Below are 142,349 nucleotides of genomic sequence, written 5' to 3' on the forward strand. Positions count from 1 at the left end.
GCTCAGAGCCTGGAGCCTGCTTCAAATTCTGTGTCTCCCCCTCTCTCTGCCCCTCCCCCACTCATGCTCTGTCTGTCTCTCAAAAATAAATTTTAAAATATTAATATATATATACATAGACACATATATATATGTGTATACATATATATGGGTATACATATATATGGGTATACATATATATGGGTATACATATATATGGGTATACGTATATATATGTGTATATATATGTGTATACATATATATGTGTATATATATACATTAGTCTTTCCAGGGCCACAGATGCTGGTGACTTCAACATAAAGCCCATAGCTCTTTTCTCGCTTCTCCTGTTTTTCCTGCTTTAGTCTGCCACAACAAATACCACAAAGTTGCTTAGACCACAGGAGTTTTCTGCCTCACAGTCTGGAGGCTGAGAGTCCAAGATCAAGATGTCAGCAGGTCTGGTTTCTCCTGAGCTGCTCTCTTCAGCTTACAGATGGCCCCTTCTGTGTGCGTGTGCACATTCCTAATGTCTTTTCCTCTTCTTGTAAGGACCCCGGTCCTCTGGGTTTATAGAGTCCCACCCTTATGACCTCATTTAACCTGAGGTATCTCTTTAAAGACCCCATCTCCAGGGGCACCTGGGTGGCTCAGTCTGTTAAGTGTTTGGCTCAGGTCATGATCTCACAGTTCGTGAGTTTGAGCCCCGTGTCGGGCTCTGTGCTGACAGCTCAGAGCCTGGATCCTGCTTCAGATTCTGTGTCTCCCTCTCTCTCTGCCCCTCCCCTGCTTGCACTCTGTCTCTCTGTCTCTCTCTCTCAAAAATAACAATAAACATTAAAAAAATTTAGAAAATAAAACAGGTCTTGTCTCCGCTCAGACATGATGAACAAATGCCATTAAAAACAAAAAAAAATTTTTTTTAATAAAAATAAAGACCCCATGTCCAAATGCATTCACGTTCTGAGGTCCCTTATCGGATCCCAAGGAGGCCTCAAAAATCTCTGGACTGATCTGATGCTTCAAAGAGAAAGTCTTCTGGGGAGCCCGGGTGGCTCAGTCCGTTAAGCATCTGACTTCAGCTCAGGTCATAATCTCACAGTTCGTGGGTTGGAGCCCCACTTCGGGCTCTGTCTTGACAGCTCAGAGCCTGGAGTTGCTTCAGATTCTGTGTCTCCCTCTCTCTGCCCCTCCCCCGCTCATGCTCTGTCTCTCTTTCTCTCAAAAATAAATAAACATTAAAAAAAAAAAGAGGCTTCTGAGAGGGATGTTCCCACCTTCCCTCTCTTCATCCCATGTTCAGGCCTTGCTCTCAGTTCCAACTCAGAGTGAATTCTCCGTCTGTGCTACATTCCTGTGTCCCCGGGCTCCCAGGGCGCTCTGTGAACACAAATCACTCTCCACAGGCTCCTTCCCAGTCTCCTGTAAATACCCCGCCCCCTCCCCTTGCAGCCCTCCCAGAACAGTCTAGACCCCAGTGCTTGATGTCTGGTCAGTGCCCCTTCAGAGCCCATCTTTCTGAACTGTTGTCCACTGTCCCCGCCTCTGTCCCCACCATCCACTCACCTCTCAGCACTTGGCCACCTGGCTTTCTCTCCCATCGTCCCCCTCAACCTGCTATCTCCCCGACAGGAAGCCACAGGGCACGCTTGTCGCTTGCCGTTCTTATCTTAACTGGCCTTTATTGAAGCAACACTGGGCGCTGTTTACCCTCCCTTGGCAAATTCTCGCACACCCAGGCTTGGGCTACCAGGTGTCTATGCACCGATAACCCCGTCATCAGCTTGATTTCCCAGTGGCCCAGCTGCTTCTAGCCTTTGCACACAGCGAGGGCTCAATAACTATGCATTCAATCAAACTGAAGTAACATCTGCACACGGACACGGGGCCACTAAGCTGCTCAAGGACTAACCCACTTCTCTCTGTAAGGTACTCTGGCCACGTGTATCTGAAAGGCTAAAACAAGTGTTGCAAAGTAACAGTCCACAGAGGCCAAGCGTGCAGTGCAAACATACGAAGTGGGCAGGTGCAGGAAATCCATAGGAGGCCAGGGGAGAAGGGTGGTTGACACAGAAGGACAGTAGAGACCGTGGGGCGGGGGGGGGGGGGTGCTGGAGAGCAGATGCCCTGTCTGCAGGGGGACCCTCCGCTCCGCTCCAGCCTGTGGAACTTCCAGGTGGGGAGGCAAGCCTCGTGATGCCTGACTGACAGGCTTTCTCAAAGGACGCTAGAAATCCAGATTTTTTTTTAATTTGAAAATGCCCTGGTGAAATGTTCGCAGCCAATTCAAAACTGTAATGGAGATGATCAATTATGAGCCGGAGGAAACATTTCTGTGAGCCAGATGGAGCCCAGCTGTGAATCTGCAACCCCCGAAATAAAGCATCTGTTACCAGCTGACACATTCATGCCACCCTGGGGTACAGTGGAGTACCCCATACAGAAGGACTTGATACGTTTTTAAATTTTAACAAGGGAACTGTGTTTGGGGCTCGTTGGCGGTTCCAGTTTCCGGATGGAAAGATGCTGATTGCCTTATTTTAAAGATGCCCTTTGTTTGAGGAAATTCACTCCATGGGCTGTTCAGTCACAGGAAGGTGGGCCCCACACAGTGTTGGGAGGGGAGAGGTGGGAAACTGTGAGTTACCATGAAACCAAATGCCGTTCCACAGACGAAAAGGTACAGGGTCTGTTGAGCTGTGCAAATTAGCTAGATCTTTACCTTGACAGCATCCTGAAAGGGAGGGAAAATATTTTCTCTAAAAAGAGTTTGATGGATTCCCGATTGTGTGTTCTTGGACCATGTGGGGATAGTGTGGTTTCTACGGAAGGAACCCACATGGAGTCACCGCATGCCCCGGTCTGGTGAAATGGGTCGCATCAGTTACTAGGAAATTGACCCCATGGAAACAGTCAGAAATGCAAATAGACATGGAAGCACACGGTTGTTTGTTTGTTTGTGGAGCTGATCTGAAGCAACAAGGATGTCCAGAAACAAAAAAGATTTGTGGAATAAAATATATGACAGTCCCATGTTGGAATAGAACATAGCAATTAAATTGTTGAAGAGTTAAGTCATGGGAGAATGCTTATGATATAATAAGTAAAAAATACACAAAATTGGATGTAACAAGATGACCTTGGCTGAAATGAGGCGTTGTTTTTTTTTTTTTTTTTAAGTTTATTTACTTTGAGAGAGAGAGCAAGCAGGGTCAGGCAGCGTGAGAGAGGGGGGAGAGAGAGAATCCCAAGCAGGCTCTGCACTGTCAGAGCAGTGCCCGATGTGGGGCTTGAACCCACGAACTGCAAGATCATGACCTGAGCCGAAATCAAGAGTAGGACGCTTAACCGTCTGAGTCACCCAGGCACCCCCGAAATGAGTTTTTTGAAGTCTCGATGAGGGGAGGAGAAGGAGAAGTGTGGGCGGGTATCAGGTTGGACTGGGTCGTCCATGCCTGTGGCACCGCTGCTCAGAACTGAACAACGTGGACACTGGGGGACGCCTAAATGCTAACTTCCATGGGATCGCCTTTCTGGGAGATGAGTCTTCTCCTGATGGAAAGGTAAATCGTACTATTGGTCATCCTTGAAAAGGTGAGTCTTGGGGCCTGGAATGAATCCGAGCAAATCTGACGCTGGGCTGAAGACGACCATTCTTCCTGCTTGAATTTTGAAGCCAGAAGATGCCTGGAATATTTTCAGAGGAGGCAGGGAGCCTGCCCTCAACCCACGGCATGTGGTGGGCAGCTCCGTTGGTTGTCTGTGTGGACCCCACCCAGTGCCCCTGGGTGTCCCAATATACCCAATAAACCCAACGGACCCTTGGCAGCCATTTTCCACAATGCGTCTTTGCCCACTTGGCTGGCTTGTTGGACTTTGAGGGATGCCTGGCCTAAGCTGAGCCAATCAGAACCCCGCCCAAGGAGATTTAAAATAAATACAGAGATTTCGGGCTCATTACGGCTGCTCTCCAGAACAGGAGAGATGTCAACTTGCCAGGTGGGGCAGAGATGCAGAGACCGGTCTGCAGAGGAAGAGAGAAGAGCAAGGTGCATGCAATTTAATGTTTTGCCATTTCTTTTTAAAAAATTTTTAACGTTTATTCATTATTGAGAGACAGAGCGTGAGTATGGGAGGGGCAGAGAGAGGAGGAGACGCAGAATCCGAAGCAGGCTCCAGGCTCCGAGCTGTCAGCACAGAGCCTGACGCGGGGCTCGAACTCACAAACCGCGAGATCAAGACCTTCGCTGAAGTCAGACGCTCAACCGACTGAGCCACCCAGGTGCCCCTCCGTTTTGCCATTTCTAAGTGTTCTCAGCCATTAAATCTAATCCATGAGAAATTATCCTTGATTGCCAAGGGCCTTTAAACAATCACTGATTTCATCCTCACTGGTCAAGGAATCTGCCGAGAGTTGTCCTCAAATAATTTCATATTATTCAAAAGCATGCACATGCATGTGTGTGTTGAGGCATATCTATGTATGTGTATGTGTATCCACACGTAGAAAGCAATTCATCGTTCTTTTGAAGTCAGCATGGACTCAGATATACAATAGGCAGAAATAAATCTCAGGGATAACCTCATTCACGTTCAGAGATGTGCATCTCTGCAGCAAATTACACACAAAAGAGAAATGAGAAGAGAAAATGAGGTACGATGTTATATCGCTGCATTCAGTAACAAACTGAAATGTGGGCGCAAAGTTTTGATGATGCTTACTTAAAGCTGAAGCTTTATCTCATAAGCTCTACAAAAGAGTAAAAAAAAAATGATAAATCTCTTAGGAGCTACTGTCAATATGAGCTTAGGTACTAGAATTTTATACACAAAAAAAGGGTGTAGCGCCTAGGTGGCTCAGTTGGTGGAGTAACAAACTCCTGATTTCTGCTCAGGTCACCATCTCACAGTTCGATTTGCGGGTTCAAGCCCTGCGTTGGGCTCCGCGCTGACAGCACAGAGCTTGCTTGGGATTCTCTCTCTCTCTCCCTCTTTCTCTGCCTCTCTCTCTCTCTCTCTCTCAAAATAAATAAAAAATTTTTAGAAAGGGTGCCAAAGCTTACTCTATACCAAGAAAGGCATACACACTGTACCTCAAATAGAGGGAGAGATTAGCAGAGGACAGCTTTTTCAAAGTATTTAAATACTTTCCGTGTTTAACTTTGTATTGCTCTGATGGGAAGCTGTTGAATTTGCCCATGCCTGTGAATGCAAAGTGGAATAGGTGATAGGACCCTGTGCCACTGCTGAAATATACAGGCGTAGGCTGCGTGTAAATATTATATAATTGGCAGCAGCTTGCCACACAAGTCCATCTGTTTTGTGACGCTTTCCAAGGAGTAGGTCAAATCAGAAGCAGCCAGGATGTCCGAAAATAGAGGGTCAGTGAAAAAATTATGTTTGCCAACGAGTGACCCAAAGTATTAAGAGTGATCTCAGATTTGTACTTACCAGTTGGTAAAAGTACTCGAAATACATAATATGTGCAGAAGACACATTACATGGTTACCAAAAACTATCTAAAGTTCCCGAAATAGATGAGAGTCTTTGCACCTGTATCAAGAGGGTAGAGCCAATTCTCATGTGCTCAAGAAATTCATCCCCAAACCTTGATCAGCCTTTCCTCACGCTAAGTACCAACCAGTATTTCTGAAAGAGGCTGTGGAAACGGACACTAATTACTACAACGCTGATTCAGGAGCTGAACTGCTGAGTCACGGGGGTTCACCGGTCTCCGAGATATTTCTTAGTTTGTCAGGTTTTGTTTTGTTTTGTTTTGGCTAAGTGGAAAACTCCATCCTGGGAAACAATCGGGCCCATTGTCTCCCAGATGCAGAGTTTTCGCCTAATGAAATCCTGGCCGCTGAGCTCTGGTGTTGTTCTCCGGCTCCCAGTTTCCACCGCTCAAGAATTCTCACCTTCACATCCTTCTCAATTGTCATCCCTTCTTGCTTCTTGAACCTTTTGGGATCATGTTCACTCTTCTAAAGTACATATTTTACTTTACGACTTTTTAAAACTATTTATTTATAAAAGTATGCTTGTATTTAATCTTTACACACAACATAGGGCTTGAAACTCACAATGCCAAGATCAAGAGTTGTATGCCCCTCTGATGGAGCCAGCCAGGCACCCCTACTTTAGAACTTTTTTTTTTTAATGTTTCTTTATTTTTGAGAGGGGGGGGGAGGGACAGAGAGAGAGAGACAGACAGACAGAGGATCCAAAGCAGGCTCTGTGCTGACAGCAGAGAGCCCAATGTGGGGCTTGAACCCATGAATGAACTAGATCATGACCTAAGCCGAAGTTGGATGCCCAACAGAGCCACCCAGGTGCCCCTAGGACTTTTTGTAATGACAGCCTATTGGTAGTAAATTCTGTCAGTTTTTGTATCTGAAAATGTCTTTTTATCACCCATATTCTTGAAAGATGGTTTTAGTAGGTATATGGTTCTAGGCTGACAGTTATATTTTCTCATCAGTTTGAAGATAGACCATTCTACTGCTTACTGACTTCCATTTTCGGTCTTGAGAAGTTAGCTGTCCGTCTAGTAATTATTTTGTTGTAAAAGGTAGGTGTATTTGTTTCCTAGGGCTGCTGTAAACAAATTACCATGAACTGGGTGACTTAATATAACAGAAATGGATTTTCTCACAGTTTGGAAGACCAGAAACCTAAAATCAAGGGTGTTGGCCAGGGTCGTTCCTTTCAGAGGCTCTGAGGAACAATCTGTTTCATGGGTCTCCCCTACCTTCTAGTGGTTACCAACAACCTTTGGTGCCATTTTGGCGTATAGATGTGCCCCACCATCACATGGTGTTTTCCGTGTGTGTCTGTGTCTTCATAAGAGGTGTGTGTGTGTGTGTGTGTGTGTGTGTGTGTGTGCGTCTGCCTCTCAGTTTTCTCCTAAAAGGACCCCAGTCATTGGATTAGGACCCATCCTAATCCAATATGATCTCATCTTAACTAACTACATTTGCAAAGATCCTATTTTCAAATAAGGTCACATTCTGAGTTTCCCGGTGGACATGAATTTGTGAGGGGCGAGGGAACACTATTCAACCCCGCACAGTAGGTTGTATGTATTTCCTATATGATTAATTTCAAAGTTTTCTCTTTCCTCTTGGCCTTCTTCTGTGTCTAGAAAGATATTTTCTTTTCTTTTTTTTAAGGATTTTATTTTTAGGTAATCTCCACACCCAATGTGGGGCTCAAACTCACAACCTGGAGATCAAGAGTCATGTGCTCCACAGAATGAGCCAGCCAGATGCCCCAAGATTTTACTTTCTTTAGGGGCGCCTGGGTGATTCAGTTGGTTGAGTGTCTGACTTCGGCTCAGATCATGATCTCATGGTTTGTGAGTTCGAGCCCCGGGTCGGACTCTGTGCTAACAGCTCAAAGCCTGGAGCCTGTTTTAGATTCTGTGTCTCCTTCTCTCTCTGCCCCTCCTCCTCTCACGCTTTGTCTGTCTCTCTCTCTCTCAAAAATAAACATTTAAAAAAATTTTTTTTTTAATTTTTTACTTTATCTCACTTGGGCTTCATTGGGATTCCTAAATCCAAGAATTGGAATATTTCCTCTGTTTTGGAAAGTTCTCAGTAATTATCTTTCTGAATATTGCTTCTCTCTCCTTCTTTCCATTTTTTTCTTCCTTCTGAAACGCCAGATAGATACTTTGTTTCTTTCTTCCTCTATCCTCTATGTCTCTTTCAAACCCTCTTTTTCCCGTTTTCCATCTATTTGCCCCATAAATTTTCTTTAATTTCTTCATATCTAACTTCTAGCTTATTAATTCTCTATTTAGGTGTGTTTAATCTCTGTTTGATTCACCTGGTGAGTTTCTAATATCAATTATTATGTCTTTTACGTATAAATGTTCTGTTTGGGGGGTGCCTGGCTGGCTCTGTCAGTGAAGTGTGTGACTCCTGATCTCAAAGTTGGGAGTTTCGAGCTCCATGTTGAGTGTATACTGCTTTCAAATAAAACCTTTTTTAAAAACTTATTTTATTTTTAAAGGTGTATTCATTTATTTTGAGGGGGGAGGGGCAGAGAGAGAGAAAGAATCTTTAAAAAAAAATTTTTTTAACGTTTATTTATTTTTGAGACAGAGAGAGACAGAGCATAAGCGGGGGAGGAGGGGAGAGACAGACAGAGGGAGACACAGAATCCGAGACAGGCTCCAGGTTCTGAGCTGTCAGCACAGAGCCAGACATGGGGCTCGAACTCACAGACCCTGAGACCTGAGCCAAAGTCAGCCGTCTAACCAACTGAGCCACCCAGGCGCCCCATAGAGGAAAAGAGAATCTTAAGTAGGCTCCTTGCTGTCACCGCTTGATTTCATGAACTCTGTGAGATCATGACCTGGGCTGAAATCAAGAGTAACCAACTGAGCCATCCAGGCGTCCCTCCCCCCAAAAGTTCTATTTGGTTATTTTTCAAGTGTGCCTGATCATTTTTGATAGTCTCTTGCTTCCCATTCATATTTTTTCTTTCATCTATAGAAATGTGTTAAACACATTTAATGTGTTAACACATTAAAACCTGCTAATTCTAATAACTGAAATGTCTTCAAGTCTGGTATTGCAGCTTCTTGATTCTGCTATTTCTATCTCACGGTGGCTTTCCCCTTGTGTGTGTTTTTTTGCTGTTTGTTTGCTTTTGAAACATTTTATTGAGAACTCTTATCCTTGGAAACTTGTGGAACTCTTTAAGGTGTTTAGGGGTGCCTGGGTGGCTCAGTCAGTTAAGTGTCTGACTTGGGCTCAGGTCATGATCCCACGGTTGGTGGGTTTGAGCCCCGCATCAGGTTCTGTGCTGACAGCTCAGAGCCTGGAGCCTGCTTCCGATTCTGCGTCTCCCTCTCTCTCTGCCCCTCTACTTGTGCTCTGTCTCTCTGTCTCTCTCAAAAATAAAATAAACATTAAAAAAATTCTTTTTTAATCCTTCCAAGCAGTAAGAATGTAAAATGGTAAGCAGAGGGCTGAGTGTTCTGTATCTCTGCATCACCGTGGAAGTTCTCTCCTGGGTGAATAGACTCAAAGATCCAGCTTATGCAATTACGGACACATGATTCGTGTTGGTTTTTATGGGAGTCCAGGGAAATAGAATGATCACAATTCCTCTGTACTTCTGTGTGAGACATTACATGTGTCTTTATTATTTTTTTAATTTTTTGTTTATTTATTTTGGAGAGACAGAGCATGAGTTGGGGAGGAGCAGAGAGACAGGGAGACACAGAATCCCAAGCAGGATCCAGGCTCTGAGCCGTCAGCACAGCACCCCGTGGGGGGCTTGAAATCCAGAACCGTGAGATCATGACCTGAGCTTAACCCACTGAGCCACCCAGGTGCCCCCATCACTTGCGTCTTGAGATGCATGTTTTATGCATCGCTGCTGTCTTGGTTATCTGTGGCCGGGTAACAAATTACCCCCAAACTCAGCATCCCAAAACAGCAAATATACATTATCTCACCATTTTGGACAGCCAGGAATTTGGGGTTGACTTAGCTGGCTGCCTCTGGCTCAGGAAATATCATGAGTTTGGGTAAATAAAAATCTAAAAAAATTAAAATTTCCCTGGTGTCAAAAGGGAAAAGACCCTCCAGCACCCTGTCCCCCCCATACATTTTCTTTCAGCATTTCCTTTAGAAAACCTGTAATCTCAAACCTTTTCTGACTCTTTCAAATGTATATAAATCATCTTAAAAGTGAAACCAGCCCTTTGCCAGTTGTGCATCCCAGGACAGTCTTTTCTTGGGGGCTGTGTAACCATGTCTTTGGAATGTGAACACCAAGGAGGATGGCACCTTGTCTCCCTGTCTCTGTGGGAGTCGAGCTTCTGTGCCTGGCTTCACGTTCTAACTTTCCGCTTGTTGAAAAGATATGACAACTTTTCTTTTTTTTCATTTGGACAAAGACAACCTACATGTGTAAATGGGTTGTATCTACCCGGCTGTACAAAAGGGTGAGGTTTTTCTGTCTTTGAAATTTCCTAAGCAGATTACCTGTGAGCCACATCACAGTCTGCTTTGATGCTTATTCAATAATAAAACTGCTTCGGGGAGCCCAGGGTCTCAGTTGGTTAAAAGCGTCAGACTCTTGATTTTGGCTCAGGTTATTATCTCACGGTTTGTGGGATATAGCCTCGCATTGGACTCTGCACTGACCGTGCTGAGCCTGCTTGGGATTCTCTCTCTCTCCCTCTCTCTCTGCCCTCCCTCCAGCACGTTCTCTCTCCCAATCTCTCTCTCTCTCTCTCTTTCTCAAAAAAAAAAAAAAAACCATAAAATAAAAACCATAAAAACTGAGTGTAAGAAGAGAACTGCTTCACTCTCCCCTACGTTTTGAGCAGAGGTTTTACTGGGTTGGCAGGAGATTTTATTTTGAATTCCATCTCCCCGGCAGTTGCAGTTAAGATACATCAGCTGAGGTTGCATTCATCCGAAGGCTGGGCAGGGGCTGGGATGCTGCTTCCCTGATAGTCCGCTCATAAGGCTATTGGCAGAAGGCCCCATGTCCTTGCTGGCTGTTCATAGGAAGACTCAGTTTCTTACTAGGTGAACCTCTCCATAACAGCAACTTTGATGTCCTTGTTGTCAACAGCTGGGTTCTCCCAGAGTGAGTGATCTGAGAGAATAAGGAGGATAAAAGAATACCTTTAGGACCTAGTCTTGGAAGGGAAATGACATCATTGCTGCCATATTTTTTTTTAAGCTTTAATGTTTTATTTATTTTGGGGGAGGGAGGGGCAGAGAGAGAGAGAGGGAGACACAGACTCCGAAGCAGGCTCCAGGCTCTGAGAGTTCAGCACATAGCCTGACGCGGGGCTTGAACCCACAAACCATGAGATTATGACCTGAGTGGAAATCAAACGCTCACCCAACTGAGCCACCCAGGTGCCCTACTTCTGCCATATTCTATTTATTGGTGGAAACAAGTCACTAAATCCAGTCCACATTCAAGGGAAGAGGGATTAAGCCCCTCTTTAAAAAAAAAAAAAAGTTTGTTTTGAGAGAGAGAAAGTGCATGTGGGGAGGGACAAAGAGAGAGAGATATCTTAAACCAAAGTCAGATGCTTAACCGACTGAGCCACCCAAGTGCCTCTTAAGTCCCCCTCTTAAGGGAAGGATCAAGTAATTTATGGACATGTTTCAAAATCATGAAATACAACAAGACATGCCAACAAGCTGGTGAATTAGTGTCACCAATTCAAAAAGTCTCATGTAAATCTCTGCACAAGAAAACTAGAATTATCCTGAAATCTTGCAGCTTTTATATGAAGTAACTTGAGGTTTTCCCAAATGTGACAACAGTCCTACAAATTTCCATGGTGTAACTGATGACAACCTGGGAAGATGAAAGAAACATTTCCAAGCTAGCATTTGAACTATTTCTGATGGATTGAACTATTTTTCAATCAATCATGCTGGAGAAAAGGTCATTTGTCTGTTCTCTCTATAGAGAATATTTTGAAATTATTGTAGGACTTGGTGTGGGAGAAATGGGCATAAGCGGTCAAAGGTACAAATTGCTAATAATAAAATAAATAACTTCTGGGAATGATATTTAAAGCATGTTGACTATAGTTAACAATACTGTATTATATTTTTTCAAGTTGCTTATAGTAGATCTTAAAAGTTCTCATCATAAGGGGTACCTGGGTGGCTCAGTCAGTTTAGCCTCCAACTCCTATTTTCAGCTCAGGTAATGATCTCAGGGTTCATCAGTTTGAGTCCCAAGTCGGGTTCTGCACGGATGGTGTGGAGCTTGCCTGGGATTCTCTGTTTCCCTCTCTCTCTCTTCCCCTCCCCCATTTTCTCTCTCTCCCTCTCTCAAAAATAATAAATACACTAAAAAAAAAAGTCCTCACCATGAGAAGAAAATTGTAACTCTGTGTGGTTATGGATGTTAACTAGATTTATTGTGGTGATCATTTCATAATGTATATGAATATTGAATCATTGTTATACACCTAAAACTAATATAATGTTATGTCAATTATATCTTATACAAAAATAGAAAAAAATCAGTGTTCTGCACTATTAAAGTTTTTTAATTAAAAAAATTTTTTTTATGTTTATTTATTTTTGACAGAGAGAGAGAGAGAGAGACAGAGCATGAGCAGGGGAGGGGCAGAGAGAGAGGGAGACACAGAATCTGAAACAGGCTCCAGGCTCTGAGCTGTCAGCACAGAGCCCTACGCGGGCTTGAACTCAAAGACTGCGAGATCATGACCTGAGCCAAAGTCGGACGCTCAACTCACTGAGCCACCCAGGCGCCCCCTTTTTAAAATTTTTTTAATGTTTATTTATTTTTGAGACAGAGAGAGAGAGAGCACGAGCAGGCGAGGGGCAGAGAGAGAGAGGGAGAGAGAGAAATCCAAGCAGGCTCTACATAGAGCCCGACTCGGGGCTCGATTCAGGAACTGTGAGATCATGACCTGTGCCAAAATCAAGAGTTGGATGCTTAATAGACTGAGCCGCCCAGGCGCCCCTGCACTGTTCAAGTTTTATTCCCAACACCTGGACACACACAAAATCATAGTCATAGAGGTGACCGAAGAGTATACAGTGAAAAAAAGAGGTAGGAGTATTACAGAAGTGTGCAAGGTTGTTAATTAATAAAAATATTGTAGTATTTTCAGGATCCTGTGCTGAGATCATGGGTGAGCAACCAGTGCAGTTTCAGGGGACAGAAGGGCCCTTCAGTCAAGGCCTGATGCTCTGCAGTCACCGTCTTCAAATTCTTAATAATTTTATCTTCGAATTGGTGTTTTGCAGGTGAGGTCCCGTGGCACAATGGGATACACAGCAGAGACTTGGAACCTCGATTCCTGCCTTGTTCTACTCTTGCTGCCTTTTACCTCCCCAGGATGGGTTCTAAACTGCCTGCTCCCCTGTGCCCTGGCACCCTCCACTTAGGAAGTGGTGCAGGTACAGGGTGGGTCTGGCTGGGTCAGAGTGGGTCTGGTTGAACTGATGTGCCCTGTAGCCTCTCTGAGCAGAGTATGGCAGGTGGCCATCCAGCCATTTGGTGGCCAACCCATAAGGGGCAAGCCTGTCACCTTGCCCTGATCCAGGCACTTTGTGTGTCCTAGTACTGAGGTTGCGATACCCTGGAGGGTTGCCCTCTGCCTGTGGGTTGAGCATGGAAAGGGGAGCTGCCTGGCTTGCCCTCCCTGCCCCAGGAATGTCAGCTGGCTGAGGAGGGAACCAGCAGCCAGTCATCAGGCCCAGGTGCACACGCCACTAGAGTCCAGGACGGGCCCTGCCTCACGTGAGTGGTGGCTCTGGCCCCTCCAGTAATCCCATGCCCAAAGATGCCCTCCCTGGCCTGCTCTGTGCCTTGGGGACCCCCCTTCATCCTTCCAACCTTCCTGGGTCTGGCCTGTGTTCATCTCTCTGGCCGGCTCTGGGACAAGTCGTGAAACAGCAATTGTGTTCTTTTGGCCACTGAGCATTGGAATTAAGTCTTATGGTATTTCCATTCAAAACTGACATGGTCCGATGTAAAGACAATCTGTAAAACTCATGATCACGATTGAAGGCTTTTTCTTCTTCAGAACATTAAATAGCAAACAGGAAACACCCCAAGAGAGACTGCAAGAGAAAGGGAAAAGCTTTATATTTTGGTTCCTTGAAACAGCATTTTCTTTTCCTGCCTTTGAACCGGGGACCCCACGTTTTCAGTTTGCACTGGGTTCCGCAAATTATGCAGCGGATCCAGCTTGTCAGTTTTGTTCTGTTTGTAATTTCCTGTGGTTCATTTTCTCACCCTACAGAAATGTTCACTTTTCCACCTAATTTTGCACTGTTCCTCAAAGAGACTCCCCAGAATGGTAAAAGCTTCAATCACCTCCCGCATAAGCCGCATCCTCCACAGCACCCCCAATATCGACTTTATCTTGAGCGAATCCACCGCGGATTAATGTTTATTTTCCTTTTACACTTTTTCGTCCAGTAATCCTGCAGAGCTCTTAAGATCAATGGGGGGGGGGGGTGGAATCCCTTGCAAGGGAGTGTCATTTCAAAAATTAAAGGAAATCGCTGGCACCAGAGGGGGAGCCGGAAACCGACAGGGGGAAGTCGGCGAGGGGTCCGGGTCCTGGGGAGGGAGCCCCTGAGCAGGCGCTTCGGGCCCGGCCTGAGCTTGGACGCGTCTCCTTTAAGGGGCGGGTCCGGGGCGGGGCCTGGCTGCGGCCCGCCCTCCCAGACTGCCCCGCGCGCGCCGGCAGTTTGGCCACGTCCCTGGCCACGTCGCGCCCGCTCTCGCCATCTTCGCCGCTTCCTCTCAGGGGCCGCCGCTGCCGCCTGAGCCGCCGAGCCCCGGGGCCGCCGCGCCGACCGCCGCCGCCATGAACATCTTCCGGCTGACCGGGGACCTGTCCCACCTGGCGGCCATTGTCATCCTGCTGCTGAAGATCTGGAAGACGCGCTCCTGCGCCGGTGAGCGGCGGGCGACGTCCCGGAGAGGCTCGGGCGCCAGGCCGGGTCGCTCTGAGGACCCGCCGACCTCGGCCGCCCCGCGGCTCGCGGGCCTGCGGCGCCCGACACACCCCCCTCGACCGGCCCGGCGGGCGCCCGGACCCGGGGCGGGAGGGAACATTGCGTGGCGTTCAGGCCGGGCGGGGTGTCGCCGTGCTGGGCCCCGCTCGGCGCGGGGTCGACTCCCGAACTTGAGCCGTCGGGACGGAGGAGGAGCCAGCCGGACTGCGCTGGGCCCCATTCGGTCGGAAAAGTTTGGATGGGGCGGGGGCCGGGGGAGTCCGCCTGGCGCGTCCCCGCCCCCCGCCCGCGACTTTAATGGGTGCAGCACCGCGCCGGGGGGGAGGGGGCGGGAGGGGCCGGAGGTGCGGGGAGCCCGCGAATCAATGGGACGGGAGGGAGGAGGATGGGCAGGACCGCGGCCCGCTCGGCCTGACGTGGCAGCCAGGCCAGCCCGGGAGGTGGAGCGGGCGCGGGGAGGTCACCCCGCTCCCCACCCTGCCCCTTCGACGACTGGCCTTTAGGTTAGGGTGTCGGGTCAGGCCTGTCCCTAGAGTGCCGTGGGCTTCACCCCAGCTCTGGGGTCCAGGATCACGCCCGCCACGGGAGGGGGGTGTGAGGAGGTCTCTTAAGTGAATTTCTTGGGGACCGTCAGTGCTGCTTTGAGAAACGAACTAGTTTGTCGAACTCCGAGTGCTTCCATCTAATAACGGGTTCTCTTAAGCCTGCGGCGCCGGGTACCGCCGAGGTCTCATGTGGTCTCCTGTAATCCTCACTCCACGTCACCAGTGAGTTGGCGACTCCCTCCTCTGGAGTACACATTTCATGCATGCATTGCCGGGAGGCAGTGAGACAAATCTTCCCCAGATCATAGCTGTGAAGTTTTACATCGCATTAACCCTAGAAGCGTAAGAGCGGCGACGTTTTCAATGATGTCTTAAAATGCAGTGTGGTCTTTAAACGTGTTTTTGATGCCATGGCCTCAGTGAAATAAGTTGAGTGCAAGAGCTAAATGTTTGCAGAGGCCATAAGAGACGGGGAGTCCTAAAGGACCTGGGTGGCAGAGATCCCATTTACCTGATTGATTTCTGAAATTGCCCCTTCTAGAGTAACACCCCACATCTTTGCTGTCTTCAGGAGTCACCTATCTCCCCAGAACATACCCGAGATGGAGGAAGTAAGCAAAAGCAAAAGAGACCTTTGAGCGATCAAAATGGGTATTACAAAGTCCACGTACCGAAACCGGTGTTGTCTGGCTTGGAGGTGATCTCGCAGTTCGAACCTGTTCTGAGAGGTTCAGTTGTGTGATTGCCAGTTAAAGCAGAGTAATTGCAGCAGTTGTGGTAGCTGACACCGAAGCACTTGCTGTGCGCTAGGTGGGACGCTAACTGCTCGATCTAGCTTATCCCACCTAGTCTTTAATCTTAGAGCTGAGTGCTGTTGTCCCCGTTCTGTGGAGGAGGGAACTGAGTCTTAAGGGAGATGAGGAAATTCGTGGTAGAGCCCGGATTGAAACACAAGCAGCGTAGCTCACAGTGAAGGCTTTTGAATCAATGTCCGTTTTGGCCTAAGTAATGTTAGTTCAAACGTTTGATGCAGACCGGTAGTTTAGGTCATGTTTTTGTTGCGTTCAGGAAATTTTTTTCTCCTGCTTTATTGAAATATGATTGACACAGAACATTGTACTAGTTTTGGGTGTGCAACATAGCGATTTGATGTACGTATATATTGTGAAATGGTCACAACAAGCTTAGTTAATTAACATCCGTCACCACACATAGTTAACCATTTTTTTTCTCGTGATCAGAACTTTTAAGGTCTACTCTCCTGTGAACTTTCAAATGTACAGTACAGTGTTGTTAACTATAGTCATTGTGCTATACCTTCATCCCCAGGTCTCATTTTATAACTGGAAGTTTGTACCTTTCAATCACCTGTACCCATTTCACCCACCCCTCAGTCTGAAGATATTACTTTTAATCTTGATTTTTGCTCCAAAATTTTTGTGTGAGTCCCTTCATCTTTCACGTATTTCTCAGAAACCCGTTCTCTGTCAAGTCCTTAAGTGCGGAAGCATGTTGTCTCTTAAATATGTATCTAAACTAAGATGTTGGGGAGAAGCTACTGCACCTCCAGGTGTAGAATTTTTTTTTTTTATGTTTATTTTTTGAGAGGGAGAGTGTGAACAGGGGAGGGGCAGAGAGAGAAAGGGAGAGAATCCCAAGCAGGCTCCATACTGTCAGCACAGAGCCAGCGGTGGGGCTCGAACTCATGAACCGTGAGATCATGACCTGAGCTGAAATCAAGAGTCAGGCACTTAACCGAATGAGCCACCCAGGCCCCCAGGTATAGAATTCTTAAGGAAACCTTGAGTTATATAGAGAAAGTGAGAGGGTTTGCTATTTTGTTCATTTTTTAATATTCACTATTTTCATTTGGGAAATTTAGGAGCATTTAGGAAAACTGAAAATATTTCTGCCAAAATAATAAAGAAGATAAATAGTTAAGTTCACGGGTGTTTGTCAAGTATTCCTACAATTTAATGCTCTAGTTATAGGGCATTATTAAGCTTCTCTTTGTCGGACTTAGGATCATTTTAGTTCTTATACATGAGATTCCTGGCCTTTTAAAAATCAGAATCACCAAGATGATTTATTCAGAGTTAAATGCTAAATTTGACTAGCTGCTTTGTTTTTCCATTCTAAATTATGAAAGTTGTTTAGAGGCTTTTGAAGGAGTAAGAATTTGATAGGAGTTTCTCAAATAACTGGAATAAGAGACATGTACATTCAGGTTGTGTTTCTCGCTTTGAAAATACTGGTATTGGGGTTCATTTTTAGGATTTTGGCACCTGTTCTGAACATGCCTGCAGCCAGAACCATGGGGCTTTTTCCCTTAGAGCAAGGGCTGAGATGGGTTAGTGAGGAAGCTGGAGATTCTGCTTTCCTGAGCATCTAGTTTGAGAATGAGCACCTTAAAGGGCCTGTTTTAAAGTAGGGACAGGAGAGCTGATCTCACAATAGCTGTGTTGAATTGGCAGTCTCCTGTGCCTTTGTCTGCCATTGTCATTATAGGGGGTGCCCGAATGAAATGTGACTTTTCTCATATGCTTGAACCTTCGTTGCAACCGGATCCACAGTATGCTGAAGTTATCACTATCCGTGTCCTAAACGCTGACCTGGATAGCCTTGGGAGAACAAGCCTTGGATTGTAGATGAAGAACTTCCTAGCAACATTTTCCTGTAGGCTGGCTGATAGTTATTAATAGCGCTCTATCTGTTGTGCTTAAATTACTAGTGGGGTCCTTCTCAGATCCATGACTCCCAGCAACCCTCTCCTTAGTCTGTCCCCTCCCCCGCATCTACTGCTTTGATTGTTGTTAGCTGTGGTTATGTAGGTTGTGTCATAGACTTTTATCATACTAAACATGACAGGAACATACAGTGTCCCTGAATTTCTCATGATTGGATAGCTTATAATTTTGAAGTACAGAATCTCATCTTTTATTGTGGTCATGGTGTACTTCACGAAGCTTTTGTATTACATTCCTAGCTCCCTCTTTGTAGCAGCTGTCACCTCTCTTCTTTTGAGTGCCAGTCTGTTGCCTAATCATTGCTCTCAAACATCTGTTGACCACCCACTGATTGCAAGGCACTGGGGACACAATTCAGAGCAGCTATCAAGGTCTCTGCTGTCGAGAAAGTTGCAATGGAGTTGAAATAAGACACATATAAAAAGATAAAAATAAAGTGTATTAAATATTAAACTGTGTAGACATTAAGGGTGCGTGGGTGGTTCAGTCGGTTAAGAATCCGACTCTTGATCTTGGCTCAGGTCATGATCTCATCATTCATGAGATCAAGCCCTGAGTCGGGCTCTGCACTGATGGCATGGAGCCTGCTTGGGATTCTCTGTCTCCTCCTCTCTCTGCCCCTTCCCTGCTCTCTCTGTTGCACGCTCTCTTGCTCTCTCTGTGTCTCTCTAAATAAATAAATAAACATTAAAAATAAAAATAAACCATGTAGACAGTAAATCCAATAGGTGTGAAATGGCTAGAAGGATCCCAGAGAAAGGACCCTTGACTTCCTGGCAAGGAGTATGTAAGACCTATGTGAAGAAAAATATGAAACTTTCCTGGTGGACACAGAAGATGACCTGAGTGTATGTTCATACTGTGGTCCTGGATAGGACCAGGCAGGCTGGTAACGAAGCAAGATGATTCATCTTCCCAAATTAATTTACTGATTCAGAATATCATCAAAGTTAAAAGACAGTAAACTGAGAGAAATAATCTGCAATATATCTAAGTGACAAAAAGTTAATATACATAATGAAACATTCCTACAAAAAAAAAAAAAGGATAGAAAAATAGGCAAAGTTGGCAGTTCACAGAAGAATAACAGAAGGCCTGTTAATCATGAAAGAATGCCCAGCCTCACTAATAGAAACTTGGACAGTAAAACAGCAATGCATACCATCAGTTGCCTGCTGGGTGGGAAAAGACGTTCAAAATATCTAATATATGCAAAGGTGCAGAAGGGCATTCTCATCTGGTGTTCTTGAGTATGAAAATTGGCATAGCCTTCCTAGGGGAAATCAGCAAAACTTAAAGTTGACGTTTGTATATTTTATCCCAACAATTCTTAAGAAGCTGAACTACAGAAACCTATGTGCACAAACTATCTATATGTGTGAAGATGTTCCTTGTACCTAAGTATGTACAAAACACTGTTTATAGATAAAAAAGATGTTTATGCAGTACTCATAAGAACAAAAATCATCAACAACCCAAATGTCCGTTAATGGAGTGATTGCTCAAATGTTGGTACATTCACACTATGAAACATTATGCAGCCATTAACAAGAATGAGCTAGAAGTATTAACGGGAAGATAAGAGCTTAATTTAAAAAAAAAAAAAAAAAAGGAAAGTATACAAAAAAACCCAGAAGGTAAATCTGAGATGTTAAGTTAAAAAAGCAAATTGTAGGAACCCCTGGCTGGCTTAGTTGGAGGAGCATGTGACTCTTTATCTCAGGATTGTAAATTGAAGCCCCACGTTGTATGTAGAGATTACATAAAAATAAAATCTTAAAAAAAACAAACAAACAAAACCTTTAAAAAAAGTTGCAGAGCAAAAGATTGTATGGACCCATATTAAGGGGCAAACATATATGCAGGTACGTATACAAGCACATGTATAGAAAGGGGCTTTTAAAAAGCCTGGAAAGTTGCATTTAAAGTGGAGGTGGGAGGGATGTTAAAAGGTCCTTTTGCTTTTTATTACATATATTTTAACCCAGTTGAAATTTTTAATTAGATAGCATGTATTTCTTTGAAAACAAGAGAAAACGACAAAACAGTACGTAGTAAGAGCTGTCATTTATCAAGCATTTGCAGTGTGGCAGGTATAATGTAAAACACTTTTTCTCCAACAGTCCCATCGAGTTGTTAAGATTTGTCCCCATTTGACAGATGCAGAAAGTGAGGTGGGGGGGGGGGGGTGATGTAGGTAATGCGCCCAGGCTTATCCTGTGTGTTCAGGGGTTGAGTTTGAACAGAGTCCATTTGGCTCCAGAGCCTCTTTTTCCCTAAGTCACAAGAGTTGTGTTATGCATCATTTCCTGACTATTAGCCTGCTGTTCCAGGGAACGTTCATGGCCTTTAGGAGATAGGAGAGGATCGACTTCTTTAGAGACAGTGGGTCCAGAGTGGGGTGCCAGGGGCCCTTGTTGAATGCTGCCCTGCAAACTGTCCTGGTGCTTTGACCTGTGGGGCTTGGTGGCAGCTCAGCTGTTACCAGGACAAAAATAATTCTTGGGAAGCTTTTCTTTTTGGCTGAGGGTTCTGTTCTATAAACCAGTGGGAATATAAGAGAGTCAACTTTTAACCTGCAGCCCAATTTAAAGTAATGTACACTGTAGTATATAGTCGTAGGATTTTATGAAACTTAACTTGGCCCAATGGGAAAAGACAGAAATGGTGTTAGGTTTAATGACTGATTTCCACATAACAAGTTCTACTCCTTAATACATATATTTGGTGCATTTGGTATTGGGATGGCTGTTTCAGAAACATTTAGAGTGAGTATTGAGAGCTTGACCTGCTAGTATTCACATGCTTTGGTCTCAAAACAGGGAGAAAGTGACTGAGGGAGCCCCTCAGGCTTTGCAAGAGGTCCCCGCCCACAAGGAGATTCCTGCCGCTGCCCCCTCTGTCTTCAGCTGGGATCCCTGCCATCTTGTGAAGACAGGACTGTTTTTCTGTTTTAAAGGGAAAGCTGCAGCTTGTTAATGAGGATCCCAGACCAGGACGAATGGGATAGAAGTGCACAAGCACATTCAGGTTTCCAGCACAGCAGTTCCTGCATGGATTCTGCACCACGAGACAAGCTGCAGGCCACACGCCGCCTGTCTCTCTTCTCTCCTGCGCAGGGGGCTCTCCTACCCTCTGGTTGGCAGTAAATTAGGGCAGAGCCCAAAGAACATTGCCTATTTACAGTCGTAGAGATGGTATGACTTGGAAACTCGTTGCAAGTGTTATTCCAAAATGAATATTTACCCCATGACATGAAAATAAAACGAGTTGGTTTTGGTTTTTTTTGACCATTTGTTCATTCATTCAGCAGGTATTTTCTTAGCCCTGCTGTGTGTCAAGCCCATTGCTGAGCACAGAGAATACAAAACAGGAAAGACACGACCCCAACCTTTGGAGATGTCCGTGTCTGTGGGGAAAGAGGGAAGACAGGCAACCAGATAATCACGGTGTTAATAGGAGCTAGGGCAGCAGCTGCTGGGAAGGGGTTCCCATTATGTACTTGCTGAATGAATAAACAGCACCACGGGAGGTGTCTTCAAAGACAGCTTGCCAGGGGGAGTGATATGTGAATTGGGTCTCAAAAGGGAGTGGTAGAAATGATATGAGAGTCCTGGATTTTTGCTATAGGAATGCTGAAAATGGGGACAAAATCTCAAATGTATCTGGCTTCCAAAATTCCATTAGAATAAATCCTTTATAATAAACTTGCCTGTATGTACCCTATAATTTTTTATTTAAAATGTTGGAGAGAACCACATAGGAAGTGAACTGGGAATTTCTCTCTCAAAGCCTCAACGGATTTCAAATGTGAACTGCATGTTCCCTTTCCTTTCCCCTCCCTTCTCTTCTCTCTGTCCCATGTCTCTCTGTGAATGACAGCTTCATTATTCTCCTTTGGAACATTGATCTTTGATAAGAAAAAGAAGCTCCCCATTACTGGGGAAGACTAAAAGGAGCAGAATGTCTGTATCTCCATCTTTGACCCTTGAAATTGGTTACTATTGATCTAGAAGGAAGAGAGTCAACTTTTTCTTCAGTTTCTGTTTGGGTGTTTTTGTGAATAGACTCAAACTACAAATGTTCATAGGTAGTAAGTAACATTCTTGTATCCAGGCTTTGAATTTCAACAATGGGCAAAAGTGTTTCGTAAAATGTCATTTAAAAACAATGTGATTTGGGGGCACCTGGGTGGCTCAGTCGGTTAAGCATCCAACTTCTGCTCAGGCATGATCTCATGGTTCATAAGTTTGGGCCCCGTGTTGGGCTCTGCACTGACAGTGGGGAGACTACTTTGGGTTCTCTGTCTCCCTCTTTCTCTCTCTCAAAAATAAATTTAAAAATATTAAAAAAAAATAAGAACAATGTGATTTTCACATCCATAGGAGTATTGCCGATAATTACGTGCAGCGACATTTCCACTAAATACATGCTTACTTAAATGTCTAATGGGGTGGGGCGCCTGGGTGGCTCAGTCAGTTGGGCGTTCGACTTCGGCTCAAGTCATGATCTCTCTGTCCATGAGTTTGGGCCCCACGTTGGGCTCTATGCTGACAGCTCAGAGCCTGGAGCCTGCTTCGGATTCTGTGTGTGTCTCTCTCTCTGCCCCTCCCCCACTCATGCTCTGTCTCTCTGTCTCTGAAAAATGAATAAACCTTAAAAAATTTTTTTAAAACGATGTCTAATGGGGTGAAGTTTGCAATGTAGAGGAGGGTGGGTGGGTTCTGACCTGGAAAGATTCAGTTTTCTTCATGAGTTCGCTCAATCTTCATCTGAAACCCATAGTTCACGTCCTTTGTCACATAAATACCTGGCCACATACAGATGTCAGAAAAGCTTAGTGCACACGCCATGTGACCTTCGGTACTTCCCCCAGCTGAGTCACATGCCGCAAGAACACTCTGGAGGTGGCCTGGTTGTTGGAGGTGGAAACAGATTCAAAGATTTTTTTTATTTATTTATTTATTTATTTATTTATTTATTTATTTATTTATTTATTTATGAGAGAGACAGAATGTGAGCAGGGGAGGGGCAGAGAGAGAGAGAGGGAGACACAGAATCTGAACCAGGCCCCAGGCTCCGAGAAACAGATTCAAAGATTTTATTTATTTATTTATTTATTTATTTATTTATTTATTTATTTATTTATGAGAGAGACAGAATGTGAGCAGGGGAGGGGCAGAGAGAGAGAGAGGGAGACACAGAATCTGAACCAGGCCCCAGGCTCCGAGCTGTCAGGACAGAGCCTGATGCGGGGCTCAAATTCACAAACTGCGAGATCATGACCTGAGCCAAAGTCAGGTGCCCCCCAAACTATTTTTTTAAAGTGCTGCTTTTGAGGACTGGCTGTAGTGGCAGGTTCCCACCCTTCTGTCGTTGCATCCAGCATCCACAGCAACATTTTTATGGTTGTATGACGAATCTAAGAGGTGGAATTTTTTTAAATGTTAACATGTCCAAGAAATGCTGCCTTCGCAAAGTAAGCCACCTTGGGAGGCCCTTCCACTGCTCCCGGGGGTTACTGCTCAGACTGTTACCTGAAGCAGTGCACCTAACTGGGTTCCTCATCTGCTTAATCGGGTTAGATTCCAACACCATCCCCTGAAGGATTGTCACCATGAGATACGTTGTTTTAAAGTGGAAAGAAAGATGCTACAGGTAGCAGACCAGTTATAACACTAACAGCGGAGTTAGTGAAATTATTCCTATCTAAAGTCTTTGAGAAATACAACGTTCATTTGAACAGTACACATCCTGGTATATTGGTGCTGGCATAATTAAGGCACTTTTCGTAGTTACCTGACATGATAAGACTGCAAAGTGGTTGGAACCTCCCCGGAAGAGCGTGTTCAAAAATGTTAACTGGAAAAGAAAACAAAAAGAATGTTAAGTGAAAGGAAAAGTACAGCAGCTCTCGCTGACGGAGTCCTCCCAGACGTGAGCCACTGACCCTGGCGCCCACTCCCCATGTGTGCACTTTCTGCAGTGTTCTCCGCAGGAAACAGCCAGCTCCTCTCACAGACACTTTGCTAATACTCTCCTTTTGTTTCTTTAGGTATTTCTGGAAAAAGCCAGCTTCTCTTTGCACTGGTCTTCACAACTCGTTACCTGGATCTTTTTACTTCATTTATTTCATTATATAATACATCTATGAAGGTATGGTATGACAGCCAACACGATGCATTTTATCCGTGGTTCACAGGCTGATGGAAGCTATGAAGTTTGGGCCAGTGGCGTGCTTAAACGTCTTCTAGAGGGATGTCTAAACATGCTGTTCTCAACGTAAGCACTTTCAGACCACCTTGTATGTAGAAGTGGGAATAGTGTTATCATCAAGCATATTTTCTGTTTCAAAGCAGAATCTATTTAATTGAAGTGCTTCGCACTTAGAGATTTTTTAATCTTAAATTCCTTGAGTATGATAAACTTCTAAAGCTCTTGATAGCCCTGTGAGAAAGAGGGGTGACTGTTATGTTTTCAAGCAGTGGGAAATTACAGACTCCCTGGGAAACCCAACAGGTTGGTTCAGAACTAGAAATGAAAGCCACCAGCGCTCCTCGCTGCGGTGCCTGTTTTGCTGTTGTGCGAGGGATTGTGTGCAGGCTTCTACTTTTTTTTTCCTGTTAAATCCATGTTTTATAAACTTCTTTATGGGCCATCTTTATTGCTTTTGCCATGCCTAAATAACATCCGTACCATCATTTACTTAGTGTGTTGTTAAAACCTTTTACCTTGTCCTAAGCATTAGTATCCATGGCGTTAGTGTCGTTATCCACATGAAAAAAAATGTGTAGTTATTAAAATGCAGAATGTTGGGGCGCCTGGGTGGCTCAGTCGGTTAAACGTCCGACTTCGGCTCAGGTCACGATCTCACGGTCTGTGAGTTTGAGCCCCGCGTCGGGCTCTGTGCTGACAGCTCAGAGCCTGGAGCCCGTTTCAGATTCTGTGTCTCCCTCTCTCTGACCCTCCCCCGTTCATGCTCTGTCTCTCTCTGTCTCAAAAATAAATATTAAAAAAAAAAAATTAAAATGCAGAATGTTTGTGGACCTTTGGGGGTGCACGTGCTTCACTTGCAGAGGCCTCGGTTCCACTCAGCCGTGGAACTTACACTTCCTGAACACCCACAGCACTGGCCCTCCCCTAGCGCTGAGGACAGGGCAGAAGCTAAGAAGGAAGGCCTGCTGTCTAGTTGGGAAGGGTAGACCGATCATCCCAGCACCAAATGAATGACCGCAGTTTGGGATGGGTACTGGGAAGGAGAAGTATGGGGCTCTCACCTTGTGCAGGAGGAGTCTCCTCTCTTCCCTCATTCGTCCTGCGTAGCTTACTGAGCACCTGTGTGCGGGGCCCTGTTGTCAGCGCTTGCCGGCACACCCGAGGAAGTAGCGTTTAAGCTGAAGCTTGTTGTGGCACTTGAAAAACATTTTTTGTAAACACACGTAGGGGAGACAAAGAAGTATTTGGACCCGAGGTCTTTACTAAAAAGCAAATTTGAGTTACCTGTAATCATTACATTCTTCATTACTAGGTGATGGGAGCCTCGTCATCAGGAAATAGTTTGCTTACTTAAAATGGCTAGGTCCCTGCCTGTTGTCCAGGCAAGTTAAAGCTGCAGGTATTAGAAGCGTGTGAGCAAGAATTTTCCTCCATTCCCCTCAGGATACCTAGCTTTGGAGGGCTCCTTCTTGTTTGATTCTAGTTTCCAGGCATGTCCTGAAAATCAGAGATGTGAGGGCCAAGTTTTATGTTCTCATGGCTTTGGCTTTATTTATATTTATTTTGAGAGAGAGCACAGGAGTGGGGCAGAGAGAGGGAGGCGGGGGGAGAGAGAATCCTAAGCAGGCTTTGAGCTGTCAGCGTGGAGCCTGATGCAGGGCTCGATCCCATGACCGTGAGATCATGACCTGAGGCGAAATCAGGAGTCTGACGCTTCACCGACTGAGCTGCCCGGGCGCCCCTCATTGCTTTCACTTTAAAAGCCAAGCATTGGTGAGAGGAGACAACAGCTGCTTTCCCTGGTGGCCACCGAAGCCTTTGCGGACATGATCTTGGCTGGCGGAAGGCCGGGTGCTGAGGAGGGACCTTGACATGACTTGGTTGGATGTTCTGCTGGAGGGGACTCTGTGTATAAATGTATATATATTTTGTTGATACATGTAGATGATATTTTATTCATATACGCACACATACACATATTTGTATGTGGAGAGAACTCCTCACAATATAAGTAAGATATTAATCTTCCTTGATTTTTTTTTTTTTTTTGGTAGTTTGGTATATGGGTATGACCAATTTTAATACCTTGTTGGCTATTTGCAAATATAATTTCATGATGAGGTGCTGGGGACAGTTTAGTGTCTTTGTTTCGTTGTTAAGCATATGACGGAGTTTGATGATTGCTCTCCTTTTCCTGTTAAGTCCTTTGCCCAGATGTTTCCTCATTAGGTTTCACCAGGTGGTTTTCCCAGGGATAAGGAGTCCCAGGCAGTGTAGCTGATACCCCAGTCGTTCCTATCCATAAGCTAAACCTGCCCTGGTTCTTGGGCCTAAAATTCCACATCCCGAAAATTGCTATAATTTCAAAATACCAGACTTTTCCTTTGGGTTGGATGAACATATGGTGTTTGGCCTTTTGAACGTGGAAGAACATAACTGGGTTGTAAGCCTTTGAACAGCTGTACCTCTATGGGAGCTCCCTTACCGCAGGCAGCTTTTGGTTTTGCTTTTGTTATGTTACCAGACAAAATTTCATAGAAATGATCTGACTTTTCTGTGTTAAAGTAATACACTGTCAGCACAAATGGTCATTGTAAAGTCAAATGTGAGTTACATGGTATCTTATCTTTACACAAGCACTAGCGGAGGGGGTGTGTGCTAGTTTTGAACTGCATTGAGTGAACTTTGTGTTCGTTTTTTTCCTTAAGCTGCTATCTAATAGTTTGAAGTGAGATTAAAAATACACGCTTTGGCAGTTTCTTACAAAGTTAAATGTACACTTTTAACATAAGATCAGCAATCCCATTCCTAGGTATTTACCCAAGAGTAATGAAAACTTAGTTTCATACAGATGCCTGTACGTACATGTCCCTAGCAACTGTATCTCCCGTCCATCAAGGTGGACACGACCCACCTGTCCTGTAACTCGTGCATGGACGGACAGACTGTGGTAACACGCACGCAGTGAGCTGCTCCTGGGCAGCAGAAGAGAGCCGTGGTTACTACACGCGGCGGCATGGTTGGATCAAGAATGCATTAGCTGCGTGAAAGAAGCGGAGACATACCATATGATTCCATTTATGTGGCATTCTGGAAAAGGCAAAAACTATGGAAACCAAGAATAGATCAGTTATAAAAAAAAAAAAAAAAAAAAAAAGAAAGAGGGGCGCCTGGGTGGCGCAGTCGGTTAAGCGTCCGACTTCAGCCAGGTCACGATCTCGCGGTCCGTGAGTTCGAGCCCCGCGTCAGGCTCTGGGCTGATGGCTCAGAGCCTGGAGCCTGTTTCCGATTCTGTGTCTCCCTCTCTCTCTGCTCCTCCCCCGTTCATGCTCTGTCTCTCTCTGTCCCAAAAATAAATAAACGTTGAAAAAAAAAATTAAAAAAAAGGGAGAAAGAAAGAACAGATCAGTTATCGCCAGAGGTTGGGCCTGAGGGGGGAGGGCTTGACTCCAAAGGCGCGGCATGAGGGGGTTTTGGGGGGTCACAAGATAGAACTACTCTGTGTCTTGATCATGGTGGTGGTTATATGACTTATAGAAGTATACACCCCCAAAAAATGAAGTTTATTGTCTTTAAGCATCAAAATAAAAAAGCTAAAGAAATAAATCTTGCCTTTCTGAGCATACGAATGATGTAGAAGGAAGCCAAGGAAGTTGGAACCGCCGTGAAGTATCCGTGACCTGGTGCTTTTCTCGTTCTTAGCTCATCTATATCGCCTGCTCCTACGCCACGGTGTACCTGATCTACATGAAATTCAAGGCGACCTACGACGGAAACCATGATACCTTCCGAGTGGAGTTCCTGGTGGTCCCCGTGGGAGGTCTCTCCTTTCTAGTCAATCACGATTTCTCTCCTCTTGAGGTGAGTCAGGGGGCCAGTTAGTGGGCATGTCTCCTTCCCCAGGGAAATAGCCGTGTTTGCAGATAACGTGGGACAGTTCTGTTTTGCTTGTGTCTTCTGTTTGGCAAGCTTCTGGGGCAGCATATACTATTTGGTGTAAATAAGTCACAGACGGGAATAAAGCCCCCAGGTATTTGGGCGTCTGCTGATGGATTATTGCCAGATTCTCCCCTAGAACATAAAGTAGGCGTCTGCAGTAGTGAGTGCAGTGCCTTGCCTATCCGAGTGCTGGAAGAACGTGATCTTCTCTCTACTCTGACCCAGCTTTTGTTTCCTCTTCACGTAAGGGTGTCGTGCATGGATACCACGTGCGAATCCCCTCAGCAGCCTTGCTGCGCTCTGGCGTTTAGGGGGAGTGGTTGGCATGGCGCCCTGCGCTGCACAGAGCCGTGCCTGCTGCTAAGTGCCTCGCCCTTCCCTTCGTGTCTTGGGGAAACTGCCGCTCATGGATTCAGACATGCAGGGCTCCCCGCGAGGCCTTCTGTCGTCGGCATGAATAAAGTGCCGTGTGGGGCAGAGAGTTTGCATAATTACAATTCCCATTACTTGCCCCTTTGATTTAGCCACACCGAAAAAGCCTAAAGAATAAGAAAGATGATGAGAATCTTGAGATCCTCTGGGAAGGAGACCAGCCGGTGAGGCAGACCAGCAGTGGGAAAGGGGTGGCCCCGGCTGTCAGCATCGTGTGCCCCGGCAGAGAGCAGCGTTCACTCGGGAGCCTAGATTCGCAGTGGGTCAGGCTTATCCGGGAGAAACGTGTCTGTAGATTCACAGAAAATTGTACAGGGAAGGAGATGTTGGAGAGACGAGGTCATGAAAATTCACACCGGCCGAGGCGTCCAGTTACCCAGCCTGTCATTGGGAGTGTCGTGCCTCTTAAATGTAGCTAAAGTTTCTGTGATTTATCAAACTGCTAAGCTACTCTGTTTGTGCTCAGATGCCCAGACTGCTGTTTGAGCTGCTCCATGATAAAGCAAGAGTATTTCCCGTGAGCTCACGGTGGATACTGACCAAAGCTTGTGGTTTCTCTTACAGATTTTGTGGACCTTCTCCATCTACCTGGAATCCGTGGCTATCCTTCCCCAGCTCTTCATGATCAGCAAGACAGGGGAGGCGGAGACCATCACTACCCACTACCTGTTCTTCCTGGGCCTCTACCGCGCTCTCTATCTCGTCAACTGGATCTGGCGCTTCTACTTCGAGGGTTTCTTTGACCTCATCGCTGTGGTGGCCGGCGTCGTCCAGACCATTCTGTACTGCGACTTCTTCTACTTGTACATCACAAAAGGTACCTTGGGCTACGTGCTCCCCGCCCTGTTCCTCCCGCCGCGTGTTTTCAGGAGCGACCTGGCCCAGCACGCTCCTAATCTGGCGCTCGCTCCAAAAGCACAGCTCGTTTCAGAAAAACATTTTAACGACCATCAAATAAAATTCTGGATCAAGGTTTTCAGCCTTTTTTCTTTTCCGAGCTTTATTGTTTTTCTGTGACAGCATGTTTTTATTGTAAAAAATTGAATTAGCTTTCATCATTCTGAAAACAGTCACCTGAAACCCTAGCACTCAGAGATAGTTGCTGTTAATGTTTCGGGAAATGCAATTCCTGATGTGTCTATGTGTATACATAGATGGCGGACTTTTAGAATATACGTGCTATTCTGTAATCTGGGTTTTCTTCCCCACTTACATTTTTTTCAAGTCAGTAGATAGAAATCTACGTAGTTTTCAGTAGCCATAGACTATTTCATTATGTGTATTACCATAATTTACTTACTCAGCCCCCTGTTCGTGGGTATTCAGGCTGTTACTCATTAGCTGCTATTAAAATCCAGTGCTTAATCGGTATCCTTGTATATATACATTGCCCCATTTATGTGAATATAGGACATGCAAACGTCACAATAATCTGATGGGGGGAAAAAGACATATTTATGCATGTGCACACAGATGTAAGCATATAGTTTTAGGGGATTCAGGAACCCCTGAAACGCAGCCACTGACCCAGGCTAAGAACCCTTGCTAAACAGCTATACGGTATGATTCCTAATGGCTAGATATAAGAGCACATAGATCTTCTCTCTTTTTTAACCTCCAATATTTCATAGACTTTTATACATAGTAACAGTTACATTTTAATATATGTTGAATCAGGGGAGAAAATCCTAAAACGCTGCTGTGAATTTGGTGACAATTTCAATCGAATGTGTGTTTCTTAAATTCACTTGCTGTGGCATTGAGGTACATGAAGAAATTTCGAGTGTATGACATATTCATAGCTCAGAGGGTTCTGTTTATTGACACCAAAATCAAATGGTTGTTGGTGCCAAAAGCTTGTCTCCTTGGACCTTATTCTGTAGTGTCTTGAGTGTGACAGGCCTCTGGGAATGGGAAAAAGGAAACTGTAAGCTTGTCAATAGCAGTAACCTTTTGTTTTCTCTTCCTCTCTTTAAAATCCTAGTACTCAAGGGAAAGAAGCTCAGTCTGCCAGCGTAAGTGCCAAAGACCACCACCAGCATCTGTCCCTCAGGGTGCTCGGACAGAGTTCTTACCACAGCAAAGGCACAAGATGCTTGATACGGAAAATCAGAAACTTAACTCTTTTGTTCAGATAGTCATCAGTGGCTCTGTAGGAACCCCGAGGAAAAGAGCCAGAAGGTTTCTGTTTAATGCATCTTGCCTTATCTTTTTTTATTACTATGTACAAAGATTTTTTTACACAAAGGAACTTAATGCTGTATTAATAAATTCAGTGTGTAGCTTCAATTGGGGTAGTTCCAAAAGTGAAGATTTTGTGAGGAATAAGTGCAACCTTTTTTTTTTTAATTCTTTGAAATTGTTGATTCTTTGTGTCTGCAATGAAATTGTACTCCCTTGACAGTTGGTAGATTATATATTCTTCCATCTATCAAACTTGCATTCCACTATATTTATTTTTTGCCAAAAGATGAGTTATATTTGTTTGAAATCTGAGACACTATGTTGAATTTGGTATATCTGTTCAAATTTCTTCCCACCCAACGTGGACATCGTTCCTCGGACATGACAACACTACACGTAAGACCGGTAAGGATGGCTTGCAAGTCTTCTGGTTTTCATTACCAAAATTTTAAGATTCTGAACGTAGAAGGAGTCAGGTTTAAGAGTCCCCAGTGGTGCCCGCCCTCTTCTCCTGCTAAGAAGAGTCAGCGTGAGACTGTCCCGAGGATGTCGAAGAACTTGGTGGACAGGGGTTCTAGGCCGCTTGCCACCCAGGTGTGGGATGTGAGGGACGTTGATTATGTCCTCTGAGGAACAGAACCCAAGCAGTCACCTGTCACCTTTATTTTCACTTTCAAAAGATTACTACAACCATGTCCATGCTCAGATTCACACGGTTTTTCGTATCACTTTCGGGTAGTAAATTGATTTACGTTTTTTTCTTAACTGGCAGCACCAATTGCCATTCCTTATACTCTTTAGATTTTTTTTGTTTTTGTTTTGTTTTTACTGAGCTCTTGCATGATTTATCTTGTTACCATCCTAAATAAACATGTTATTAAACATAGAACAAATTGTCTTTTTTTTTTTTTTTTTTTTTGTGAATTAGGCTTTTGGACTATTCTATGTCAGGATGACTTTTTTCATTTTTTTGATTGGCTACAAAAGCTCAATATAGGGCCATAAACATTTACTGTCCACTAATTAACCTAAAACTATCTGTATTTTGAGGAAAAATTGGAGTTTTTCCTCCTGATTTTGCTGTTTTATTGATCTACATTTTTTTGATTTTATGCAAAAGCATATGACTTTGTTTTTATGTGATGCACCATAAAATGTTGAAGTGTTGAATACTAACAGTGCTTACTACACGATGTAGTGTTTTTGCTTGCTGCATTAAAATAGTTTGTGGAAGAAGGGAGCTAGATGGGCTTTACTTTTATCGAGTGTGTCTCTTACCCTCTTTCTGAACTGGCAGGTGTAACTGCGTAGTTTAACCTCTTGTCTTGCTCTCTCATCTTGCTCCCTGCACTCCACGCCTCATGGTTCTGCTTTGGTGTATCCGTATGTTTCTAGCGTTCTAGTCTTGGTTTAGTTTGTTTTCATCCTCCCTGGAAGATTCTGAGAGCACGGAGGAAGGGTGGGAAATTGCCACAGAAGTGGAGCAGACTGCTTGCTGCCCACACTGGGGGTGGGTGGGAGGCTCACACTGTTTTTGCGCATGTAAATCAAACACGAGCTGGGACCACTTGGGGGAGAGCATAGTGCGGACGACAAGATCTGGGACCTGAGCAGGCCGCCTGGCTTGGGAAGTATCAACGCCTTCTCTAGTCACTGTGCCCACGTAAAAATAAAGCCGGCCAAGATGGGACCACCATTTTGTGGCCAACCAGGATGACCTCTTCATAAATAGGGTGGCCGAGTGGGAGTACGGGACTGGGGCCGCGTCTCCGCACACATAGGAAACGAAGGCCTTGTATGATGCGCTTTATAAAGCACTGTTTCAGAGTCCCTTTCACATCTCCAATAAAGGTTATCAGGTAATTATATTTTTTATCCAGGTGTTTTATTTGTGTGAATTTGTTTTAAAAGTGAAAGCATGAGAAATCCAGCAAAGTTAACCAGTTTGCCCACTGAGTGATCATTCTGTGAAACGCTGCTGGCTGTTTACAGGTGCTAATCCGTTCCCTGGTCCAGTTCAGCTGCTGTCAGAGTAACGTGTCCTGCTTCCTTGCAGTCTGGTCACGAGGGAAGTAAGTAGGTAGAGAAAAGGTTGGGGGGGGGGAGGGGAAGGTTGCAGGTGGAAACCCTTGGGAGAAGATCCAGTCCAGTTTTTCCCAAGATGCCACTAGGTTGGATGACTCACTGGAAAGGTCAAGCAAAGATTTCCTTTCAATAGAAATCACAAGTGAGGGGCTCCTGGGCGGCTCAATCGGTTAAGCTTCCGACTTTGGCTCAGGTCATGATCTCGAGGCTAGTGGGTTCGAGCTCTAGCTCGGGCTCCATGCTGGCGATGCAGAGTCTGCTTGGGATTCTCTCTCCCTCTCTCTGCCCCTACTGTGCTCTCTTGCTTTCTCTCAAAATAAATAAACTTTAAAAAAGTGGTTAAGGACGCTTAGGTGGCTCAGTCGGTTAAGCGTCCAACTCGATTTTGGCTCAGGTCATATCTTAGGGTTTGTGAGATTGAGCCTCTAGTTGGGCTCTGTGCTGATCGCGCGAAGCCTGCTTGGGATTTGGCATTCTCTCCCTCTCCCCCCCCCCCCCCAAATAAATAAACTTAAAAAAAAAAAAATCCTAAGTGGTTAGTGAGAACCCTGAGTAAGAAAATCACAAGCTTTGGGATCAGCCTTGTTTTAGGAGTCTCAGCTCCTCACACTCTAGCTCTGTGACCCTGGATTAACGAGTCTCTTCCCTCTGTTACCTGCAGACTCTTGCTGTAGGATTTTTGTGAGGTGTGAATGAGTCCATGTCTGTGAAGCTCAAAATAGAACTTGAGGCACACACATTAAGTGCTCAGCACCTCTGTGACCCCCTGCTCCCCTCCCATTGTGCTTAGTTTGGGGACAGCTGCCTTGCAAGCTGGCTGGAAACCACTTCTGGCAGGAGTTCCTGGGGCCTATTTGAGAACATTGGTCAATTTTCCCCTTGTTGGGAGAGCAATGCATCTGCAGACCTTGACTCTTAAGTACCTTCCCCAAACCACCACGTGGGCTTTTTTTTTTCTCCTGTGTACTTCGCCCTCTAGTGACTGACTGTGGAATTAGTAAGAAACGCGCCCTGCTCAGTACAGGGGACACTCCCTTCACCCCTCTGAGTTAGCCTTTGTAGCGTGGCGGCGTCTTGTGTAGGTGCTGTGGGTATTTCTCCTACTGATTCTGAAACAATTCCCTCTTAGCATTGGATTTTAAAGAAAGTTGCAGCATAATATAGCACTAATCTTTTAAAAAGACAGGGACACTTTTTTACAACATTAGAATATTCCAGGTCTCCACTCCTAGTTTCACCTCGAGCACTTAATTTAAAAATATTTTTTTTTCTTAATATCTATTTTTGAGAGAGACACAGAGCATGAGTGGAGAAGGCGCAGAGAGAGCGGGAGACACAGAATCCAAAGCAGGCTCCAGGCTGCCAGTGCGGAGACCGACACGGGGCTTGAACTCATGACCCGTGAGATCATGACCTGAGTCAATTGGATGCTCAACCAACTGACTCACCCAGGCACTCTGATCGCCTTGAGCACTTTAAAGGTGAAAGTCTCAGGCAAATGTTACACTACACTTGACTCTATTACCAAAACAGAATGGAAATATGCAACGTATTTATTCCTCTAATAAGGGTTCTAAGACAATTAATGGTTGTGTAATAGGGAAACTGGTGTGCCCCGAAACTAAAAAAGTCACTTAAGTTTACTTGGAATTCTGAGAATTGAAGATCTCAGGGCTGTCAAGAAGGCCTTAGAAAAACAACTGTCCAAATTCCTGAAAGATCACCTAGCTAACATTGCCCGACACCCATCTGACAGAGTCTAAATGCAAGGGTATTAATTTTACTCAGGACAGGGATTTACTCCTATGAAAGAAAATTAAGTCCTAAAGGAATAGTGGAAGAAATGAATCAGTTGATTTGGAAAAGTGAAAGTAAAGATCACTGTTTCTCCAAGTTAATGTTTTTAAATAGCTCTAATTTGGGGCACCTGGGTGGCTCAGTAAGTTAAGTGTCTGACTTTGGCTCAGGTCATGATCTCAGTTTGTGAATTCGAGCCCCGCATCAGACTCTGTGCACTGACCACATGGAACCTACTTGGGATTCTCTCTCTCCCCCTCTCTCTCTGCCCCTCTTCTGTTCGTGCTTTCTGTCTCTCTCAAAATAAACTTTAAAAAATAAAATAGCTCTAATTCAACCAATGGAATGTTATACGGAAATAGCAGGACATACTTGCTATTTTTATTTTTATTTTTTAATTTTTTTAATTTATTTTTGGGAGAGAGAGAGAGAGAGAGAGAGAGAGAGAGAGAGAGAGAGAGAGAGAATGAGCGGGGGAGGGGCAGAGAGAGAGGGAGACACAGAATCCCAAGCAGGCTCCAGGCTCCGAGCTGTCAGCACAGAGCCTGATGGGGGCTCGAACTCACGGACTGTGAGATCATGACCTGAGCCGAAGTCGGATGCTCAACCGACTGAGCCACCCAGGCGCCCCAAAATACGTTTTTTAATATGCACACTACCTCTTTGAAATGATAGTTTTGTGGGTTGTTATTGTTCTTAACATTAAGTTGACAGCTTATCTTTACTAACAAAAGTTTATACAGAAGAATTTTCTTACTCCTAAGCCTTACAAATCCTGCTTTCAAAAGGGAAGTATTACATTTGAGAATATTCGGATCATAGACACAGGCCTCTCTAACTTCAGAATCACCCTCTTTTCCTACTCTTCCTCCAATCTCGTTTTAGTATCTTTTTCAGGGAAGTCCTCCCTGACCTCTCTGATTAAGTCACTGGCCACACCAAGTACTCGTTTTATAATGAATAGTTCTCTTTTCTACAGAAACCGTGTAACATCCCCATTTACAATCTCTGTATGATTTCCACAACCATCAATACAATTTCAATTTTATATTTAACCCTGACATTTTGCCCTTTAGAAGGAACTTCAGACTTCGAAAATCTTGACATTTAATGAATTTATTTATTCATTCATCAACTATTTAGTAAGTGCCTGTAATGTGCTCTATCACGTGCACAGCAGTCAACAAGATGGACAGGGTAAATTGCTCATGCAATTTACACCCTAAGGTGGGAGGAGAGAGGTATAACAAACATGGTGCGGTGTCACGGAGTAATTATTATGAGATAAAACTAAAGCAGGGTAAGGGAATGGAAGCAGGTGGGTGTACAACTGTTTAGATAAGGTGGCCAGAGAAGGCGTCTTTGAGACCCGGACACTGGAGCTGAGGCCTGAATGAACTGAGAGAGAGGCATGGAACTACCTGGGGGGGGGGGGGGGGGGGAGCAGCCCTGGCAGAGGACACAGAAAATGTAAAAGCCCTGGGGCGACAATGAACTTGCTGTATTTGGGGGTTGGGGGTTGGGGAAGGCGGCAGGCAGCGGGGTGACGGAGAGAGAGAATGGTAACCCAAACCCAGGGAGACATACAATCACGCACTGACAGACTTGATGCGTGACTACCAGGGAAAAACCTTTCCGGAGTGGGGGTGGGGGGTTGGAGTCAATGTTACGCACAAAGTGCATTCAGGGGAAATACCTTGTCGGGGGCGAGGGGAGTAACAGCAGAATGAGGGGGCACAATGAGATCGGACCAGGCATAAGGCAAAGGAGGCTGGGACGAGGGTGGAGGAGGGTGGAGGTGCTAAGTGCTCAGAAACCACGCCACTAGGCGACCGCCTGCTCGCGGGGAAGGGGCGCGGATCAGGCTATCACCCCCACGCCCCAGCCCCGAGCCGCCAGGTGGTTTCAGACCCGGAACTCAGAGGCGTCCTAACGCAGCACTCCTGACCGCAGGGAGCATCGATGGTCACACGCCTCGAAGCCCACAGACCTGGGATGAGCCTCAGATCCGCCATTAACAGCCGTGGATCTCGGTGGGGAGGGCAATTTCTCCGGGCCTGAAGAGTCCTTACCTACAAAATGGGAATATTGTCAGAACGGACTTCCCTCCCGTGCAAAAACAGCTATCAAGCCAACCAGAGTCCTCCGGGTCAGTGTATCTGCGCAGGCGCGGAGCGTCCCGCTGCTGCGAGGGGGCTCAGTGCGCGTGCGCCGGGCCGGGCCCTAGCGTGCGCCTGCGCGGAGTCGCAGTCAGTTTGGCGTTGGTTCCCAGAGGGCGCGGGGCTTCGAGTCGCCGCCGGCGCGCGGCAGGCTGGCCCGAGGCCGGGCAGCGGGGCCTCCGCCATGCCCGGGATGGTGCTCTTCGGTCGGCGCTGGGCCATCGCCAGTGACGACCTGGTCTTCCCGGGGTTCTTCGAGCTGTCCCTGCGAGTGGTGTGGTAAGGGCGGCGGGCTGTGTGGGCTGGCGGCCGGCCGGCCGGCCGGGGTGCGCAGGGAGCGGGTCCGGGAGTAGCGTCCGTGTCGCCGGGTTTGTGCGCGCCGACTCGGGCCCCACGTTCCCGCATCGGGGCCTCCCCACCGCCGAGGACCTGGGTGCTGCCGTTCTACCCATTTCACGGAGGGCTCCCTGAGGCCGGAGCGGGTCGGCCAGGCCCGGGGGCACCCAGGTGGGTCCCGTGGCACCGGCGCCCGTCGCGTGCGGCGCCTAGGCCTGGCCCTGGGAGCCTCCGGAACGTCGTTCCCGACCAAAGGCCGTGACCTCCGGTTCCGCTTCCTGGAGCCGGGGAGCAGCCCTTGCATGATCACGGCGCTCGGCCTGGAAACGCAGGGCATCTTTTGTCCGCCAGAGGAAAGATGGAACATAATAGCGTGGCTGCCGTTCCCGAGCCGGTTGTGGCCGAGTTCCATGCATGAGGAGCAGTCAGGCTCAGGCTCGGGAAATATGTACCCTGTACCCTCTCGTCTTTCCAAGTGTGGAACCCATGGGAACTGGAATTGGGCTCCTGAGGTCTGTTCCCAACCGGTCTGAGCAGGGAATAAAACAGCACCACTGTAATTTTTTAAAAACACATTCTTGAGGGGAAAGGAATACAAAAACACGAAATATTGGAAGTGGCTTCTCAGTAGTTTCGTAGTTTCCAGAGCCGAGCCTCTGAAATCATTTCCCAATATTATTTCCAGACCCAAAGTCTTATACAAAAGCATAAGATGTTATCTAGTCCAGTTCCACCTCTGGGCTTGAATCCTTAATACAGCGTTCTTGCCAGGGGTGCTGTGCCCTTTGCTGAAATACCTCTGGGGACCGGTCGCTATTACTTTGCCTTTTATTGTTATTCTGCACTGAAGTGCTGCACTGAAATCTGGAAGTCGTAATACTTGGCCTTTAACGCTTATCAGCGTTCACTATCGATGGTCTTTGGATAACTTCTTGCCTGCTGCTTTTGTATCACACAGCAGATTACAATGTGTCAATTTCTCGCTAATACACAGGAGTAAACGCTATCTTGTTAATAATTTAGCAAGCATGTACTTTGTTGATTTACAGTTGCATATTTCTTTTTTTCATTAATTTATTTGGGGGGGGGGGGGAGGAACCTGAGTGGGAGAGGGGCAGAGGTCGAGAGGGAGAATATGAATGAATGAATCCCAAGCGGGCTCTGTGCACTGCCAGCTCCGGGCTTGAACTCATGAACCACGAGATCATGATGTCAGCTGAAACCAAGAGACAGATGTTCAACCGACTGAGCCACCCAGGTGCTCCTACGGTTGCATCTTTCTGAGTCATTATGGGGTTGCTGTTTTCCAGCAGTTCATAGTATGTTTGCGTATGGCGTTAAATACCTCTTATGAATTACAGCAGGCATAGAATAAGGGCAGTCATGTAGGCACAGAAAGCATAAAGCTAATTTTTTTAAAGTCATACTTTTTAATTGACTTAGTAGATTTTTTATTATTTTTTTTTAGATCTTTTATCGAAGAAAATTTTAGTCCAAAGTAAACTTCACCTTGTTTGGGGAAATGTTAACTCCGTTAAAATTTTTATTTTTAAATATTTAAAAAAGTTTTTTAGAAATGTTAGCTCCTTTTATTTCTTTCTGTTATGTTTTGCAGAGTAGTTCCTTGGATTCCATTTCTGACTCTCCCTATCTCTTGGCAGGTGGATTGGCATTTTGACTTTGTACCTCCTGCACAGAGGCAAGCTGGACTGTGCTGGCGGTGTCCTCCTCAGCAGTTACTTGATTGTTCTTATTGTCCTCCTAGCAGTTATAATATGTACCCTGACAGCCATCGTATGTGTCAGCATGAAAGGTAAAGCCTTTGGTATTTGCTGTCTGTTCTTTAACAGCTTGATTGAGATATAATTCACATACTGTACAATTCTCCCATTTAAAGTGTGCAGGTCAAAGATTTTTAGTCTGTTCACAGAGCTGTCCAGCCATCACCACAGTTTTAGAACATTTTCAGCATCCCTGAAAGAAATCCTATACCCATTAGCAATCATTCCTCATTATTCCGGATTTCCTCAGCTCTAGCCATCCATGTATCTGCTTTCTGTCTGTAGGTTTGGCCATTCTGGATCATACAGGTAGAATCATCCACCATGTGGCTGTTGGGTCTGGCTCCAAACTTAGCATGTTTTCAAGGTTGATTCATGTTTTAGCGTGTCAGTACTTCATTCTTCTTATGGTTGAGTAATGTTAATTACATTGAATGTATATGCCACATTTTACTTATCCGTTTGCCAGTTGGTGGGCATTTGGAGTTATTTTACACTTTTGGGCTATTATAAATAATGCCGCTATGAACATCCAGATCCATGTTTTTGTGTACATAGAAGTTTTCGTGTCTCTCGGACATACCTAGGGTGGAATTGTTAGAGCATGTGGTCACCCTGTGTTTAACCTTCTGAGGAGCTGCCAGACTGTTTTCCAAGCAGCTGTACCATTTTTCTTTCAGTTTATGAAGCGTTTCCATTTCTCTACATCCTCACCAACACTTCTCATTGTCTGCCTTTTCGAGCATAGCCATCCTAGTGCACTTCATTGTGGTTTTGATTTGCAGTTCCTTTTTCTTTTTTTTTTTTTTTTAAGGTTTATTTATTTTGAGAGAGAGAAGGTGGGGGGGGACACACGAACAGGAGCAGGGGAGGGGCAGAGAGTGAGGGAGACACAGAATCTGAAGCAGGCTCCAGGCTCTGAGCTGTCAGCACAGAGCCCAATGCGGGGCTTGAACTCAGAGACCGTGAGATCATGACCTGAGCTGAAGTCAGCTGCTTAACCGACTGAACCACCCAGGCACTCCAAGAGTTCTGTCTATTCTTTTTTTTTTTTAATTTTTTTTTTCAACGTTTATTTATTTTTGGAACAGAGAGAGACAGAGCATGAACGGGGGAGGGGCAGAGAGAGAGGGAGACACAGAATCGGAAACAGGCTCCAGGCTCTGAGCCATTAGCCCAGAACCTGACGCGGGGCTCGAACTCCCGGACCGTGAGATCATGACCTGGCTGAAGTCGGACGCTTAACCGACTGCGCCACCCAGGCGCCCCAAGAGTCCTGTCTATTCTTTTATTTTTTATTTTTATTTTTTTTCAATGTTTATTTATTTTTTGGGACAGAGAGAGACAGAGCATGAACAGGGGAGGGGCAGAGAGAGAGAGGGAGACACAGAATCGGAAACAGGCTCCAGGCTCTGAGCCATCAGCCCAGAGCCTGACGCGGGGCTCGAACTCACGGACCGCGAGATCGTGACCTGGCTGAAGTCGGACGCTTAACCGACTGCGCCACCCAGGCGCCCCGAGTCCTGTCTATTCTTAATGATAATTCTTTCTGGGGCACCTGGGTGGCTCAGTCGGTTAAGTGTCTGACTTTGGCTCAGGTCATGACCTCACAATCTGTGGTTCAAGCCCCGCGTCGGGCTCTGTGCTGACAGCTCAGAGCCTGGAGCCTGCTTCAGATTCTCTCTCTCTCTCTCTCTCTCTCTCTCTCAAAAATAAATAAAGATTAACAAAAATTTTGTTTAAGTGATAATTCTTTTCTGTGTGTTAGGGTTTTTACTAGTCACTTCACCCAAAATGTTGGGAACCTTCCCTATATGATTGCTTAGGCTCACAGGATGAGCCAAGCAGTGTGGCGCATTAGGAAGTATCAAAGGCAAGGATGTATGGTGTGCCGCTCTCCAGTGCATTTCATCGTTGCTTGAATGGGGCTGCAGGAGGCATGCTTACACACTCAAAATGAAGATGGTAAAACTGGGTGGCAGGATCACGATCTTGATGGTTTGGAATGACCAACTGAAACTTAAAAGGTGGTGGTTGCTCAGTGGCCAAGTGTTTCATGAGAAAGACCATAGGGTTTTGGACGACCAAGGAGTGTGGCTTGTGCCCACTTCCTAGAGAAATGTATAGGAAAGAGAGCTCTGGGTATTTCAGCATGGCCCTGGAAACATGAATGCATGAAGAACGTCCCAGTTTTGTGATCTGTGTAATTCCCCATTGGGAGAGGTACCTTTGTGTTTTTGTTTTTGTTTGAAATAAACTCTACCCCCAACGTAGATCTTGAATCGACCCTTAGCTCAGCAGTCAGCAGTTGCATGCTCTACTGACTGAGCCAGCCAGGTGCCCCAGCACTAAAGAGTTTTTTAATGAAGTCTGAATTTCTGAAAGATGAAGTAGTTAGATTGGTGTCATTTCAGCTATGGCATCGTCTCATTTATTTTATTATTTATTATTCATTTATTTTTATTTTTTTTAGTTTTTTAAATTATTAAAAATTTTTTTAAATGTTTGTTTTTGAGAGAGAGAGAGAGAAAGACCAAGCATGAGTTGGGGAGGGGCAGAGACAGAGAGAGAGAGGGAGAGAGAGGGGGAGAGAGAGGGAGGGAGACACAGAATCCGAAGCAGGCTCCAAGCTCTGAGCTGTCAGCACAGAGCCCGATGTGGAGCTCAAACCCATGAAATGTGAGATCATGATCTGAGCCTAAGTTGGAAACTCAACCAACTGAGCCACCCAGGTGCCCATAGCATCATCTCATTTATTTGCCCTTTCTGTTCATGTCATATTCTGGTTAGGAGACCAAGTGTACAGCTATATCAGGAGGTTTAGATTTAAAGCAGTAATGTAGCTTTTTTCCCCCTTAAATATTTTTTTCCTGATATTTTTGGTGGTGTCAGGGCACTTTCACACCCTGTGATGGATGGCCATGTTCACTGAGGCTCTTCCTCCTGAGCCTTTGCTTAATGCCTGCACCATCTCACATTCATGGTCAGGGCTCAGAAAACATATAATGGGTTGAGGCGCCTGGGTGGCTCAGTTGTTTGAGCGTCTGACTTCAGCTCAGGTCATGCATGACCTCACAGTTTGTGGGTTCGAGCCCCGTGTTGGGCTCTGTGCTGACAGCTCAGAACCTGGAGCCTACTTCAGATCTGAGTCTCCCTGTCTCTCTCTGCCCCTCCCCCACTCCTATTCTCTCCCTCTCTCTCTCTCTCTCAAAAATAAATATTAAAAAAATTTTTTTTTAAAAAAAAAATATTTTTTTTTTTTAACGTTTATTTATTTTTTTGGGACAGAGAGAGACAGAGCATGAACGGGGGAGGGGCAGAGAGAGAGGGAGACACAGAATCGGAAACAGGCTCCAGGCTCCGAGCCATCAGCCCAGAGCCCGACGCGGGGCTCGAACTCACGGACCGCGAGATCGTGACCTGGCTGAAGTCGGACGCTCAACCGACTGCGCCACCCAGGCGCCCCAAAAAAAATTTTTTTTTTTAACATGTCGGTGTACATGTTAAGCATTATGTGCTGGTTGTATGTGTGTTATAGGGAGGTTGCCCATCCAGCAGCCTCTTCCAGTTTTACTCAGGACACCCCCTCCTCCCCGCCTCGCTCACATAGGAAGTGTGTGTGTCAGAGAAGCTGACCCTCCACCCAGCTCAGGAATGATTCTCATGGATGAGCCAGTGGACATGTGACCCAATTCCTTGCTCCTGTAGGAAAGATCCAGAAGGAACACAGTTTTTGCCCTGGGTGATTCTGTGTATGGACAAGCCGCTGAATTCCTGCTGTATCTCTACTCACAGCCTGGAATGAGCTGACACACAAAGGAAGGCAGAGCCGTGAGAAGCAAGAATGCCGGTGACACCTGTCTTGGCTCTGCACTTCCAGTCCCTGAAGTCAGGACAGGTCCTTCCTGTTCTTAAACCTTTTGTTACTTGTGGCTGGAGATACCACAACCGAACTAAAAACAGTACTTTATAAAGCATGTTAGTTTAATTGCCAGTGTGTTACAAATAATATTGTATGCCTTATTAAGGGCACCTCGGTGGCTCTGGATCTTAGCTTAGGTCATGATCTCACGGTTCGTAGGATTGAGCCCCACATAGGGCTCTGTGCTGATAGTGCAGAGCCTGCTTGGGATTCTCTTTCTCCCTATGCCCCTCTTGTACCTGCGTGCGTGTGTGCACGTACCTTCTCTCTCTTTCTCAAAATATATAAATAAACATCAAAATATATATATCTTAAGTAAATTTCAGAAAAATATCATAAGGTTAAAAAAAGCAAAATGAAAACAATATTGTAACATATGAGACTTAAAGCCAATCTTCTTCATGTATTAGGGGTCCTACTACAATAAATAAGAAAAAGACTGATCGTCAGTAGAAAAACAGGCAAAGGTCATAAACAGTAAAATAAATATAAGTGACTTTTACATGTACTAAAAACGTTCAGCCTCAGTCGCCATAACAAAAAGTCACCCACATAATACATGGAGTTGGCAAGGCTGTGCGGAAATAAGCAGCTCGTTTTGTTTGTAAGTATACGTTGGAAGCCAGATTTGGGAAGTACACTGTGTACTAGGCAGTATTTTTGTATATATTTGCACGTGTGAAGACAAGTCCTTGTAGGTGAAGAAACAAAACAGATGAATATATAGGAAGGGAAAAAAAATGTTAAGAGACTCTTAACAATAGAGGACAGACAGCGTTGATGGAGGGAGGCAAGAGGTTGCTACTAAGGAGGGCCCTTGTGATGAGCAGTGGGTGTTACGTGTGGGTGGCGAATCACTAAATTCTACTCCTGAACCGACATTGCACTGTATGTTAACTGGCTAGAATGTAAATAAAAATGGGGGGGGGGGGGGGAGATGTCCTCGTAGGGATGTTCATTGCAGTGCTATTTGTAGGTATGAAAGATCAGAATAAACCCCATTCCTGTCACTAGGCCATGGGTTGGGTCTTTGCACATGTTACAAAGAATGGGACTGCTTTGTGGACAGGTAAGGAGTGATTTCCAATACACTGAGGTATAGGACCTTGTATGTAGTTTGCTACCTTTTCCTGAAGAGAAGACAACCGAAAGACTGGGGTACAGAGGCTTAATACTATGTACCTACTTGAATTGTTTGAACTTTTTACCATTTATATGCATTACCTGCACAAAATTGATGAGTTTTCTGTAAATTGTAAGTTTTGTATATGTATGTAAATTGTTATTTTTTAATTTTTAAAAAACGTTTATTCATTTTTTGAGAGAGAGCGCGCAAGCAGGGGAGGGGCAGAGAGAGAGGGAGACATTGAATCTGAAACAGGCTCCAGGCTTTGAGCTGTCAGCACAGAGCCCGATGCAGGGTTCGAACCCACAAACCGTGGAACCATGACCTGAGCCGAAGTCGGACGCTTAATTGAGCCATCCAGGCGCCCCTATTTTTATTTTCTTAAGCAGGTGTCACACCCAGCATAGAGCCCAGTGCGGGGCCTGAACTCATGACCCTTAGACCAAGACCTGTGCTGAGATCAAGAGTCAGGCGCCTTAACTGACTTAGCCACCCAGGCACACCTTAGTTATATTTTGTAATAGCACATTGGTTAATTTTATTCTTGATACACGGATAATTTCTTTTGCCCCTTCTGTTCCGGGAGGCATCTCGGTGATTAACCTGTCACTTGTACTGAAAGACAGTGTTTATATAGCTTTTGGCTGACATTACTCTGTAAAGGAGGAAACGCCCCCAGTCGCAGAGGACGCATTTGGAACCAGTGGAGCTCATCTTTGCCCAGAAGACTGATGCCTGTGTATCTACCTGTCCTCTTTTTCCTGGTCATCTGTGTAGCGTAGTTGGGAAGAATCTTGATATTGTGGTAGTTTCCAGTTTTGATTTGAGAACTTCTCTGATGAAATCCTGCTGTTGGTCCCATGTAGGAGGTTTGATTAGGGAAGGTCCAGCCTCATGACAGCCACGTTTTGGAAGAATACCCTCACCCTCCAGGGTCTGCCGTTCACTGTGTTTGACCCTGATTGTGGGACATTTCCTCGCATCTCCTCTGCATTTATATGCGAGCTTGCAGCTCGTTTTGTGCTGGAGAAGATTACGGCAGTGTCTGGAGGTGTTAAGCCAAAGATTCTGTGACACGGGCCTGCCTTTTGTGGTTTGTACATAAATGGCTATGCCTGATGAAGACCAAGGCTGTGCCGAGGACATTCCATTCAAGGATGAAGTTCTGCTCGCTCGTTATGAGGCAGCAGCAGCAGCAGCAGCCTCGCGCACTGCAGCAGCTGAGTCCGCCCTGGCGACCCCTTGCCTTGAGAGGAAGATCTATATGTAAATAAAAACGTTTTCATAGGAATGACTATATAAAGGAGATTTTTTTCAGCATCTTTATTTCTCTTTGGAATCCTAATCAGAACTCCATTTTCTGCTTCCCTATTTATTTATTTCATTCGCATAGTATCAGGACGTCGGGAGTTTCGGGCCCAGGTGCTGTTGGGGAATTCATTCCCTTATTCGGAGCTCCTGCCTTCCGGTGCTCCCCGTGAGTGAGCCCAGATACTGTTTCCTGTTTTGCGGGTCATCGCCTATTGTTAGTAGCGGGCTCCAAATAGAGCACTGATTTTTCATATGCCTGCACTTTGTCCCTCAGAGAGAGACAGTGTTGTTTTGGTTACCTTCTATTTTGTCTTTGTGCCAAAAATGGGGCCCAATAGTGTCTAACACTTTAAAATGTGACTCTGAGGTCATTTTTGGAACCTAAAAGCTATTTCCTCACCAAATCATTCTTTAGATCTTGTTTTCATTCATTGCTCTGGGGGCTTTTTTCCTTCACTGTTTTTGTTTTAATCATGGCATTTTTATGTTGCCTAAATCAGTATTTTATCACAACTTTTTCCCAAAGGGAGAGAGTTGATGTTTAACATCAGGAATTGAAGCACCCAGGCCTCTCTCTTGATACTTGGATTTGTTTTGTATGCAGAGTAAAAAGGCCATGTCTGAGGGCGCCTTGGTGGCTCACTCGGTTAAGCATCCGACTTCGGCTCAGGTCGTGATCTCCCAATTCATGCGTTCGAGCCCCGCATACGGCTCTGTGCTGACAGCTCAGACCCTGGAGCCTGCTTTAGATTCTTTGACTCCCTCTCTCCGTGCTCCTCCCCCGTTCACGTTCTGTCTCTCTGTCTCTCAAAAAATAAATAAACGTTTAAAAAAAATAAAGTCCGTGTCTGAATAGGCCTCTTCACGTGATCTTAGGCATCAGAATTGTTCACTTCCCAAAAGTGAGTTCGTTGGTGAGACAGAGCCGGGACCACACAGACCTGGATTATGTTGTAGAAAGTAGTTACCAAGCTCTCCTAGCCTTAGTTTCTTCATTTGTAAAATGGGATGGTGGGGGTGCCTGGGTGGCTCAGTCGGTTGAGCATCTGACTTTGGCTCAGGTCATGATCTCACGGTTCGTGAGTTCGACCACCGCGTCGGGCTCTGTGCTGACAGCTCGGAGCCTGGAGCCTGCTTGGGATTCTGTGTCTCCCTCTCTCTGTCTGGCCCTCCCCGACTCATGCTCCGTGTCTCTCTCTCTCTCTCTCTCAAAAGATAAATATTAAAAAAAATGGGATGGTAACTGTTTTCAGAGTCGTGAGGATTACAGAATAATAGACGTGAAGTGTTTCAGATGGTGCCTGAACGCCATAGGTCTCGATTAGGTGGTGGAGTCATTCTTGTGGCTGCTTGAACTTGGTGACTGTGTAGGTCTGTTGGCCTGGGACAGCTCTGTTTGGTGCCAGCCGTTCCAGCATAATTATGAACAGCTCCTCCTTCCTCTCTCAGAGGTATCCCAGTTTGGCGATTATATGGTCGCCCCAGGTAGAACCCGGAGGCTTTCTGTCATGTTCCCACCCCTCATCGGTCACTGACAGTCAATCTTAGGCCTTGAGTACCAGTTACAAGTAGACGGAGCCAGGTGGGTACCGTGCTAATAGGTGCTCTGCTGTTTCTGTGGGAAGGAAGTGTCTGAGGAAGCAGGTGACCAGTTTGAATATCTTCTGTGTTTCAGGAACCATTTGTAACCCTGGACCACGGAAATCCATGGCTAAGCTGCTTTACATCCGCCTGGCGCTCTTTCTGCCAGAGATGGGCTGGGCTTCTCTGGGGGCCGCCTGGATAGCAGACGACATTCAGTGTGACAAGACGGTTGTGAATGGCATCATTGCCACTGTCGTTGTCAGGTGAGGCCTTCCGTCTTCTCTCTCAGCTTCTTGTCTCAGGTGAAATGGAAGTCAACAGACCTTTCTGGGTAACTGCGGATAGCCCAATGGCACAGGGGCTTCCTGAAATCGTTAGGTATTGGACCTCTTTGAGTAGGTCATAAACATTGGGAGACGCTTGTTCATATATGAGAATTCATCTTTCGTTATGCGTGTATTGATGTCATTTTCTTTCTCACTGGTTCTCATTTTTCTGCATTTCGTCCCTTGTGTTATGAGAAGGAAGAAAACCCAGATACCAAACCAAGGGCAAAAACTAAAGGCAAGAGGAGTAGAAACGCAGTACCGGGAATTGTGACGGGGGCTGCTGCCTGGGAGTCAGGCTTTCACGTTTTCCAGGCTAACGGTCTTAGAACTGATCAAGTTAATTCCTGTCCTGTTACAGAGAAGGAAAGGGGGGCTTCCCGAGCCGCCCGGGCAGCGGTGGCAGAATCCCCTCACGGGGGCGCGTCTTCCGCTGGCACGTGTTTCCCTGAGCCACAGCACCTGGCACGTTGTGCGCTGTCTGGACACACTCACACATATGAATGGAAGACCTCTTGGACTCTTCCACAGTGTGGCAAAGTTCTCCTGGTTTTGCCGGGAAGAACCCTGAGGCATGGAGGAGTCTGGGTCGTGCTGGTGGCCCGTGGAGAGCAGGTTCCAGCTGCTTCCACGCCCAGGCTGCAACTGTACCTACTAGACGTCTTTTTTGTGGCCTTTACTTTTTTTTTTTTTTTTTTTTTTTTTTTTGAGAGAGAGAGAGGGAGGGAGGGAGGGCGGGCACGCATGCGTGCATGAGCTACAAGCCAGGGAGGGCCAGAAGGAGAGAGAATCTCAGGTAGGCTCCACGCCCAACACAGCGTTGGATGTCATGAACCGTGAGATCATTACCTGAGCCCAAATCAGGAGTCGGACACTCAACCGACTGAGCCACCCAGGCGCCCCTTTTGTGGTCTTTACTTTTAAGGCTCTGATTTTTGTGAGGCCTGGGTCAGCCGTGGATGCATAAAGAACTTTGTAGAAAAAACAAGTCGCTCACCTCAGCCTGGTTCTGGGAAATCCGCATCTTCCTCGGTAACTAGAGCCACGGCTGTACAGATATAAAAACTGAACCCTGAGGAGGGAGCCCTGGCTCATGCATGTGGACGTGGGACCCACGGTCATCGCGCCTTCTCCTCTCTCTGCTTTGCAGCTGGATTATCATCGTCTCCACTGTGGTTACCATTATCGTCGTCTTTGACCCACTGGGGGGGAAGATGGCTCCGTATTCCTCTGCTGGCCCCAACCACCTGGACAGTCATGAGTCGAGCCAGCTACTTAACGGCCTCAAGACAGCAGCTACCAGCGTGTGGGAGACCAGGATCAAGTTACTGTGCTGCTGCGTCGGGAAAGATGACCATACTCGAGTTGCTTTTTCGAGTACGGCAGAGCTTTTCTCAACCTACTTTTCAGTAAGCCGAAGGGGTCTGCTTTCGTCTCTTCTCCTGAGTAAATGTCTCCTCCGTGAAGATGAGCCCTCTGTGTTTTGAGCCGCGCCCCCGTTGACATAAAACAGCTCTTGTGGATGTGTGGTCTGTGCATGGCAGAGCAGGGGAGATGCTCACGGGACGTGGGCTCCGGAGCCTTAAGCCGGGGCCCTGCGCTTCGGATCGGACGCCGTGTCTCCGGTCATTGTGTCCTGCGTTGCTGCTGGTTCTTTGCACCGTGAAGGGTGTTAGTTAGTGTTTAAGGAGGCGAATAATGGAACCTGTATGTTTCGTGGGTAATTTGCCAGTCACCTGAATCCTCTGTCCTCCGGCCGGTGTGCTGCAGGTGCAGGCAGGTGTAAACAGTGTCCTGCATCCGGGGTGGTGTCAGACTTCGTGTGCCACATTACGGCACGACGGGATGTGTCCTTGCAGCGCAGGAAGGTGTCCTCACTCTAGAGCAGTGTCTTCAGTGATTTAGAAAAACTTGGTTTTCTTTCACATCGAGTGCTTTCGTGTAACATCCTTTAGTAAACCATCGTGTTCAGTATTGAGACCAAGTAAGGGACAGGAGTTCTCTTGCCATCCTGAGTGACTGCTGGTCCCTTTCCTGTGGTGTCCGAGTCAGCAGTGTCCAGGGCTGGCCCCGTAGGCTGACACCACGCGGGTAGCAGCAGCCTCTGTGTAGACAGTGGACAAGGGTCTCCCTAAACTAATCCCCAGGAGTGCTTCTGCCTAGTCTTAAGATATTTGGAAGAAGGGGGGGTGCCTGGGTGGCTCAGTCGGTTGAGCATCCGACTGGCTCAGGTCATGATCCGTGAGTTCGAGCCCCGCGTGGGGCTCTACTGTCAGTGCAGAGCCTGGTTTGGATCCTCTGTCTCCCTCTCTCTGCCTTTCTCCCATGCGTGCATGCACTCACTCTCTCAATCTCTCTCTCTTGAAGATATTAAAAAAAAAAAATTTTTTTTTAAACTTTGAAAGAAGGAAGAAGAGAATCTGAGTGTTCTCAGCAGGTGTCTTCACCTGCATCACAGGTAGAGCTGATGACTCGGGCTGAGTGGCCAGTACCTGCTCCTTCTGGACTGGAAGTGCCTGGAGGCAGCTGAGGATTCCTGCCTGCTCCATACCCCACCCGGAGGAGGAGGGGAAAGTCAGGGGCAGGCGGCTTGCTCTGTTGCTGTCCTGGAGTGGGGTTCTCCCGGAGGCTTGCAGTAGCTGGTGTATTTAAGTTCAGTGTCGAATCTCTGCCCCAGGGACTCTTGCCACAAAACCACAGCATCTTGAGCAAGCATCTAAGTTTGGGCTAAAATCGGCTGTTACTGGCAAAGATGGTGAATTTACTTATCCATTTGCTCCTCAGCTTTACACAAGATGTGAAGTCCATTAAGTGGTTCAGTTACTTAAAGTGAAATTTGAAATAAGAGCTCAGCCACATTTTTTTGTTGTCCAGTGGATTTGTCTGAGGGCAGGATAGGAAAAAACATTATTAAGCTCGCATGCAGAAGTCTTGAAAGGAAAATACTTTTTAAGATACCCATTTACACATAACTGTGTGTGCATGTGAACTGTATAAAACTGGGTTTTGAGGAACTCGGGCTGTCCCTGCTAAGTTTTATGACAAGCCGCTGTTTTCACCCAGGACACAGATCTGGTGCCCAGCGACATTGCGGCGGGCCTCACCCTTCTCCATCAGCAACAGGACAACATCAGGAACAGCCAGGAGCCTGATGAGGTCATCAGCCATTCCCCAGGCCCCCCCCAGGTAAGCCCATTCTGTTGGGTTGTAGAGTTTTGACATTTACACCTATTTATGTATCTTCAAAAAACAAAGAACAGAAAAACCTGGCCAGCACCAATTTCAGGAGCAGCTGGCTTGGAATGTGAGTTGTGGCTTCTGCTGGTTGTGGTTTTTCACCCGTCAGGTAAGGCGTTTGCTTACCCGGAGTTCAGGGAGCGGAGCCCGTTCCTGGCTGCTTCACATCCACGTATCTTGAAAGCATTCTCTTTTAGGAACTTGGCTGTTGCAGTCTACATGGCAGAAACTCAGGGACCGGGCTTGGATCTCCCTGGGTGTGTTTGCGCTCTGCGCCTGGGGAGCGGAAACGGGTCAGCTTTGCTTGATGGGTTTTCCTGCCACGGGTGTTTATGCTTCTGAAAGAGAAGGTGGCACGTAGGAATATACGTTTCTCTGCACCCCATCCAGCTGTCCAGGTCTTCACGGCTCACTTGTTGCAGGAAGGGGAGACTCCGGAGTTTGAGTTCAGGCTTATGACCTTGGTGAGTTGGTCTTGTCCGTAAGGGGTTCCCTGATACAAAAAGCTTTTTTTCCTTCTCTTACAGGAAGCTGATTTAGATGCAGAGTTAGAAAATTGCCATCATTACATGCAGTTTGCAGCAGCCGCCTACGGGTGGCCCCTGTACATTTATCGGAACCCCTTCACAGGGCTGTGCAAGATCGGTGGGGACTGGTAGGTGGATGGGTTTGAGGCCTCCGTCTTCCTTCTGCTTGTCACTTGCTACGCAGTCTGTCCTTTATTTCCTAAAAATAATCCGGTTTCCCCCCTCAAAACACTTTCTGTTTTGAAATATTTCAAAACTGCAAGATCAGTATTGAGAACTCCCATATATCCTTTATATGGGGCCACCAGTTGTGACTCAGTTTGGTCACATGTGCTGTGTTACTATAAATACATAGCTTCTTCCTGAACCACTGGAAGTGTGATGCAATCAGCATGCCCCTTCTCTGCGGTTACTTCAGCCTGTATTTCTGTTCCCTCCCTCCCTCCCCCCCCTCCCCCCCTACCCCCCTCCCCTTTCTTTATTTTTAATTTGAGAGAGCCAAAGTACAAGTGGGGTGAGGGGCAGAGAGAGAGAGAAAGTTACCATTAAGCAATAACTCATTTATATTCTGTCTTCACGGTTTTCCAGTTGCCACGATAGTATCCTTTGTAACAGTTTTTCCTCCAGGTCAAGATTACGCATTGCACTTAGTTGACATGCATCCCTAGTTTTTTTCTATTTTGGAACTATTCCTCAGTCATTTTTCATCTTTCATGATCTTGACATTTTGGAAAGGACACTGTAGGTATTTTGTGGAATGGCCCTCAATTTGCATTTGTCAGATGGTTTCTTCCTGATGAGAGTCCAGATACACATTTTTGGTAGGAATGTCCCGTGAGGGGTATTGCACCCTTCTTAGAATTACATCATATCAGCAAACGCAAGAGGTCAGTTTGTCCCGTTACTGGAGTTTTAGAGTCTCTCCCATTATTTTTTTTTAATGCTTTATTTATTTTTGAGAGAGACAGAGACAGAATGCGAGTGGGTTAGGGGCAGAGCAAGAGGGAGACACAGAATCCGAAGCAGGCTCCAGGCTCTGAGCTGTCAGCGCAGAGCCCGACTCGAGGCTCAAACTCACAAACTGCGAGATCATGTCCTGAGCTGAAGTCGGACGCTCAACCAACTGAGCCACCCAGGCGCTCCTTTTTTAAATTTTTTTAATGTTTATTTATTTTTGAGACAGACAGAGCATGAGTGGGGGAGGGACAGAGAGAGAGGGAGACACAGAATGTGAAACAGACTCCAGGCACTGAGCTGTCAGCACAGAGCCCGACATGGGGCTCGAACTCACAAGCTGTGAGATCATGACCTGAGCCGAAGTCGGACACTTAACTGAGTGAGCCACCCAGGCGCCCCAAGTATCTCCCATTCTTAATATTGATTTTTTTGTATGTGTAAAACATCGACACGACTCCAGAGATGAAAGCTGTAGTAAGAAGTATGCACAGGAATGTAATAATCTCTTAAAGGCCATTAGATGTTCGCCAGAGTAAGGCCTGAAAATTGTAAACTTGGTTCCTCGTGATTTGGGGAAGACAGAACAGTGGGGATCGATGTTCCTTGGTAAGTGGCTCAGGTTGGCAGAGTACCAGCCTTGCCTGTGTTTTTAGTTGTAGAACCAGGACAGCAGAATATGACTTGGTTGGAGGTGATCAGCTCAGCTGCCATTTTGGCTCCATCCTGCAGACGACAGGGCTACAGTACAGGGACTTCATTCACATAAGCTTTCATGACAAGGTAGGTGTAACGGCGCTTCTGAACTTCTTTGGGGTCCTGTAGTCCTTTGAGATTCTGACAGAAGTTACAGATTTTTTTTTTTTTTTTATGTTTATTTACTTTTGAGAGAGAGAGACAGAGACAGAGTGGGAACGGGTGAGGGGCAGAGAGAGAGGGAGACACAGAGTCCAAAGCAGGCTCCAGGCTCCGAGCTGTCAGCACAGAGCCCAACGCGGGGCTGGAACCCACAAACCGCGAGATCATGATCTGAGCCGAAGTGGGACGCTTAACCAACCGAGCCCCTCAGGCGCCCCTACAGATTATTTTCCCCAGAAAAACGTACATGGGGAGACACACACACACACACACACACACACACACACACACACACACACTTTGCATACTGTTTCAGCTTAACGTAGATGGAGCCAGAAGTCTTCATAGAGATGCTGTACTGTGTTTTTGGTTTGGTTTTAAGTTTATTTATTTATTTTGAGAGACAGCTTGCTAGTAAGCAGGGCGGGGACAGAGAGAGAGGGAGAGTCCCAAGCAGGGGCTTAAACTCCCGAACTGTGAGATCATGACCTGAGCCGAAACTAAGAGTCAGTCACTTAACCGACTGAGTCCCCCCGGATGCCCCTGCACCGTGTCTGCACATAGCCCGCCTCCTGTTGAAGGACAGGGAGCTGCACTTGGCAGTCGTGGTTGCGGAACCGTTAGCAACGGGGGCCGGCCTAACTCTGTATTCGCAGCCACACGTTCTTACCCTCGGTACCTCCTGCCTCTTTCCCTCGCCCTCAGGTCTACGAGCTTCCCTTTTTAGTGGCTCTGGACCACAGGAAGGAGTCCGTCGTGGTGGCAGTGAGAGGAACCATGTCTCTCCAGGTAGGGAGCCCAGGGACGAGGGGTGGGGCGAACGGCCAGCCGCGGGCACCAGGAGCTGAGGATCAAGGCGGCGTCAGACAGGGCAGCATGCGTTGGGGGGGAACACTGGGACAGAAGCTGCCGAAGCAGACCCCGGTTGTGAGACACTCCCTTTGGAAAAACCCAGGAAGTCGTTTTCCTTTTCACTGAGAAGCATCAGAAACAGACTGGCGGGGTTGGGGAGATGGGGGGCTTCCCTTCAAGAAGTTGCTACAGAGGCGCCTGCCAGTCCCCTCCTGGTGCTCACATGCGGACGCCTGGAGGACTGCCACTTACCTGTCCCCAGCCCAGCGAGACCTCTCCCGTCCTGTCCCGGGGAGATCCTGGGTGGCTTTTTTCTCCCTGTTTCCGTGACGTGCTTTTCGGTCTGTTCTTGGCCGTTCCTCAATCTCATTTCCTGATTCCCACTTTGCTGCCGCCCCAGAAAGTGTAGAGAGACCTTGACCCTCTGCAGGGCGGGGGTGCACCTGGGGGTTCTGGCCGGACACCGCAGGCACCTCACCTCCTCCAGACCCGCTGTCTGAGCCCCGATTTCTGGTAATTCTGCAGCAGCCCCCAGCTGTCCCCTATAGAAAGGGTGAAGCCGTCCTCGGTTTCTGTCCTGCCTTCCTGCCCGGCTCTCTCCGGCCATCTCTCTGTGCACAGTGCCGTAGCCCTGATTGTGCCCCCGTCCCCTTTTCCAGGCCAGGGAAGCAGTTTTCTACCCGGGTCCCCGTCCCTGGTCTTTCATTTTCCCAATCAGTCCTCATACCGTCCACAGAGACTCTTTCCAGAATGTGGGTCCGATCTTCCCACTCCTCAGGACCTCCCTCACCGCACCCCCTTCCCCGTTGCTTTTTAATACAGAATTCATGTCTCTTATCATGGCTCTATCGGAGCTTTGTGACCCGAGCCCCCCTGCCTTTCCACTTCCCACCAGGCACTCCACATGCTCCGGAGTCCCATCCCTGGTGGGTTAGCCAAGCTGGGGCCTGCTGCCCCTTCACCTGGGGTTGCCCACCTCCCTGTTTCCTGAAAGTAAGTTTCTCCTTTAGTCTCTGGCGTCACCTCCTCCAGGAATCACCCCCACCCCAATGCATTTCTTACCCTCCCTTAGGTTTCTGTGAGCCGTTGATAGCCCCTTGAGGATAGGAACCATGCTTTGTTCAAAACCCAGGTACAGGGCTCTGCTCTGTGGTACTTAGAAGAGGGGTGTACAGAGTACTTAGGCAGGAGGTGTGTCTTAGACGTGTCCCACAGCCCCCTCCCTGCCATGGGTCCCTCAGGCTTCCTGGCCACCTGGGTTTCCCTCCTGAGTTTGGGTGTGAGGTTCAGTCCTCAGTCTGACCCAGGAGACTGTCCTTCAGAGGGACCCGCCCCACAGCGTCTGCTCTCAGCTCATCCCGGCGGCCTCTTCCAATGTGCTCTTTGCAGGACATCCTCACGGACCTGTCAGCGGAGAGCGAGGACCTGAACTTGGAGTGTGGGGTGCAAGACTGTTCGGCGCATAAGGTACGAGCCCTGGGGTTTGTGTTCAGGAGTGTTCCGTCCAAGAGAAGCTCAGAGGGGCCAGGGTTTTTCCAAGTCTGACTGTCCCGTGAATGCTAACCTGCTAACCGTACAGCAGATAGCCAGTGCCGAGTGAGTGCTCTCTTCCCCTTTAGTACCAATTCCCACGACAGTCCCACCAGGTTGCTTTTTGTTTCTTTAAGAGGAAGCAGCAGGTTCTGAGCCATCGAGGGACTTACCAGAGGCCACACAGTTGTTAGGATAAGTGTCACTCGGCATTTGACCCCCCAGTCGAATGCTCTTCCCTTGATGAAAGTCACACATTGTCGTGGGGAAGTCGAGGTCCGAGGAGCGTCCAGCGCACGTGAGTCTCCCGCCCAGGAGCCCCAAGGGGCCCCGCAGCCCCATCCTGTCGCCCGCGGGTTTCCTGTGCAGAGGACACAACACACGAGTTCTCGTCTTGTTGGTTCTGTGCCGGTGGCGTGGGGCTGCGGGCTCCTCCTCCAGGAACACAAAGGGCCTAGAGCAGAGGTGGTTTTTTTAAACGGTTTCGATGACGTGACATGGTATCTGTCACATTAACCACTTGTAAGCGTACGGGTTGCTGGCGGTAGATGGATTCCAAATGCCCGTCCCCATGACCGCCATCTGTGCCCAGACTTTCTCATCATCCCGAACAAACTGTCCCTTCAGTCCCCTCTCGGCAGCCGCTGAGAGACGTTCTGCTGTGTGCACAGACCACTTTGGTTTGTCCGTTTGTCCACTGGAGGGCCCGCCAGCCACTGCTGCAGCCCTTCCTTTGCGCTCTGTAGAGACGCCACCCGGAAGCGGGGCCGCCGCGTCTTGGGGTGTTAGCTGGGTTTCACTCGGGGAGGAGCCGCCGAACCGTCTTCCGGCCCAGCTGCACCAGTTGGCGCTCCGCTTGCAGCGTGTGAGGCTCCCGTTCTCCACGTTCTTGTTCACACGTATCTTCTGTGGCTTCGATGACAGCCATCCCAGGGGTGCGAAGCGGTGTCTCGCTGCGGTCTGGGTTCACGTTTCCCTGATGACTGATGCGGTGGCGAGCAGGGAGTTTTAACGTTTGGGGGAATGTCCGGTCCCAGAGATCATGGCGGCTGCTTCCGGGGCCAGGGCTGTCGGGGTGGACGGCAGTGGGCCTGTGCTGTTTTTATGCACTTGGGGGTTTTTCAACCAAAACCCGTATCACTTCTCTAGTAATCGTTTTTTAAGCAAAATGCTTAGTTTTTTTGTTTTTTTTTTTTTTTTTAATTTTTTTTTCAACGTTTATTTATTTTTGGGACAGAGAGAGACAGAGCATGAACGGGGGAGGGGCAGAGAGAGAGGGAGACACAGAATCGGAAACAGGCTCCAGGCTCCGAGCCATCAGCCCAGAGCCTGACGCGGGGCTCGAACTCACGGACCGCGAGATCGTGACCTGGCTGAAGTCGGACGCTTAACCGACTGCGCCACCCAGGCGCCCCAAAATGCTTAGTTTTTATATAAACGTGTCAGAGCCGGAGTGGAGCTGATTGAGCCAGTGTCCTGCCTGGATAGTTCGCAAGGCGGGGCCAGACTGGAGGCTTCGTTCTGCACCCCCCGTTAGAAGCTTGACAGTCCTCGGAAGTGAATGTTCCCCCGCAACCCCTAGCTGTCTCTTCGTGCCTCGAGTCACACAGGAATCCAGTTTAACTGTCGGACACGTGGGAAGAAGAACCAGAATGTTCGACTTTCTTACCGAGACACAGCCACTAGCCGACCACAGGATGCGGTTCAGTGGGCTGGGTAGTGGCTCTGGTCTTAGAATCTAGCCGCAGGCTTTGTGCGACCACAAGATGCGCTCTGAGCCTGGTCCCGGTCCCTCCAGAAGCTGCTCCTCCCTCGGGCCAGGAAGGTGGCTGCTGGAGCTGCAGGCCTAAGGGCCTGTACTGCTGCTCTCCGCCTCTGGCTTCACTCCTACACGTTTTGGCCCCGATACTGGCCGAAGTCGTTGGAGTTCACGACCATGCAAGCGAGCACAGTCTTGGCCTGCGTGTGTGACACGGGCCAGGGACTCCGGCCAGCTGCAGTGGTGTCCAGGTCACTTTTGGCTCTGTCTGTCTGGAACCGGGCCTCTCTCGTGTGAGGCCAGGTCCCGCCTCCTCCCACAGAATTCAGTCGTTACCCACTCAGGGATTTGTAGTAGCTCGGGAGGCTCTCCCGCGTCTCGCATCTGAACACAGGATTTCTCCCCTTCGGTCTTGTTAGAAGAGCAGCCCCACAAGGACAGGGGCCACGATGGCCTTGTCTTGTCCTCCATTGAAACTGCTTCATTTTTCAAGAAACCTGTTTCTTAGGACAGCTGTATTTGTTAGGAGGTTTTACATTTCATTTCTTCTTTGAAATGGAACTAAAATCTGACCCCCCTAGAACTCATTTCCGATGGTCTTAGTTTTGCCTTTGCCGAAACTGAATGCTTGACGAATATCACTTACTCGGAACTTTATGTTTTAATGTCATGTTAGAAGATCAGCCACTTATAATCTAAATCTGACAATCCGTCAGGACTTGGCTGAAGTAAACCGTGGTATGCGTATACAGCAAAATATCGTATAGCTTCAGAATAAGCCATAGAAAGACCTCTTGCCATGCACGTGTGTTCCCGATGTTACCCGTTCACTGGTTCATGAAAACAGCCATGGAGCCCCCTCTCCAGGCCGAACTCTGCATCAGGAACCAGGAACACAAGGGCGAGTGGTAGCTGTGGCCGCTGATCCCCAGGTGCTGGTCTCCGCCTTGGGGAGACCGTCACAAATGAGTGTGCACAGTGTAAGCCTGTCACCTGTCATAACGGAACTCATTTCGTCTGATGATCAAAAGCCACCTTCTCTCGTCTGCATTTTTAGGGGATTTCTCAAGCCGCCAGATATGTGTACCAGCGCCTCATCAACGATGGGATCTTGAGCCAAGCGTTCAGCATTGCTCCCGTGAGGTTTTCATTTTTCTTTTCCTTCCCGTCGTTGTCATCAGCCGTCTGCTTCGTTTTAACCACGACACGTTCTGCTTTTGTCCCGCAGGAATACCGGCTAGTGGTCGTGGGACACAGCCTGGGGGCCGGCGCCGCGGCCCTGCTGGCCATCATGCTCAGGAGCTCGTACCCTCAACTCCGGTGCTACGCCTTCTCCCCGCCCCGGGGGTTGCTGAGGTACTTGTTTCTGGCAGGCGTGTGACGGGGTGCCGCGTGCTCCAGACCGGTCTTGGAGTTGTGATCTCGTGATCTCTCGTGCTCAGCCCGTTTGCTTCAAGCACTGCACAGTTGCAGGGACACCGAACAGCCTTTCACAGGCCTGCGTGAGCACAGCTCTGCTCTCCAAAAGGGCACAGAGCGGAGACTCTTTACACAGAGGGACGGCTCACATCAGATGTCCCACAGAATACGTTGTGAAACGGTCACAAGACGTCTGGGCAACCTCTGTCTCCTTACATGACAGAATTTCTTTCCTTGGGATAAGAATTTTTAAGATTCATTTAGCAACTTTCAGTGTTTGTTTATTTTTGAGAGACAGAGAGACAAAGAGAGACAGAGCACAAGTGGGGGAAGGGCAGAGAGAGAGGGAGACACAGAATCCGAAGCAGGCTCCGGGCTCCGAGCTGTCAGCGCAGAGCCCGACGCAGGGCTCAAACCTACAAGCCATGAGATCATGACCTGAGCTGAAGTCGGACGCTCACCCGACTGAGCCCCCCAGGCGCCCCTCTCTTAGGAGCTTGCAGATGTGCCATCTGGTGTCAGTAACTCGTCACCATGCTGTACTTCCATCCCCATCGGTCCCCGTGACTTATTTCTAATTCGGGCTTTGCGCCCTTGGGCTCTGTTCACCCAGTCCACCCGCCCTGCAGCCCTCGCCTCTGGCAGCCACCAGCCTGTATTCTCCGTGTCTGTGAGCTTGGCTTTGGGGGATTTTTTTTTTTTTTTTATATTCCACATATAAGTGAGATCATACAGTATTTATAAAAGTAAATAAGTCTATCTGACTGATTTCAGTTAGCATAATGCCCTCAGTGTCCATCCGTGTTGTTGCAAATCGCAGAATTTCATTCTATTTTATGGTCATTGTACATGCACGTGCACACACCACTTTTTTTCCATTCATGTGCTGATGCATGCTTACGTAGTTCCCACGTCTTGGCCGTTGCAAATCATGCTGCAGTAAACGTGGGGGTACAGCTCTCTTTTCAAGTTAGCGTCTTCATTTTCTTTGGACATGTACCCAGAAGTGTAATTGCCGGAGGACATGATAGTTCCACGTTTAGGTTTTTGAGGAGACTTCACAGTTTTCCACAGTGGCTGCACCAGTTTGCTTTCCCACCAGCAGGACACCGGGGTTGCCTTTTCTCCACATCCTCGCCAGCACTCGTTATTTCTTGTTTGGGGACCTTTGTTGTTTTACTAGCCATTCGGACAAGTGTCAGGTGATATCTCATCGTGGTTTGGATTTGCATTTCCCTGAGAAGTAGTGATGTTGAGCATTTTCATGTACCTGTGGGTCATGTGCATGTCTTTTTTTGGAAAAAAGTCCATTCGGGATGCCTGGGTGGCTGTCAGGCATCCGACTCTTGATCTTGGCTCGAGTCTTGATCTCAGGGTTGTGAGTTTGGGCCCCGTGTTGGGCTCCACACTGGGTGTGGAGTCTGCTTAAAAAGAAAATGTTTAGGGCTACCTGGGTGACTAGGTCGGTTAAGCGTCTGACTCTTGATTTAAGCTGAGGTCATGATTTCATGGTTCACAAGATCAGGCCCCATGTGGGGCTCTGCGCTGATAGCATGGAGCCTGCTTGGGATTCTCTCTCTCCCTCCCTCCTTCTCTGTCTCTCTGCCTCTCCCCTGCTTGTACGCGTGTGCACGATCTCTCAAAAATAAACATTTAAAAAAAAAAAGGTATTGGACGCCTGAATGGCTCAGTCAGTGCAGCATCTAACTTCAGCTCAGGTCGTGATCTAACAGTTCGTGAGTTCGAGTCCCACTTTGGGTGAGCCCTGCTTCTCTCTCTGTCTCTCCCTCCCTCTCCCCCTCCCCCTCCCTCTCCCCCTCCCTCTCCCTCTCTCTCTCCCTCCCTCCCTCCCTCTCTCCCTCCCTCCCTCCCTCCCTCCCTCTCTCCCTCCCTCCCTCCCTCCCTCTCTCCCTCCCTCTCTCCCTCTCCCTCTCTCCCTCTCCCTCTCTCCCTCTCCCCCTCTCCCTCTCCCCCTCTCCCTCTCTCCCTCTCTCCCTCTCTCCCTCTCCCCCTCTCCCCCTCTCCCTCTCTCCCTCCCTCTCTGTGCCCCTCACTCACTGGTGTCCTCTCTCAACAACAAAAACAAAAAAACCACAAAGTGTTGCTTAAAAAAAAAGAATGTTCTGCTCCTCTGCCCATTTTTAAATCTGTTTTTCTGCTAGTGGGTTGTGTGAATTCTTTATATATTTTGGGTATCAACCCCTTGTCAGAGGTATGATTTGCAAATGTTTTCTCCCATTCCGCAGATCGCCTTTTCGTTTTGTCGGTCGTTCCCTTTCTCTGTGCAGAAGCTTTTCGGTTGGATGTGGTCCCTCCCTGTTTAGTTTTGCTTTTGTTGCCTTTGCTTTTGGGGTCAAATCCAAAAAGTCATCATTGAGACCAATGTCTGGGAGCTCACTGCCTGTTTTCTTCTGGGAGTTTTATGGTTTCAGGTCTTATATTTAAGTCTTTCATCATTTTGAGTTGGGTCGTGTTGTGGTGTAAGATAGGGGTCCAGGTTCATTCTTCTGCACGTGGCTTCGGTTCTCCCAGCACCATTGCTTGAAGAGTGTTCTGGCCGCCTCGTATATTCTTGCTGCTGTGTTGTAAATTAGTTGGCTTTATTTCTGGGGTGTGTGTCTGTTTTTATGCCAGTACCATACTATTTTGATTACTGTAGCTTTATGATATCGTTTGGAATCCGGGAGCATGATGCCTCCAGCTTTGCTCTTCGTTCTCAAGATTGCTTTGGCGATTTGGGGTCTTTTGTGGTTCTGCCTAAATTTTAGGATTATTTCGTCTATTTCTGTGAAAAATGCCACTGGAATTGTGATAGGGATTGAGCTGACTCTAGATTGCTTTGGGTAGCGTGGATATTTTGACAGTATTAATTCTCCCAGTCCGCGAGCATGGAAACCTTCCCATTTATTCTTGTCTTCAGTTCTTTCATCAGGTCTTAGGGTTTCCAGTGCACACGTCTTGCCCCTCCTTGGTTAAATTGATTCCTTCGTGGTTTTGGGGTGCAACTGTGAGTCGGATTGCTTTCTTATTTTTCTTTCTGATAGCTCATTAGCTTATGCCAACAACAGATTCCTATATACAAGTACATACCTTGTGTTATTGTGCTTCGCAGGTACTGCTTCACTTTTTAAATTTTTTTTAAATAAGTAAAGGTGTGTGGCAGCCCTGCCTTAAGCAAGTTTGTTGGGACCACTTTTCAAACAGCATCAGCTCACTTTATGTCTTTGTTACATTTTAAAGGTTCTTGCAGTATTTCAGTTTTTTTCATTATTTTGTTATGTTGATGTGTGATGGGTGGTTATGACTCACTGAAAGCTCCGATGGTGGTTAGCATTTTTTAGCAATATAGTATTTAAAAAAAATTTTTTTTACGTTTATTTATTTTTGAGAGACAGAGACAGAGCACAAGCAGGGTAGGGGCAGAGAGAGAATGAGACACAGAATCCGAAGCAGGCTCCAGGCTCGGAGCTGTCAGCACAGAGCCTGAGGCAGGGCTCGAACTCACAAACTGTGAGATCATGACCTGAGTCGAAGTCGAACGCCTAAACGACTGAGCCACCCAGGCGCCCCACAATAAAGTATTTTTTAATTACAGTGTGTACGTTGTTTTTGTAGACACATCATTGCACACTTTAAATAGACACTGCACACTTGGGGCCCCTGGGTGGCTCAGTGGGTTAAGCGTCTGACTTTGGCTCAGGTCTTATCTCGCAGCTCATGAGTTTGAGCCCCGCCTCAGACTCTGCTGACAGCTCAGAGCCTGGAGCCTGCTTCAGATTCTGTGTCTCATTCTCTCTCCGCCCCTTCCCCGCTTGAGCTCTGTCTCTCTCTCTCTCGAATATAAAGAAACATTAAAAAAAGTTAAATAGACGTTGCACACTTAATAGACTGCAACGCGTGTAAACAGAACTTCTCTGCGCTGGGAAACCAAACGATTCACGTTAGTCGCTGTACCGCAGTATTTGCTTTACTGCAACCGAACCTGCGTAACACTGTGCCCCATGTTATGTCCGGAGTCGTCCTGTAGTCTACAACTCTCCTGAATTTGTTTCCTGATTATTTTTTTAAGTTCGAAAGTATATTTTTCTTTTCTTAACATACTTAATCCTACATCATTTTCTGTCCTAATGATAAAAGAAGTTTGTGCTATAATTTAAAAAATACTTCTAGCTGCTTGTATGTGGCTATGTTTTACAAATTGACAGTTTTTACTTACTTGAGAGAGAGAGAGCAGAAGCTGGAGAGGGGCAGAAAGAGAGAAAGACACAATCTTAAGCTGGTTCCATGCTCAGCGTCAAGTCTGACAATACAGGGCTGGATCCCACAGCCCTGGGATCATGACCTGAGCTAAAAATCAAGAGGATCCAATCAACTGAGCCAGCCAGTCACCCAGACATAATATTTTGTATACATTATATCCTTAAATATTGTTTGAGAGCATGTTTTTTATGTAGCTGCTGAGTATTCTATTATCTGGTTATACCATTTTTATTCTATGGATGGAAATTTACATTTTGTGTTACTATTGGTAATTACATATAATAATTATAATTCCGTCCATTATATTTATATATAAATATTTGTATACCTTTCCAATTTTTAAAGCTTTTTTTTTTTTTTTTTTAATGTTTATTACTTTTGAGAGAGAGACAGAGCGTGAGCCAGAGAGGGGCAGAGAGAGAGGGAGACACAGAATCTGAAGCAGACTCTAGGCTCTGAGCTCTCAGCACAGAGCCAGATGCGGGACACGAACTCACCAACTGTGAGATTATGACCTGAGCTTAACCCACTAAGCCACCCAGGTGCCCCTTAAAGCTCTTTTTATGTTAAAATATACATTTATACATATCAAAAGACATGAATGACTTCTAAAAAAATTTTTTTAATATTTATTTTTGAGAGAGAGACAGAGAGGAAGCCGGCGAGGGCAGGGAGAGAGGGAGACACAGAATCCGAAGCAGGCTCCAGTCTCTGAGCTGACAGCACAGAGCCTGATGTTGGGCTCAAACCCACAAACTGCGAGATCATGACCTGAACCAAAGTTGGACATTTAACTGACTGAGCCACCCAGGAGCCCCAACAGGAATGACTTTTTATTTTTATTTTTTTATGTTTTTATTTTATTTTGAGAGAGTGTGATCAGGGAAGGGGCAGAGAGAGAGGGAGATACAGAATCCAAAGCAGGCTTCAGGCTCCAAGCTGTCGGCACAGAGCCCGACGCGGGGCACGAACTCATAGACTATGAGATTGTGACCTAAGCCGAAGCCGGACGCCCAACCGACTGAGCCACCCCAGGTGCCCCAGGAATGACTTTTTAACTGAATTCTTAGATTGTGAAACATTTAATACAAAATTTACATTTTCTGAGAAGGATAAGCAAACATCTTTACAACGTGGATGCATTTTGCCATGTGAAGAAAAGTCTACACACAAGACCTATTGTAGGATTCCAGTTATCTCACCTCCTGGGGTGGGGGTGGGATTGATGGCCAGAGGACACAGGGGGCCCTTGGGAGTGCTGGAAACGTTCTTTATTGTGATGGTGGTGGCAGTTAAGCAGTTAAAGCATTTGTCAGGACTTGTCCACTCACATTGGGTGATTTTACTATGTCCACCTCAATAAAGTGGATTTAAAAATACACACAGCTCTCTGTACCCACATTGAGAAACCAAGCGTTCAGTGACTTAGAATTCCCTGTGCGTCCTCTCCTTCCCTGCACATACTCCCCATCCTGACCTTTGTGAAAATTCTTCCTTTGCTTTAAAGAGTAGTTTTCCCGCTTATATTCAGGTCTCCACATAGCAGTTTGGGTTTGTGTGGTTTCAGAATTTATAGAATTGGATTCCTTGTCTGTTGAGTTTCTACTTTGGTGGTGTTCCTTTTGCCCATTTTTCTGTCAGGTCGTCTTTTGCTTCCTCGATCTGCAAACACGTATGTTATGTAGTCCGTTCTTTTGCAGCTGCAAGTAAGTGTCGTGAATATGCTCTCCTGGTCCTCAATGTGCTTTGTACTTGCATTGCGTCCTGTCTTCACTTCCTTCCGTTCTTGATTTTAACCTTCATTTGTCAACCTTTTCATTTATGATTTTTGTTTCTTATTTAAGAAATCTTTTTCAGGGCACCTGGGTGGCTCTGTCGGTTGAGCGTCCGACTTTGGCTCAGGTCATGATCTCATAGTTTGTGGGTTTGAGCCCCGCATCAGGCTCTGTGCTGACCGTCTGCTCAGAGCCTGGAGCCTGTTTCACATTCTGTGTCTCCTTCTCTCTCTGCCCTTCCCCCGCTCACGCTTTGTCTCACTCTGTTTCTCAAAAATAAATAAATGTAAAAAAAAAATTTTTTTTTAAAGAAATCTTTTTCTATCCTAAGGATTCGAAGCTCATCTTCTTTATTCCAACAGCTCTTAGTCTGGCCTTTCACCTTTAGGTAGATCTTTAGTCTGTGTTTAATTGCGTTTTTGTGTGCGGTGTGAGTCTGGGATCCAGTCATTTCCCCCTCACACAGCGCAACATCGTAGCCCTTCCCCTGCTGCCAACACGAAGTGTTGGCCTCTAGTGGTGCAAATCTAGTATGCCTTTTGCTTTTGCAAGAGCTTCGTGGCTGTTCTTAGCCCTTTGCACCTCATAATCAATTTTGGGATCAACTTTGCAAGTTCCGTAAACAAAAAGCTTAGTTCTTATTTCAGCTGCCTTTACTTTCTAGTTCACTCTGGAGGTAACTAACACATTACTGAGCCTTCCAGCCTTTGAACATAAAGTCGCTTTTCAAGTATTCTGGGACCCTTTAATGTCTTCCAATTAAATTTTATCATTTTCTCCTTTGGCTGACGTAGATCAAGCTCATAGAAATTTGTCTTTCGTCTTGTATCCAACAGCCTTGTTAAATTTCCCTATTAATTAGAATTCCTCTGCAGATGCTTTCTTTTTTTTTTTTTTAATTGTATATAATAACTTCACAAATGACAGTTTTCTTTTTTTTTTTTTCCCTTTCGGGGCTGATCACTATTAAAATGTCCTGTGTCCTTTTGCAGTCAGTCCCTTCCACCCACCCCCAGGTATCCAAGGATCTTTTTGTCACTGTAGTTTTCTCTTCTCTAGCATGTCATAAATGGAATCCTACAATATGCTGTCTTTTGTGTTGCGTTTCTTTTACTCAGTAAGGTGCATCCAGGTTACATGGGTGTTTGCTTTTTTCCTAAGTGCTTGTAGAATCTCCTTTTAATGTATCTTGCTTGAAAGGTTTAGATCCCCCAATCTGTGAAGGCCTAGTCACATGTGGCAGATGGCTGCCTCTGCGGTCTCCCACTCCTTGGGGGCCTCCCATCAGACAGGCATTACTGCCTTGCTCTTACTGCACGTTGTGAACTTGTCTCTCGTACCTTGTCTCTTTGTTTCTAGTGCTACCTTCTGGATAGTTCTTCGGATTCCTGTACGAGATCACTAATGCTCTCTTCAGTGCTTATGATCATCTTAAAATGGAATTTTCATACAGAAATTACAAATTCAAACCAAGGTCAAAAGAGCAGAAGCCACCATTTAATCAGCTTCAGTAGTTTATTAACACTCCGAATCTTCAGGTACCCCCTGCTTCCCACAGATCCCATGGCGCGATTACTTTGATGCAAATCTGAGACCTATCATTTTATCCGGAAATATGCTGATTTCTATAGCATAGAGCACTTTTTTAAAAAGTTAATAATTTCTTCGTACCACTAACTAACTGATCACGTTCTCCCAATGATCTCATAAATGTTATAAATTCCAAACAAGATTCTCACATTGGATATAGTGGATTTGTCTTGTAACTGTATTTTTTTTGTTAAGTTTTTAATCACATTTAGTAGTGTACATGCAGGCAATCCAGACAACAGAAATTCTGTAAACTCTCTTAATGTATAGATTTCTCATTTCCCTCTATTTCCGAAACAAGTTACTTGTTGTGGAGAATCCACATTCTGGATTTCCTTTCTTGTATATTCACCATGTCACGTAACATGTTCCTGCGTACCGCTGGCTGTGTGTCCTAGAAGATGGTAATTGTGTCTAGAAACTTGACAGACTCAGGGTTGATTTTTTTTTTTGACAGTAATGCGTGGTGGGAATGGTACGTGATTCCTATTGGATCACCTCAGGAGACACCGATCTGCTGGGCTCTGTGACGTTGGCAGCTGGTAACTGATACGTACATATTTTATTAGCGATTGCAAGATGTTGATATTCTGGCATTCCTTCTACAGTTATTAGCCAAAAATTAAAAAAAAAAAACAAAACTTTTCTTCCAAGTACTTGGTTATCTGAGGTATAAGCTTCTCACAGTTTAAGCAGAACAGATGCATGAATGCTTGAATCTTTCCCTCTCCTTAGCTGTGTGCCGAGTGCTGAATCGGTATTCTAGCATTCTCCAGAGGTGGACCTTCATTCTTTGAAACTATCTCAGCCCATTGCAGCAGAGTTGCTGATGTTCCCACGGTCCCCTTTTGGCCAGCGGAGTCCCTTCAAACCAGGCTTCTCACCCTGCCACGGCCCCGGGTGTCGGACAGGTGTCTCCTTTCTGGCACCACAAAACGGTTCTCAGGTTTCTTGCCCGGTCCTGCCATCTGGAAGCGGCAACCATCTCCCCATGGAGTACTGTGTTGTTTTTGAGTAGGAAATGGTATTAGAGACTGTCACCTGGGCACCGGGTGCCCCATTCCTGCCAGGCGGGGTCACGGTTTCTAGGCCTTTTCGGTGCTAAGAGGTAGGAAATGCTGTTGTTACCCCAAAGAGGAAATGTATCCTTACTTCACATTGACACTTTCAACTTAAAGATCGGGATTTTTACCGCAACTGTATCTTTTTTTCTCTCATGCTAAAAATCTTGGTTTCCTTGAGCCCCGGTTTTTAGTAGGTCCACAGAGCCGTGTGCGCACCGATGTATGTGTGCAGAGGGCCCACAGACTGACCACTTCCGGAATGCTCATAGTGGGAGGATTGCTGCAGGCGGTTTGGGTTTTTTTACACTTGGTTTTGTTCTTATGTAACATCCCCCCCAGGGATGGACAGCCAACTTCTGTTGTTGGAAGCTCACCTGAAATAATCCTTCCGTTTGGCTAATACACCGCTAGGTTCATTTCTTTCACCCTCGATGTTAGGAATTGCTTTCCTTCTTTTAATTTTTATGATTATGTAAAACAATGACGTGGTTCCAAAGACAACTCTACAGAGCAAGAGACACTCAGAGACATCTCCTTTCCATCCTTCTTCCCTGAGGTCACCGTTAGTTTTTAACTTGGCTTTTCCATAATTCTCACCTATTTACATATAAAAGCAAATACGGATACAATTTTGCATTCCTCCTCCTTTTCGTAAGTCTTCATGCTGCCGTGGGTGTTGTTGTAACTTGTAACTTGACCGTGTGTCCTGAGACCACCCCACAGCAGCACAGGCCACCCTCACTCTCCTGCTGCTAAGGACTCGGTACTCCCTGGACGTGCTGTGGTGTATGAATTGAACAGCTCTCCAGGGGTGGACACTGGGGTTTCCAGCCTCTGCTATTGTAAGCAGTGATAGCCTTTTGTATCTGTCCTTCTCCGTTTTTGCCAGTTGGTGTTTTTTCTTTCAAGTGTATTTATTTTGAGAGAGCGCGCACACCCCTGCACGAGCCGGGGAGGGGCAGAGGAGGAGAGACTGATTCCCAAGCAGGCTCCCGCTATCTTTGCAGAACCCGACTTGGGGCTCGATCCCACGAACTGTGAGATCATGACCTGAGCCGAAATGGAGTCGGACGCTGAAGCAACTGAGCCCGCCCGGGAGCCCGGCCAGAGTGTCTGTTAGGTCCCTCCAAGCGGGGCTGCGGGGCGAAGGGTACAAGCACGTGCGTGGTCTGCCGTCTCGATCCGGCTGACGGCTGTTGTGGCTTTACTAGAATCCGGGGAAGGAGTCGCTCCGATTGGATGCTCTCCACTTTCTCTTCCCCTTTTTTAAAGGGTAGAGAACAGCCCAAGTCTCTGAAAACTGACCTCGGTCACCTGGCAAAGTTGCTCGATTTCTCTTTGGAGCTCTTTGTGGGCAATATAATCCTGAAACTTGACGAATGTTTATCTTTCTGAAATTTCAGCAAATCCCTTTATGAACACTCCAAGAACTTCACCGTGTCGCTTGTGCTAGGCAAGGATATCATCCCCAGGTGAGTGTGCCGGCGCTTCCTCGGGGCTCGGGGCAGCTGAAAGACCGGATTTTGAGCTTCAATCTGGTCTTCTGCTAAACAGGTTAAGTGTGACCAACTTGGAAGATTTGAAGAAGAGAATCTTGCGAGTGATCGCGCACTGTAACAAGCCCAAGGTAACCTGGGGGTGCCCGGAAGAGGGTCTGCAGGAGTCGGAGGCTGTGTGTGCCCCGAGAGGAAGTTTCTCAATTCAGAGGCTCTTAGCCCAGCGCATTCGATGCTGTTGCCTGAGGCTCTCTCTCCCCGGGGTACAGCTTCCATCTGGGGCTCGGGGCCGATGCCAAGGAAAGCACACAGCTCAGTCCTGAAATGCCACGGTTAGAGACTGTGGTAGAACCTTCCCTGTTCCACTTCAGTGATGCGCTTTCTTTGCCCTGTCTTGTGACCAACAGTATTCTGATGCTTTTGGTCCCAAAGCTTAGAAAATAAGGCTGCCAAATAGAGTTTAAGAATTATTAGTATACCATGGAATGTTATAGTCATTAGAAATGGTGACATAAATTTACATTTATCAATAGAGAAAGATATCCATGATGTACTGAGAAAAAAAAACACTTTTTTTTTTTTTTTTAAGGGCAGATTTAAAAATGATCCACTTCAGCTCAGGTCATGATCTCTCAGTTCGTGGGTTCAAGCCCTGCATCAGGCTCTCTGACAGCTCAGAGCCTGCTTCCAATCCTCTGTTCGCCTCTCTCTGCCCCTCCCCCAATTGAGCTCACTCTCTCAAAAGATACATATATATATATATATATATTTTTTTTTTTTTTTTAAAGGATTCTCAGGGGCACCTGGGTGGCTCAGTCGACTAAGCATCCGGCTCTTGATTTTGGCTCAGGTCATGATCTCACAGTGCAGGAGATCGAACCCCGTGTCAGGTGTCGACATCATAGAGCCTGCTTGGGATTCTCTCTTGCCCTTCTCCCTGGCTCACAGTCTCTCTCTCTCAAAATAAATGAACATTTAAAAAAGTAATATAAAAATGATTCTTAGAGGTATGTTTGAAGGCAGCGGATGATAGGTGGTAACAAGGATGTAGAGTTTTTGATGATTTTTTTTTTTTTAATTTTTTTTTTCAACGTTTTTTATTTATTTTTGGGACAGAGCAAGACAGAGCATGAACGGGGGAGGGGCAGAGAGAGAGGGAGACACAGAATCGGAAACAGGCTCCAGGCTCTGAGCTGTCAGCACACAGAGCCCGACGCGGGGCTCGAACCCATGGACCGTGAGATCGTGACCTGGCTGAAGTCGGACGCTTAACCGACTGCGCCACCCAGGCGCCCCGAGTTTTTGATGATTTAATTTACTATGAAAACAAAGTTTTCTGACTTTCAAAAAAATTCTTTTAATAAGCTTTCTCCTTACCAACTACTCCCCACTCCTCAAATTTTTAAAAAGTAATGTGCTTAAGGGAAAGAATGAAGCTGGTTGGCAGAACTGCCTAAAAAGAATTAAGGGTCACTTTTTCTCAAAATCTGCATGATGTGGTTTTTACTGTTGCTTCAAGTTTGATGTGGCTTCGTTGTGCAAGAGATACAGGAGTTCAGGCCACTGAGGTCCACGCTCCTAAGACCCGTGGTTTAAACAAACCAGGGAGGCATTTGAGCTCTGAGGTCACCGTCCCGCAGCAAGTGCTGTGGTCCGAGGTCTGTGTGGCCCGGGAAGGACTGGGTAACAGGCACCTGCCTTCTTGCTCTGCCCTCAGTACAAGATCCTGCTGCGCGGGTGCTGGTATGAGCTGTTCGGAGGCGACCCTGACAACCTTCCAACAGAGCTGGACGGGGGCGCCCAGGGACACCTGACGCAGCCGCTTCTGGGGGAGCAGAGCCTGCTGACGCACGGGTCCCCGACATACAGCTTCTCCAGCGACTCCCCCCTGGAGTCCCCTGCCAAGTACCCCCATCTCTACCCTCCCGGCAGGATCATCCACCTGGAGGAAGAAGGCACCTCAGGGAGGTGAGTGCGGGCGGCGTGGCTCGGTCCCCCTTGACGTGCGCTTCCAGCCAAGGGGGGCGCTCCGCTAGTTCAGCTTCTGTCTGTCCCAGGTTTTGCCGCGCCGCCGCTCGGTACAGTGCGAGGTGGGCACACGAATCACAGTTCAGCAAAATACTCATCGGCCCGAAGATGTTAACGGACCACATGCCCGACGTCCTGATGAAAGCCTTGGACAGCGTGGTGTCCGACAGGGCCGCCTACGTTTTCTGTCCCCCCGGAGGTGGCTCCAACGTGGACGTGGTGTAAGTAGAGCTACTCTAAACCGCTCGAGGACGGCAGACTCACACTTTTGTTCTTACGTGGACAGTAGCAGAGTGACGTCCGTGATGCCGGTGGATGTCCGTCGATAGGAATCCGACAGGTACTAGATTTGGTGGTCTTCTGAATCACGGAACGATTTGGGAAGTCATTTCGATCACAGTGTTAGCAAGATCGGGTGTCAGGAGAGAACACGGAGATGACGGGACTCGTGTAGGAAGCTTCGGGAAGCTCCAGGGCAATTCCCTGATGATCTCAGAACCGTCCCGGCAAAAGTTGGGATCCACGGCCAGGTTTAAGGACCTGACAGATCTGTGGACTCTCACCCCCCCATCCTACCTTTTCACTGACAGGGTCTCGTCTTACCACTGTTTAGGAGTCTGAACCCGGCAGACTGGATTTTCCTGGCTACACAATCTTAGTGCGTCACCGTAAGGGTACGGATGGGTCTTCTCCTGGGTGGCGCTAAGGGTCAGCCCCGAGGACAGGCTGGGAACTGGGGCCACTGCTCCTCGGCGCTCCAGCCTCAACATCAAGCTGCTTTATTTTCACCTATTACTTTGGCTTTTGGACGTCAGCCAGTGGATTCCGAGGGAGTTTATAATAAAGCACTTACATGTGTCGTTCGTGTCTGTACAGTGACGTACTCTTCCACTGGATGTTTGAGGGAAGGCCTGTTTTACTGCTAGTTTTACAGCAATCGCGTTTGAAAAGCTTTCTGTCTGAACAAAAATGAAGTCTTCTTGGATAGTTTTTTTCTTGGAGCTCTGGGCTAAAGACTGAGATTGCAAAGACATCGGATTTAACCCCACCGAAACGCTAGGAAATGACGGTAAATTGGTCTCTTTAAAAAGCATAAATACACCAGGATGGGGAGAGAAGAGAAAGAACAAATGGTCGACTGGAGGAAAACAGGATCTTACGTGGAGGAGGAAAGACCAGAACTGCCCTGGTTTACAGCTCAGATTCCCCAGGCACCTGGGACAGAGCGCGGCACAGGACTAGTCAGGTGAGCTGGTCTGCCAGAAAGCTGGAAGAAATCTGGCCCTTGGTTCGCTCTGGGGTGGAGGGGGCCCCGGACAGCAGCGCACTTGAAGGCAAGGGGATGAGGTCTCTCAGCTTCTCACCCTTGGCTGCCAGAACCTTCATGAAGATTCTCCAAGTTATCTGACCTCTAGAGACCCTTCCCTCAGGGCCTCTGAGCTGTCACAGCCATTAACGCCTTAGGTTCCGCAAACCTGCAAAGGCCCATTTAGAAAACTCCAGTTGAGATGCCACGGTAATGTCCAGTTGCTGTGAGTTTGGGTTCTAGACACAGTTCCCGTGGTTCCTGTACACTCGGGGCAGAAAGCTGACAGATCTGAGACGCCCGTGGACGCCACCTGTGGGCTTGTTTCCAATCTGCTTTGTAAAGGCTGTCGACCTTTAAGCCCGAGGCCAAGGACCACCAGGCACGTGAGCGACAAGCAACCAGGAGAAACTTCCAGCTACCCCCACCACTACTTGCGGACAGAGAAGACAGATCCCGAGACTGAAAAAGTGGCAGAGAATGAGCAAGAACACCTGAAATTTAAAGGAAAAAAGATGAACTCCAAAGCAGCCAGGCGGCGGCCACCTGCAGAAGGGCAGGCAGGACAGAGGGGGAAGTACAAGGGACAGCAGCCGCACAGGGTGTGCAAGGCGGGGAGACATCCCACACAACTGCAGTGGCCAAGACGTGAGAGCACAGGTTCCCCACATGCTTCTTTCTCAGGAAACACCCGGAGAATGTGTTCGGCAAGAGGAAGCAAGTTAAGAGACAAGGAGCCGGGGGCACCGGCTGGCTCGGTAGGTAGAGCAGTGCCTCCTGATCTTGGGGTCGGAGTCTGAGCCCCACGTTGGAGGTAGAGATTACTAAAAAATAAACTCAAAAAAAAAACAAAAACATCGACACATAAGAAAAGTGGTGGCCAGGGGCGCCTGGGTGGCGCAGTCGGTTAAGCGTCCGGCTTCAGCCAGGTCACGATCTCGCGGTCCGTGAGTTCGAGCCCCGCGTCAGGCTCTGGGCTGATGGCTCAGAGCCTGGAGCCTGTTTCCAATTCTGTGTCTCCCTCTCTCTCTGCCCCTCCCCCGTTCATGCTCTGTCTCTCTCTATCCCAAAAATAAAAAATAAACGTTGAAAAAAAGAAAAGTGGTGGCCAGGGGCGCCTGGGTGGCGCAGTCGGTTAAGCGTCCGACTTCAGTCAGGTCACGATCTTGCGGTCCGTGAGTTCGAGCCCCGCGTCAGGCTCTAGGCTGATGGCTCGGAGCCTGGAGCCTGTTTCCGATTCTGTGTCTCCCTCTCTCTCTGCCCCTCCCCCGTTCACGCTCTGTCTCTCTCTGTCCCCAAAATAAACGTTGAAAAAAAAAAATTAAAAAAAAAAAAAAAGTGGCCAGAGGATTCTGAGACTTTAGGAAAATGCAAATTGCTGAAACTCAGCAAACATCCTGAGGAATTTCGGTATCGGCTGGAAGTCTGCAGTTAAATCGTGAAGCACACAGAGGAGCAAAGTCTTAATTATCCTCAAAGAAACGAGTAGTTGTGCAGCACAGTCCTGTTCCTCAGTGGCTCAGCCAGGCGCATCTGCACAGTGACACGGATGCTAAATAGCAAACACCAACCAGGATCGGGAAGGAAAGGTATGCCGGGGGCGGGGTGCCACTGGGAAAGAGCCGGGGCTCCTGGGAGGACCAGTGGTAACGGCTGAAACTGAAAACCGCAACCGGCACCAAAGTCCTGTGACTTCGCCAGACCCCCACGGAGGGGAGAGGGGCTGGAGGGTGAAGCAAAGAGCCGGCGGTCGCATCAGGCACGCACGCCTCTGTGACGAAGCCTCACCCAGCGGGACGGGTCCAGAGAGCTGGTGGTTTGGATCGGTGAACACGGGGAGATTTGGGGTGGGGAGGGAGCTGGGAACCGCGTGGGGGCTCTGTTCTCCCCCACACCCGGCCCTACGCATCCCTCTTTGCTAAGCAACTGGTGATAAAAACTGGTAGGTAAAAAGCTACATCACTTAGCCGTATGGAGATAAAACGAAGGTTAAAAGAACTCAAACTGGTTGCCTTGGGGGAGGGTGTGATGGGAGACAGCGGTTTTTGTAGCAAACCTTCAGAACTACATGGTCTTGAAACTGCCTTTTAAAAACATCTTTAAAAAATACTCAAAAATAAAGCAATCCTCAGAATGATATAAAGGATTTAGAAAATGGATTCTGACATGACCTGTTCATTGAAGTACCGTTTCAGGCTTAAAGTCATAATCGGCCTCCTTCCCCCTTTTCGGGCTCCCAACAGCCGCCAGCTTTAGCCCAGAGCTCTGGCCCCAGTTGCACGAGCACCCATGTGGACGCCCCACCCGCATCCGAAGGTCCCAAACCCAGCCTGACTCCCCACCGGTCCCTGCTGACTCTTCAGCTTCTCCCCTGGAGGGGCCTCTCCCCGTCCCCCAGCATGAAAACCTGCACTGGAAATAAGTGTTTCCAAGCGCCTAGGATTTCAGGTGAGGCAAACGTACACATACCCCAGGAGGTCGTTCGAGCTCTCAAGAATTCAAGTATTACAGTCATATGATTCAAGGATTTATTAAGTCACACATGCAAAACATAACTGCTAATTGCATTAGCAAAAGATCAATGTAAAAACACTCCACAAGTCTGCAACGGTCAATTTAAAAAACTTTGTTCTAGTGGTTGAAAGGTCCAACCTTGGATTCTTGCCAGCGGGTAAGTTGTACAGAACTTGGTTAGCACGAGCACGGGCTTACAGAACCTCACAGACCCAAAGGAACGTGGTTGATTAGGCAGAGCGACAGGAAGCGTGTGTCCGGGGGAAGGCGGCGAGGAGGAGGGTCAGCATTAGTCAAGGTACAGTACTGGTGATCTGGCAAGACAGTGATGTTACGAAAGTTCATAGTTTAGGAATATCTAAAATATTTCAAAAACTGTAAAGCTGCAACACATGATTTTTACACCTAGTTACTAGAAAACTAAGGAAAGCGCTTATTAGCTCTGAGTAAAGTAACAAGGGAACAGGAATGCACTTTCACTAACCTACAAAAAAAAAAAGTCTAATGCATTATCAGAAAGATTTTATAATACAAGGAGGCATATTGCTCATTAAGAAGGGGTTCTATAAGAAAAGCACTAAGTCAGCAACTATGGGAACGACCAGTTCAAAGATGAATTAAATGCCCGATCTCAGGAGGGATGGAGTCTAAGAAAAAAAGCTTAAAACACTTAGTGATGATACCGACCTTTCATCATTTACTGCATCTGACAGAAATTAACCTTTTTAAGATTTTACCCGTGACACTTTCAGTTTAGTAATGACGTGCACAGTGTAGTGTTTTGTCAGAATACTGTCTTCGTCCTCTGATCGCGTCCCGTGGCCCACACACCCTCCCCAAGTGCCCACGGCCACAGCGGACCCTTTCATCACACGGGCGGGAGCCAGAGGGCGGTTCCAAATCTCAGCAAAAGCGAATACACTACTTAAAAAAAAAAAAAAAAAAAAAAAAAATCTCACTACAAAATCAAAAAGATTGATCAGAGAGCTGAGTCATTACGCTCGTTCCAGGAGGACACACAGCTCGGTGCTGGGGGTGGCCGGGCTGCGCCAGGCGGCCGCCAGTCTCCGGAAGGAGGCTGGGGGCTCTCCCGGCAGAGATCAGCCAGCAGGGGTCTGTGCGTCCGAACTTGAGAGGCTGGCTGCGGTCTCTTCTCAAGACAAAGGTCTTAAACGGTTTAGTGCTTAGTGTTCTCAGCACAACAATGCAATTTAGTTCACAAGGTATTTTGGCAACTCTTAATCTGAGCAAGAATAGGGGCTTCTGAAAAATAAGGCTTTAAAAAAGCTTACCATTTTAGGGCTAAATTTTAATATAATGTGAAAGTTTGAAGTCTTACACTTTAAACAAACAAAACCTAAAAATTACTGATTGGTTCAAAATGGTTTTATGGAAAAACTAATCTGTAACAAAAACTTGGCATTGAGTGCGAAGGCTCCACCATTTTTGAGCAAAGCGTACAAAGGTTCTGAGGGGGGCAGGGCAGGAGAGGGGCCCGGACATTTACAACAGCAGGCATTTTCTCTTCCTCTTCTTGACGGGAGGGGGGCAGAGAACCGCTCGAATAGCTTCATCAAACACTGTCTTGAGGCCTCGCTGCGTGAGCGCCGAGCACTCCAGGTATTTTACAGCACCTGCCGGGAGACAGCCTCTTTCAGCCCCGCTCTTCTCACCCGGACAAGGACGAAGAAGCAGCTCCCCGGGCCCCGCCACCTGCCGGCACGTGTGGCCCAGCGGAGCAGCCCTGACCCTGCACCCACCTGGTGAGCGTCACCACGACCCTGAGTCGGAAAACACGCTCTCTACTTCCCCAGACTGGAGTCCAGTCTGTCACGAAAATAAAACCCGCGCAAAGAAAGCAGACGTGAAAATGCAAGGATTTCCTACCGATCTCCTTCGCCATGGCCAAACCCTGCGGGTAGGTGATGGGAGTCAGCTTTTTCTCCTTCAGCTTCTCAATCGTGTCTTTGTCGTCCCTGAGGTCAAGTTTAGTTCCCACCAAGATGATGGGGGTGTTGGGACAGTGGTGTCGCACTTCAGGGTACCACTAGATGCAAGAGAGAAGAAAGTCATGACACGTTCCCCTCCCTCATGAACTTTCTTTGCCTAAACGATACCCATCCGGGTGCCCAACTGACCCCACCACCCCACCTTAGTCCCTCAGCGCTTTTGGCAGGACCGCCCCCCCTGCCGTGCTCACGCCACCCTCCCCTTCAATACTTTCAAGAACCACAGGCCTGCCTACCTGTGGGTGTTTGATCAGCAAACCAGGATTCCAAGACTAAGACCCAACAGAACAGGCTCTACTTGTCCGTGTTGGGGGGGAGGGGGTAGGAAGGGAAGGTCTTCCTTCCCCAAAAAACTATCTTTTGGTAAAATGGGTCAAGCTCTTACATGAACTCTGAGAATCCTACCTACATATATTCAACAGTGAGCATGAATTATGTGGACTGAGGTCTTAGCCCTGCCACCACTACTCTCACTGGACACATCCCTGATCACAACGAACATCCCGCGCATGGCACTTTTCACTGGAAGTGTGTGAAAGACGCAGGAGAGGAAAGTCATGGCCGCTGTTTTAGCAGATGACTCCATCAGATGGACTCGAAAGTGTTATTTTAACAAGGGATGCAGCGTTTCTGAATCAGACCCTGAACTTTAGAATTCTACATAATAAAGTCAATGATTTCAAAAATTGATCTACCTAAAGTAGAATTACAAAATCATTAAAATTTCTATCACTAAATGGTAGTTTCACCTCCCAAAGATGACACTATGTAACAAAACATTGGTCTAAAACATCCCGGCTTACCTTTGCTCGAACATTTTCAAATGACGCAGGACTCACAAGAGAAAAGCAAATTAAGAATACATCCTATAAAGAGGAAAGAGAGGCATTTAGAAATGATCTCACAGTGACGAGCGCGCTTTGCTTCGTAAACACTGTGGGGACGATTCACGAGACGAAGTGCATGTTATGCACCGTCAGTCCGTGTCTAAAGCTCACTCCCTGGTTACAACCCTTCAGTTCTGTCAGAAGCTCCCAGACCAGAACCAGCACATGAAGCAGCCAGCTACTTACGAGAAGAGGGGAGAGGATTTACTAGAATGTGCTAGCATTTCCTAGAGACTGGAGAGGCCTCCAATCAGACCCCCAGGAGGCCTCTTCCTTCACACTCCCAACTCCCACTGGCAACTTTAATGCTCTTATTTATATACAGGGACCAAACCAGGGTCAAGGTACCACTCATTTCTGTAAAACGTGGTCTGTTTTTCAAAAGCAGAGTCGATTTTAAAAAACATGTATAAATGGCACGCTTTTCATTAAGCTCCCGGGTGCACATTAAGTACACTTTCAGTTGACCACTGGTTTGCAATTAAACTGCTTTAAGAACTGCCACCGGGGTCCCCAGCACAGAGTGGGGTCCGGCTGTTCGCTGAGCACCTTCCGCCGTGACGGAGGTTCCCGGGTGTAAGCGGCATCTTCCCGGCTGTCGGTTCTGAGCCCCGAGCAGGGCTCTGGAGGACTCGACGCTGGGCAGTCGTAGCCGAAATAAAGATTCAGAGGAAAAGTCCGTGCAGAATAAATACCTGGAAGAATTTCCGACTAAACATAAAACCTCTGCCCCACTCTATTGTGTCGAGTCAAATTTAAATATTTAGCTGTATTTAAAATGCCTAAGAGTTTCTAAAATGCTAGGTTTATAAATCCCTTTCCTAGAAAAAGGCAATTCTGCTACTTTGTGAAATGTATCTTCTCCCAAGCTAACACAATTCCCAAGCTAGCACTTTCAATCATCCAGCTGATCCCTTGTACCTGGAAAGGGAAAGAAACATCCCACACAACAGCTTTTTATAAATGACATTTAACAAACGCTAGCGCATGCACAGGCTCGTCGGAGAATCACCGCGGCAGGTCGGCACCGGGTTACATCATTTGGAAGCAGGGAGAGGTTAGCTCAGCCGCAGAGCCGCGCCCCGGACACCAGAGACACCAGGGGACACCAAAGCGGAGGAGGAGGCGCCCGCAGCCATGCTCAGTCCCGCTCCACGGTGGGTGGGCGTCACGTGGAGCCTCGACGGCCTGGGAGGCCCCTCACGAAGGTCCCTCCTTCCACGCGGGAGGAGGGAAGCAAGCAGTTCACAAACTGCTTTAATTCGAGCTAGTAGGTAAACTGTCTCGCTCCACTGAAAGCACATTTCATCAAGCAAAACCCAACCTCGAGTGAAGTGAACACAAAGCACTCAAGGAACGTGGGGCTCGAGAGGAAATCCTGGGGAACTAAGTGAAACGAGAGAACAGATAAAGCTTGAAACTGAGGTCGACTGAAAGTTTTACATACGGCAATCGGCTTGTCTTTGCCCCTGGAGGTTATATCCTTACCATACGTTTCTCCAACCTAGTAATGCATGAGAACTGTGTTTGAGTTTAGTAAAAACTGAGGAAAGTAAAAGTCAACACAATCCATTATTTCTTCTTCATCAGAATCCTGTCTCAACCCTCCCAAAGGATCCAAAAGCAGAGGACTATCTAGCATCTGTGACGCCAAACCCCACCGAAACTCCATCACACCTGTAAAGGCCATGATGAAGACAGAGGTCAGGCACACTCTGGTGGGGGGGGGGGGGGGCTACCCACAGGAGCACACAGAAGGTTCCTGTTCCGGCAGCAGCGCCACCATGCCTGATGACACAAATGCCCGCCCGAGGAAGCGCACGGGCTCTGTCCACTCAGGAAACGTGCAGAAAGCGTGCGTTCCTCCTTAGCAAAGGCGTGTCCGTGCGTCCATTAGCAAGAGACACACGGGTCAAAGATCTCTGTCCATGTTCCGAGACACAGGCCCAGTGGCAGCAGCCACCAACGGGAGGCGCACCTGTCCATAGGACTGGGCCTCTGGGAGGAAAGGGCCCCAAGAAGCGCTGCTGGGTCTGCGCTGTGACGGTGACAAGGCTGGCGCTCACTCTCCCCCCAAATTCCGCCAAGTGCGGATCGAATTCAGGGAGCTAGAGGACCTGAGTGAACGGTGTCAATGCACTGAGACCTTGAACTGCGCACCCCCCCGCAAGCCCCTGCAGCTCTGGACGGGACGGCCACCCAGAGGGGACGGCACCTCCAGCGGCCACCACAGGGCTTTCAATTCGCCCCTGTTGCAACAAAAATCGAAAGAAAGACTTGCTCTTCAAGCAACACAGAACCCCACACGTCTTTTAACAGATGAACAAGAGAATTATTTTAATTTCCTCTCTCTCCAGCTTCTCTGACCCACGACTCTGAGAATATTAAAGTTGCCACTTTCACCTATGGGCTACTTTTAAAAAGATTTGTGCTCCCGACTCTTTATGGTGACACAGGGACCCCTGGGGATTGGCCACAAAAACGCAGCTCCAAAATATCCTCCAACCACATCTGTTCTACCTTTTTCAATTTTTAAAACGTATTTTTTGATCAAGAAACATGCTTTTCCATCCTATGTTAACATTCCACCATCTGCCCGTTCCCTTCTCCTCCTTCCCCCAGCCTAAATAAGGCTTTAAAAAGGTGTAAAGAATAATGTGGTAATTCTTCTAAAACAATGACATGGAAATCATAAAACGTCTAGTCCTTCTGACACTTCGCTCTTCCAGGAGGGATTCATTGCAGCCTTGGCCTCCCAACCAGACACCCCGCACAGACTCCTGCTGCTCGACCTTGGCAGGTGTCTCGATGTCCACGGGGGTCCCCGGAGGCCGGAGCTCCATGGCAGGGCTGCCTGCAGCAGGACTGGCCCAGCCTTCCTCCCAGTGTGTCCTGGAGCCTCTTTATTCTGCCCGGGCCTCCCCAGGCCACGGGCTCCCCTTCCCTCTGGCCCGGACACTGCTCTCCTCACACCGGCAGCCGACTCCCGACCACACAGGCTCCCGCCAGGCCTTCAGTGACTGCTCCGGGTCACAAACACCGCTCCCTCACTGGCCAGGTCCACCGCCTCCACCAGGCATGCGCCTCCACCAGGCATGCGGAGGGCACCACGGAGAGGTTCCTGGCGGAACGGGAGGGGACTCGGGGGTGGCTGGGATCTCCCAACTCCAAACACCCTAGCGCTGCTCGTGCACGTGCGCGCTCTCTCTCTCCCTCTCATTTCCTTCTCTTCTTAAGGCCTTCCGCCCGGCTTTTACTTTCAGGCCTGGAATAGTTCTTCCTACAGACACTCTAGGAACCGGGCAAAGGACCAGGGCGCAAACAGGACAGAGCAAAGATGCTGTGTGTGTGGCACCCACGGGGAGCTGCTCAGGAGAAAGAGCAGGACAGCCCCGAACCCCAGGAGCCAGGCTACGGCGGGTTCCCACTGAATGTGACAATCTCCCAGAGCGCCCACGTCAGACCACGCAACCATGCTGACACGAGACCAGAAGCAAAGAAACGAATAGAAGACCACTTAATCTTGTCTAGCCACAAACACAAGGTCACCGTGCAAACTATAGAAACCCCAAACGCCCCCCTCTTGCAGCCAACGAGACTGTGTGACGGTGTCTGCACCAGTCACAGATTTGGCCCCAGAACTACCCTACTTCCTGCCAGCACCCAATCCAGAGCAAGCCCTCACCCAAATCACACACCCCGCAGTCCCCGAGGTGCAGGTCTCCTTTGGGGCACAGGAACAAACCCGACTTTGTTCAAGCCACAGGTGTGTTCCTAGTGACCTGTGGCCGGAGGACACAGGTAGAGGCGGCCACCCGAACAAAGCAGAAAAAGCCAGGTGAAAATCCGAACGGCCAAGCCAAACACAGCCATTCTCCTTGCCTCCGCGCCACCACCCGGCACTCCCGAGCTGAGCGCACACACACCCCAGGTCCCCGTAGGCCCCCACAGGCCCGGACACAAGAGGCCCGGCGCCTTGGGCAGCACAGGCCTCTCCGGACCCGCACGGAGCTCAGGCCTCGTGACCCCGACGAGGCACACAGGTTCCCACTCACTCATACCACGTCCTGGTCAAAAAGGCAAATGCAGCTGACTCGACACGACGCACGATGCTGGGCCCGAGCACTACACGGGTCACGCTGCCATGGTGACAAATCAACTCAAGACACACACAAAGAATGTGCAGGAGAGCAGGCTCCTCGTCGGGCCTACTTCAAATGCAGGACTCAAACTCCCAACCGTGAGATCAAGAGCCCAACATTTATCCCACCAAACCATCATGAGCCCCTATTACGGCACATTTTTAAAAAGAGAATATAAAGATAACTTATTAAAGGATAGGAAAGCCCTAAAGATTACTTAATTTATTTTTTTTTTTAATTTTTTTTTCAACGTTTATTTATTTATCTTTGGGACAGAGAGAGACAGAGCATGAACGGGGGAGGGGCAGCGAGAGAGGGAGACACAGAATCGGAAACAGGCTCCAGGCTCCGAGCCATCAGCCCAGAGCCTGACGCGGGGCTCGAACTCACGGACCGCGAGATCGTGACCTGGCTGAAGTCGGCCGCTTAGATTACTTTAGAAAAATAAAACTTTCGAGGGCAATCTCTACTGAACAGGACTACCTGCTCGCCATCTTCTGGAGAACGCAGAAACGAATGCCTTAAACAGACCTAACTTCGCCACCCAAGCTGCCCAACAGAGGACAGCAGCATTAAATGCCCACAGGAAACATGACATCTATTTTGGGGGGTCGCCAAGCCCTAAGGGTGACATGTGGATACAAAATCGTCTACCGGCCCTTCAGGGGAGGTCTGAGCACAGTCACGGACAAGCCACATAAACAGGCCTTGTAGAGCCAACAACCAGAGACCACGTTCCAGTCAGTACAAAGTTCAGAGGCACCCCCGCTGCCAAGGTGCCAGCCGGCAGCCACCGGGCCTGCTCCCCCTGCAGGGACAGTGTGGCCCAAAGGAAGGAGACCTTCCAGGCACCAATCTCCGCATTTGGGGCCGCCCCCCCGGGAGCCAATGAAACGTCCTCATCCGCAGGAGGCCAGCGGGCGCATCTTTAACTGCTACACAGCCGCTCTCCTCTCTGCTCAAAGTGCCCAGGACACCCGTCTGCTGGCGCGTGATGTGTCACACAGCACGTGTGAGCCATCTGAGGGCTAGAGTCGTGCCTCACCCCCTTAGCCGTTCAAGTGTCTGGCAGGAAAAGAGCACCTTACACAGAAGGGACACAGAAAGTTTAAGTCCTGCCCCAGAAGGACAACACCCTGCGGCTTGATTCAATCTGTCACTTTACCTGCGTGTGTTCTGGCATACAGAGCAGGGACCTTGCCAAGTCACCTTTGACTTACTGTGAGCCACTCCCTCAGAGAGAAAGGCCACACCCTGCCCGGACCCATGAGTCACAGGAGGTGGCTCTCACTTCTCAGAAGTGACACCCCACCCTTCCAGATGGATCCAGTGGGTTAAAGACTCCTACTCTGTCTGTCAACAGGTTAGCAAATCCATTTAAAATCTGGAATTATCAAGCACCCATTGGGGACAGAAGAGTTTCCTAAACATGTTGAAGAACTCAAACCATTTGGTGATTATGAACTGATTTTCAAACCTTAATCAGTTAATTTTTAGCTGGAGATTAACTGAGCACTCACTCATTCAAACCTCCCATTTTATAGTTCTGGTTACAATTCAATTGAAGGACAATCAGCAAAAATCTACAGCTCAAAGCAACTGGATTTGGCAATTCCTCCAGGAGAAAATAAATACAGGAGACAATGACTGTTGCATTCTAAAACTGTACTCAAAAGTATAAAAAACTATCATTACTAAAAACGGGAAGTTAAATTTAAAAACAAAAGATTTGGGAAGACTAGAACTATGGTTATGTTCACCCACACTACGCCCCCAAGACGGTGACGGTCAGGTCCATCCAAGGGTTGACTCCTGCCTTCTCCAGGGTGTCTCCTTGACCCTGACCCCTCTGGTCATCCGGAGTTGCTGAGAGCACGCACAGCAACTTCTAGTCATTTGGGCCCAGCCAGCTGGGACGTGAAGAGCTCTCCAGATGTGCGTCTTCACCGCAGCAACACTGGAGTGTCTGTGACGTACCTGGACCCTTCTGTTAGCTTTATACATACTGCTCGTCTAATCCTATGTCGAGACAGGTGACAACTAGAGCCCTGAGGAAATCTGCCAGGGTCACAGAGCTGGGAAGCAAGGGCGCAGGGTGGAAACCTAAGGAGTCTGTGCTAGTGCGTATTCCTTTGGCTGGTTAGCCACTTGAGTCTCCAGAGTTATTTTCAAATACTTTTAAGACGAAGAACAAATGTGTAATGAGAGAAGCACACGATGCAAATAAGACAATTCCTAATTTAAAGAAAAGAGGCCTCTAAGCATATTTCCACCAACTCTCATTAGCTTTTGGTACACGGATCATTTAATCGTCTGAAATGGAAGCAAAACAATCTAGAAGTTTTTCTGACTGGACACTGTGGATATAATTTTACAAAACCGAAACCTGATTCTACACTGAGAAGATGTAAGTGCTAAAGCCAAAGGGTGGCTCAGACGGTTAAGCGTCTGACTTCGGCTCAGATTGTGATCTCATGGTTCATGAGTTCGAGCCCTGCATGTGTCTCTGTCAGCACAGAACCTGCTTCAAATCCTTGGTCTCCCTTCTCTCTCTGCCCTTGCATCTGCCGCCCCCCACCCGTGCTCGCAAAAATAAACATTAAAATAATGATAATAATAAAGCCATAGAAAAAGGAGCATGAGTAACATAGAAAAATATTATTAAAGAGCATCTGGCTGGCTCAGTCGGTGGAACGTATGGCTCTTGATCTCAGATTCGTGAGCATGAAGCCCAATTAAAATTAAAAAAATAAAAAGAAAGAAAAATAATATTAAACCCAAAAGACAAGTCACTAACTTGATTTTCAAAAACCTTAATCCTAACAGGGCACCTGGGCGGTTCAGTCAGTTAAGCATCCGACTCTTGATTTTGGCTCAGGTCATGATCTCCCAGTTCAGGAGGTCGAGCCCCTCACTGGGCTCTGCGCTGAGGGAGCAGACCCTGCTGGGAATTCTCTCTGCCCCTCCCCTGTACACACTCTCACTCTCAAAATAAATAAATATTTAAAGGGTGGGGGGGGGGGCGCCTGGGTGGCTCAGTTGGTTAGGAGTCTGACTTTGGCTCAGGTCATGATCTCATGGTTCATGAGTTCAAGCCCCGCATCAGGCTCTGTTGCTGACAGCTCAGAGCCTGGAGCCTGCTTTGGATTCTGTGTCTCCCTCTCTCTCTGCCCCTCCCCTGCTCACACTCTAGCTCTCAAAAAATAAACATTAAAAAAAATTCTAATAAATACATATATAAACAAATTGCAACAATGGAAGCATGTAAACTGCACAGCACCATATTCTATACCAGGTTAAGACCAGAGAAATGAGAACAAGCCAACTCTGGGTTCGCACGTAGGGGACACATGCTACTGAACTAACATGAGCTTGCTACTACTCAGGATGCCCCAAAGATGGCGATACAGCAGACCCCTGAACAACATGGGGGGTGGTGGGGGGGAAGCGTAAGGGGTGCTGACCCCCCCCATGCAATCAAAAGTTCCCAAAATTTAATGGCCTGCTACTGACTGGAAGCCTTACCAGTAACATCAACAGTCATATGTTAAGTGCATTAGGTACTGCGTTCTTACACTAAAGTAAGCCAGAGAAAAAATTTCCCTCAGATCTGGAGGAAGAAACATACTCACTGAAATGTACCGACAGGCCTAGTCTAAGCGGACATGTGGAGTTCAAATGTGTTGTTCACGGGCCAACTGTGCAAGCAAACCCACAGGTCATGTGCAATTTCATATTCGGAAATCATATATTCTAAAGGACACATTAAAAATCAGTCACGATCCTTACTGTTTGCGGATAGGATAAGGGACGTAATCTGTCATAATCTTCTTGTCCAGCTGTATCCCATAAGCCCAGATTCACCGGTTTTCCATCCACCATAACATTGGCAGAGTAGTTGTCAAAGCTGCAGAATGGAGTAAAAATGGTTAGTCTTTAGCCATGGAGCATTGGGCACAGATCAGGGACTCGAGTGACTGTCCCAGCGAGGGCCCCAGAGGAGATGCACCAAGGCCAGGTGCAGTCTGGGGGTTGCCGGGCCAGGGGGCAGAGCTAATGTTGGAGGGAAACTGGGAGGAGTGTAAGGGAAACAAACCAACACCTGGAGAAACTCGCCCAAGAAACAAAGGACAAGCTCCTCAATGTACCCGAAACAAAGCAGTGGCAGCAACAGGAACCTCTGCCTCTTCAACAGGACATTAAGATTCTTCTGCCCCAGAGAAACAGAGTATAAAATCAGTCCCTCTCTTTCAAATCCCACTTGCTGAGATTTTTCACATCCACATGTGGCTCATCTTCAGCAAGGTGGCGCGGCACAGAGCCACCGCACTGAGTCAGGGCGACAATTAGTCGAGTCGTGGTCATCCAGCCAGGCCTGCGACCCAAGCGCGAAGAGAACACAAAATGAACCTGATGTGAGAGGCTGTGGTGGACCGTTTCAGAGTGAGTGTACTGGGTTACATGCATACCAAGTCACCCCAGTGATTACTTAACGATAAGCAGAGGCCCAGGAAAGCCTGGCTGACAGACAGAAAGTAAGGTGGACTTCCACAAAACCAAAGCAAACCACAAGTACCACCAAGTACTTCATTAAAAAGAAAACCTGGCATTGCCATTCAAACCAGGGCAAGTACCAAACAGGACCCAATACAGCAGCCTGTAAGATACAATTTTGGAAGCCACCTTCACACACTCTCGACACTGAAACTCAGGGACTTCCTAAACTGCGACAGCAAAGCCGAAGTCTGAGTAAGGCTCCGATGTGGCTTAACGAACATTAACGACCACACTAGCTCCCATGAAGACAAGGTCTGGGGTATCGTAATTTCTGCTTCTGTGAGAAAAGGACAGATTATTCAAATGAACAAGATCATGACTTTTTTATCTGGGAAAAAGAATCACGTGCCCGCCTCCTATTGTACCAAAAAATAAATTCTAAATGAATCAAAGATTAAAGTGTTAGCCACAAAAGTCTAGAAAACATACTTTTGCATCACTGAAGTAGGAATGGTCTTCCTAAGCAGGACATAAAACTCCATGCAGGTAGAGTGGCATATTTACATAAACACCTCAAACTTCTTAGGGCGCCTGGGGGGCTTAGTCTGTTGACCGTCTGACTTTGGTTCAGGTCATGATCTCACGGTTCACGGGTTCAAGTCCTGCATCGGGCTCTGTGCTACCAGTGCGGAGCCTGCTTCGGATCCTCTGTCCCTCCCGCTCTCTCTGCCCCTCCCCTGCTCATGCTTGTTCTAGAAAATAAATACTAAAAAAAAATTTTTAAACAAAAAAAAGTCAAACTTCTTTTTGGCAGAAGACCTCATAATGAAGTTCAAAGAGACAGAGGGCAAAGGAGAGACAGAGGAATTGATATTTCTTGTACACAGAAGTTCCATCAGTAAGAAAAAAATCTCAATAAAAAAATAAGCAAAGGATTTCAACAGTCCATCCACACAAGACTACAAATGGACAGTGAACATTTGAGGGATTTCAACCCCACCGGGGATCAGAAATGCAAATGAGAAAGTAACTTTTTCAACTCCTGTCACCCACAGTCCAACCAGAGGAGCCGGCTTCAGTCACAGCTGGTCCAAGTACAGCCTTTGGGCAGCACATGGGTAGTTAACCTATCAGAAATCGAAATATCCATTCCCTCTGGATTTGGCACACCTCCACTTGTCATCATCTATCACATGTGCACAAAGACGTGTGCAATGATGTTCAACACGGCAAAAAAAACCCAAACAAACCCCATGACCAGTGTACTGTATCAGCTACAGTAGTTCAAAGTCACCTACAGTGATCATGATTTAGTTCTACCTACATGTGTAGATTAGGAAAGTCCCCACCATAAAACCAGAACAACACGGACAGTATGATCCCACTTCTGCAAAACTTTGGGCAACACTGCAGCGCACATGTTATGCTCGACAAGGTCAGCATGGGTGGGACTTGAGGTGTTTCCTCTACTAGGATGGCAGCTGTGAGGACAGAGCAGGGTGACGTGCTACACGGGGCTCCCTAGTAATCCTATCATCGGAAAAACACTTCCATCTCCACCCAATTCTGCTGCGGAGAGGGAATAAACAGCTCAGTGGCCAATTCCGTCCTCCCGTAACTGCCCCCAGCACCACCCTGTTTCAGTTCCACAGCCTGATAACTCAACAGTGACATGGAACCACTGGGATCACTTGCCAAAAAAGGCCAATCACAATAGAACAGACTATTTCATGTTCTGGCTCCTTGATCCTTCACACACAGATGCTCGAGTGCCAAATTTATATGAAACTCTTACTGTATCCAGTCTTCACACTTCGGTTTGTTAACTTTGTTTCCTGAATGTCTAAAAACCAATTAGGAAAGCTGTGTGTTTCATCACAATGCAGAAACTTTACATCAGATTAAGTATTTTTTAAAAGCCCGATTCTCTTATTAATCAGACTTTGGTCAATGTTCACGTTTAAGTGGAAAACTAATCAGATCTGTTCATGTAAGAATTAAGAATGCCTTCACAGCAAAACAAAGGTCAAAAGAACTAAAAAAACACATCACAAGTAAATTCCTTATTTAACTCCAGATACTTACACAGTGGGGATATATTCTCCAGGAAACGCATTGGTTGTGTAACTGATCAGTAGGCACGTTTTACCTACAGCTCTAAGGAAAGAGAAAAACAATGATATAAGTTGCTTAGTCAACATGAATGTAATTCTTTCATTATTCTGTTAAACTTACAGGAAAAAAATCAAGAAGTATACACCAAGTACTTAGCATTAAACAGTTTCTGTAACCTTCTACTGAAGCCTACACATTTTCTATCCTGAAATTTAAAGTAAACAAACTCGAATTTCTCAAAAAGGAGCCTTCCTGCACTGCTTAGGAATTAGCATTCACAGAACCAGCTGTTAATTAAGCACAGGTTGAAGAGGAACGATAGTTTAAAACGGAAAGTCTCTTCTGCGACTATGTGTAGGAGTCTCTCATCTGAGCATCTTCAATTCTATCCTCAAATCACTTTGATGCGTCCTAATATGCAAACACAGCCTTCCTCTGCAACTTCCACTTGGCTGCTAAGTAATACATTTTGCAGCCTCAGAGTGGTAGCTCAAACCCACCACCTTTTAAAGCCTTCCCTCTGGCACCAGTAGTGACTGTTCTCTTAACAGAGTGCTTAGTCACTAACCACCGCACACAGAACTGTGAGCCACAAAGAGCCATACAGAACTCACTTTAACTCATCTGTATTCATTTGCCACTCTGCAACCCCCATCCTCACACATCACCATAAGCCTTTAGAGCGGCTAACACAATATATTCCAGACATATTAACTAATGGCTCAGGGACGCTGGCATAAACTTTGCAAAGCTGCAAAGAGGAGAAAGTAAAAAAGAATCGTGTAGAAATTCTCCAGAGACAGAAGGCCCTCCCGCACCACTAGTGGGGGATACAATGTACCACGGGGCAGAGGTCAGACTGGTGGCTTGGAGTCTTCCAACCACTTGAAATTTTCATAAGAATATATCACCTACAAATTAAGATCACTGTGCCCTTAGCCAAAAAATGAGTTCCAAATTTGATATTTCTCAGGGTGAATTCAGGGGCTTCTGAGAGCCTGTGTCCCCGGCCTAAGTTTTCACTAAATGCTCTCCTTACTATACTTGATCTTAGCCAGAAGGCTGAGAAGCGATATAAATGCTCTCCTCACACAATGAAGCTCTGAGCTGTAAGAATTTGTTGTCCAGTCGCAACTACTATGAATTAGGATTCACCATAAAGAAGTTAAGTGCTTTTCTATTTTCTTAGCACTCTTAGCTTAAGGCAAAAACCTCTCTGCGAAGACAGATTACAGGCCCATCCGGTTTGCCAATACTTGTTTTACTCATAACATTATTAAGGGCTTAAAAATTAGAACTCCCCCACCCTGAAGACCTCACAGACTCAAACATTACATTACATCATCAGGAAGTAGCTCCCAACTCCTAAAGGCTTTCTCAACAAAAATGACTCATTGACCATACATTTTGTTAAAAGCTTACAATGTCAAACCTATATAAGCAGGAGGCGGAGATCCATAGTCATTAGCCTAGATTTGAGACCTGGGACCTACTCTATATCACTTACTAGGCTGGACTTTTTTGTAAGTTTCAACTCCCTTATGCCTCAGTTTTTTCAACTGTAAAATGGATGCAAAACTACCAACTCCATCACAAAACTACTGAAAGCATGAATTCTATTTCAATCTATACCAACAAAGTGTGTGCTATGCAAGGAAGTATACCAGGTACTGAAGATATTCCAAGGAACAAAACTTCATGGAATTTGTGCAGTTATTTTTTTTTTTAATGTTTGTTCATTTTTTGAGAGAGAGTGAGACGGAGTGTGAGCGGAGGAGGGACAGAGAGAGACGGAGACCCAGAAACTGAAGCAGGCTCCCCAGGCTCTGAGCTGACAAGCACAGAGCCTGACACAGGGCTAGAACTCACGGATGCAAGATCATGACCTGAGTCGAGGTCAGATGCCCAACAAACTGAGCCACCCAGGTGCCCCATTTGTGCAGTTATTAAAGTAAAAAAATGAAGAGTGCATGGGGCACCTGGGTGGCTCGCTCTGTTAAGCATGAGACTACTGATCTTGGCTCAGGTCAAGATCTCACGGTTCGAGGGACCAAGCCCTACATTGACAGCACAGAGCCTGATTGGGATTCTCCCTCTCCCTCTCTCTGCCCCACTCACACTCTCTCTCAAAATAAATAAATAAAGGGGCGCCTGGGTGGCGCAGTCGGTTAAGCGTCCGACTTCAGCCAGGTCACGATCTCGCGGTCCGTGAGTTCGAGCCCCGCGTCAGGCTCTGGGCTGATGGCTCAGAGCCTGGAGCCTGTTTCCGATTCTGTGTCTCCCTCTCTCTCTGCCCCTCCCCCGTTCATGCTCTGTCTCTCTCTGTCCCAAAAATAAATAAACGTTGAAAAAAAAAAATTAAAAAAAAAAAAAAAAGAAAAAAAATAAATAAAACTTAAAAAAAAAAAAATAGGGGCGCCTGGGTGGCTCAGTCGGTTGAGCATCCAACTTCAGCTCAGGTCATGATCTCACAGTTTGTGAGTTCAAGCCCCGTGTCAGGCTCTGTGTTGACGGCTCAGAGCCTGGAGCCTGCTTCAGATTCTATGTCTCCCTCTTTCTTTGCTCCCCCACCCCCACACTCTGTCTCTCTCAAAAATAAGTAAACATTTAAAAAAAAAACTCGAAGAAAAAATGAAGAGTGCAGTCATTAGTGTTACTAAAGATGGTCTGGGGGATGCCTGGCTGGCTCAGTCCCTATAGCATCTAGCTCTTGATCTCAGGGTCCTGAGTTTGAGCCCCACGTTGGGTGTAGAGCCTACTTTAAAAAAAAAAAAAAAAAAAAAAAGGTATCTTTAGGGGCATCTGGGTGGCTCAGTGGGTTAAGCAACAGACTTTTAATTTCAGCTCAGGTCTTGATCTCGGTGTCGGGAGTTCAAGCCTTGCATTTGGTTCCACACTGGGTGTGAAGCCTACTTTAAAAAAGGCGAGGGGGCAGTGACGGGGGGGGGGGGGGGGGGGGGCGCGCCTGGGTGGCTCAGTTGGTTCAGCATCTGACTTCAGCTCAGATCATGATCTCACAGCTCGTGAGCTCAAGCCCCATGTAAGGTTTTGTGCTAACAGCTCAGAGCCTGGAGCTTGCTTTGGATTCTGTGTCGCCCTCTTTCTCTGCCCCTCCCCTGCTTGTACTCTGTCTCTCTCTCAAACATAAACATTAAAAGAAAAATTTTTTAAGATGCAAAGGGATCTAACCTAGTCTTGGAGCTGATAGAGGTCGCAATGTATGCTGAAACCTAGGAGGAATGGGGACATGACAGGAGGAACATTCTAGGCAAAAACAGCAGCATTGATGGGGAGGCCCAGAAGCCCAGCACAACTGAAGAACCAAGAACTAAGGGGGAAGCAGCAAAGGAAACTCTGAGGAGGCTGTCATCTCTTCTTGTTAAGGACATGGGACTTGATCCTACTCAGGAAGTCCCAGAAAGTTTTTAGTTGCCAAGAAACCATTAAATTTGCATTTTTAGAAGCAGCCTCCAAGTGCAGTGTGGAAAAGAGGACTGAGGAAGGAAGCTGGGACTGGAGACAGAAAAACAAGAGTGGTTTGAACCAACGAGGGAGATTCAGGGTAAAAAGAAGTGGGCCATTTCTAGAGCTTCCTAGGCGTGCGGCAGAACAAGATGGCCCAGCCATGGGCTGGATGTGATAGCTGAGGAAGAGAACAGAGTCTAACGCCATCATTGCTGAGCCTCTTTTCAAAATTACAAATGTGTGAAAATGTAATAGTTACTGCCTCTTAACATCAAGGATAAGAGGCTATAAAGGTTTTAACGGTTATGATAAAACGTCATAGTAGTACTTCCTTTAAGAGTACTGTCCCAAAGCTCTTCCATATGTATAGGAACAAAGCCATTACTATAAATATGACCCACTCTGTTTCAAAAGCTCTAAGATCTTGGGGCGCCTGGGTGGCTCAGTCGGTTAAGTGTCCAACTTCGGCTCAGGTCGTGATCTCACAGTCCGTGAGTTCGAGCCCTGCGTTGGGCTCTGTGCTGACAGCTCAGAGCCTGGAGCCTGTTTTGGATTCTGTGTCTCCCTCTCTGACCCTCCCCTGTTCATGCTCTGTCTCTGTCTCAAAAATAAACGTTAAAAAAATTTTTTTCTTTAAAAAGAGGTGGACGCCTAACGGACATTGCCATCGGGCGCCCCAAAACTCAACCAGTTTTTAATAATAATAATAAAAAAAAAAAAACCAAAAGCTCTAAGATCTCTTTTCCTGAAACTTCACCTTTAGCCGAGGCATCATCTTTTGAAAGGTTTAACTGCAAAGGAATTCAAGGTATTGGCATACCCTGATAGGCTGAAATTTTATTACCAACCATTACAGCTATAAACTAATCTGTAAGAAATTATTAAATTCTAAAATTCCGACTTAATTAAGTACATGTCCAAACGGTGATTTAAATATTTACTTAGTTTTAAAAAAACAGATAAAAAGAAAAAAATAATGGTGATTTACCTCCCATTAGTGTTATTTATCCACTCCTTTTAAAAACACTCCACAAATAAACTCTAGAGGCCAAAGTCAACACAGCTCCCACGCGACGAATGGAAGCTGCATTTGGTCACAACCTTGACTGATGCGGCCAAGAACCTCTGAAAGTTACTATCTGGTTTGGAATTTCCACTTTTATATATGCTACCACTGAGTTCAACCTCTTTTTAATCCTTGAAAGCTGCCACAACTGTAGAAAATGAACACGAATCTACTGAAAGAAAGTTCATGTAACATTTTTTTAAGCCTATCTGTGCCTTTCCTGCTCTAGTAGAAATTACAAAGATTAAAGCCAGTAACTCATGTTCCTATTATGTTCTCCATTTTCCCATTAGGAGAACTTCAAGGAAACGTTTAAAATTTGGAGGGTAGGGGCGCCTACCTATTGGGTGGCTCAATAGGCTGAGTGTCTCTGAGTTTGACTCAGCTCATGATTTCATGGTTCATGAGTTCTCCCACATCAGGCTTGCTGCTGTCAGTGCAGAGCCCCGCTTCAGATCCTATCCCCCTCTCTCCCTGCTCCTCCCCCACTCGCGCTCTCTCAAAAATCAACAAACGTTTAAAAAAAAAAAAAAAGATACACTGATCTTAGGACTCAAAGACCAGATTTCTCCAATGAGAAAATAAGGAGCCTGTATTGCTGTCTAAAAGTACCTAGATCCTGGGGCACCTGGGTGGCTCAGTTAAGCGGCGGAATTCAGCTCAGGTCATGATCTCATGCTCATGAGTGCAAGCCCCGCATCAGGCTCTGCGCCCACAGCATGGGGCCTGATGGTTGGGATGGTTTCCCCCCCAACCCCTCCCGCAACTCCCACCACTTGCACGCACTTTCTAATAAACTTTAAAAAACAATAAAAATTTAAAAAGGTACCTAGTTCTTAACGATATATTAATAGAACATAGTGGAATGTGAAAGTATTAAATATATATTCATATTTATTGCATCAATGAAAGACCCTGAATGAAAGTCCTCAATTTACCCTGTGAAATGGGGTTTGGGAACTCTCCAATTGTAGGCCTTCAGTAAATGCATAACCATGCAAAGAATAAATTCAGGAAATACATGAATAGAGTAGTTTAGCACACAAAAACACAAAACCTAATGTGAAATTTTGATATTGTCACTAACAGGGACATCATAACCAACTTAGGAAAACCAGCCATTATCACCATTGGAGGCTTCAAAAAATTCAAAAACTGGGTAGCTTCTAGAACCCTCAAGGCTGAAGATGTTACCCCTAAGAGAGTCCAATTCTGAAGTAGCCTTTAAGCTACAGAGGAAACCCTCCCCCTTCTAGAAACACCAAACCCAATCCTAGAATAGTTATTATCTGGATCTGCGGAAGATACAAAAAAGTTCAAAAAAGACTTTTTATCTAACTGCATATCAGCCTCATTCTTCTTCAAAATCAAATCCTCTTAAAATATGCCCTGATAATGGGAAGATATGTCAATATCAATATAGCAAAATATTGATTACAAAATCTAAGTGGCAGGTGTTCACTACACAATTCTTTCAACTTTTCTGTATCTCTGAAGCTTTTCATATTTAGATGTGGAAGGAAAAATATTCCTCTGATGACATGCGGCAATTGCCCTGGTAGCAGGATTCCTGATAAAACATCTCCTTTTTAGGAAGACTAAAAATTACAAGAACTACCTGGTGAGGCAGAGGTGAAAAAGTAGGAGGCACTAATACATTAGATGATTAATGCAAAAGAAAGATCATAAAAAGTGGCTTTAAGTTCTCTAAAAATGGATTCCTGATACTCCTCTAATGAATCCAACACCAAACTTTTACTGGGATTATCATTTGAAAGTTAAAAAAAAAAAAAAAAAAAAAGCATACGTATAATTTTAACCACCAAGATCAGAGTCAAACAACAAATCTAAACTTAGGGGCGCCTGGGTGGCTCAGGTCATGATCTCACAGTTCATGAGTTCTAGCCCCACATCAGGCTCTGTGCGGACAGCTCAGAGCCTGGAACCTGCTTTGGATTCTGTGTAGCCCTCCCTCTCTGCCCCTCCCCTGCTCACACTCTCTCTCTCAAAAATAAATAAATATTAAAAAAAATTTTTTTTTAAACAAATCTAAACTTAGAAGCCAGTGCAGAATTCAAACACCTTTACAACAGGTCAAACACAAACATATGGAACCCCATGCTCAAGGCAAAACACACAGACAATTCACGAAGCACTTAAATTCATGGATCGGACCATCAGTGATTGTTCAATGGAAACAAGTAGAGAGGAACTGGTGCATTCCTAAAAAGATGACATCATCATGGAAGGTATTTTTTATGCTCAACTAAAAACATTCCTGGACAGCAATGCCTAAATTAGACACTGGGCTGGAGAGACTACTAGCCCAATCTGGAGTGAACTAAGAGGGGCTTCATTCACTCCCAGCCTTCTGGTCAACCAAAGCCAAAACAACACTATTAAAAATGGTTTAGGGGTGCCTGGGTGGCATCCAAATCTTGATTTTGGCTCAGGTGGTGATCTCTCGGTTCATGAGTTTGAGCCCCATGTCAGGCTCTGGATACTGTAGAGCCTACTTAGGATCTTCTCTCCCTCTCTCTCTCTCTGTCCCTCCCCTGCTCACTCATGCCTTCTCTCTCAAAATAAATAAACATTTAAAAAAATGGTTTAGGGAGAGACACCTGGGTGACTCAGTCAGTTAAGCCTCCCAACTCTTGATTTCAACTCAGGTCATGATCTCATGGTTCGTGGGTTCAAGCCCCATATCAGCCTCTGTGCTAACGGTGCAGAGCCTGCTTGGGTTAGGGTTAGGGTTAGTCTCTCTCTCTCAAAATAAAATTTAAAAACATTAAAAACTTCTTTTTTGAATGGTTTAGCAATATCTGAATGTGAGATGCTGTCTTACCTAAGTAAAACTGAGAGAATCTTGGGGGCAGATGTCCATCAAATAAGAATGACAGACCCCGTGTTCAAGAAGGACTAACAGAATTAGGACCAAGAGAAGGATTAATAGCATAAAAAGTATCAAAATTTCAACTCACATTTTGTACTCAATGCCAACTGAATTGCTATATAGAAAATAATCCATAAGAAGAATATAGGCTAATTGATCCTAGTTATAATATGATTATGACATGGCTTCTAACTGTAGTTCCCAAGAATATTTTTTTAAATAAGGAAGCTTGCAATTTGTGCAATTTCAATTTGCCTTTACTGCTTAAACTGCCCTTAATTGCCTCAGATTCCCCACCATGGAGTTCTCTGCCCCACAAAATGTAGACCTACATTTACAGCTTTAACAACTTTTGAATAAAAGAACATTCCAACCATATCATCAGGCTGATGTTTTGTTTGGGTAAAAGCAGAAAAATATTTTTGGTATGGAAAATTATGTGTCTAAATTTTTCACTGAAGTAACGTTTGCTATATGCCGTCCCTTAAAGTAATAGAGGGAGCACATGGCTGGCTCAGTTGGCAGAGCATGCGACTCTTGATCATGGGGTCGTGAGTTCGAGCTCCACACTGGGTGTAGAGATTACCTGAATAAATGAATAAATCTTTAAAAATAAATACCTTACATTTTTTTAATCCACTTTTAACAGGATTCTTAGCCCCCCAGTCTACATCAATGTCAAATACGAAAAAAACTAACTGAAAACTTTAAGCCAAGCCAAGAACTGTCTTATGCCTACCACTCCACTCCCCTCACAGAGTCCCTCAGTGCCTCGGAGTAAGAGAAACAGCACGTACTCCGCACAGGGCAGACACCTGGGAGGCACTTCATATCCAGCATCTGGTTTAATCCTCACAAATTCAACTTGAGGCACCTGTCTTGTGGAGGATGACTGATATGCCCAGGGTTTTCCCCTAAGCAGCGGGGAAGAGACTTGAAGGAAGGATCCAGATCCCACAGTAGGCGTTCAACAAGTATGCGACTAGATAAACAAGCCAATACAAACAGCAGAGGTCCATAATCTGTAAGCGTTAAATATATCTGCTGTGCTTATGTTTTAGTTCCAGAAATTTTCAATTAAGGATATTACATAGGATATTACTAGGGTTATTGAATTATCAGCAATTTGGCGTTTTTAAAAAGTAGTATCATTTCATATTCTAAGCATTACTGATTGAACATTTTTAATTTTTAATATTTTCTGGTATTTTTTTTTAACGTTTATTCATTTTTGAGAGACAGAACATGAGCAGGGGGAGGGGCAGAGAGACAGAATCTGAAGCAAGATCCAGGCTCCGAGCTGTCAGCACAGAGCCTGATGAGGGGCTTGAACTCCTGAACCACGAGATCATGACGCGAGCTGAAGTTGGACGCTCAACCAACTGAGCCACCCAGACGTCCCAACATTTTTAATTTTTAAGAGAAATTCACTTAAAGCGTTAAGACAACTTGATAAACGTTTAAACTTCAACTTCACTTAAACAGTTTACTGACTTCCCTATTAAGTAACTGAACATTCCCCCCCACCCTGATGAAAATAAAACTTTCTTCTGAAGGGTTTAAAAAAAAAAAAAAAAGGGTACCATACATATTCCCAAATAGGTGGGAGGTGTAATTGTTGGCTATATACATAGAACCATGAAGTGTTAATGTTTCGCATGTTGACTCTGACAAATCCCAGATGGGCATCTTTTAAAAATCAGTTCAACTGTACCCACATCTGAATTAGCTGTGGAAACAATTTCTAATGTCTAATTTGCAACTATCTAAACAAAGCCAATTCACAACTGGAGAGGCATAAAAGCCACATCAGTCCTAATGACAAGTTTGGGGAATATTAATCAAAAGAGAGAGCGATGCCAGAACGCTTCCTTCGACTTTACAAAACTTGAAAAATGCACCCACTGCCTTCTGAATTTCATGAAACTGGTAGTAATTCTTGGAGCTTCCTTGTTAACACTCAACTACTCTAGCCCTGCTGAGACACACAATTTTGCTCGGATTACACTGAGATTCTTGTTTCTATGGGAGGAGGAAAAAAAAACTGCATAAGCCAAGTCTTGTCTTCCTCTAGGGCCTGTAACCACCACAGACAGTAATGAAAAGAAATGCCTTGAGTCACAGGGCAGCTCCGCTCAGGGAGCCTGTTCTGCTACATCCCATACCTAACGCAAGAAGCGAAAGCCAATTTTTTTTTTTTTTTTATGACCACACCACGTTCAGAGAAAAGAACAGTCTTAATCACACCCGACTCCTCGCAGCTAGATTCTCAGAAGTTTCTCCACGTTAAGAGCAAAAATAATCACCTAAAAAAAAAAAATCTTAACAAGTGGCCAAGTGCAAGCGGAAGATAGCCCGTGGTAAATCAGTTTAGGGCCACCAAACCCGCCCAGGCAAACATTCGTCCGGTATTATCGACCTGACCGCCGGGACACACGGAAGCTCTCAACCGGGCTCGAGAGGTTGATGTAAAAGCCCAGAAAGGGTCGTTTTCTGAGAAAGGCAACTCCAAGCCCACCGGTGTCCAGGCGGACTAGGGAGGGTGGCGGCGCGGCTGGGGGGTCCCACCCGGCGATCAGCGGGCCCGACAGAAGGCGGGAGGGTGGAGTTCACTTTTCCCTCCGGCCGCGGGTCGGCGACCCCCTCCCCCACCAAAAAAAAAAAAAAGGTGGGGGGGTAGCCGGAACCAGGCCCGTGCCGGCCAGTCCCGGGGGTAGTGAGGGGCGGCCCGCGCCCCACGCCACGCGCGGCAGAGAGGCCGGCTCCGACCCCGGGCGAGCCCGCCCGGCCCCGACCCGCGCACTCACCCGTCTCCCACCACCACACACTTGATGGCCTGCATCTGGGCCGCTCGCTGGGCCGCGGCGGCGGCCGGGCGCTGAGGCGAGAAGCGGCGCACTCGGGGCGCGGCGGGCGGGCGGGCGCGCGGCTGCGGGCGGCGGGGCGCGGAGTGCCGGGGCCGCTGTCCACGCCGCCTCGCCCTCCGCCAACGGGAAGCCGGAGCCCAGCAGCGGCCACCACCCAAAGCTGGGGAAAACTGCGGAGAAACAGGAAATGGCCGCTCCACTCACATCCGGTCTCCCCTCCCCCCCCCCCGCGCGGGCGCGCCGCTCCCAGGCTCCGGGGCGGGGTCGCTCCTGCCCGCGCGCCTCCCGAGCTTCCTGCCGGCTTCGGGGATGCTCGGGAGACGCTCGGGAGCGCTCGGCTCAATTCGAGGACGCTCGGCTCGGGGGCGGGGCGCGGGGCCGGCCGGCGGCCATCTTCGTGCCGCCTGATGATTGGCCTAAGTCTAGCCTTCTTCTGTGATATCCTTAACTTAGGAGAGGAGGAGGTTCCTCCTGAAAATTCGGAACCTGAAACTCTAAAGAAGGAAATACCACACTACCATTTTTCAAAGAAAACTCCTGTTCATTAGGTCAAAAATATGTTGAAATTTGTTCGCTCACGTATGCATTTTGTTTCCAGCATGCTGAGCGTTTACTATGCCCTATGCTTTGTACGAGTTCTGGAGATAATGTTCTGTAGGCCGACCATTAAGGTGCCAATATTTGGGATATTTGCTTTCAGTTCTCCCTTCCTTCCTTCCTTCCTTTTGCAGGCTCCATGTCCACCGTGGGGCTTGAACTCATGACCCTGAGATCAAGAGTCGCCTGCTCTACCAACTGAGCCAGTCAGGAGTCCCTCTTAGTTACTTACGTATGCAACCGCATGTTGTATGTATGTATGTATGTATGTATGCATGCATGTATGTAATCTACACCTAAGGTGGAGCTCGAACTCAAAATTCCATGATCAAGAGTTGTAAGCTCCTCCAGCTGAGAGAGCCAGGCGCACCTGTAACAACATGTTTTATTTATTTAAAAAAAAAAATTTTTTTTTTTAACGTTTATTTATTTTTGAGACAGAGAGAGACAGCATGAATGGGGGAGGGTCAGAGAGAGGGAGACACAGAATCCGAAACAGGCTCCAGGCTCTGAGCTGTCAGCACAGAGCCCGGCGCGGGGCTCATACCCACGGACTGCGAGATCATGACCTGAGCCGAAGTCGGCCGCTGAACCGACCAGCCACCCAGGCGCTCCTGTAACAACATGTTTTAAACAGAATGTAGAAACACTGAACCGTTGGGACATTTGCAATGGCCCGTTGCTATTCAGTCCCATTCTGCACATGTCCCTTAACCAATTCATGTATTACTGGACAGTGGAATTGTCCTTATTTGAGAAATAGTGCTGAGCTGGGCATGTTTGTGCCAGAATCTTCACAGTTTGATTTCTTTAGACTACACGCCCCAAAATGGAGTTTTAAAACTTCCATACCTGTTGTTGCATTGCCCTCCTGCAAAGTGGTAGCTGGTTCACCACCCATCAGCTCTGTTTGAGAACAGACCCTCCAGGGGAGTTGATTTCCAATGACATTTTTACCTGGAGATCTTCTTTTTCTAGGATTCACTCTGTTGAAGTAACAATGTTCTGAAATCAGACCTTCTCTACATGGGTTTTTTCTTTTCTTTTTTTTAAAGCATCTTTGTCTTGCAGTTATTTCAAAACAACATGGTCCTGGGCCAAAGGACAGCTCCTTTTCGCTGTTCCTAAAGCTCTCCCTTAAAGAGGAGTCAAAATTTTAAGGGTACTAGAGCAACAGTGTCCCCTTTGCTGGTAAAAATATCCAGGGAATCTTTAAAAAAAAATTTTTTTTTTAATGTTTATTTTTGACAGAGAGAGCGTGAGCAGGGGAGGGGCAGGGAGAGAGGGAGACACAGAATCGGAAGCAGCCTCCAGGCTCTGAGCTGTCAGCACAGAGCCTGACACAGGGCTGGAGCTCACAGACTGCAAGATCATGACCTGAGCTGAAGTTGGATGCTCAGCCGACTGAACCACCCAGGTGCCCCAAAAATATCCAGGGAATCTATGACCAACATAAACTACGCAGTCTAAATACAGGAGCAAATAAAAGGGTGGGGCCTCAGGTCAATAATTTACTTCAATTGAACAAATAGTGGAGGGCTGCACTTGCCTAATGGACTGATAGTAAATGAAACAGATAGAGACATAGTTGCCAGGATACCGGGCCCACTCTTCTCCCTGTTAAGTGGGGTATAAACATAGTGCTGACATCAGGGACCAAAAACTGTATTCACACTAATAAAAAGGGCTTTCATCAAAAAGATAAGAGTGGAAAGGAGGCACTGGGTAGGATTTCTGGTGGGTCTTGATGGAATAAGAAGAATTTTCCATAGTGAGAACAAAGGCCTGGGCATTAGAAGCCATCCTCACATGTGACTCCAAGGGAGCCATGCCTTTGAGCTGCTCTGGGTCTGGAATCCAGAGAGGTCATCAAAGGCTGCCTTGAGGACAGACTTGATTCTGATACATGTGTTTTTGAGCCAACAGGCAACACAGCCCACATTCAGATCATGATTTCTCTAGATTGGTAAAGTGAGAGTCCACTGCCCAAGAGGTTTGACTGTGTCTATACAATAACAAAATCAGCGTACAACTCACATATGAAAATACACTGATTCAAAACTGAGTTTATTTAAAAGTTTAAGGGGCGCCTGGGTGGCTCAGTCGGTTAAGCGTCTGACTTCAGCTCAGATCATGATCTCACAGTTGATGAGTTCAAGCCCTGCATCAGGCTCTCTTCTGTCTGTTGGCTCAGAGCTGCTTTGGATCCTCTGTCCCTGTCTCTCTCTGCCCCTCCTCTGCTTATTCTCTCTCTCTCTCTCTCTCTCTCTCTCTCTCTCTCTCTCTCTCTCAATAAATAAATAAATAAAACTGAATTTAATAAACTTTAAAAAAAATAATAAAACTTAATTTAAAACTTCTCCACGTTTGATCTTGAGTAATGTTCTCCATGGCAACAAATGGGCCAAAAAATTTAAAATTAAAACTAGTGACACCTGGGTGGCTCAATCAGTTGAACGTCTGACTTTGGCTCAGGGCATGATCTTCCAGTTTGTGAGTTCGAGCCCTACATCAGGCTCTCTGTTGTTGGTGCAGAGCCTGCTTCAGATTCTCTGTCTCCCTCTCTCTCTGCCCCTCCCCCGTTCCCCCTTTTTTTTCTCAAAAATAAATAAACATTTTAAAGAGTTAAAAAAAAAAAGATGCTGGAAGGGGAGGCTGGTAGAGGGAACCCCAGCACTGAATGGCAATTACAGGAAAAATTGTCAATTAGAGACACCTAACAGAAGAGTCTCAACAGAAAAGAACCACTCATTACAGGGCCCAATGGGGAGACACATACATTGCATCTCCTATAAGAAATCAACCACCCCTGCCACTCAGCCAATGGGAAATCGTCATCACTGGCAACTCTTGCTTCTCTCCAGTGGGCTTTTATTCAAAACCACCTCTCCCTGGAGAACCTGGGTGGCTCAGTTGGTTGAGCATCGACTTTAGCTCAGGTCACGATCTCACGGTTCCTGAGTTCCAGGCTCAGTGTTGTCAGCCCAGAGCCTGCTTTGGATCCTCGATCCTCTGTACCCTTCCTTCTCTTTGCCTCACCCCCAAGTGCAGGTGCGTGCTCTCTCTCTCTCTCAAAAAAACAAAAACAAAAAAAACAAAAAACCTCCTAACTTCCTCCTTCCCCATAAAATAATGTTCCTCTCCTTTGTTTATCAGACTGTCCTGTGGTTTTGCTGTAGCCTCCTTGTCCTCAATTGCAATTCTCTGCTATTCCCAAATAAACTCATTTTTACAAGTAAAATGACTGGCAGTTTTATTGTGTGTGTTTTAAAGATATGGTTTTTAGGGGCACCTGGGTGGTTCAGTCGGTTGGGCGACCGACTTGAGCTCAGGTCACGATCTCTCAGTTAGTGGGTTGGAGCCCTGGATCAGACCCTGTGCTGACAGCTCAGAGCCTGGAGCCTGCTTCAGATTTTATGTCTCCTTCTATCTCTCTGCCCGTCCCCTGCTCATGCTCTGTCTCTCTCGAAAATAAATGTTTAAAAAAAATTTTTTTTAAAGATTTTGTTTTTAAGTAACTTCTACACCCACCATGGGGCTTAAACTCACAAGCCTGAGCTCATGAGTCACATGCTCCACTGACTGAGCCAGCCAGGTGCCCCCCTGGCAGTTTTATGTTTAAGGTTAACACAATCATATCTCCTACTGAGGTCCTTCATTCAAGGTCAATCAGTTATCCTGTTCCAGTTACTGTCAAGGTGTTGGAAGTCTGAAATGAGCAAAACAGATTCCTGGCATCAGGAAACCTACATCCTAGTAGGAGAGATGCTTAGTAAGCAAATGAACATATAGTATTCATTTCCAGATTAACATGATGGGTTAATACAAGTATCTAATTTAATTTCTACCCAAAACCCCACTAGAACTTCAGAAAAGGGATTAAAAAAAAAGACATAATCTTAGAACAGATTGGGATGAGGAGACAGACTGCTTGTAACTGATTTAGTCTCCTAGACTAGCAGTGGGAAAAGCTAAGGGACACCAGATCAACACCAGAGGATCACCAAAGAGCTGGGAACTGACAGCAGCAGGCACCTACAGAACCGGGGTAGAGGGAGAGCGGGGCATGGAAATGGCACAAAAGCTGATAAGCAGCAACAGGCCGTCTACATCCCTTCCCATCTTCCACTGGGCAAGGTGGCTGCCCTCTTCCTCCCCTACAAAAGACTGGAGGTTCCCCTCCAGAGAGCGTAAACTGAGAGTATTTGGATTGGGGGGTGGTTTGGGGCGGGGTGGGGGGGATAGGCAGGGAGTCCAGGCACAGTGCCTGGGAAAACAAAACAAAAACAAAGGGATCTAGTAGCCTAGGCTGAATCTTTTTTATTTTTTTTAAGTTTTTTTTTTTGTTAATGTTTATTTATTTTTGACAGAGAGACAGAGTACAAGCAGGGGAGGGGCAGAGAGAGAGGGAGACACAGAATGTGAAGCAGGCTCCAGGCTCTGAGCTGTCAGCACAGAGCCCGACATGGGGCTCAAACCCACCAGCTGCAAGATCGTGACCTGAGCCGAAGTCGGATGCTCAACCGACTGAGCCATCCAGGCGCCCCGGAAGTGGTATTTAAAAAAAAAAAAAAGAAGCATTCAGATAATTAACCCCCCCCCCAAAAAAAAAACTAGCAGGAAAAACAACAGAAAGATGAGAAAATCTCTCAGAGGACCCAGAAGACATGGAGAGATAGAAAATAGGAAACGGTGAGAACATTAGGGAACTAGCTGATGAAGTCCAACTGTCATCCTAATAATATCCTGTAATAGAAAACAAAGAACAAAGAAAAAGCAACGGAGGAAAATATCCACGAAAATATTCAGGGAAATTTCCCAGACTTGAGTTCAGAGACAGAAAGTGCCAGCCCCGTGAATAAAAAATAGACCCGCCCTTGAGTTCATCATTGTGAAAACTTGAGAACAATGGGAACAGATAAGATTCTACAAGTTTCCAAAGAGAAAACACAAGGAAACAGGAAATAGAATGGCTTCAGATTTCCCAACAGTTGCCCTGATGGAGCAGTATGCCTTCCAGATGCTGAAGAAAGATGATTTTTTACTGAGAATTCTATTCACGGCCAAACTATCGATCAAGTGGGTGGGTGAAATGAGAACATTTTCAGACAAGTCAGTTCTTAAAAAAGTTTTATCTCCCACACACCATATCCCAGGAAGCTTCTGGAACATGTGTTCCTCCACGAGGAGGAAATAAACCAAAAGAAGCTGGAGCGCAGAAGCCAGAGATGCAACACAGCAGAGGGGAGAAGGGCCCCCACCCCCACACTGGGGATGGTGACTGTTTTATGACCAGCCCACTTGGGAGCGGGGAAATTTTGTGGCCATAAACCACATGCTGTCTGTATTCCTGCCCACTTCCTCCTACTTCCCCCAGCGTGGACAGCCAGGGATAGTGAAAGACAAACCAGCACTGTTGTCGACCAGCTGGGCTCTGGTGACAGAACGAGGATGTGACAACACTGAAAAAGTAACGAGGAGACAATAGAGAAGTAGCTCTTGATGTGAATGGTCACACTACCCCTGTACTTCTCTTTTTCTCTTTGCTTTCCCCCTACATTTTATTATACAAATTTTGACACAGAAAAGTTGAAAGGAATGTACAGTGAATGTCCACATGTCCATCTAAATTCTCCAATTAGCATTTTCCTATTTATGCTTTATCACATATCTATTTATCCGTTTAACAATTCATCAAGAGGCGCCTGGGTGGCTCAGTTGGTTAAGTGTTCTACTCTTGACTTCAGCTCAGCTCATGTTCTCACAGTTGGCAAGTTCGAGCCCAGCATTGTGCTCTGCACTGACAGTGCAGGGCCTGCTTGGGATTCTCTCTGTCTTCCTCTCTCTCTGCCCCCCACCCTACTTTCTCTCTATCTCTCAAAATAAATGGATAAACTTTAAAACAATCAATTCATCAATTTTTGGCCGCATTTCAAAAGAAGTTAGAGAAATCAATACTTTTCACCTTTAAACACTTTAGCACACATGTAATTATCTTTTTTTAAGGTAAAACTATATACAATAAAATGCACAAATCTTAGGTTTACCATTCACTGACTTTTGACAAATCTACGCAGCTGTAATGCAAAACTCCATCAAGACCTAAAACCTTGCGGCAGCTGGGTGGCTGAGTTGGTTAAGCATCCCACTTCACTCAGGTCATGATCTCACAGTTCGTAAGTTCGAGCCCCGCATCAGGCTCATTGCTGTCAGTGTGGAGCCTGCTTCAGCTCCTCCGTCCCCCTCACTCTCTCCGAAGAACATTTAAAATAAAGCTGAGAAGAACATTTTTGTACAGATCTTTTTAGACACGCATTTTCACTTATTTGAGTGTAAGTACCCAAAAGTGGAATTGCCAGGTCAATAGAGTAGATGTGTTTCATTTTATTAGAAACTGAGACTTTATTCCAAACTCATGGTTCCATTTCACATTCCCATCACGCTGTATCCCCATGAACACATAGTGTTATCAGTCTTTACATCTAATCAGTCTTTTATTTATTTTTTTAACCTTTATTTATTTTTGAGAGAGAGAGAGAGAGAGAGAGAGAGAGCAAGCGGGGGAGGGGCAGAGAGAGAGGGAGACACAGAATCCGAAGCAGGCTCCAGGCTCTGAGCTGTCAGCACAGGGCCCAACACACAGGGCTCAAACTCACAAACTGTGAGATCATGAGTTGAAGTCAGAAGCTTAACGGACCGAGCCACCCACGCACCCTTATCTAATCAGTCTTTTAGAGGTTAGTCATTCTGGTGGATTTCTAGTGATCTCTCTAATTTGCACTTCCCCGGTAGCTGTTGGTATAGCCCACTTTTGTGTGTGGGCTTTCCACCAGGCCCTCTTTGAACTAACAATGTGCAAGAGTCTTCTAATAGCCCTGGGCTACACTGCAGACAAAAACACAGATCCTTCCAAATAAGAAAAATTATTATATATACATGCTTATCGATGCATTGACATTCTCTGCAAGAGGACACAGCAACTGGGAACAGTGCTGACTTTGGAGAGGGGCCTGGGTACCTGGGAAAGGAGTATGAGGGACATGTTCTGTTCCCCTGCTCAGTAGGGAAGGAAAAAATTCTCCCTCTACCCCTCAGGGTCTTCCAGCTGACTCAGAATTAAATTTACATTGGGGCACCTGGGTGGCTCAGTCGGTTAAGCGGCCGACTTCGGCTCAGGTCACGATCTTGCACTCCGTGAGTTCGAGCCCCGTGTCGGGCTCTGTGCTGACAGCTCGGAGCCTGGAGCCTGTTTCGGATTCTGTGTCTCCCTCTCTCTGACCCTCCCCTGTTCATGCTCTGTCTCTCCCTGTCTCAAAAATAAATAAAAAACGTTTAAAAAAAATTAAAAAAAGAAAGAATTAAATTTACATGAGACAAGTAAACAGGACAAAAAACAAATAAACATTGTTTTATTACATGTGCATGTGCACGGAGGCCTAATACTGAAATAAAGACCAAATGAAATGACCAGGGCAGACAGTTTTTATACATTTTAGACAGAGACAATTGTTAATGAATTAGTAATTATAATTAATAATTCCCTAGTAAGTAGGGAATTCTAAGCTAAGGTAGTAGATAGAAAAAAACTAACAAGGGTTGTTTCTACAGCTCTGTCTGGTTTAAAACCCATATCTCTTGGAGAGCCTGGCTCAGTGATTAAGCATTCCACACTTGATCTCAGGGCAGGTCTTGATCTCAGGGTCCTGAGTTCAAGCCCTGTGTTGGGCTCCATGCTGGGTGTAGTGCCTACTTAAAAAAAAAAAAAAAAAAAACTAAAATAAAGATAAATTCCATATCTCTGCTAATAAGGGTGTCTTTTATTTATTTTAGAGAGAAAGAGAGAGTAGGGGAGGGGCAGAGAGAAGGGGGGAAGACAGAGAATCTGAAGCAGGCTCTGTGCTGTCAGTGCAAAGTCCAACATGGGGCTCGAACCCACAAACCGTGAGATCATGACCTGAGCCAAAGGCCGGACACTCAACCGACTGAGTCACCCAGGCGCTCCAACAGACAACTTGTCTTAATCATGTTAGCCTCGCTGCCGCCTTATGCCGAAAGTGTGGCAGGGGAAGGAACTCTAGCGTAGGAGCCCAGGAATGCCCCTGCTTTGTCACCAATGGACTATGGATTTGCTAAGTCACCAAACTTCTCTGCTCATCTGCACAATGACATGAAGCTTGTGCTCTCAGTTTTGTGTTCCACAAGAACAGCAAAGACTGTAAACACCAGGAGAAATAAGCTGTACCAACGCATTACTATGTTATTGGAATTTTTTGTAAATATAGACATGCATGCATATTGTTAAAATAACAATTGGTACAGCCCAGCTTATACTAAAGATCATGGTCCCCAGCCCAGCCTCTCCTTGGGTCTCCTCACTCCCAAGTCGGCCCCCAAGTGGCCACCCCTTTCTTTAAAAAAAATTGTAGGGGCGCCTGGGTGGTTCCATTGGTTAAGCGTTCCACTCTTGATTTCAGCTCACATCATGATCTCATGATTGTGAGATGTAGCCCCACGTCATGTCCTCGCTGAGAATGGAGCCTGCTTCAGATTCTCTCCCTCTTTCTCTGCCTCTCTCCTGCTCTCTCTCTCTCTCTCAAAATAAATAAGTAAACATTTTTTTAAAAAATTTGTGAAATCGGGGTACCTGCCTGGTTCAGTTGGTAGAGCATGCAACTCTTGATTTCAGGGTTGTAAGTTCAAACCCCACATTGATTACTTAAAAATAAAAGCTTTGCCCCAAAATTGTGAAATACAACAAATTAAAGAAGAAGGCATGGGAGCACCTGGGTGGGTCAGTCGTTAAGCATCCGACTTAGGCTCAGGTCATGATCTCACGGTTTGTGAGTTTGAGCCCTGTGTTGGGCTCTGTGCTGACAGCTCGGAGCCTGGTGCCTGCTTCGGATTCTGTGTCTCCCTCTCTCTTTGCCCCTCCCCCACTCGTGCTCTGTCTCTCTGCCTGTCAAAAAATAAATGAACATAAAAAACCAAAACAAGAAGGCACGAAACTAAATGTACAGTTAGGGGCAACCATGTTTAATTCTATTTGTCTTCTTGCAGTGATTTCCTCCGAATCTCCGAAGAACAAACTGATACCACTATTTCTCGCTTGATCAACTGTCAACATTACATTTCTGCTGTGATAAATGCAGATTTGGCTCACTGATGCTACCATTCCCCCCTTAATGTATATTTCGCTATTTTAGTTCTTTTCATGGGTACTGTTTAAACTTTCAAGAAGATACTGTCCCTCTCTTCTTGGCTCTTCTTACTGTCTCTGGATCCTCCCAGGTAAAATGAGGAAGCTCCAGAGGCTCACCTGGACCAGGAAGGCCTGGGCAGTTCGAGAGTGACCACACAGCCTATGGCAACAGGCTTGTGCCTCTGACCCAAGGGCACGTACTCATACTTATTGTAGATTCATCCATTTTGTCCTTGAAGTCAGGACAGGTAGAGGCCTGAAGGGCATAGTCCTGTCCAGAATTTGCATGGGAAAGATGTTAAAATTAATGTGAGATTGAGCCCTGCATCAGGCTCTGCACTGTCAGCCTTAGGATTCTCTCTCTCTGCCCCTCATGCACTTTCTCTCTCTGTTTCTCAAAATCAATAAATAAACATTTTTTAAAAACTATCTCACACCCCTTCAGACTCCAAGCCGGTCGCTGCTTGCTCCTGTGTTTGCTAAGATTCCTAGGTGTGATGTGTCACCCCAGCTTATCTCCCTAGAAATGGCCGACAAAAATATAACACAAATTACATAAGAATGTTCTAGTGGCCACGTTAAAAAGAGCAAAAGGAGGCCTTTCTGTTTATGCCACCTTGGAGCCTGTGAAGGCCTGCTGGAACAGGACTCCTGAAATGACAACTATGTCTGGAAGGCTGTGGTCCAAGGCCATTTTTGCCGACTATGAGCGGGGTTTCCAGAACCAGAGGGAGCACGCAGCTCTTCTTAAAACTGAAGGTGCTTAGGCTCTAGCGGGGAGGGGAGGGCAAAAGCACTAATTTTTTTAGTTTGATTTTTTTTAAGTAGGCTCCCTGACCAACATGGGGCTCTAACCCATAACTCTGAGACTAAGAGTTGCACGCTCCACCGAGTCAGCCACGTGCCCTGCAACTAATTTTTTTCCTTATTTATTTATTTATTTATTTATATTATTATTATTTTTTTATTTTATTTTTGAGACAGAGAGAGACAGAGCATGAACGGGGGAGGGTCAGAGAGAGGGAGACACAGAATCTGAAACAGGCACCAGGCTCTGAGCTGTCAGCACACAGCCCGACGCGGGGCTCAAACTCACGGACCGCGACATCATGCCCTGAGCCGAAGTCGGATGCTCAACCGACTGAGCCACCCAGGCGCCCCTTTTTTTCCTTTTTTAAAAAATGTTTTTTTAATTTTTTTTTTTTTTTTTTGAGACAGAGAGACAGAGCATGAGCAGGGGAGGGGCAGAGAGAGGGGGAGACAGAATCCGAAGCAGGCTCCAGGCTCTGAGCTGTCAGCACAGAGCCCAACATGAGGCTCGAACTCAGAAACCAATGATTGATCTCTGGAACTGTGAGATCATGACCTCAGCTGAAGTCAGACGCTTAACTGACTGAGCCACCCAGGCGCCCCACACTGGAACTAATTTTTAAGCCACTTTATGGAGGTGCGATTGACAGACGAAAGCTGTACATATTTAATGTACACAACTTGATGAGTTTGGAATAATGCAATTAATTTTAATCACATGCTTTATTTGACTCAGGACTAAAATATTATTTCAATATGTAATCAATATTAAAATTGTGGCGATTTAAAAATTTTTAAGTTTATTTTGAGAGAGACAGAGAGAGTGAGTGGGGGAGGGGCAGAGAGAGAGGGAGAGAGAGGATTCCAAGCAGGCTCCTCCGCATTGTCAGTGCAGAGCCCAATGTGGGACTTGAACTCATAAACAGTGAGATCATGACTTAAGCTGAAATCAAGAGTCGGATGCTTAACCGACTGAACCAACCAGGTGCCCCCAAAATTGTGAAGATATTTGACAGTCTTTTTTTGGTACTAGTTTTTGAAATCTGGTGTATTTTACACTTGTATCATATTTAGATTCAGATGCTTTAGTGTTCATTAGAAATATTTGATCTGTATTTAGATTTTGTAAAATTTACTGTTCAAAAGGTAGAATCCCGATACTCAGGTTAAAGTAGACATACTTAAAACTTTTCCAATAACTGAATCAGTTTTTAAATTTATTTACTAGTTTTTAATTTTTTTAAGGAACCTCTACCTGCCATATGGGGCTTGAACTCACGACCCCGAGATCAAGAGTAGTATGCTCTACCGACTGAGCCAGCCAAGTGCCCCAGTTTTCCCATTTAAATTGAAGTAAATTTCAGGGGTGCCTGGGTGGCTCAGTCAGTTAAGTGTTCGACTTTGGGTCATGATCTCACAGTTCGTGAGTTCAAGTCCCACGTTGGGCTCTGTGCTAACAGCCTGGAGCCTGGAGCCTGGAGCCTGGAGCCTGGAGCCTGCTTCTGATTCTGTGTCTCTTCTCTCTACCTCTTGCCTGCTCACACTGTCTGTATCTCAAAAATAAACATTAAAAAAAAAATCTTTAAATTGAAGTAAATTTCAAAAGCTGAAAAGTCACGTGTCTACTGCATAGGACAACTCAGGTTTAATGGATGATGATGCTACTGCTACGGAGGCCCCTGCTTGGGAGAAACTATCACAAATGTCTAAAGGTCCTTCTGTTTGGCGTTTTTCACGAGGATGTTATTGATCATCTTTCCCACTACATCACCTTTATGAGGACCACCTTTCAGTTCTTCGTACAGTTGAAAGCTTTTCTTAAGGGGCACCTGGGTGGCTCAGTCGGTCAAGCGTCCAACTCTTGGTTTCTACTCAGGTCACGATTTCACGGTTCATGGGTTTGAGCCCCGCATTAGGCTCTGCGCTCGCTGACAACACGGAGCCTGCCTGGGATTCTCTCTCTCCCTCTCTCTGCCCCTCCTCCACTCTGTCTCCCAAAATAAATAAACTTAAAAAAAAAATTAAAAAAAAAAAAAGTCACATGCCACACTGACTGAGCCAGCCAGGGGCCCCTGTGTTTGTTATTAAATATATAATTTCAGATACACTGATAAATGGTACAAATAAAAATGCAGTAATACTTATTGTATTTGTCGGCGTTTTTTCAGAGAAACAGAACCAGCAGGAGAAATATGTATGTTTCTCTTGTTGAGAGAGAAAGAGAAAGACAGAAAGGGAGGAAAGGTGGGAGGGAGATTTATTATGAGCAATTGGCCTATGTGATTGTGGAGGTTGACAATGACCTACCATCTGCTACAAGCTGGGGACCTGGGAGAGCCCTTAGTTCTAGGCCAAGGCTAAAGGCCTGAGGACCAAGAGAGTTGATGGTGTAAGTTCCAATCTGAAAGCAGAAGACCAATTTCCCAGTTTAAAAACAGGAAATTCTGCCTAACCCCACCTCTTGTTCTATTTAAGCCTTCCACATTGAGGAGGGCCATCTGCCCTACTCAATCTACTGCTTCAAATGTTAATCTCATCCGGAAACACCTTCGCAGACACACCCAGGATAATGTTTAACCAGCTATCTGGGCACTCTATGGCCTGGTCAAGTTCACACATAAAATTAACCATCACACTTATTATTATGGGTATTGAGGGGGATGCGTTATGGTCATAATTAACAATAATAATGAATAATTAATAACAGGAACAAAACCCAACTAACTACCAAGCACTGTATATGCCTTTCTTGTATTATTTTTATGTTTTTCTTGTATTATATTTAATTCTCAAAACAACTCTAAGGGTAAGGTAGTACTAATATACCCATTTCGCAAATGAGGAAATTAAGGCATATTGACATTTATTAACTTGCTCAAGATCAGGTTTCTGGGAAATGGTATTTTGAAACTTTTTTTTTAAGATTCTATTTTTAAATAATCTCTACTCCCAATCTGGGGCTCAAACTCACAACCCCAAGGTCAAAAGTCACACACTCTACTGACTGAGCCAGCCACGCACCCCACAAATGGCACTTCGAACTAATGTCAGGATCTGCTCTCTCAGTCACTACACTAAGCTACTTCATGTATTTATTCTTTGGTTACAAATTTTGAAGAGCTGGTCCCTGTCCTCAAGGATCTTCCCATATAATAAGGCCACGAGCCCTGCTACAGAAAGAAACCATTTTTCGTTTGGAAGATAGAAGTGAGGGCAAGGAGATGATGCAGACAAGACTGTAGGATGAAGATATGGATCTGAAAGGCCAAGTATTCGTTGGGTTTCCATATTTGTAGCACGTTGTATTTTCCAAGTTGACCACAAAAGATCTAACCTCTATGCCCTCCTACACCGTGACACTGACACTCCTCCCGCTGAGAAATGAGATCTATGTTCCTTTCCGTCACAGCCTAAGGAGAAGTGGAAACAGGGGTCTGTCTGGGATGGCCAGCAAGCTTGCTCTTGGAACCCCATCATCATAGTGTAGGGAAGCTCAGGCCACGTGAAAAGGCCACATACAGGTGTTCCAACTGCCAGCCTCTTCTGAGGACCTAGCCACGGCCAGCACCAGATTCTTGAGCAAGTGCAATATGATAATAAATATACTTAGAGGCACCTGGGTGGCTCAGCTGGCTAAGCATTGGACTCTTGGTTTTGACTCAGGTCACGATCTCACAGTTTGTGGGTTCAAACCCCGCGTCAGGCTCTGCACTGACAAGTGTGGAGCCTGCTTGGGATTCTCCCTCTCCCTCTGTCCCTCCTGCACTCTCTCTCTCACACACGAAATAAATAAATAAACTTAAGAAATTATAAAAAATACATATATACTTGGTCTCTGTCCCCAGTTTTTGGTGTAGAGTTCTTAAAACTATTGGAATTCCCTGAGCAATAGCATTGCCCTTTGTTACTCATAAGGAGACCTTTTCAACCACATCTGAGTTTATGCTAATGAGGTGACTCAAGGCTGGGCCTTTAGATAGCCTCAGGGTGGGGACTGAGGGCCAGAAACACCAATCATGTGATGAGAAGAAGGTTGGCCCCTTCAGCACTCCCCCCAAGCCCCCCCCCCCCCCCAGTCCCGGAGAAAGGACTGGAGATTGAGTTCAATCTTGTGGCCAGTAACTTAATTAATCGTGCCTGCGTAATGAGATCCCATAAGAAAACCCTGAAATAATGAGACTGGAGGAGCTTCGGGTCAGTGAACAGGTCAAAGTGCTGGGTGGTGTGCCTGGCTTCCATGAGGAGAAGGCAGGGAAACCCTGCCTCACTCAACTTGGACTTTGTCCTCATCAACTCCTTTTTTTTTTTTTTTTTTTTTTTTTTTTTTAAGTAATCTGTACATCCAACATGGGGCTCAAACTCACAACCCTAAGATCAAGAGTTGCATGCTCAAAAAAAAAAAAAAAAAAAAAGTTGCATGCTCTACAGAGCCAACCAGGCACCCCTACAACTCTTTCTTTTAAACCAGTTTATTGAAGCATGATTGACAAAAAGCTATATATATATATTTTAACTATTAATAATTACCACAATCTATGCCATAAACATGTATCACCTCCAAAACTTACCTCCCGCCTCCTTTACTTGCTATTATCGTTATTTGTTATAAGAAAACATAAGACTTGAGCTCTTGGCAAATGTTTAATTATACAGTCAATATTGTTAATATAGAGGCTATGCTGTGCGTAAATCTCTAGGATCACTCAACTTGTGCAACTGACATTTTGTACTCTAACACCTCCCCTTTTCCCCAGCTCTTGGCAGCCACCATTCTGCTCTCTTAGGAGTTTGGCTATATTTTTTAAATTAATGTATTTATTTTAGAGAGAGAGAGAGAGAGCTCAAGTGGGTGAGGGGCAGAGATGAAGAGACAGAGTCCCAAGCAGGCTCTGTGCTGTCAGCACGGAGACTGAAGCAGGGCTCCATCCCATGAACTGCAAGATCGTGACCTGAGCTGAAATCAAAAGTTGGACACTTAACTGACGGAGTCCCCCAGGCTCCCCGGTTTGGCTATTTTAGATTCCTCATCTATAGGGTATCACACAGCATTTGTCCTTCTGTGTCTGGCTTATTTCACTTAGCATAGTGTCCTCCAGGTTCACCCACGTTGTCACAAATGACAGGATTTCATTGTTTTCTTTTTTTAATGTTTATTTTTGAGAGAGAGAGAGAGAGAGAGAGAGAGCGCGAATGGGAGAGAGGCAGAGAGGGAGACACAGAATTGGAAGCAGGCTCCAGGCTCTGAGCTGTCAACACAGAGCCCAACGCCGGGGCTTGAACCCATGAACCGCGAGCTCATGACCTGAGGTGAAGTTGGACGCTCAACCAACAGAGCCACCCAGGCGCCCCTTCCTTGGTATTCCATTGTATCCTGGTGGGCTCTTCATCTGGTTGTTCATTTGTACCCTTCATAGTAAACCAGTAACTGCAAGTTCATAGCGGCTTCCTGAGTTCTGTGAGTCATTTTTGTGAAGTATCAGACCTGAACAGGGGTCTGGGAACCCTTGAATTTATAGGCTGCTTGTCAGAATCATGAGTAGCTCCCAGGACTTGTGATTGGTGTCCAAAGAAGGGGTTGTGTTATGGGACTGAGACCTTGAAACCTGTGGAGTCTGATGCTAACTCCAGGAAGGTAGTGCCAGAACTAAGTTGATTGTTGGACACCCAGTTAGCGTCAAGGAATTGTCGTGTTGGAAAATGCAGGAAGCCTTTAAGAGGACAGCAGCTCTTGCTGCCATTTGACTGCAAACATGAGAGCCCCCAAATGAGACCTGTTTAGTGCAGCTGACTCCACCCCCACAGCAGTGAGAGAGGATAGTAAAATGATGGTTGTTGCTTTAAGGAACGAAGTTATGGGATGATATTTTTATGGAACAAGTGACTAAGGGGCCTCAGGGTGGGGATACTGGCACAACCAGAGGCGAAAAAATGGGAAGGCAAAGGAAAGATGAGAGGACATCATGGGCTGTGGTTCTTGGGGTGCAGGCAGCAGAAAGCTACTCTGGATTGAGAAAAAACAAAGATATGAATGGGAAGAACACTGGTGAGCTCATGGAATCTAAGGACAAGTTGAGTGACTGGGGCTCAGAAAAGACAGGACCCAGGGCCGCTCTGGGGACCTCAAGGATCTTCTTTCCAGGGCACTGACATCACAATATCAGACTCACCTGCCTGCAGATGCGGCTCTGATGGGGTTTTGGAGGGATGGGGGTCCAGAGCCGATGGCCAAGAAAGAATTCTTGAAGATGTCTTTGGTACAAAACGGTGATTTTATTTTTATTTATTTATTTAATGTTTTTATTTATTTGAGACAGAGAGACAGACAGAGTACAAGCTGAGGGAGGAGCAGAAAGAGAGGGAGACACATAATCAGAAGCAGGCTGTAGGCTCTGAGCTGTCAGCACGGAGCTGGATGTGGGACTGGAACTGGTGAACCGCGAGATCATGACCTGGGACGCTCAACCAACTGAGCCACCCAGGCGCCCCCCAAAATGGTGATTTTATTAAAGCACAGGGACCGTGGGCAGAAAGAGCTGCACTGGGGTTGTGAAGAGTGACTGGTTGTGTACTATGGAGTTGGGGGACTGAAGAGGAAGTTTCTTAATGGGATTTCCATATGCTAAGGAACGCTCCCACGGAGTGAAAGAGTGAAGGAGAAAGTTGCTGGAGGCCTAGCTATTGTCAAGGTTAGGTTGTCTTTCCCTCTAGCAAATCGAGATCATTAATAGTAGGGAGTTTCTGGAGATTAGGCTATTGATAAGATTGCCCTTTTCTTGTAATTTACCAAGAGATTTGCAAACCAATGGAGACTCCTGTCCTGCAGGACTCTGATATCTAGTCAGTTACCCATTTGCTTTCCCTTTCCTTTGTTCTTGGGCAGCCAGGAGTACGGGAGGAATGTCAGACACAGACCACCTGGGGGGTGGTGATTTTTGGGGGGTGTCGGTTTGCCTTATGGTCCCTCATCAGCTCCACTCAGGCTTCAGTTCCTGGCAAGCGGGCTGGTATTCTCATCAGTAAGGTTTGGTCACCTACCTGCCTGTTGGGGAAAAGGGAGTCCCTCCTGTGACTCACAGCCCACCGGAAGCACAAGGAATGGGTTAGAGGAAGTCCTCCTGAAAGAGGGAAGTTGTGGCTGGTCAGGGAAAATGAAAAGATACCATTGTATTCATTAGGATTAGTTTCAGTGAGAATGACAGAGACCTGAAGTGACAGCAGTTTAGACAAGATCAAGGTTTATGCCACTGGTATGTAAAAATCCAGGGGTGCCTGGGTGGCTTAGTCAGCTAAGTGTCCAACTTCGGCTCAGGTTATGATCTCTCAAGGTCCGCGAGTTCGAGCCCTGTGTTGGGCTTTGTGCTGACAGCTCAGATTCCGGGTCTCCCTCTCTTTCTGACCCTCCCCCACTCACGTTCTCAGTCTCTCTCAAAAATAAACATTAAAAAAAATTTTTGTTTTTAAATCCAGAGGTGAGTAATTCAGGCCGGTATGTTCCTCTTATCTATGAAGCCTGAAGGTCCAGCTCCTTCCTCACGTACCAAGGTGGAGCTCAAGCCAGCACACGAGTTCCAAGAAGATGGGGAAACAGGGAGGCAAGGGTGGGGTGGAGTGTGAATGAAGGGTCTCTTCAGGGTGATCCCGGGAAACTCCCTCACTTCTTACACCCCATCTGCCAGAACTCAGTCACATGACCACACAAAGCCACCGTGCGGGCTGGGAGATACAGGCCTTGCTAAAAAAAAAAAATCTATTCCCCCTCAGGAAGAGAAGAGTGGGTCCTACAGGACAATTGTCAGGTCCTGCCCCCATGCACCGTGTGCCATCTGGCTGTCCGGCACTCACACACATATATCTTTCCACACATGAAATATTTTTAGATGCTCTCACCCACCATAATGTAACCATCACAATCTCATACTCAACCAAGAACACCCTCACCCATCTTGGGGAGAGAAACACAGAATCCAGTCCAGGTATGGCGAAGGCCCCAATTCCAGGACCTCTGGGATGTGCTCTCTGCCTTCAGTCCTATCTCAAGTTCTGCAATCTGTGGGCCAAACGGAAGTACAACCACCACCAACTCATCTTATATAGAATAACAAGAAGCAGGAGGAGGAAAGAGATGTCACAGATTCTAAACAATGATACAGCAAGCGAGGAAATGCAGCCAGACACTATCCACAGCCTCCATTTCCACAAGGAACAAGCCTGTAGCTGACATCTTTCACTTCCCCTTTCACTACCCTTGCTGACATCCCCTTGCCTTTGGCCAGCATCAAAGTCAGTCAGTCCATTAGAGTCTTTGTTCAAAGCTTCTGTTCCTGAAAAATCTTAGCCCTTGGTAATCCAGCCTGCGAAGGGATTCTGCCATGTTTTTAAACCTTTGTCCTTGATGTATGAGTTATCTCTTGCTAGGTAGCAAATCACTCCCAAACTTGGGGTGTCTGGGTGGCTCAGCTGGTGGGGTGTCCAACTGTTGGCTTTGGCTCAGGTCATGATCTCATGGTTCATGAGTTCGAGCCCTACATTGGGCTCTGTACTGCTGGTGCCGAACCTGCTTGGGATTCTCTCTCTCCCTCTCCCTCTGCCCCTCCCCTGCATTCTCTCTCTTTCTCTCTCTCTCTCTCTCTCAAAATAAATAAACTTGAAAAAAATCACTCCTAAGCTTAAAATACTTCAAACAATAGACAGCAAGGAGGGTCCTGTGGAATGATGATGGCCACTCCTACATTCATTATCCTGTGGAGTTGGGGGAGTCCCACAGACACACACTCTCAGTGGTACAGTGGGAGAGTATTAAATTAGCATGCAGGTAGAAACATCAATAGCCTATTCAATGTTGACTTCTTTGTATTCAAGCAGTACTCATAAAAAAAGGCATCACAGGGGCACTTACCTTGGTCAAAACTAAAAATTTGAAATGAGACTATGGAGAACCACTATATTGATACCTAAAAAATAATTTGCAATTTGCGTTATGCTTAGCTTTTTGTTAAGCTGTATAAAACTTTAAGCATTCCACAGACACTAAATAAATTTTGCAGTTTATTTCATGACAGTTAACATCAAGGAGAATAATCTGGATTTACCTAGATGACCCATGACTTTTGAAAGTTTATTTATTTGAGAGAGAGAGAGAGAGAGCACAAGAGTACATGGGGGTGAGACAGAGGGAGGGAGACAATGAGAATCCCAAGCAGTCTCCATACTGTCAGCACGGAGCCCCATGCAGGGCTTGAACCCATGAACCCACCTGTGAGATCATGACCTGAGCCAAAATGAAAAGTCAGATGCTTAACTGACTGAGCCACCCGGGCGCCCTGTTCCATGATTTTTGAATGTCAGGCTTTTGATTCTGACACATCCTTGGAGTGATCATTCACTTAAAAAATATTTATTGTCTGTCCGCTATTTGTCATGAACATTAGTTTTGTTAACTGATGCTGATAACAATGAAAGACACTTGAAAACTTTTGACACTTTGTAGTTTAACAGAAACGTTATATTTATTGTCTTTGGGTTTTATTTTTATTTTAACTCCTTAGTAAAGATACTTTCAAATATACAGAAAAATAGAGGAGCCTGACAAACTCTTAGGCACCTATAGCCCAACACCGATCATAATAAATATGAGGCTAGTTTTATGTCACCCTTCTCCTCATTCTCCACACTGGCATACTTTTCTTCTTTTCTTTTCCTCCTCCTCCTCCTCCTCCTTCTTCTTTTTTTTTAGAGAGAGAGAGAGAGTGAGTGGGTTGAGGGGCAGAGGGAGAGAGAGACAGACAGACAGGGAGAGAGAGAGAGACAATCTTAAGCAGACTCCTTGCCCAGCATGGAGCCGGACAAGGGGCTAAATCCCATGATCCTGGGACCACGACCTGAGCCGAAATCAAGAGTTGGGCGCTCGACCGACTGAGCCACCCAGGTGCCCCTACACCGAAGTAGTTTAGAGCAAATTCCCTTCATCATAAGATTTTGTTCATAATTACTTTAGGTTGAATCTCTAAGAGAAAGACTTAATAAAATAGCTATAAAGATATTAGCATACTAAACACAATAATTCTTTAATATCAGATATGCCTAACTCATGGCCAATTTTCTCAGATCACCTCAAAAATAATTTTTAAATATGGAAAATGTTAAATGTATGCAAAAGCAGACAGAGTAGCAGAGTACATGTCCATATATACAGCACCTGATTTAGCAATGATCAATTTTATGGGTCATTTTGGGTCATCCATACCCACTCTCATTATTTGGAATCAAGTTACATGACATTTGTGAATATTTTAGTATGTACTTTTAAAGTACAAACTTTTGGGGCACCTGGGTGTCTCAGTCAGTTAAGCAACTGACTCTTGGTTTCAGCTCAGGTCATGATCTCACAGTTCGTGGGATTGAGCCCCATGTTGGGCCCTGCACTGACAGTGCGGAGCCTGCTTGGGATTCTCCCTCTCCCTGTCTTTGCCCCTCCCCACTTGCTCTTTCTTTCAAAATAAACAAACCTTAAAAAATATAAATTTTTAATAAATTTAACCATAACTCCATTATTAACCTTAAAAAATAATAATTCCTTAACATTATCAAATTTTCCCAATGTCCCCTCTTAATTTTTTTTTTACAGTTGACTTTTTGAAAATAAAATCCATATGTTGGATTTGTAGATAGAAGTCTCTCAAGTGTGTTTTCCGATTTCAAAGTTTCCCTTTAATTCTTTTTTAAGTATCTTTTTTGTAAATGTTACAATCTTGATTTTTCTGGCTGCATCATTGCAGACATTTAATATGTTCCTCTGGTAATTAGGTCTAGAGGCTTAATGGATTCAGATTCCATTCTTTTTTCCAATGTATTTCCTCAGGAGTCACATGTCTGGTGGCTTCTTTTTGTGATGTTAACACTCATCAATGGTTAGTTGTTAGGTTCATTAATTATTAAGGGCTATAAAATGGTGATACTCTGATTCTAACATTCCTGTTTTACTTATTAGCAGGGGCCCCTCAATAAAGAGAAATATACCCTTAAGTATTTACCCTGAAGTTCAGTTTATACAGAGGAAGTAGGATAAATGCTCTACTCTTTCACTTTATTTACTAGTTCACAAAAAATGAATTTGTCTCCAAGCATTTCCCAAAGGTAACCAGTGAGATTGGTTTTGGTTTTGTTATTGTTATTAGGTACTGAATTGGGTTGAATAGTGTTCCAAAAAGATTCCTGTCCACCTGGAACCTCAGAATGAGAACTCGTTTGGAAATAGGGTCTTTGTACATGGAATTAGTTGAGATGAAGTATACAGTGGCCCCAAATCCAATGATTGGTGTCCTTACAAGAGGACACACAGATAGAGGCAGCCCAGTGAAGAAAGAGGCAGAGATTGGAGTGATGCAGCTTCAAGTTGAGGGGCGCCAAGGATTGCTACAACCACCAGAAGCTGGAAAAGCAAGGAAGAATTCTTCCCAGGCACCTTCAGAGGGGGTGTGGTCAGGACAACAGTTTGATTTTGTTTTTTAACTATTACCATTTTTAGGGGGCACCTGGGTGGCTCAGTTGGCTAAGTGTCTGACTTGGTTTTGGCTCCAGTCCTGATCTCACAGTCTATGAATTCAAGCCCCACGTTGCCTGCCTGGGATCCTGTCTCGCACTCTTTCTCTGCCCCCTCCCCTGCTCTCTTGTACTTTATCAAAGTAAATATTAATTACTATCATTTTTAATGTTATTTATTTTACTTTTTAATTTTTTATTAAAAGTGGTTTCTTTGCTTTTTTTTTTTTTTTTTTACACAGTTTATTTATTTTGAGAGAGAGCATGCAAGCAGGGGAGGGGCAGAAAAAGAGGGAGCAAGAGAGAATCCCAAGCAGCTTCCACACTGTCAGCGCAGAGCCCCACACAGGGCTCAGTCCCAAAAACTGTGAGATTATGACCTGAGCCAAAATCAAGAGTTGGACGATCAACCAACTGAGCCACCCAGGTGCCTCTATTATTTTATTTTTTAAGACTGTGTTTTTAAGTAATCTTTAAACCAAATGTGGGGCTCAAACTCACAACTCTGAGATCAAGAGTCCCATGCGCCACTGACTGAGCCAGTCAGGTGCCCCTATTATTTATTTATTTATTTATTTTTAGTTTTCTCTTTGAGAGACTGAGAGAGAGTGCGCACATGAGCTGGAGAGAGGGGCAGAGGGAGAGAGAGAGAGAGAGAGAGAGAGAGAGAGAGAGAGAGAGAGAATCCCAAGCAGACTCTATGCTTAGCATGGAGCCCCACACAGGACTCAATCCCACCACTCTAGGATTGTGACCTGAGCTGAAATCAAGAGAAGGACACTCAACTGAGTCACTCAAGTGCCTCTTTATTTTTAAGTAAACTCTATGCCACGCATGGGGCTCAAACTCACAACCCTGAGATAAAGAGTCACATGTTCTACCAGCTGAGCCACCCAGGGACCCTAGCACCTTGATTTTGGGCTTGTAGCCTCCAGAACTGCGAGAATAAACTTCTGTTGTTTTAAGCTTGTTTGTGTTAATTCATTAGGGCAGCCCAAGGAAATTAATACAAATACCATAATGAACTCAGAGATTGCCCGTATTTGGTATGTTTCATACTATGGTAGTTATTACCTTTATTGGTGCTTAGATTATCCCATTGAACCTTTTTAAATTGGCTTGTAACTCTTTCTGACAGAACCCTAGTGGTCTGTGAAAGCTTCCTTGATGTCTGGTGTGACAGGAAGTTCTAGGCTCATCTCGTCTGTACACTGTCTGCCCCAAACTGGGAATCTAGCTTTTAATGCGAAAACATATTCAGAGACTCCAAGCTGGGGACTAGAGACACTCATTGCTACTAGGTTGGTCACTCACTATTCCTTGGCCTTTTCAGGAAGTGAAGCTAGGAAACACACACACACTCACATTTTTACAATAAAGACACCTGAGTTCGTGCCACACCTCCGATTCAAAATCAGGACTACAGTGTTTTTATTGAAACTCATCAAGCTTATGAGGGCAATTCCTTTCTCCCATACAAAAATTCCTTGTTCTCAATAACACCAGTATAAGCACTCATTACAGAACAAACACACAGCAGTTTCAGAATAACAATACAAACGGCACCATCAACAGTATGATTACTGAAAATGATTTAGGAGCTTATTAGCAGTTTGTTACTTTTTTGGTACAAATTGTAGCTATGACATTTCTTGGAATGGTTCCTCTCTGTGTTGTGCCACCAACTGGATATACAGGCTCATTGATTTCATTTTGCTTTCGAGTATTAGGGATTTTTAAAGAATTTTAACTTTGTTTTATAATTGTATAAAATATGTACCTGGTTCCAAACTCAAATTCTACAAAATGAGGTATGTTCAGGGAAGTACAGCTTTAATCTTCACCCTTTACCCTATCCTTTCCCTCTCGGTAAAGGTAAGCACTTTAAAACAAATGTATGGTTTATCCTTTTATTTAAAGAATAAACAAAAGAAAAAATAAAAGATCCCCCAAGCCCCACATACATGTATATATGTATAAATATGTATAGGGGCACCTGGGTGGCTCAGTTGGTTAAGCATCTGACTTTCGATCTCAGCTCAGGTCACGATCTCCCGGTTCGTGAGTTCGAGACCCATGTCAGGCTCTGTGCTGATGGCAAAGAGTCTGCTTGGGATTCTGTTTCTCCCTCTCTCTCAAAGTAAGTAAACTTAAATAAATATGTATATATATCCATCCATATATACATACATGAATATGGGTATAAATGCACATATAATGTGTATATTTTTATACACACATAGATTTGTGTGCATGAATGTACACACACACACATCTATATACACTTTTTTTTTTTTTTTTACCTAAGAATGAGTGTAGGGGATGGGGCACCTGGGTGGCTCAATTGATTAAGTGTCCAACTCTTGATTTTGGCTCAGGTCATGATCTCACAGTTGGTGAGATCGAACCCCATGTAGGGTTCCATGCTGACAGCCCAGAGCCTGCTGGGGATTCTCTCTCTCCTCCTCTCTCTAGATGAATAAACTCTTAAAAAAATTTTTTTTTTAATGTTTATTTATTATTGAGATACAGAGAGAGACAGAGCATGAGCATGGGAGAGGCAGAGAGATGGGGAGACACAGAATCTGAAGCAGGCTGTCAGCCTGAGCTGTCAGCACAGAGCCCAATGCGGGGCTCGAACTCACAAACCATGATATCATGACCTGAGCGAAGTCGGACGCTTAACCAACTGAGCCACCCAGGTGCCCCAATGAATAAACGCTTAAAAAAAAAAAAAGTAAAATGAAAAAAAAGAAAAAATAAAAAGAAATAAAAAAGGAAATAAATAGAATGACTCCATACCAGCACCTTGTCATTGATTCACATTGACCTTAATCTGGTGAAATAATGTTGCGTACCTGGAAAGGGCCCTTCAGTAAGAGATAGGAAACTTGACATTTCTCACAGTGGCAACTGAGCTCTCATACTTAAATCCATCCCACCCTTTCAAGTCTCCATGGGAGTCAGCAAAGAAATATAAATTATTTCTGACCAACATTCTGGATCATCGTGTCCATCCTCTTTTCCAGCAATGTAATCTAGGTGTTTCATTTTTGGCTTGCTTGTGATCCATAGTTAAACATTATCATTGTAATGATTTTTTTGGTAACTATATATATATATATTTATATATATATATATATATATTTGTATTTTGTATTTTTTCATTTCTTTACTTTTTATTGCATTGAAACCTCAAAATTGGAACTTTTTTATTTAAAAAAAAATTTTTTTTTTAATGTTTATTTATTTTTGAGACAGAGAGAGACAGAGCGTGAACAGGGGAGGGGCAGAGAGAGAGGGAGACACAGAATCTGAAACAGGCTCCAGGCTCTGGGCTGTCAGCTCAGAGCCCGACGTGGGGCTCGAACTCACAGACCGTGAGATCATGACCTGAGCCAAAGTCGGACGCTTAACCGACTGAGCCACCCAGGCGCCCCAGGAACTTTTTTATTTTTAAAATTTGTTCATTTATTTTGAGAAAAAGAGAGCACAAGCAGGGGTAGGGCAGAGTAAGAGGGAGAGAGAATCCTTTCTCTGATTATGGGGCTCGAACTCATGAACTGTGAGATCATGATCTGAGCTGAAATCAAGAGTTGGACACTTAACCAACTGAGCCACCAGGTGTCCCTCTTTTTGCAAATAACCTCTGTCCCCAACGTGGGCTCAAACTCAGGACTCCCAAGGTCAAGAGTGGCATGGTCTGCCAACTGAACCAGCCAGGTGCCACTAATTAGGATTATTAATGGATCCACTAGGCTTGTACTGTAAGGACTCCAGGGACCTAAGCATGAAAATAACTACGACTTTCTGGGTGCCCTCTATCTGCCTAGGACTGTGCTGGATGCTATGCACACTTGCTCTCATTTATTTTTCACAAATACCCTGTAGGATGGGTGCCCTTCTCCTCATTGTACAGAACCAGGTCACAGAGCTCCAAGAAGCTGCTGAATGTGGAACTCTGCCTCCCTGTGCTTTTCCTATCAGGTGAAGCTGGAAAGAAAAAAGCCTACTATTTCCCTCACCTGAGCCTGCGCACTCACAGCAGGAGAGAAGGTTGTAGGTGAATCACTTGGATCCTGTTGATCAAGTGTGAATAAAATTATTTTCCTATTTGTGTCAGTGTCTTTTCTCCTACCTTCTTTTATAACCTTTATGAACCTCTGTGGAAATACTTTTCACACTGACTTATAATTAATTCTGCCTGTTTCTCAACTTATAATTAGCAGAATGTCTTCCCAGAGATGCCAGAAAATGGGGGCTGAGTTAAATGCTAAAGCAGGAGGCTAGGCTAATTTACCAGCCTGCTCTATAGCTTAGAACTAGTTAACCTTGATATACACTAAACCTCAAATCTTGTTAGTGTTCCTTCGTGTTCTCTTTGACCTCCCATTTTGTTTAATCACAGAAGGCTTTTTACCTTGCTCAGGGTGGTTTTGTGTTAATTCTGTTTGCCATTGCTTATGGCAACTGGATGCCTTGTTAAAAATGCCTTCTTGCCTCAAAGGCATTTAAAGAAATGAATAACCAAGGAGGATATACATATATATATATATCTCACATCCCTGCAGCCCATCTGGTCTTTCAACATACTTCTAATAAACAGGACTGCCAAATCTCCACCCAGTGAAAATCTTTACAGGCCTAAGAATAAATTCAGCTGATCTCCAAACCTGTTCACACATTGTCAGACTGATTTTGTAATTTCGGCAAATTTTCCACTGAAGACTCTAGCCTTTAAAATCTTTAAATTGTTTTCTAAATACTGTGCAAAGAAGTGTTCATTTTGCTTTTGGGGGAAGGGTAGCTTGAATGATGATGATAATTCAGCACCATGTTTTCTGCATCCTCAGAGATAGCATCCACTGAGCGCTGAAAGAAAAAAATAGCTTACCAAAAAATAAATAAATAAATAAAGGGAAGTGAGCTTTTTATGGCAGCAATAAATGTGGCAAAATGTAATGTTGCAAAAATAAGGGAAACTAAAGATTTGTGCAAAGACTTTAAAAAATATTATTTTAATAATAATAAAACTAGCCCAAACCCCAAAACCCTGAAATACTTACTTAAAATGGTCTTGGCCTGAAACACAATGGATAGTAAATATAGGATTATGAGCATCAAAAAGTACAATTAAAAAAAATATTTTTACTTTTAAATAATCTCTGCACCCAACCTGGGGCTCAAATTCATGACCTTGAGATCAAGAATTGCATGCTCCACTGAGCCAGCCAGTCACCCCCCAAAAAAGTACTATCTTTACACAGTAGACATTTAAAGAAAAATGATAGTGCTAAATAATAGTCATAAAGACAATACTAGAAATGATTTATAACCTATTTTTAACCTTCTCTGTATTATAGATGAGTAAAATGAAAAATTTTTTAAAAATTATTTTGAACGTGAATTTATTTCAGAGTAGAGAATTTTTAAAAAAATAATTTTTCATGTTTATTTATTTTTGAGAGAGAGAGCATGAACAGGGGAAAGGGCAGAGAGGGCGACACATTCTGAAGCAGGCTTCAGGCTCTGAGCTGTCAGCACAGAGCCCAACATAGGGCTCCAACTCACAAATTGTGAGATCATGACGTGAGCTGAAGTTGGACACTTAACTAACTGAGCCACCCAGGTGCCCCTCAGGGTAGAAAATTTTTAAATGACTTCTATAAATGATTACTATTGCAAACCCATTTTGGGGCAAAGCAATTTTGCATTTAAATCTATTTTCAAAAAAAAAATCTATTTTCACACTGTTGCTTTCTAATTTTCTTAGAGGGCTAAAGGCTTGCTTTTAATTTTTTTTCAATGTTTTATTATTTATTTTTGAGAGAGAGACGGAGCATGGGTGGTGGTGGGGCAGATGGAGAGGGAAACACACAATCTGAAGCAGCTCCAGGCTCTGAGCTGTCAGCACAGAGCCCGACGCCTGGGCCGGACGCCAGAGCTCCAACTCACCACGAGATCGTAACCTGAGCCAAGGTCAGACGCTTAACCGACTGAGCCACCCAGGCACCCCAAGGCTTGCTTTTAATTTCATCAGTGCAACTCGTTTTTTCCTCACCTGTACCAAATTCCCAGACTTTCATTGGTAGCAAGAAGTAATGACATGAAATACTTTGTCTGAAACTAGAAATAAAGCATCTACCTTCACACCATGAAAATCTTTGATAGAAGCCTATATGCTGAAATATGAATGTAAAAACTCACTGTCAAGAAAACAAAACACCCTGAACCAGAACACTAGAAGTTTTGTAAGTTTCAATATTATTACTTTTTTATATTAGGGGCTTAATTCATATTATAATTATTAAAGATCAAAATTAAAAAAAAATGTTTATTTATTTTCCAGAGAGAGAGAGAGAGAGAGAGAGAGAGAGAGAGAGAGAGAGGCAGAGTGCAAGCAAGGGAGGAGCCGAGAGAGAGGAAGACACAGAATCCGAAGCTGACTCCGAGCTATCAGCACACACCCAGTTGCAGGGTGCGAACCCACAAACCCTGAGATCATGACCTGAGCCGAAGTGAGACGCTCATCCGACCGAGCCACCGAGGCGCCCCTAAAGATTAAATTTTAAGGGCTCCTGGGTGGCTCAGGGCATCCGACTCTTAATTTTGGTTCAGATCATGATCTCACGGTTGGCGAGATGGAGCTCCACGATGGGCTCTGTGCTGGCAGCATGGAGTCTGCTTGGGATTCTCGGTCTCCCTCTCTCTCTGCCCCTTCGCCCCCACTCTCTCAAAATAAATAAATAAACATTTAAAACAAGAAAAAAAGATTAAATTTTACATCAGTTAACGTTGAACAACAATGGCTGGAGTCCTGAAACAATCTAAGCGGGGAGCATGTTCTGCCCCTCAGGCCCTTTTTACAATTGCGGTTAGACATGCATTACATAAAACTTACTATTTTAACAATTTTTAAGTGTACAGTTCCGCAGGACTCAGAACACTGACACTGTACAACCCTTTAAAATTCACTCCTCACCTTCTCGTGTATTTTAATTTTCCTACTTACCTTTAGGGGGCAGACGGAGACAACGCATCAGCCTCTCTGGGGGAGCATCCAGCCGCTCCTGGCCCACGCATGCGCGTCTCACCTGCGGAAGGTGACAAGGGGCGGGGTAGGGGGCGGGGCAGAGGTGCGCAGGCGCGGCGCGGGCATTGTGACGTCAGGCCGCGCGGCCCGGCTGGGACCAGGCGGCGGCTCGCGAAGGAGCTTTCCCGAGTGTGACGCGTGGACTCCGCTCCCCGCCGCCCGCCCGCCCCTGGCGTCGCCGCCGCCTCCCTCGCTCCCTCAGCGCGCCGAGCGCGGCCCAGCGGCCCGGGCGGAGGCCCGGGGGCGACGCGGCGCCGAGAGGGCGGGCGGGCTTCGGAGCGCCGGGCGGCCCGAGTCCGCGGCCGGTCGGTGCGCGGCGGGCGGGCGGCGGGCGCCGGTCTATATGGCGGCGGCTCTGTCGGGCCTGGCTGTCCGCCTCTCGCGCTCGGCCGCCGCCCGCTCCTATGGGGTCTTTTGCAAGGGGCTGACCCGCACGCTGCTCATCTTCTTCGACCTGGCCTGGCGGCTGCGCATCAACTTCCCCTACCTCTACATCGTGGCTTCCATGATGCTCAACGTCCGCCTGCAGGTGAGTGAGCCGCGCTCGCCTGGTCCCCTCCCGTGACCCTCCCGAGCGCGGGACCGCCCGCGCCGCCCTCCCCTCCCCGGACGGCGAGGATGCTGACAGGATCTGCCAAGCAGGATGCTGAGTGTACGCCAACCACCGTGCATTTCTCCTGCACCCCACGGAAGAAAAATCCTCGGAGGTTATTGTTGTTCCCTCTGCAAAGGAGGCTGCGGGCGGGGTGGAGCGGCTTGCCCTGGCTGAGGGCCTACAGCTGGGGCGTGGGGTCCGCGGGGATGGTGGATGCTGGCACCGGTGGAAAGGCCCGGGAGAGGAAATTGTGCCCAGAAGGTTGCAAAAGGTTAGGTTTGCGAGATGGGGTTGTGGTTGAGTCTGCTAGTTACCAAACTTGACAAAGCTTTTCAGAAGATTATTTGTGAAACTTAAAAGGATTAGTTGATGTTTGATACGTGTATTTTCTCTCTCCTGGTCGGAGTGGAGGTGGGGTGAGGGTGAAGAGGGAACATAATATTAAGTGGAAGAGGCAGAGACGCAAAACGTTTCAGAGTCCCAAAACTATTCAGATGTGAAATGGTAGACACATACACACTCGGAACCCTGGAGATCACTTTTGCTATAAATGACAGTTTTACATCCCTTGAATTAGCGATGTTTTTTGCTAGTAGGATGGAAAGTTGTCAGATTGAGAAGTATTCCTTTACAGGTGTGTCATAGATGGCTAAATACCAAACTCCTGTTGGATTCCGTTTACACAGCTTGGGGTGCCTGCCTCAGGCTTTGATGGAGGAGGCACAGGTTCCTGCCCTCCTGGAGTTTACAGTCTGACAGTACTTGTGTTGCTTCCTGGTGTGCAAAATGAGGAAGCCTGAGTGGTAGGACCAGGCACGTTGAGACCATGTGGGTGTTGTTCCTCACCCTGGTTTGGTTCTATCAGAACGGAATTATCTCTGTGCCTGGACCTTTAGGTTCTGGGTGCCTATCACTGGTGATGGTAGGCTACTTAAAACCAGTTCTTGATCAAAATTGTGTTAAGGTGAGATGAGATGAACCTGCATATCTACTTCAAGATCCAAATCGGGATATTTTTATGTGAATGAGGGCTTGTGGTATCCGTAAACTAAGGTACCAGACCAGAAGATCTTTCCAGCAGGTGGTATGAACGAGTCAAGTGTGCTGGGTGTGGGGACTGGGGTAAACCAGAAAGCCTGTGCTCTAGTCAGTTGCCACCAGCCAACTGTTGTTTGCCAGATCTAGTGATTTCCAAGAGAAATTGGAAATAGTGATTTTTTGATACCAGATTAGCTCAAGTTTGAAAAAAGTAAACTTTGGCCAAAACAAAACATGGCTTCAGGCTATATTTGACCCCCAAGTTCCTGCTTTGGAACCTTTAGTCTAGAACTGCATTAATGCTTTGCAGTTACATATACAATTACAAGAACTTAAAAAAATAAAAAAAAATAGTAAATATTAAAAAGGGGCGCCTGAGTGGCTCAGTCGGTTGAGCATCCAACTCTTGATTTTGGCTCAGGTCATGATCCCAGGGTCGTGGGATTGAGCCCCATGTCAGGCTCCATGGAGCCTGCTTAAGATTCTCTCTCTCTCCTCTTCTTCCCCACTCACACTCTGATTCTCTCTAAAATAATAAAAATCACCTTTGTCATATGTCCAGTTATCTATTTATGACCACCCCCTAGTCCAAAGTACCATAATCACTCACCTGGACCATCTATTTTTCACCAGGCAGTAGACGAGTCTTTTTTTTTTTTTTTTTTTAACATAGATGCCATTTCCCACAAAACAACAGAACAAAACTTCTCATGGTGCACAATGTAGTTCATGCATTTTTATCCTGCAGATCTGGCTTTTGCCTACCTCTCTTAACTTCTCACTTGAATTTCTCCTTGTTTACTATTCTCTCTCACACTCTTCTGTACTCTTGGTACTCTTCTGCTCCTGGCCATTTGCACAGGCCGTTCTTCCTTTGGTTCTTTGAATGCTGATACAGTTTCACACTTCAGCTCTGATTTCAGAGAGGACTTGTGTGATCACCCTATCTGTATGATTTTGCACTTGCTTTCCATTGCAAGGATATTGAAGGCTTGCCTGTTTAAGTAGTAAGAAATAAAGAATTCCATTTCTAAATAGCATTTCTTTTTTAAAAAAAATTAAAAAAAATTTTTTTAACGTTTATTACTTTTGAGACAGAGAGAGACAGAGCATGAACGGGGGAGGGTCAGAGAGAGAGGGGGAGACACAGAATCTGAAACAGGCTCCAGGCTCTGAGCTGTCAGCACAGAGCCCGACGCGGGGCTCGAACTCATGAGCCGTGAGATCATGACCTGAGCCGAAGTCGGACGCTTAACCGACTTGAGCCACCCAGGCGCCCCAGCATTTCTTTTTTTCTTAAAGAATTCCATTTCTAACATCATGCTTAGGGTTTCCAAATCTCACTGGTTGGTAGTTGTTTGAGAATCCCTGGAACTGTTACTCAAGTACAAATTTCATAACAAGGAATCTGCACTGTTAGGATTGAGGGTAGATGCATATAAGAGGAGGGAAGGGAGCTTTATTTGGAGTGGTTTGGGCACTCACAAGAGCTCAACATTCACCAATCCCCAAAGCCCAGAATGGGTGATTTGGTGCCAGTTAATAGTCCAGGTGCAGAGTGGCGGTAGAGAATTCTGGGAGCTGAGCTGTGGGAGTAGAGTGCGGGCTTGTTCAGTTCAGGGGTGAGTGGGGGCGAGGGAGGCACAAAGTGGTCACCGGGTCCACTAAGAACTGTGTGAGGATTTTAGCTTTGCTCCTGGGCTTGATCAAGTGCTGCAGCAGCCAGCACATGCTGAGGGGGAGACGGTGGAGGTGGGGGAACTTTTTCTTTCCTGTGATAGTCACATCTGCTGCTTTATTTTATTTATTTTTTTAACATTTATTTTTGAGAGAGAGACCGACCGGCCATGAGTGGGGGAGGGGGAAGGGAGAGAGGGAGACACATTATCCGAAGCAGGTTCCAGGCACTGACTGTCAACACAGAGCCCAATGTAGGTCTCGAACCCCCAACCATGAGACCATGAGCTGAGTTGAAGTTGGGCCCCCGACTGAGCCAGGAGCCCCACAGCTGCTGCTTTAAATGCCCCTGTAGGTTTAGAGTTTCTGTTCATTTGTGGACAATTACTAACTTACCTGATTTAAGGGTTTAATGATTCCAGCCTCTTGTAAAGGGAAGTGCCGTGGGAAATAGAATCTGAGCAAGAGGACAGCCGCAGGTCATTGACGCCTTTTTACTCAGAACACCCTGTACCCATCCTCTCCGTTACAGGGGTGCTGGAGTAAAGGACGCCAATTCCCACTTGGTTACTTAGGACCCCCACATCATTTGTTTGTGGGGCAGCGACACATTCTCAGGAGGTTGACATCTGTTTAACGTGAAAGATGATTAAATAGATGCAAAAGGGTTTTGTAAACTGAGAAGGGTTATGATTTTAAAATATTGTTTGCAAGCAATCCTTAATCTGCTAGAGTCCTTAGCATCCTGCTTATTTATACAGAATCTGAAATACAAGGCTGTGGAAAATTAAGAATCCATCCGGAACACTAAATGTAGTAAAAGCAAGATGATAGATTGTGCTGAGAACCTTCGTAACAAGTTATGCCTCCAACTTTGCAGTTCTGCCGCCCATGGGAAGAATTGAGTATCTTAGGCCCTGGTCACCAGATTCTTAGAACCATTAAAAAGGCCTCAAAAGGGTGAGAGAAAAGACTCGGTGAAGGTGGATGACAGCTGTCACACTGAGCAATGTCATGGTCTTCCTTCACGTCAGCCACGTTGCCCTGTGCTGAGCAAGCCCAGGGAAGCTTCCTCTGGCTCCTCTCTGTGCGGCCCCTCTCCTGGGCTGCTCCTAATTGCTCTGTCGTAGTCTCCCTTCTGATGAACTTTCTAAATCCACAGCTCCGTGTTTTCCTGTTTGCCTGTCACTTGAAAATCTGTACTCATTTATTCCAATCAGGTAAAAGAATTCTGGAGTGTGGAGTGTAGGTGGGGTGGGGGAGCTGGTTCCTGTTCTAAATAGAGGGGTGGGTTTCATTGATTAGGTGGCATTTGAGCAAAACCTTGAAGGCAGTGAGGGCTTTAGCTGTGGAGACAGGGAGATGTGTAGGTTAGAAGAGTATCTCATATACTCTTGTAGGGCAGAGAAGGCCCTACAGCTGGTGCAAGCCCCGTGTGTTCTAGAACAGCAGGAGGCTGGTGCGTGAAGCAGGTGCCAGGAGACTCGGACAGAGAGGTTTAGGGGCATTGAAAGGACTTCGGCTTTGATTCAGACTAGATGATTTTGTGTCTGAACAATTTAAAAAAGTAAAGATCCCACATCTTCCTTGCAGGGTCAAGTGCAGCTTGAAAGGAGCCTTAGTTTGTTGCTTGATTGGTAGGAAATGATAGAATATTAAGAAAACGTTGTATAAACTTAAAAGCTTTGTGAAATCTTAAGAGGCCAAGTCAAAATCATCAACTCAGTTAGGAATTTGTTCCAGCTCCTGAAATAAGGAACAACTATATACTTTGAGATGAGAAATACCAAACATGCGGGAAACAAAAATACTATGCAATTCAAATGAATGCTTGAATCATGGTTTGTTTCTTATAAACTTTTGAAAAATTTGTAACCTATGTAAATAGGCTGAAATAGGTTTAAAAAACTTTGAAACCTATATAAAATAGGTTGTACATTGAATACATTGAAAAAACAGTATAGTGAAAACCTGTATCCTTGAATCAAGTTATTTTTAAGTCTCGCACAAAGTCCTATAACGGTTCAAGCAGATATTAAAGTGTATGTGTTAGATCTATATGTACTAATGTTAAAAGATACCAACCACATATAAAGTGAAGAAAAGTAAGGTAAAAACCATTTTTTCGGGACGCCTAGGTGGCTCAGTCAGTTGAACATCTGACTCTTGATTTCGGCTCAGGTCATAATCTCATGGTTTGTGAGTTCAAGCCCCACATCGGGCTCTAGACTGACAGTGTGGAGCCTGCTTGGGACTCTCTCTCTTTGTCCTTCCCCTGCTCACATGGTTTATCTCTCTCTCAAAATAAATAAATAAACTTAAAGAAAAAAAGTTAAAGCATTGTTTTCAGGATGCCTGGTGGCCCAGTTGGTTGAGACTCTCTCTTTTGTTTTTTTAATTTTATTTAAATTCAAGTTAACATATAGTGTAATAAGGGTTTCAGGAGTAGAATTCAGTGATTCATCACTTACATGTAACACCCAGTTGAGCCTCTACTCTTGGTTTCATCTCAGGTTATGATCCCAGGGTCATGAGATTGAGCCCCCTGTCGGTTTCCACACCGGGCATGGAGCCTGCTTGAGATTCTTTCCCTCTCTCTCTTTCTCTGCCCCTCCCCTCTTTGGGCTCTGGCTCTCCCTCATGTGTGTGCGCATGCGCACGCGCGCTGTGTGTCTCTCTCTCTCTCTCTCTCTCTCTCTCTCTCTCTCAAAAACAAATAAGACCCCATTTTTTCATAAATGTGTTGGTCAGTGGCAAACTGGGAGGAGTGGCCCCAAGTCAGGAGGGAGCCTGAGCATTGCTTCTCAAATGACCTGTGGAGAAGGACCAGTGTTTCTTTGCCTCTACAGACAGCGTGGCTTACAAACAACAACCATTTATTTCTCCCAGTTTTGGACACCCAGAAGTCCGAGACCAAGGCACCAGCATGGCCATGCCCTTGTGAGACCCCTCCTGGCTCATAAGCCTGTGTCTTCTCGCTTGTCCTCTCCTGGTCAGGCCTGGGGTTCTCTCTGGGGCCACTTTGTAAGAACACGGATCCCATTCATGAAGGTTCTCCTTTCATGACCTACACGCTTTCCAGAGGCTTCGCCTCCTAATACCATCATCTTTGGGGGTTGGGGTTTCAGCATATGAATCTTGGGGGGGGGGATACAAACATTCAGACCATAGTACCTTCTGATAGCTTTGTAAAGATCAATAAAAATGAATTGCTTTCACATGGAAAAGAATGAACTTGAACTCTTACCTTAGTCTGTATATAAAAATTCACTGAAAATGGATCAAAGACCTAAACACACAAGCTAAAACTGAAAAGCTCTTTTTAAAAAAAAAATTTTTTTTTTTAACGTTTATTTATTTTTGGGACAGAGAGAGACAGAGCATGAATGGGGGACGGGCAGGGAGAGAGGGAGACACAGAATCGGAAGCAGGCTCCAGGCTCTGAGCCATCAGCGCAGAGCCTGACGCGGGGCTCGAACTCACGGACTGCGAGATTGTGACCTGAGCTGAAGTCGGACACTTAACCGACTGAGCCACCCAGTCGCCCCAAAAACTGAAAAGCTCTTAATGTTTATTTTTGAGAGAGAGAGACACACAGAATCCGGAGTAGGCTCCAGGCTCCACACTGTCAGCGCAGAGCCAGGTGCAGGGCTCCAACTCATGAACTTCGAGATCATGACCTGAGCCGAAGTTGGATGCTTGATCCACTAAGCCACCCAGGCACCCCCTGAAGAGCTCTTAGAAGAAAACATAGGGGAAAGTCTTCCTCAAAGCACAGGCAACAAAAGAAAAAGTAGATAAATTGGACTCCTTTAAGACTAAACTTAAAATTTTGTTTGTGAAAGGACACTATCAAGTGTGAAAAGGACAACTTACAGAATGGGAGAAGATGCAAATCATATTTATCTGATAAGAAAAGTGATGGCCCTGTTGGCCATGCCCTGTTCCTTGCCCTGGCCCTGCAGGTGGCCGGGGGGGGGGGGGTCAGCTTCTCTCTCTGAGACACCTGCAGCCCCTTTGAACCATCCCTACCCCAGAGGCATCACAGACCTGATGGTTGAGGGACCGCTCATTTCTTACTGGCAGAGTTTCCCAACCCAGACTTGGGAACCCCCACGCCAAGCTTCCAAGAGCCTCCACTCACAGCCCCAGGTACACATATGAGTCACAGTCCTCACAGACTGAGAAATACTTCCCTGTCCCAGCCGCGCCCCGCCCCCCTCACCCCCTCAGGATGCCTCCTCTCTGCCAGGGAGGCAGTGAAAGCCAATGCTGGGGGGAAAACTAGTCTTTAGGGGAGTGCACATCAAAACCACAATGAGAGTACCACTTAACATCCATTAGGATGGCTATAATAAAATTTTAAAAAGGAAAAAAAATACTGGCTAAGATGTGGAGAAATTAGAACCCTAGTGCACTATTGGTAGGAATGTAAAGTGGTGCAGTTGCTGTGGGAAAGCTTGGTGGCTCCTCAAAAAGTTCAACATAGAATCACTATGTGATGCAGAAGTTCCACTTTTATGGATGTATCCAGAAGATTTGAAAGCAAGGACTTAGACACGTGTACTCCATGGTTCACAGCAGCACTACTCACAGGAGCCAAAATGTAGATGTAACCCAAGTGTCCATCACAGATGAGTGGATAAACCAGATTGTGTCTGTACAATGGAATATTATTCAGCTTTCAAAGGGAATAAAGTTCTGATACCTGCTATAAGTCGGATGAACCTTGAGCCATTATGCTAAATGAAATGTCAGACACAAAAGGACACTTACATGAGGTCCCTAGCGAAGTCAAATTCCTAGGGACAGAAAGTAGAATGGCATTTGCCAGGGGTTGGTGGAAGGGAGGAATGGGGAATTGTCTAATGGAGACAGATTTTCAGTTTGGGAAGATGAAAAAGTTCAGGAAGCGGATGGTTGTCATGGTTTCACAGCAGTGCAGATGTCCTCCATGCCACTGAACTACTCTCGGAAGTGGTTAAAATGATAAATTTAATGTATATTTTACAATTTTTAAAGTGATTGCTAGAAAAATGATCACATCCTTGGATATCGTGTCAATGTTGTCATAAAGGTTTGTTTTTTTCTTTTTAAGTTTGTTATTTAAGTGATCTTGGCACCCCACATGGGGCTTGAACTCATGACCCAGAGATCAAGAGTAACATGCTCTTCTGACTGAACCAGCCAGACGCCCCTCTGAGTGTCTCTTAATTCTGTTGTTCTGTGATCATGGTAACAAACTGGGGAAAGGGGATTATAGGGCGGTGGCTCCTGCCTTTACAAGAACTTTGGCTTGTACTCTGCGTGAAATGGGAGATGGTTCACTGAGATGTGACTTAATGTGATTTACTTTTTTAAAGGACCATTTTTTTTTAAAACCTTTATTGGAACATTCAGATATACACAGAGTAGCTATATATGCATGTCTCCATCACCCGTCTTCAGTAAAGCTCCGCTCTTTGCTCATCTTGTTTTACGTTTTTCCTCAGGCCTACACCATCTTCGTCTCCTCACCTCACCCTGGGGCGTTTTTAAAAAAAATCTCAGACTGGATCACTGTTTTGCTTTTTAACTTTTACTCTGAAATGCTTGGACTTGGAGAAAAGTTGTGAAAAGAGTGCCAAGGGCTCCCATAGACCCTTTGCCCACCTTCTAATGTTGGGGGGATGACTGTATCGTGGCACAGTTCTCAAAACTGAGAAATGAACATCAGTCCGATACTATTTGGATATCACCAGTTTTTCCTGCTACGTCCTTTTTCTTTTCCAGAACCCCATGCTGCATTTAGTTGCTGCGTCTCCTCAAATCAGTGACACTTCCTTAGCCTCGTCTGGTCTTTTCTGTCCATCAGTTGGACATCCAGGCTGTTTTCACTTTTGGGCTGTTACGAGTCATGCTCCTTGGGAACATTCACGTACAGGGTTTGTGTGGACGTTTTCATTTCTCTTGGATATTAGCTAGGAGTTATTGTATAACAATAATCCTGTTTTGAACCATTTCACAAGGGTCACTCCTGCACACCACAGTTGAGGGTGGAAGCAGGGAGACTCTTGGGAATGCTGGAGGGAAACGGGCCGAGGCACCTCATCAGCAGGGGAGATACTGGGAGGCCCTTGCCGTGTGGTGTATTTTGGTGTTTGAGCCAACACACCTTCCTTAAAAGACATGGTGTGTGAGAGACTCAATCACGTTTCTTGTGAACTACCCATGTTCTTGGCCCATTTTTCTGTTGTGTTTTGGTGGTGGTCTCAATTTCTTAGAGTCTTGTTGAAAAGGTTTTTTGTTTGTTTTTTGTTTTAGCTACTTGCCTTTATGGTGTGTGTTTGACATACTGAAATTTATTTTTTAATCTTGTTTCTTCCTTCCTCCCTTCCTTCCTACTTTCCTCCCTACCTAAGTCCAGTGTGGAGCTTGAACTTACAACCCTTAGATCAAGAGTTACATGTTCTCAACGACTGAGCCAGCCATGCACCCCCGAAATTTATTTTTATGTAGTTAAATTTAATAATCTTTTCTGACCTTTGGGTTTGTCCTAGTCAGAAGGCCTTCCCGACTCTTAGGTTATGAGGAATTCAGCCCTATTTTATTCTGGTAAATATGTATATATATTGTGATACGGATCCAAACTGCACTGCCATCAAAACTTGGTGTGAATGACATTTTTGTCCTTGCGTGTATGTTAACTTGTGTGTGTGTAAGCTTCGAGAAGAGCCCTGTTTGTCCTAACACCAGCACCTAGAACAGTCCTGCTCAGTGTCGGGGCTCAGTGAACACTTACACGTTGAATCTGTAGCAGCAAATCGTAGGAGTAGAATCCCGGAGGAAAGGTTATATGCCCTTGTGAATAATTTTTCAAGTTAAACACCCAACTTGCCCTCCCCTGGGGTTTCTCGTACTCTGCTTCCTCCGGCGATGCAGGGGGTACCTCCGGGTGCTCCCCGTTTGCTGGTCGGCCACCGCAGCTGGGTCTGGGCTTCTACCCCTCCACGGAAACGCACTGGTGTGTGTTGAGACCACTTAACACGGTGCCATCAGCGGGCAGTGCTGTGTGTCCTGCTTTACAGAACCCCTCAGCCGCGTTGTTATTGTTCATCCCCTAAAACAGTGTCGACGATGGTGCTGACCGCAGCTGTGTATGTGAGGCCGGTCAGAGGGGACGCCAGGCGCTTTCACACATTGAGTCCTCACAGCACCGTGAGGACAGAGGACTGTCTGAGGCCCCCGAGCCGGGACACAGCCTGGCCCTCAGATGTGTGAGTGTGCCTTTGGTCCGGGTGAGAGGAGGACGACACAGGGCGGTGGCTAGTGAGAGCTGCACAGTTGGCTCTTAAGGGCAGGTATGGTCGGGATGTGCTGAGTGATTAGTGACAGGAGCTCTGCACTTGCAGTGCTTCCTGTGGTTATGATTCAGCTTAATGTGGACATGACTGAGTTGTTCTGTTTCTCATCCTCTAAGCAGGGTAACAATTTTTAAGTTTTACTTTTTTAAACTTAAAAGTTTATTTATTGTGTGTGTGAGAGAGAGAGTGTGTGTGCGAAAAGGGGAGGGGCAGTGAGAAGGAAGGGAGAGAATCCCAAGCAGGATTTGCCCTGTCAGCGCAGAGCCCCATGTGGGGCTTGAACTCACGAACCCTGAGATCATGACTTGAGCTGAAATCGAGAGTCGGACGCTTAACCAACTGAGCCACCCAGGTGCCCCTAGATTTTAGTTTTTATTTCCTTAAGTAATCAGCATGTCCACCATGGGGCTTGAAGTCACGACCCCAAGATCAGGAGTTGCACGCGCTTCCGACTGAGCCAGCCTGGTGCCCGTAAGCTGGGTAGCAATTTGAGGAATGTGTGTTGGCCACTTACTCAGTCTGATGGTTTTAGTCACGAGCGCAGCGATGTTAAGGTCTGCGAATGTTCACGTCTGGAAGCCGGCGAGGCCAGGATGGGCCTGGAAGCGTGTTTGTGAGCCATTGTAAGGCAGGACGCCAATCCAAGCTCATTGTCCCAACCCTGCTGTTGAGCTGTCTTCTCGCCAGCCCCCTTTGGGAATAGCCTTGCCAGCTGGCTTTCAGCAGCATAGAGGCCAGGATATTTTTAGTTTATGGAGCGGTGTATCCAGACTGTCAGGTCCCTGAGGCCATTAATAGCTCAGGTTAGAGAAGGTAAGGTGACAGCAGTCAGAGAGGGCAGCAGCTGCCTAATTGGGTCAGGCCTATTGTCATGCAGCGGGTCAGCTGCGTCCAGCAGGCAAGGATTTTGGTGGAAGATGATTTCTCGTGTCTGGACTGGAGATCATGGGTATACCCAGATAATCCTGTTGCCCTGTGCACATGACCCCTCTGGTCTTGTGGTTCCATTTTCAACCTGTGTCATCTTTTTGTGGGGGGATGTGGGGTGAGGGAGTACATTCAAGAATTTACTTCCAGTATTGCGCTTGATTTTTCCTGAATCATACTGTCTTGAACTTCAAAATAGACTCCTTCCTTCATTCTGATGGTCAACATTTTGGGGGATAAGTTTGTTTGCCACAGTTTATGTTGCTTATTATTGGGGAGTGGAAATGAGATTTCTAGGGACAAGGACAGTTAACTGTATAATCGTGTATAACTGTATAACTATAATTGTGTACTTTATTGGGTACAACATAATGTACCTATATATATATACATATATATATGTAACGGAGTGAGAATAAGTTACAAAAAATATTTCACAAAGACAAATACCACGTGATTTCACTTATATGTGGAATCTAAAAAACAAAACAAATGAATACACGAAAGCAGAAACAGACCCATAAATACAGAGAACAGACTGATGGTTGCCAGAGGGGAGGGGGTTGGAGAGATGGGAAAAATGGGTGAAGGGGGACGGAAGTACAGGCCTCTAGTTATGGAGTGATTAAGTCACGGGCACGGAAGGTACAGCATAGAGGATATAGTCAGTGGTGCTGTGATAGTGTTTTATGGTGACAGATGGTGGCCACCCTTGCAGGGCAGAGCATGATGCATAGAATTGTCAGGTCACTTTGTTGGACACTTGAAACTCATCTAACTACTTCAATAAAACAATATTTCATAAATGACTACATGCTTAGAAGTTATTTGAAAGTTATTTCTGGGGGCGCCTGGGTGGCGCAGTCGGTTAAGCGTCCGACTTCAGCCAGGTCATGATCTCGCGGTCCGTGAGTTCGAGCCCCGCGTCAGGCTCTGGGCTGATGGCTCAGAGCCTGGAGCCTGTTTCCAATTCTGTGTCTCCCTCTCTCTCTGCCCCTCCCCCGTTCATGCTCTGTCTCTCTTTGTCCCAAAAATAAATAAACGTTGAAAAAAAAAATAAATTAAAAAAAAAAAGTTATTTCTGGCTCTCAAAATATAAGTAATGTGTGTGTCTAATATCGGAAGAGTTAGCTAGTTGAGGAATCAGAGCCAAAATGTTTTCCTGGACCTGAAGTACTTTTGTCAAGAGATTAAATACATAATTACTGAATTTACTAAAGAAGTAGATCTTCAATGAACAGTTTATTCTATCGGGGCATCTGGCTGGCTCAGTCAGAAGAGCATGCGACTCTTGATCCTTGGGGTTGGGAGTTCGAGCCACATGCTGGGTGTAGAGATTACTAAAAAAAAACAAAGAAACTTAAAAAAAAAAAACAAGAATTCTAGGGGTGCCTGAGTGGCTCAGTTGGTTGAGTGTTTGACTCTTGATTTTGGCTGAGGTAATGATCTCAAGGTTCATGGGATCAGGCTTGTGCTGACAGTGCAGAGCCTGCTTGGGATTCTCTATCCTTTGTTCTCTGCTCTCCCCACCCCTCTCGCATGCATGCTCTCTCAAAATAAATAAATAAACTAAAAAAACCTGTTGTAGCATTAATAAATATGTGATTATTTTAGTGGTACCTCAGCTAAGTATTTTATTTATTTTTTTTTTTTATTTTTTTATTTTATTTTTTTTTTTTTAAAATTTTTTTTTTTCAACGTTTATTTATTTTTGGGACAGAGAGAGACAGAGCATGAACGGGGGAAGGGCAGAGAGAGAGGGAGACACAGAATCAGAAACAGGCTCCAGGCTCCGAGCCATCAGCCCATAGCCTGACGCGGGGCTCGAACCCACGGACTGCAAGATCGTGACCTGGCTGAAGTCGGACGCTCAACCGACTGCGCCACCCAGGCGCCCCCCTCAGCTAAGTATTTTAACACAATTCTGGAAAACCTCCCATCTTTCTGAACGGCACTAAGTTCTAGTACAAGGACATACTGAAAATGGTTAGAACTAACTTTCCTGAGAGTTGGCCCCTGTTAAATGACGTGTTTTTTTTCTTAAGAATTTTTTTAAAACCTATTTTAATATGTATTAAAAATATATTTGAGAATGCTTCAATTTCAGAAAAAATGTTCGTTTAGTACATTTCAAATCAGTAAAGTAAATGGAAGGTTTGAAAGAATGTGCTTTGCAAAGTTACTTTGAAAGAACTGGCCAGGGAAGCTGATGAGATTTTGAGGTGGTGAACTTTGAAAGTACATTTCACCCTTGAACAATGTGGGGGGTTAGGAATGCTGACTGCTGTGCAGGTGAAGATCCACATATACATTTGACTCCCCCCCCCCCCCCCCCAAACCTAACCTTCCAATAACATAGTTGATTAACATGTATTTTGTATCATATACTGTATTCTTACAAAAAATAAGCTAGAGGAAAGAAAATGTTATCTTTAGGAAGAGAAAATACATTTTATAGAACTGCACTATATTTATTGAAAAAGACCCGTGCATTTCAAACCGGTGTTGTTCAAGGGTCAGCTGTATTGGTTTTGAATTGTCCCCAGAATCCATACTTACAAGATTGCACCTCTTAAAAGTTCTCATCACAGGAAAAGAATTGTGATTATGTGTGGTGATGGATGTTGACTTGTGGTGATCATTTTGTAATATTTGCAAATATTGAATCATGTCATACACCTGAAACTAATATAATGTTAGGTCAGTTAAAAAAAGTGTATTTTACATTTGTGTATTACTTTATACTGTTCAAATACATTTTTATCAGGTCTGTACAGAAATGGTCACATTTCTATTGGTAAAAAGTTGGGTTTTTTTGTTTTTGTTTTTTTTTTTTTTTTTTTAGTTTATTTATTTATTTTTAATTTTTTTTTTTAACGTTTATTTTTGAGACAGAGAGAGACAGAGCATGAATGGGGGAGGGCCAGAGACAGGGAGACACAGAATCTGAAACAGGCTCCAGGCTCTGAGCTGTCAGCACAGAGCCTGACGTGGGACTCGAGCTCACGGACCGTGAGATCACGACCTGAGCCGAAGTTGGACACTTAACCGACTGAGCCACCCAGGCGCCCCTAGTTTATCTATTTTTGACAGAGACAGAGTGAGAGCATGAGCTGGGGAGGGGCAGAGAGAGAGGAAGACATAGAATCCGAAGGAGGCTCCAGGCTCCCAGCTGTCAGTACGGAGCCCGACGCGGGGCTCAGACTCACAAACTGTGAGATTATGACCTGGGCCGAAGTCGGACGCCCAACCGACTGAGCCACCCAGGCGCCCCTATTGGTAAAAAGTTTTGAGCATGCCCTGCAAATAGAGATGTATGTACTTATTTATGAACTATACATTTTGCTCTACCAAAATATGGTATATATTGTAAAACATGGAAAAAGTTAAAAGGGCAATGAGATAAAATGAACTAGACACAGATCATCTGGTATTTTCTCCTCTGTTCG

The 142,349-nt window shown here is 46.0% G+C and overlaps 4 protein-coding genes across 7 annotated transcripts in view; 3 read left to right on the forward strand and 1 right to left on the reverse strand.

Moving 5' to 3' along the window:
- Positions 1 to 14,219: 14,219 nt before the first annotated feature.
- KDELR2 (KDEL endoplasmic reticulum protein retention receptor 2) lies at positions 14,220 to 32,414 on the forward strand. Its single transcript, XM_086691875.1, has 5 exons — positions 14,220 to 14,423; positions 23,831 to 23,931; positions 27,694 to 27,852; positions 28,927 to 29,179; positions 30,347 to 32,414. The coding sequence occupies exons 1-5, from the start codon at positions 14,333 to 14,335 to the stop codon at positions 30,379 to 30,381; spliced, it is 639 nt and encodes a 212-aa protein (XP_086548001.1). The 5' UTR covers positions 14,220 to 14,332; the 3' UTR covers positions 30,382 to 32,414.
- Positions 32,415 to 36,734: 4,320 nt separating this feature from the next.
- Positions 36,735 to 76,000, forward strand: DAGLB (diacylglycerol lipase beta). Of its 3 annotated transcripts, none has more exons than XM_086691869.1 (16): positions 36,735 to 36,866; positions 38,585 to 38,736; positions 46,739 to 46,910; positions 48,124 to 48,382; positions 50,037 to 50,159; positions 50,738 to 50,865; positions 52,348 to 52,474; positions 53,255 to 53,338; positions 54,791 to 54,868; positions 57,748 to 57,828; positions 57,919 to 58,046; positions 68,202 to 68,270; positions 68,353 to 68,425; positions 70,012 to 70,262; positions 70,352 to 70,543; positions 73,872 to 76,000. In XM_086691869.1, exons 1-16 carry the CDS (start codon positions 36,772 to 36,774, stop codon positions 73,882 to 73,884), a joined length of 2,025 nt encoding a protein of 674 aa, XP_086547995.1. In that variant the 5' UTR covers positions 36,735 to 36,771; the 3' UTR covers positions 73,885 to 76,000. The 3 variants fall into 3 exon arrangements, with proteins under 3 accessions (XP_086547995.1, XP_025779117.1, XP_086547996.1); XM_025923332.2 differs by lacking the exon at positions 73,872 to 76,000 and adding an exon at positions 70,936 to 71,181; XM_086691870.1 differs by lacking the exon at positions 73,872 to 76,000 and having other exon boundaries at positions 70,352 to 71,181.
- On the reverse strand, positions 74,143 to 98,285 carry RAC1 (Rac family small GTPase 1). 2 transcript variants are annotated; one of them, XM_086691876.1, is made up of 7 exons: positions 98,024 to 98,285; positions 87,763 to 87,834; positions 84,970 to 85,087; positions 78,486 to 78,542; positions 76,955 to 77,017; positions 76,030 to 76,189; positions 74,143 to 75,776 (listed from the first exon to the last, which is right to left on the reverse strand). In XM_086691876.1, the coding sequence occupies exons 1-7, from the start codon at positions 98,056 to 98,058 to the stop codon at positions 75,646 to 75,648; spliced, it is 636 nt and encodes a 211-aa protein (XP_086548002.1). In that variant the 5' UTR covers positions 98,059 to 98,285; the 3' UTR covers positions 74,143 to 75,645. The 2 variants fall into 2 exon arrangements, with proteins under 2 accessions (XP_086548002.1, XP_086548003.1); XM_086691877.1 differs by lacking the exon at positions 78,486 to 78,542 and having other exon boundaries at positions 98,024 to 98,282.
- A 29,113-nt stretch (positions 98,286 to 127,398) lies between these two features.
- SMIM10L3 (small integral membrane protein 10 like 3) overlaps positions 127,399 to 142,349 on the forward strand; it is an 18,802-nt gene continuing 3,851 nt past the window's right edge. Inside the window, exon 1 of the mRNA XM_086691878.1 lies at positions 127,399 to 127,849. Coding sequence (XP_086548004.1) covers positions 127,664 to 127,849 — 186 coding nt within the window. The 5' untranslated portion in view covers positions 127,399 to 127,663. The remainder of the gene's footprint in view (positions 127,850 to 142,349) is intronic.

Source organism: Puma concolor, chromosome E3 (assembly GCF_028749965.1).
Source record: "Puma concolor isolate L17-30 chromosome E3, mPumCon1.1.hap2, whole genome shotgun sequence".
NCBI lineage: Eukaryota > Metazoa > Chordata > Mammalia > Carnivora > Felidae > Puma > Puma concolor.

Excerpts from the sequence above, each read along its gene's own strand:
- DAGLB (XM_025923332.2), top strand. The coding sequence starts at position 36,772 with ATGCCCGGGATGGTGCTCTTCGGTCGGCGCTGGGCCATCGCCAGTGAC. Across the intron at positions 53,339-54,790 it reads GAGGAACCATGTCTCTCCAG|GACATCCTCACGGACCTGTC; the intron begins GTAGGGAGCCCA and ends TGCTCTTTGCAG. Across the intron at positions 57,829-57,918 it reads AAGCGTTCAGCATTGCTCCC|GAATACCGGCTAGTGGTCGT; the intron begins GTGAGGTTTTCA and ends TTTGTCCCGCAG.
- KDELR2 (XM_086691875.1), top strand. The coding sequence starts at position 14,333 with ATGAACATCTTCCGGCTGACCGGGGACCTGTCCCACCTGGCGGCCATT. Across the intron at positions 14,424-23,830 it reads GAAGACGCGCTCCTGCGCCG|GTATTTCTGGAAAAAGCCAG; the intron begins GTGAGCGGCGGG and ends TTGTTTCTTTAG. Across the intron at positions 23,932-27,693 it reads TATATAATACATCTATGAAG|CTCATCTATATCGCCTGCTC; the intron begins GTATGGTATGAC and ends TCTCGTTCTTAG.
- RAC1 (XM_086691876.1), bottom strand. The coding sequence starts at position 98,058 with ATGCAGGCCATCAAGTGTGTGGTGGTGGGAGACGG. Across the intron at positions 78,543-84,969 it reads CCTTATCCTATCCGCAAACA|GTTGGAGAAACGTATGGTAA; the intron begins GTAAGGATCGTG and ends ATGCATTACTAG. Across the intron at positions 76,190-76,954 it reads TTGAAAATGTTCGAGCAAAG|TGGTACCCTGAAGTGCGACA; the intron begins GTAAGCCGGGAT and ends TCTTGCATCTAG.